General features: G+C 46.1%; 2 protein-coding genes across 5 annotated transcripts; both read left to right on the forward strand.

Moving 5' to 3' along the window:
• The first annotated feature begins 17484 nt into the window (after positions 1-17484).
• EEF1A1 (eukaryotic translation elongation factor 1 alpha 1) lies at positions 17485-22267 on the forward strand. The gene is made up of 8 exons (XM_083177208.1): positions 17485-17641; positions 18575-18749; positions 19090-19269; positions 20245-20541; positions 20626-20776; positions 20893-21149; positions 21291-21525; positions 21738-22267. The coding sequence occupies exons 2-8, from the start codon at positions 18606-18608 to the stop codon at positions 21860-21862; spliced, it is 1389 nt and encodes a 462-aa protein (XP_083033334.1). The 5' UTR covers positions 17485-17641; positions 18575-18605; the 3' UTR covers positions 21863-22267.
• A 37145-nt stretch (positions 22268-59412) lies between these two features.
• Positions 59413-110753, forward strand: LOC146064103 (cyclic GMP-AMP synthase-like). Of its 4 annotated transcripts, none has more exons than XM_083177206.1 (6): positions 59413-59555; positions 87359-88314; positions 98191-98413; positions 102735-102980; positions 104977-105076; positions 110239-110753. In XM_083177206.1, the coding sequence occupies exons 2-6, from the start codon at positions 87691-87693 to the stop codon at positions 110573-110575; spliced, it is 1530 nt and encodes a 509-aa protein (XP_083033332.1). In that variant the 5' UTR covers positions 59413-59555; positions 87359-87690; the 3' UTR covers positions 110576-110753. The 4 variants fall into 4 exon arrangements, with proteins under 4 accessions (XP_083033332.1, XP_083033331.1, XP_083033333.1 ...); XM_083177205.1 differs by lacking the exon at positions 59413-59555 and adding an exon at positions 60592-60745; XM_083177207.1 differs by lacking the exon at positions 59413-59555 and adding an exon at positions 66018-66207.
• Positions 110754-130781: the final 20028 nt, after the last annotated feature.

Raw genomic sequence — 130781 nt, forward strand, 5'->3', positions numbered from 1 at the left:
GAGCAGAGGGGGGGGGGGGGGCTACAGAGGTGGGAGCAGGGGGGCTGGGGACGCTGCGGGGGACAGCGTCTGTGTCCCCCGCTGCTGGGGACAGCGTTTGTGTGCCCCGCTGCTGAGGACGCTGCGGGGGACAGCGTCTGTGTCCCCCGCTGCTGGGGACAGCGTTTGTGTGCCCCGCTGCTGGGGACGCTGCGGGGGACAGCGTCTGTGTCCCCCGCTGCTGGGGACGCTGCGGGGGACACAAGCGGCATAGAGCCGGGCAGGGGGAGCCGGCGGGAGCTGTCAGTGTTGAATAAAAAAAAAAAGCCCATACAATGCATGGGCGGCCTGTGATTGGCTGAGCGCTCTCTCAGCCAATTGCTGACTGGCTGAGAGAGCGCTCAGCCAATCACAGGCCGCCCATGCATTGTATGGGCTTTTTTTTTTATTCAACACTGACAGCTCCCGCCGGCTCCCCCTGCCCGGCTCTATGCCGCTTGTGTCCCCCGCAGCGTCCCCAGCCCCCCCTGCTCCCTCTACCGCAGCAGCGCCGCCCCACTAGGTCCCAAGTCGGGTGGTCGGACGTGCAGCAGGTCCGACCACCCGACGCAGATCCGATGCGCACGGGACCGCGCATCGGATCTGAGGGGACATCAAAACTAGCCGATTTTGGTCCGATTTCGGCCAGATCCGACTGATCTGGCTGAAATCTGACCAAAATCGGCTAGTGTATGGGGGCCTTAAGTTTCAAATGTGATAAAATGGAGAGTGATAAACAGCCAGCCAATTTTTCAAACACAGTCTGTGACATGGCAGGTTGGAGCTGATTGGCTGGTTGTTTATCACTCTCCAATTTATCACTTTTGAAGCTTAGAGAATCTAGCCCATAGTGAGATAGCTACGTGTGTTGGCCCCATTAGTTTTAAAACCTGCTTCTGTCCTGTAAATCTTGGTGCAGCTTCTCCATTCTTGGCAGGAGACATCCTCACTCCTCTCATTGGCTGGTGTAAACATCTGTCCTCTGCCATCTTGCTCGGTAAATATAAGTGCTCCGGTGGAAACCTATGTGGGCACACTAAACCTACAAAGCAGTCAGGGCAGGTAGAGCCTCACCTGTTTTACGCCAGTACATACCACAGTGTGTAGATGATTAAAGTAATGCAGGGAAAATATTTATAACGTATGAGTATCATCGATGTATTATTCATATCATCTTTGTGTTGTTTTAGTGACCAACAAATTATGTATGTGTGTGTTATCTGGCTCTGACACTAGCCACTGCCTCACCAGCCACTGACCTCACCGCATGTCACTGCTACAAAGAGGAGTCTACTCTCTGCCAATTTGCATTGTCTTAATGATGCCCTTTGTTTATTGCATTCACATTATAAAGGGATGCAATTTCATTTAAACTTGTGTTAAAACCCCCGACTGGGCCTGTATTGAAACACAAGTCTGAGTGGACTAATTAACACTTTTATTTGAAGCATCCCCCAGCGTGTACAATCTAGGTTATTGCTAGTCAGACTGGGAGGTTTCCCTGAACTTTAGAATTTACAGTACATGCACATTTTCTATCATGATTTAGCAATTTAGCAGATCAAAGTTCTTTCAGTTCTACCCCACTTCCATACAGACTCCATACAGTAATTACACAAAATACAGTCTGCTCTGTTACTGACAAAGGCAGGGAGAGGAACGATGTAAAGGAGGAAGTCTGTATGCGTGGGAGAAGGTCTGCTGGCAATTTTCCTGTTACATTCAATGCCCAATACATTTATTGTATGCTACAGGTGTTGTACATACAAGTTTGGAAGGCTCTTGATTTATTGATACAGACCTAGTTTACCTCTAATACACAACACTGTCAAACCCCCCCCCCCCCCCCCACGCATTACATCTGTGTTCTAGATCAGGAGGCATGGCCAACCTGTGGCCCTCCAGGTCCATGTATTTTTCAACCTATCGAACAAGTGTACAAGATCTAGGTAGAAATTATGTTGTGCCCCCTTCCTGTACCTTGCTTCACTGAGCATATGCTTATGTTATACTACCACAGACTGCAAAAGGGCCTGCATCTTATAATTATATGGAAGCTCAATCATACCTCCCAACATGACCCTCTCCAGGAGGCAGTGGCGTAACTATAAAAATCGAGCCGCCCCCCCTCCCCAGTAAAGATAACACCACCACGACCCCCGCCACCCATGTCCCTGTGCCTTACCCTCCTGTGTGCTGCGGACGGGACCCGCAGATTTTGTCTGCGGTCCCGGCTCTCCTCCTGCACTGGCTTCTCCTGGTATGAAAACGGACCATCACAAAGGCCAGTATTCAATGCCTCTTATTCTCCATATTTTCTGGGGAATCAGTCAATTCGCCGGGTTTACAGGGAATTTTCTTACTGGAAAAACAATTCGCCCTATTCAATGGACACAATTCTCTGAAAATGAAGAGCGAATGTCTGGTGATTCTCTGTTTGTGATTCTCCGCGATTCGCCAGTGGTTTTCAATGGGGTTTTTAGTGAAATTCGCCGAGAGTGTATTCAATGCTGAAGTGGAGAACTGCTTTCTCCAGTGATTTTCCCCGGATTCTCCATTTTACATTCGTCATCTTTTTCTGGAGAACTGGAATGTGATCTTTGAAAATAAAGCGTTTTTTATTTTTATTTTGGTGTCAAAAAATCTGATTTTTTTTTTCTGTGAAGGGGCATGCTATTTTTATTCATGTGTTTGCTGCACATTAATATATTAAAACATTTTTTTTTTTAAACAATATATATATATATTTTTTTTTTACACATTCACCAGCAGGGGGCCGAGTCGGGAGCCGCTCATTAATATTCATATATGCACTACACACTCGTCTCGATCATTACACATGCACGATCGGGACCAGTGTGTAGCGGCTCCCTAACACAGCCCCCTGCTAGCTCTGGGGGCTCTCCCTCTGTCCCCCACAGCCCTCCTTCACATCCGCAGTGTCCGGCGCAGGCAGGGAGGCTTCCATCTCCCTGCCTGCAGCCGTCCCCCAGCTCCCCGGCGGCATTCGCCGGGGGGGTTAGAATTCGCCGCCAGGGGCAGAGAGCCCCTGAGGCATTGAATAGGGAGAACCGGCGAATCTCCCTACAGGGAGAATTGGGGAGAAAGTGCAGCGAATCCTACACAGGATTCGCTGCAGCTCCCCAGAGATACCATTGAATACCTGCCAAAATGTCCGCCCCCATACAGCAGACAGTTTGCTGTATGGCGGCGGACATTTCATGATGGTCCAATTTCATTTCAGCAGAAGCCAGGGCAGGAGGGGAGCCAGGACTGCTGCGCATACTCGTAAATCTGTGGGTCCCGGCCTCAGCACAGCGGCATTACAATAGCCCCGCAGACCCCCGGCGCCTGCACTTACACAGCGCCCCCCGCAACTGCAGGGTTATTGTTACCCCACTGCCAGGAGGGACACATTGCTCTGTTTCTGGACTTCTCTTACCGTAATTTATGATTACCATAACCTGTGGTGAAACACCTTTCTTGTCCATTAACCTTTAAAACAGGTGATGGCAATCATTAATTAAAAAGGAAAGTCCAGAAATAGAGCATTTTGTCCCTCCTGGTGTCATCAGACCAACCCACCTCATAGTTGCCTACTTTTGAAAACTAGTTTCAGGGAGATTACAGTTGGTAATAGAATTTTGCACAGCTCCCCATTGAGGGGGCGTGTCATGCTCCACCTAAAGGGCGTGTCTAGTTCCATATATGGGGAGATTATGAAAAGAGATTGTGAACCTAGAAGCGTGGGTGTGTAATTTAAAATGACTTATACCCAAATGTAGATGAGCTCCAAAGCAATTAGTAAGAGCTACTATGCTTGGTAAAGTGCTGGGAAATGGTGCAGAAGATTCAATGTAAATGTATCTATCTCTCATTCCTTTTCCCCAAAAAATGTAACAGTGTAATGTGGGCTAGGTGAAATTAGGGAGATTGGTAGACTAATCAGGGAGAGAGGGAGATTGCTGCTATTTCAGGGAGTCTCCTGCAGAATGCAGGAGGGTAGACAACTATGACTTCCCTCCAACCATCCAACTAGTTGCTTGTATGGAATAAAAATATGGTACTGGATGAGAGCATATGTAATATTTACTTCAGAAATTTGCTCCTAAAATCTGGAAAAGAACAAAAACTGTCGCTCAGACACAGTAGTGTAGTTGAACCTGTTTTATTTAAACAATTTAACTGAATGTGTTTGTCCATTCTCCTGGGTTTGTGAGCACATTTCTGATTGTCCTTTGCTCCCATCCAGTACCATATTTTTAATCCATCCAAGCAACTAGTTGGATGGTTGGGGGAAAGTTAGTCTAATGTGTGGCCAGCATAACACTTAGGCACCGCACAGTATTTACGTTTCCTAACTCTGAAAAGGAGGAATATAATTTATCCGGAGATACATAACAACTAGTCTAAAACAATCTCAGAAACTGTAATAGTGATATAAAGACTTCTTGACTGTTTGGTACATTTCATGCCAACAAAGTTTGCATGTTCTCCTCCCCCATCAGCAGGCAACTCATCTACTTATCACTAGTCTACCCAAAATTAGCATTTCAAGCAAACAAGAGGAGTCTTTGTCTCTATTTGTATTGAATTAGCACAAATAAGTTAGTGATATTTCCTGCCAGAATAGCCTTGAATACTGGGAGTCAATTGGCCTGGAATGTACCAGTGACAAAATGCTTGTAGATATGTGGTAAACCACAAAATGACATTGCTTCTATATTTGTTTTAAATGTGTATGCAAATGTATTAGTCCAAACTATGGCCCTCCAGCTGTTGTGAAACTACAAGTGCCATCATGCCTTGACACTGTTTTGCTATTAGGGAATTATAAAACTATGGCAAGGCATGCTGGGATGTGTAGTTTCACAACAGCTGGAGGGCCATAGTTTGGACATGCCTTCTACCATATATATATATGCATTATTTGGAGTATATACTCTAAAACTAAATTATTACTCTATCTTATTTATTCAGTCTGGGTATACAAGCATAAGCTAAATTTGAATATACCAATCTAATATATTTTCAGATACAAATATTTCAGTACTTGTTTCCTAGCACGGCGCCAGCGATAAAAATTGTATCCATCGGGACACCAAATCGACGCGATTTTTACATTGGAATCAATGTAAAATGGTCCCTGAGACCTGATTTTACATTGGCCCCAATGTTAAATGCCCCCCAGACCCCGATTTTTATTGTTTCCCAACCCTGATGGGTCAAATGCCCCCCCAATGTTAATGCCACCCCACAATGAACGCCAACCCAAAGCGTGGCGAGCGCAGCGAGCCCGCGTCCTCCGACCTTTTCATACCCCCACTATCCACGTCGGCGTGGAGTTGAATTTATATAGTGTGGCGAGCGCAGCGAGCCACCGAGCCCGAAGAGTGGTGAGCGCAGCGAGCCCCGCGAGGGGATGCGCATTACTTCAGATATTACGCGTGCGCTCGCCACACTATATAAAATCAACTCCACGCCAACGTGGATAGTAGGGGTATGAAAAGGTCGGAGGACGCGTACCGTCGCCGCTCGTCACGGGTTGGCGTTCATCGTGTGGTGGCGTTAACAATTTGTCATGTGGGTATACAATGAAAAATTGGGTCCATTGGCCCATTTAACATTGTTCCCTATGTGAAATTGCGTCCATCGCATCGCATGCCTTAACTTAAGGCATGCGATGGACGCAATTTTTTCATTGTCGGGGAAAAGACTAAAAATAGCCCTAAAATCGCGTCGGTCTTAAGTTAAGGTATGCGATCACCTACGACGGGCGCCGTGCTAGGAAACAAGTACCAATATTCCTTATGCCATCATGGAAAACCTGGGAACAATGCAGAATGCCAAAGTTGTAATAATCATAAACAAACTGTTTTGATCATAGTTTTGTCAAATGTTGCATTAAATCCAGTAATTATTTACCCACACTTGCCTTGCATACAGAGGCGTAACTAGAACTATGTGGGCCCCATAGCAAAATCTGGAAAGGGCCCCTCCTGCTCCATTGTCATTACATTGCAAAAAAAAAGAGAGGTCTAGGTCTGGGTGCCGGACGCGGCCCAACAGTCGGGAACCCGACAGTCATTTACCTGACGTCGGCATTCCGACTGTCAAAACGCAGACTGAGGGGTGCCCTACGGCCACCCGCTATTCTCCCTAGTGGGGGGCCACGACCCCCATAGAGGGGGAATAGAATAGGTGGCGAGCGTACCGAGCCACTGTGCCCGCAGCGTGGCGAGCGCAGCGAGCCAGCAAGAGGCTTTGTTGCGCTCACCATGCTGTCTGAGTCTGGGCAGTTGGGGTTCCGACGTTGGGCTAATGACTGTCGGAACCCTATACCACACCCCTAGGTCTATGAGTAGGAGTGAGAGAGGTGTGAGGACAGTTTTAGTAGTAAGCAGTGGTTGATAGGGGGGACAAGAGAGAGGGTGAAAAGTAGAGGGTGATTGAAAAGCAGTGGGTGAGAGAGAGGGCTGCAGGGAGAGGGTGACAGGGATTAGTGGGTAAAAGGGAGAGGCCTAGGATAATGTAGAATGGGTGAAAGGGAGAGGTATAGGTTGACTGTGAAATGGATACAGGCAGACGGTGACAAGCAGTGGGTGATAGGGAAAAAATATGGATAGCAGGGAGAGGCATAAGGTAATGGAGAGGGTGACAAGCTGAGGGAGACTGGTAGAGGGAGAAGCATACAATGAGAGGCAAAGGGAGATGGGCAGAGGCAGAGAGTATCTGAGGGCACTGTTAAAGGGAGTATGAGTTTGAAAAAACTCAGGAGCCCGAGGTGTGCTCCCTACCACCAGTGCTGTGCCTAAACACGTGCAAAGGGGGCCGTGCGATCGAAGTGGGTCCATCTCCCGAAGGAGACGGGCCTCGTTTTTATAGGGAGTCAATTGAATTAGAAGGGCTCGCTGGCACATAAAGGGAAAGTATAATTGGGAAAGACACCCAGAAATAAAGGCTTTTTCACCAGAGGAGATGAAATTCTATAAGAAAAATAAAGACTGGGTGGGAGGAGGGTGAGACATTACTGTTGTAAAGTGTGGGTAATATGTAATGTAAGTCTGACAAACAACCAAAGGGTATTTATAAATAGGAAGATAATAGGAAGCAACAGCAACTAAGTTGTGGCCATTTCAACTTAGAATAAATTACAAACACTACTGCCACATATATACAAAGTGACGAGGTTGTAAAATGTGTGAGAGAGACCTCTGACCTGCAGCAAGTGAGCCATGTGTCTCCCTTAGCATAGTTCCAGACGCTGTGGCAGTCTGTCAGGCTCCGAAGAGCGCAGACAGCCACCTCTTGCTTTTATCACTGCCCTGCTACCATTCCATTAATCACCTGCCTGACAGTACCTGTAAACAGCCGGGGTCCGTATGTGTGCAGCTCCCGTTGGCTGTTAGCACTGCAGCAGAGCCTTCAGCCGTAGAAAGCAGAGTGCATGTCTCGGCTGGTTCCGTTCCAGCGCAGCTGCTATGCTTGAAAGTGAGGAGCGGAAAGTGTATTATGCCCGCCCCACTTCCAGCACAGCTTCCGGCCAGGGTCTCTCTCCTCGAATGTGCTGGCTCCGGACTCTGCGAGCTGCTGCCCTAAAGTTAATAAAATCTGGAACACAAGTTCAGGAGGGTGCAGGGGATTGCCTGCTGGATCCCGGGCCCCCCCAGCCACCGGGCCCCATAGCAGTTGCACCCCCTGCACCCTCTGTAGTTACGCCACTGCTTGCATATTGATTTATTGGAAATAACTCGGATCCTGACTGCCCAGACAGCGGAGGGGGCGCCACAAAGCTCCTTGCGGGCTCGCCATGCTGCACTTGCCACGCTGCGGGCACAGTGGCTCGCTATGCTCACCACCTATTCTCCCTCTATGGATGGGGGTTGTGAACCCCCATAGAGGGAGAATAGTGGTGGCCGTCAGGATACCGAATCTCGGTATTTTAACAGTTGAGATTCCGACGTTGGTGTAATGACTGTCGGAATCCCGAATGTCTGTCAGTCATCCGCTCAAATGGCAGTCCACTCAAAAAGCCCTAGTATGACATTTCTGCCCACATTGAATTAGATAGGTGCTGCTCTAAGGCTGTTACCTCCAAGTTCAGATCTGAAAACGAGGCAAAAGGTCATCTTCCATTACCAGGGAGATTTTTAGAGAAACCCTCTGCTGGCAATTTCAGCTAATTATAAACCATAGGCTATAGCGGCTAGCACCAACTTCAGATGGCATTAGCTGCAGGAACAAACTTAAATCTGACAGCATGGCACCCCCCACAGATACGGAGGCTGTGGCTCCTGTCAAAAATTAAGGGATTGCATCAGATATTGTCTATGGCCCTTGTCGTACAAGTCTGTTGACCAGGATACATCAGGTGCTTTGGGAATTTAGGCTGTGGGAGGGTTTAGAGGGGCAGGGGGAACAGTACTGCAGATGGGGGAGTCACGCTGCATGTAGGGTGGATGGGTCGAGGGGTTAAGAAGACAGGCTTTGTGTGTGTGGGGTGCTTTTATTTCCCTTTTTTGATATAGCCAACTTACAGTAGGTATCCCTATGACACATGCACCACTACATAGTGGTCACAGTCTAGTTTATTACACCTGTACTGATAGGTTGCGATTAGCTCACAGGGAGGGGTGTTTTTTCTTTTTTCAACTAAGTTCACCTTTTTGCCTGGGGAATATTATAATAGCATGTGGTCCCCAAGATCTATCTTTTATAATGGAAACCAGCTCCAAAAACTTATATAATTTCTATTTAAGTTACTTTTGGATATTTTGTATTTATGTATATTTTAGCATCACTTCAGTAGTATAGATGTTATTCCAGCATCCTGCTTGTACACTCATTTTATAGGGGCCTGTGGCATTAGCAAGGAGGGTATCTACCACACCTATCACAAAAGATGTAAGAACTTCATCCATATGATTAAAAAGTAATATTGAATTCAATGGGCAAGCTCAGACACAAGCTACTATACTAGAAAAACCTGCTGCCATGCTATGTATGAGACAGCATTGCTTCCCCTCCCTAAGCAGCAAGTGTATATGGAAGTAAAATGCATTATCTGCTGTACTTTAAGCGAGGACAGGCATAATAGTTGTTTACAGTAGTAAAGAGCTTGTGGAAATGTTCCATCTCAAAATTGAATTATAACCAGACCATGTAGTGTGGGAGGAATTGTTAAGCACATATAAGCATACTTGCTCCCATGTATGTAATATATGTGCTAAACGGATCCCCCGAGGAACAGTAGCACATGGGATTCAGCATAAGCCTTCACACACACTTTCTAAGCACACCCCCGGACTCTTATTGGCTGGATTCACAAAAGTTTTCAAAAGCAAATGATTTCTCACCTGAAGAGCCATCTTTTCGCCATGAATCACGTTGGCTACAGATATTGAGGATGATTCCGAGGTGGATGCAGTAGCAGCTGTGATTTGTTGCAGCCACTACTGCATTTTTATGCTAATGCATGTGGCCAATGAACACCTTATTGTATCCTATGGTATCGGATCATATCCAACACCCTTGGGGACGCGCAGGATAGATGCGACAGAATTTAATAAATGGCCAGGAAATCTCCTTCTGACTGAGATCCTGGTATTGTACCTCCTCCCTCATAATCTGTTCAGGATTAAAGAAATTATCACATTACTTTTTTGGGGAGCATTAGGAACTGGAATTTAGAAACCACAGCGAAGCCAGAAAAGATATAGCTTGCCATCACAAGCAATAAACTGCCAGATTGTGTATACTTACAGGCACAGAAACTGGACTAAGTGATTCAGTAGCATGGATCCAGGCGTATGACCATACATTGAGTGGTTAGTTTTAATCACATGATGCAAAGTTGAGTTTAAATCAATTTGCCTAGAATACATTAGTATGTCTGTCCAAAAGAGGGTGCTTGCATTTGGAGGAACGTGCACTTGCCCCCCTTGGCCCTTTCTGTCCCATTGTATACTGTACATGCATATGCAATGGGACAGAGGGTCAAGGGGGTGATTCTGATTGATTTGCTGCTTAGCAAGCCTTCTAACACAACGCCCATGTTTGCATAAACATCCATTCAAAGGGTAGCCATCAAGGGCAAAATCATTCAGTGGTTGCCGACGATCAAATGATTTTTCCCCTGCTCGCAAATCTAAGTCAGTCTAGACTGACCTCGACTTGCGGCGTCCGGGTCCGAAAACAGGGCGAGCGGCTGTACTCTGACATCAGTTGCCCGCGGAAGGCAGCAGCCTGCCTGTGTTCGCATGGGGACGTCCAGCATTTTGCTGCGCACACCCACCGGTTTTGTGCCCAGGAAATGCAGGGTGTTCGCATGCAAACGCTCCCTGCTCGCCTCCATAAATGCCCAACCCGTGCGAGCGCCACGGCAACTATGCGAGTCACCGAAGGCGCCCCTGCACATGCACAGTGCTTTAACATCATTGCGAATTCCCCAGGGACCAAGCCAACTAGAGTGACGGCCAAGATGTATATACGGTTTGGGATCATTTGGTCTACAGCATGATGGTTGACAGTCATTAGGTCGACACCATTAGGTTGACATGTATTCAGTAAAAAATAAAAAGATTAAAAAAGGATTATAATCCCAACGTCAGTCTAATGCTCGAACAGACACTTCACATAAAAATAAAGCTGTCCAACATGTACGGGCTACATGCAAAAGCAGCCAGTATTTACCCTGCAGAGAAACTATATAAACATGTTTGCACCACTTGGATTTCTACATGGTTTGTTTCAGACAGAAAAAATGACTTGCTTGTTTGCTTTACCGAATCACTAAGTCACCCTGAGCATGCGCCACAATGGTCTTGTTTGGCGGGTCAGCGCTGACCTGTTCGCTAGGGCTGCGAGTATACACAGCCTAGCAAACAGGTCTGAATCAGTTCCCCTGTGAGCCATGGAAATCAGGATCTCAAGACATAAAATGACAGTGAGAATTAAACATTAACCAAGCTCATGAAATGAAACCATATTTGTAAAACATTTCTCCATCTAAATCCATTCATAAAAGGAGCATTTATAAAATAGTTTTAACGGGAACTTTTTATACATACAAGGAAAAACAATGAAGTTAAAAATGACTGAATTTCAGTTGTATTTTCCTTTAAATAATACTCTTTGCATCTTAATCAAATTCATAAACAACATGTCTTCATTCTTAACAATTTCAATACAATAGAAAAAGAGATGTTCCCCTTTCCTTTAACAAAAGTTTCCAGCTGTACTGAGACATTCACCATCTTGTGCAAAGTTGGGTATCATTAGATTAAGATTTGGTAAACAACAGTCAGTGGTATTTAAAGTTGGAAACAATGAAACTTGCAACGAGACTGTGGAATGCAAATAAAAATCCTAGATAAAATGCAACTGAATTAAAAACCCAAACAAACCTCAGTTAGCTTAATTCTAAAATCAAACAATTTAACGTTAGCTGAACCTCATAAAAAAGGGAAAACTATTGCTTTGTGTTTTATACCTGATTATATAGATGTTGTTGCTTTCAATTAGCATTTACTAACTCTATTAATACCCCTTTTTACATCGCAATGCCGGGTAAGACGCATTAAACCCAGGGTTAACCCTTCTTATAACCTGAGTCGAATTAGCGGGTTGGTCGACCTGGTTTTAACCTTTGGTGCTTTCACAGTGCATCTCGGGTCGTCACCAACCGGGCAAGTGACCTCCCGACCATTGCTGGAGCGTTGCTATTTATCAGAGAACAAGCCAGCATCAGCACTGCACACACACCTATTCAATACTGATATTGGGATAACAGGCCAAAAATTGTATAGGTGTGTGCAAAGCTTTTTCTAGAAATAGCTGTGTGTGTACAGCTTCTATGGGTACTGTATACATACCTATACAATCATCATCCTGTTCACCTGATATAGGGACATGGGTTTTATAGGTGTGTAGTCAGCTTTAACCTCAGTAATGGATAACAGAAGACCTTCTACGTCTTTACCTGCATTCCCCCAGCTCCTTCCTGATTTGTAGTCATATAGTTTTATAGCCTTTAAGGTTTAATAGGTCCACTCATGTTATTATAAATCGTTGTCTCTTTAATTGCTTAAATGTATTCATTTAACTTACTACCAAGAGTTATGCTGGGGACACATATCAGCAAGTGCATACATTGCATGGCCACCGCCAGCATTGCACTTCTTGTATGCATTTCTCAATGGCGGCCCCCCACCATCGGTAATGTCTGGCTGAGTACACAGCAGCTAATGTGTATGCTGCGTAAGAGTAATGTACAGCCCAATTGAAGATTAGAACTGGAGCACCCAAGGCTGCCTATCACTAATCTGCATCATATACACTTCTATAAAACAGAATTGTACAGAAATTCAAAGAGATTTTTGTTCTTTTGCTAAAGTATTTGTCTATATTTAAAGGGCTGTACCTTACCAAGTAGACTGAAATATCACTTTTGTTAATAGTATCAAAAACATAGCTGGTATATCAGAATAGAAACATTCTATATTATAGTCTATCTGTATTTTACTATATCTATATATTACTTATGGCAGTAATCATGAGGGTACAAACAGAAATCTGCATAAAGACCCACATATATTAGGCAAGTCGAAACTGATTTCCCCGGCAGCTGCCCGGGAGAACTCTCTACGATTTGCCACCCCAGAGAGCTGCGGGGGAAGAAAAAACAATAAACTGAGCAGCATGTGGCCCGGGCTGCTGGAGGTTCTGAGCAGACACTGAAGACAGATGCGGCAGAATTTGAAAACTCTCAGCCAATCAGCGGGCGGCCTGGATCTTGATGTTTCTCAAATTCCATTGCCGCTGTCCGCTCAGACACTGCACACTGCCCACCCCACCACAGCGCTGCACCCACACACCCCAAGCACTCAGCACAGCCCATACCACACGCTGCCTGCCCCTTCATATAGGTGTGTGCCAGTGGTGCTTCAACGCTGGCACACACCTACAGATTGATCCAACACATTGTGAGTGTGCCGCTGATGGGTCCAATCCGACAGACTGAACCTGCAGCATGGACAATCTATATGGTCCGACCCTATGCGCAATGGGACTGCGCATCTGTTTGGATGGGGTGTCAAACATCCAATTTGGGCCAATATCTTGGCCCGATCTGTGGGAATTGGGCGAAATTGCATAAGTGCCTACCTTAAGTGCACTAGAAGCCTTAAGGTGCCTATACACGGTACAATTATTGTATTCAATTTGGACTATATTGCATCACATACATTTTGCAAAGCAATGATATGTAATGCAATCAGCACATACTTTTTGAGCTTCATGGGAGCGCACATCTCATCACACCCGGCAATTGTACCGTGTATGAGCACCTTAACTCCTCTCCTCTAGATTGTATATGTACAACTCCTAACCACTTGCCTGGCCTAATTGCATGTTTACATGACATGGGTCATGTTGGATGTTGGATTCAGTTTCGGCAGAAATGCTTACCAGCGGCATCTAAAAAGCAGCCTCCAGTTACAGAGCACACAGCACATCCCTCACCATCGGCAGCTTTCCCTACCCAGTCTCCACTTCTCCCTGTGCAAACAGCCATGGCTACCCACACCTTTTATTTTATGGAGCTCGTCATCACCACACTCAAATGATGTCATTCAGCTGCAAGTTTTCAAACACTGCAACAGATATCACAGGAAATGATCTGTACATGCACAGTTCATTGAACATCATTTATATAACCCTGAAACCAGATGATTCTTTTTAATAATGAAAAAAATGTTTTAGGGATATTTTTTGGGAAAATATTATCAAGTATTGATTTTGACAATATTAGTGAATGCACATATTGCTCAGGATTATGATAGTGACATTACAAATTTGACCAGTTGAGGTTTTTTTGTATGTTTTTTTTTTGCTTTCGAGTCCTACACACAGATTACATTAGTAGGATCTGAAGAAGTTCACCCCTTTTCTTCCTATGCATTAAAAAGTAAGTTTTGTCATTTTATTAAGCTGACAATAAGTACCCTGCTACTAAGGACCCTTCTGAGCGATATATTTTACTATCTGTACAGTCAATATCGTTAACCACCCCATCCCTCAGCTGGGGGAGAAGGGGCCACTTCTCAGGATGGAGGCATGACTTGAGGAAGTTCTAAAGCAGGCATGTCCAACCTGCGGCCCACAGCTGTTGTGAAACTACACATCCCAGCATGCCTTGCCATAGTATTGCTATTTGGGAATGCTAAAACTATTGCAAGGCATGCTGAGATGTGTAGTTTCACAACAGCTGGAGGGCCACAGGTTGGACATGCCTGTTCTAAAGCAAGATAATGCATCTCTTAAAGGAGATTCTCTTGTCTTGGCACCTTTATTACACTGGATATTCTAAATAACCTGACAGTTAAGGTTGGTACACGCTATACAATTTGCATTAACAATATGCAGGATAACCATATTGTTAACACTATCATTGAGCGGATCATTTAGTGTGTACCCACAATATTGTTAATGATTAGAGACAGGATTATATGAATTTGCATATTTTGCCCATTCTCACTGGTTATTGCATATTTTACCTAAAATCTATTGATGATGCATATTTTAGGCCCCGCCCTCTTCCCTCTTCACAGCACTGCTTTGCCCTGCTGCTGCTGGCCAGGTAGTGGTAGAGTGTGCAGGCTGGGGCAATATGTGCGCAGTGTGGGGAACCTTGGATGTACGCTATGTCTGACACTGCTCTAGGCTGCCAATCCATGTTGATAAGTCGGCACGGATGCCATTACGAAGCTCCTGAACCTTTGCCTGCCCCTGGCCTGGAACTTTACACCAAGAAACAGACTTCTGCAGCAGAGGAGGTGGGCGGAAGGGTTGTGACATCATGCGACGCAGAGGAAATGCCGTGTCACAGGGAGTATGCGGCGAAGGGAGGAAGCCTTCCACTGCGCCGCCATCACGCGCTATGCTGACATTTGATCCATCGGCACTGGAGATGAGGGTCCGTGTAGTTGATGCAAGAAGAGCTTTGGACGCTGCAGTCTGTTGTAGCAGCCAGGAAGAAAAAAAATCCTGTGTACAGCACTAGACATCTGCAGATGCTGTGGGCCTATTTTTGAAGTTTATTTGCAACTAATTGTTTGCTGATTTTTAAATAAATAAGTTAAAAATTACTTTTTTTATTATTTAATGTAGCATATTTTAACACTTTTCATGCATATTTAAAGTATTTTTCATGCATATTTGCATGCATATTTCAAGCTTTTTATGTTGCATATAATCCTGTCTCTATTAATGATACTTGCTCCCGTGGATTGTTAAGGATAACCCCTATTATCTGATTATGCAGTCAAAACTGACAATATAGTCAGTGATTGCATGTTCGGGTGTTCATTTTGCAGCACTGCCGATATCGTTAACAATATAAGCGGTGTATGCAGATGCCCCATGTTGCATCTTTGGAAGCTGCAAGTGAATACTTTTTACACAATACACTGCCTGCTGCATTTGCATAGTTTCAAACAGCCTACAAACGCACTGCAGCAGCAACATTTTAACCCACCTCTAGGCTACAGACTACAATCATTACAGGAGGGGGGATTATCTGTATACATGTGCTGAAAGCTTCTATTTGTAAAAATAGTAAGCATGCAGTCAGGAACAACCACACTCAGCACTGAGGCTTGCCAGTGCCATATTCTGCATACATGGGGCCATATTCTGTACATCAGTGGTAGCCAACTCCAGACCTCGAGAGCTACCAACAGTTTACGTTTTACTGCTCACCTCACCGGTGCACTCATTACTCACTGACACATTTTAAACAATCCACAGGTGGTGCTAAATACTTCACTTGTGATTCTGTGTAAAGACATGGAAAATGTTAACTGTTGGTAGATCTCGAAGACTGGAGTTGGCTACCCCTGCTGTACATAATACAGACCATTGAAGCAAAAGTGTGACAGTATACTACACAGGACACAGACCATCACAGCATATCGCACATGTGACAGTATACTATACACCTTATGTAAACAATACCTGTATATATATATATATATATATATATATATATATATATATATATATATATATATATATATATATATATATATATATACTAAGCCTGGGAGGGTGATAAAGTGGATGGAGATAAGGTAATAACCAACCAGCTCCTGTCATTTTTTTAAACACAGCCTGTAACATGGCATTTAAGCTGGCTATATGCTTGTGCGTTTTGGATACTTTGTATATGATTCCGACAGCTCGGGCCTTTAAAGTGGATGAAAAGTGACAAACCATATTTGTGTTTCAGCTCTGATTATGATCTGCAGTACCGTGCGCATCAAAGACTAAAGGTTCCCATACACAATGCGATTTTGGCCGATTTCGGCACTTTGAGGTGATAAATCGGGTAAAATCGGTCAAAATTACGTGTGTGACATTTGATTAAATGCGCGGTCCCATGCGCATCGGGCCGGATGTGCAGCATGTATGATTACGTCCAACCTCCAGCAGTGGATGGGCAGCGGCAGAAGGGAGGCCGCTGATTGGCTGAGAGTGCTGTCTCTTAGCCATTCAGATGCCGGCCAGTCATTTGTCACATTATTTTAATATTCCACTGCTGCACCCACCTTCCGCTCACCACCTCTGTCTGCCCTATCCACTGCCCTTCAGCTCCCCGGTTTCACATGTGATAAATCGCATGCAATTTATCACATGTAAAAAATGGCACATCAAGTGCCAAGTTGTATGTGAGCCTCCTGGGGAGCTGCTGGGTGGCTCGCAGAATTGGGTCAGGCTAATATATGGGGGGGCTTAAGAACGCAAGGCGGCACTATAGATTTATCAGAGTTCCGCAGCCCTTGTTGGGATTGCATACATCTTATGCAGAAGGAATACATACTATATATAATATTTTTACAACAAAGTTACAGAGGTGTAAGGGGGTCCTTTAGAGTGGATTGGCTGGCACTTAATCGATCTACATAACTTTAGTAAGAGCCCTTTAGCTTCAGAGCTTAGTACATAGGTCCCTCACACCATTATGCCGAATGAGCCAGTAACTTCAGCGTGGTTCAGAGCAACAGCCATGTTACACACGCTCAGGAGGATGAAAACTATAGGACTATATCAGCCGCAGCGCACACACAGGCCCAGGCTGCCCACTGCCGGGTCGGGATAACAAGCTGTCGCCTTCAGAACCAGCGCCCGCCCCGTATTGCTGCCGCTCAGCGTTACCCTGACCCAAGAAGGTTAGACGGTGGGGTGTGGTGCGAGGAGACACCGGCGCCCGCAACACACAGCCGCTGAGGCAGCCATATTGAAAGGCCGCCTATAACCAACCCCGGGCGCCTCGTACACGCGTATATACACCATGCCGTCCCCGGCGGCAGCATAGCGGCACCGGTGCAACAACAACCGCTAGGTCTCTTACGCCGCGTACTCGCTACATACAGTCGCCATTATTCTCACGCCCTTCCAAGGCCCAAGGCAACCGGGCCGGGAGGAGAACAGAGCGCCCCACCCCCCAACACCGGGGAATTCTGGGTGGTGTGACGTCCACTGTAAGCCCCGCCCCAGCTGCTATATAAATCGGGCGCACGCCGCTCTCGCTCTCTTCCTCACCGGGTTTGCGGCGCATTATAAGGTAAGGCGGAGTGCGCGCTGCGGGGGCCCCTGCTAGGCCGGGGCGCGGGAGGGCTACAACTGAGCTGGTGGTGGTGTTCCTGGACTCGTGTTTGGATTTATCCCGTTGCTGTGATGATGGCGGCGCTGTGAGCGCGTTTGTTTCTCTGGTGGCTTCTCCCGGCCCTACATGGCCGGCCTGCGGCCTACACCTAATCCACCCGGCATCCTCCCACAGGAGGGCCATCCGCCTTGTCCGATCTGCCCCCCGCCCTCTGTGATACCCGGGCTGTGGCGGCATTGCTGTATCCGGCTGTAATCTCCGAGCAGCGGGCGGGTGTGTGCCCGGCACTTTGCTGTCGCGGTACCGGTGTTGTGCGGGAGCTGGGTGGGGCGGATCCCTGTCTCGTCTGCCTAGTGGCTCTGGATGTCGGAGTACCGGGAGTCCGCTCTACCGCTGGATCTGTGTAACGCTAACTATCAGTGTTGTCCCGTATACTGGGCTGGGATCTATCCGCTTCCCCCTCATGTGGCGTCGGGCTTCCTAGCATTAGTTGGGGGGATGTGTGCGCTACAGCCGGGCTGATACCAGGAGCTGTGCGGGGGCCGCTCCCGGCGCCGTGTACAATGCAAAGATGGCGGCGGCTCCCCTGCCCGCTGATCGGGCTTCCCCCACACAAGATGGAGGACGATGAGTCACCGCCCGGGAGACAAAGAGCAGCTGCAGGACATGTGGGCACGGCGCACGCCTGGGAGAGCCGCCTATGCATGCGCCCCATACAGGCCGTGACCGTGTGGCGTCCCCTCTCTCTTCCCCTCACACATGTGCTGTGGGAGGAGTATACAGCTGACACGTCGCCCAGTCCCCAGTGTGTCCGTATAGCCTGCGCCCTGATGCTGCTGCTGTGTGTCATGTAACTACCTCGTATCTCTAACACTCTCTGTACCCCTTAAGGTGTCCATCGCCAAACATCTGAACATCCACAATGGGAAAGGAAAAGATCCACATTAACATCGTGGTCATTGGACACGTAGATTCCGGAAAGTCCACAACAACTGGACATCTTATCTACAAATGCGGTGGCATTGACAAGCGAACCATTGAAAAGTTTGAGAAGGAAGCTGCTGAGGTAAGACAGTGTTGCATGCCTGTGAATTCATACTTGGTTTTGTTTCATGAAGTGAGCTTTCAGTGCAATTAAAATTATGTAGACATGTCAGTGTACTTCAGATTAGCCAAACTTGATTTTTTTTTTTTACTTTATCAATTAAGAGGCTAGTTCATCCTCTCTATCAGCCAAACTTTCTTTCCCCTTCTAATCTTTTAATGCATTGAGTGATATGCTTTAACTATTTCACACTTCTTGCTCCAAGATGTAGAATAGCTGTTCTGTTACTGCCAGAATATTCTGTTAATGAAGTAGCTAGTCTGGCAGCTTAATCACTGACCTTTTCTCTCATTTTCAACAGATGGGAAAGGGCTCCTTCAAATACGCTTGGGTGTTGGACAAACTTAAGGCTGAACGTGAACGTGGTATTACTATTGACATCTCTCTCTGGAAATTCGAGACCGCAAAATACTATGTCACAATTATTGATGCTCCTGGCCACAGAGATTTCATTAAGAACATGATCACTGGTACTTCTCAGGTAAAAAAAAAACACTTTTTGGTAGAACCTGAATAATTGAGTTTACACATAAAATTTTAAAGGGGCAATTGTTGGCAGTGGGTGCAAGTGTCAGGACAATGTTGTGCATTTAAGAGTGATGTCAGTGGCGTCTCTTGTGGACCTGCATATCAGTGACTGCAGGAATAGCTAAATGTGTATGCAGAACTGTACAGTTCATGAATCATTACATTGGGGGGGGGGGGGGTGTATGCAATCTGCTGCAGCTATTTCCGAAAGTGGCGGCTCCCTATTCAATGCTGTCATTAACTACAGCATTGATGTGGGATCACAGCAGAACGGGCCCGACTCCAGAAGCTGTGGGGCCTGTTCTGCCAATAACTGGCATGGTTTGTCGTTATCTGGGCCGCAGATCGGCAATCCACTGCTGTCTTGTGGCCACACCCCCTTGGCGCCCATCGGCAAGCCGGACATTGAATCCCGTCTTTTGCTATGCGGTCGATCTGACCGCAAACGGGCCTGTATCGCGGGTATTGACAGCCGTGATTCCCACATTGCATACCCCATTAGTAAATTTCTTACCAGTCTAGTTTGATTTTAGCAGGGCAAACGGGCCTGTATCGCGGGTATTGACAGCCGTGATTCCCACATTGCATACCCCATTAGTAAATTTCTTACCAGTCTAGTTTGATTTTAGCAGGCATGTTCAAACTCTCGCCCTCCAGCTGTTCTGAAACTAAGTCCTATCATGCCTTGTCACAGTTTTGCTATTAAGGAGTGCTAAAACTATGGCAAGGAATGCTGGGAATTGTAGTTTCACAACAGCTGGAGGGCCACAGTTTAGACATGCTTGAATTATAGGATTGTGACACCCATTCTGTGATCAACTTCTAAAATAGGCTCTATTGTACCTGTCGGCCCTTTCCATTGGGTAGCTTCAGTGTTAAAATGTCTGCTATATTGACTACTTAAGTTCCTTGTTATGCATTCTTATAGGCTGACTGTGCTGTCCTGATTGTTGCTGCTGGTGTTGGTGAGTTTGAAGCTGGTATCTCAAAGAATGGACAAACTCGTGAGCATGCTCTTCTGGCCTATACTCTGGGTGTGAAGCAGCTCATCGTTGGTGTCAACAAAATGGACTCTACTGAACCACCATACAGTCAGAAAAGATACGAGGAAATTGTGAAGGAAGTAAGCACTTACATCAAGAAGATTGGCTACAACCCAGATACTGTTGCTTTTGTACCCATCTCTGGCTGGAATGGTGACAACATGCTTGAACCCAGTGCTAATGTAAGTATTTGAAATGATAAAATACCTTGTAATGTAAATCTAAAACATTTTTCGACAAAGTCTAACTGCTTGTTTCTTCTATAGATGCCTTGGTTCAAGGGATGGGCCATCACCCGCAAAGAAGGAAAGGGCAGTGGAACTACTCTGCTTGAAGCTCTTGACTGCATTTTGCCACCAAGCCGCCCCACTGATAAGCCTCTACGTCTGCCTCTACAGGATGTCTACAAAATTGGTGGTATGTATTTGTCTCTTGCTTAACGGACCGACCCACTGTGCTAGTCTTGCACGGTTTTGTGTAAGGTGTGTTTGTTTTTTTAAGCATTTTTAACACGTTATATTTTCTTTCACTAGGTATTGGAACAGTACCAGTGGGTCGTGTGGAAACTGGTGTTCTGAAACCAGGTATGGTGGTTACTTTTGCACCAGTCAATGTAACAACTGAAGTAAAGTCTGTGGAAATGCACCACGAAGCTCTGACTGAGGCTATGCCCGGTGACAATGTTGGTTTCAACGTAAAGAACGTTTCCGTGAAGGACATCCGTCGTGGTAACGTTGCTGGTGATAGCAAGAACGACCCACCTCTGGAAGCTGGTGGCTTCACTGCTCAGGTATGTAGCATGAACTATATGGTGGGCAAGGCAGGCCAGAAAATCGGGGGGGGGGGGGGGGGGCACTTTTTTTTTGGCAAGCACTTGTTCTAGTTTATTCTAACGAGTCACTTCCTAAGACTATTTATCACCTTTTTGCAGGTTATTATCCTGAACCATCCAGGCCAGATCAGCGCAGGGTATGCGCCTGTGTTGGATTGTCATACTGCTCACATAGCTTGCAAGTTTGCAGAGCTCAAGGAAAAGATTGATCGTCGTTCTGGTAAGAAACTGGAAGAAAACCCCAAGTCCCTGAAGTCTGGTGATGCTGCCATTGTTGAAATGGTCCCTGGCAAACCCATGTGTGTGGAGAGCTTCTCTGACTATCCTCCTCTTGGTGAGTTTTTGCATTGTGTGTTTGTTGTTTATATATATATATATATATATATATATATATATATATATATATATATATATATATATATATATATATATATATATATATATATATTAATATATATATATATTAGTCTAAGCTTTGTTTATAGTTCAGATACTTATGTTGCTTCCTTGCAAAATGAATAACCTTTTTTTACTCCTTTTCTCTAGGACGCTTTGCTGTGCGTGACATGAGACAGACTGTTGCTGTTGGTGTCATCAAGGCAGTTGAGAAGAAGGCTGCAGGATCTGGCAAAGTCACAAAATCTGCTCAGAAGGCCCAGAAAACGAAATGAATATTCCTAAAGTACATTACCACCTCAGTCTTAACCAGTGGTGGAAGAACGGTCTCAGTACTGTTTGTCTCAATTGGCCATTTCAGTTTAATATTAAAAGACTGGTTAATGATTACAATGCATCGTAAAAGCTTCAGAAGGAAAGGAATGTTTGTGGACCATTTTGTTTGTGGCAGTTTTAAGTTATTAGTGTTTTAAATCGGTAATTTTTAAGTGGAAACAACTTGACCAAAATCTGTCACCAAATTTGAGACCATTAAAAAGTTAATTATAAATGTGTTGTGGTTTATGCTACATAACGTTCGTATGAGAATTGCCTGGCAATTTACTTTATCTAGTTGCTATTACCGCTTAAAGAAATCCACGATACAAGGATATAGTTATTAAAGGGAACAATCAAGTTAATTCTCACAGATTGGTCATTTTTATTTAATTACCTTTTAAACCCTTTAGACAACCTGTTTTTCATTCTCTGAAATGTGATCATTAGAAATATATAACTACCCCTTGCACAGTTGGTCTGTGGCAAATTAATGCATTGTGTTGGCACGTCTTTGGTAGTATGGACTATAGAAGTCTGGTAACAAGCACTTCCTGGTAGTTCCAGGCTTTAACTGGTTGCCTACTCATGTACATGGGTTTCACCATTGTGAAGATATCCACCGGAAAATCACCCTGGCTGTGTAGGAATGACCAAGAAAAACGGGCTTGGTAAGGCCATTGTTTGCAGCTGGGCAATTAATAACATGCCCTGTAGCAACAGCAACCTCCTTTACAAGTTATATAAGGGATGTTTGACAATTTACATGATGGAAGAAAAAAGCAAGACTATATTCATTGGTGCTTTCTTCACTATTTTAGCAGGATCACATTTAGAGCCTACAAAACAAAGCCTGAATATGCAACTTAACATGTTTTGCATACTGAATCATAATCAATATTAGGGGCTTTTAATAGTTTTATCATATATATACTAAAATCTGACAAGTAATCTGATGGCACAAAGTATACTATATCTTTTGTTAATACTTGGGATGTCCAACTTCTGTCCTCCAGAGAACTGGTTTTCAGGTCGCGTTGTACTGCTTAATCACGGTCCCATTTTAGAAGATCCACAGGTGGTACTAATTACTTCCCTTGTGATTGTGTGTAAAATGTTAACTGATTGTAGCTCTTGAGGACTGGAGTTGGCTCCCCTTGGTCTATACTGTGAAATGTCTTAAAACAAGTATTTGTGATAGCTGAGCAGCCAGCCATTTCTAGTGTGGAACTCCTTTTAGAGAGTAGTCTAAGGGTCACCTATTTTGACGGTCACTCATTCAGAATGACAGCACATAAATACGCTATTGGAAGTGTATGCATAGATTATAAAGCACTAGTTGAAGGCGACTCTGGGTGGTATTCAATGCTGTGGGCGAGTGGCGACCGTGAGCAGAACTTCCTGCTTGCTGTCACCACTCACCCTGTCAGTATTCAACGCAGCCCCCTCATACGCCAATTTCCCCTTGCTCAATTTTTTAAGTGGGGGGGGGGATTGACGTATGCGGCTCCTGAACCAGTGAGACTCGTGGCTAAATACAGCAAGTTTTCTGCATTAGCTGCGGGTCTCGCTGTTTTGGGGGAATTCTCGCCGTCCTGTGACGACGTGGATTTCCCCAGAACATTGAATAGAACGAGCGGCCGGCGCAGGGGTTAAACAGCGAGGATCGCTGGTTTTATGCAATCCTTGCTGTTTAACACCCTCGCCGGCCCCATTGAATACCTGCCCCAGACGGAACGGTAAAAGTTAGTGAAAGGTTTCATGCTGTTAATTTTAACAGCAAAATAGTAAAGAAAGTAACTTTTTTTTACATTTAGGGAAATTAAAAGTACACAATCTTAGACAGGAGTGCCTAAAGGTGCCCATACACTTACTGATTACCTGGTACTTTTTGTGCTAAAATAGCATTGTTGTGTATGCGATGCTATTTTAGCACAAAAAGTACCGGGTAATTGGTACGTGTATGGGCACCTTTAGGCCTTTTACTGTAAAGGTGCCCACACACTAGTGTGCTCTGGGTTTTGTACTAGATTGCATCTTGTTCAAAATGCATGCAATAAGCTACAACAGTGTGCATTTTGATCTAGATAAGATGCAATCTAGTTGAAGTATGCGCTGTGCATACTGTGATGTGTGCTGGAGATCGCATAGGCCAAAATGCACCTTTTTAGGCACCTTTTATTCAATATATCTATTTGTAGTCTCGTAATCGCCACCAGAATGCTGCAAGTTGTTTCATGTCAAGATTGTCTGCATTTCAGTCAAAGCTACTTTGAAAACTGTTTTCGCATTAGCCGTGTTTATGGGCTTACTGTATTCCTGTGGCACTTGCATTTTGCTGCTTTCAGCGATTTCCCAAATGTCCTTTCTCCATTTCTTTCTATTTTATAGGTCCAGAATAACTACACCCATGGATTTCTGTCCAATCTGTCTGGTGGAAACACAAATCTAGTAATGTATAGGCGCAAATGACAATCAACTATTTGCTCTCAAACACTGGAAAACAGACTTTATTAATTAGATTTAACAATCCATTGTCTGCTCTGCATTGTTTGAGAGAGAAATTGTTTGATTCATGTTCCCATACATTAACAGACTTCTGTTTTCAAAAGATTGGACTGACAAATCTAGTTGTGAACCCAGCTTTATGCCCGCATACACTTAGCATGCCAAGGTATTGCGTGCTAGAATTGCAAGCGATTCCCTGGCAAGTGACCGAGCTGCAGGATCATGATGCCAGCAAGGCCATGAGATCTCCAATCCACAGGACTACGGATAGGGTGTTAAAGTTATGATTTGATACTCCTTTTCGGCCCAATCCGTTAATGTGATGAAAGGGGCTCAAATCGCACTAGTGTTATGGGCACCGCTTTATACTATGTAAGTGTTCAGTGCTTTGCTTTTAAAAGGGATATAAAAATAAACCTTTTCTACAGCATTAGATGTACTAAAAGATCAAATGCATCCATTTTTGGATGTATTTCCCTTCTCTCCCCAGCTCTGGAAGGTGGTACTTTCCAGAAGCTTGGAACTGTAGAGGGCATTACCTAATAAACTATGACAGGGATTCCTAAACTTTTTTGAATTATGGTGCTATGATTTTTTATTTCATGGCACCTTTAGACCAAAAGTTTAAATGTTTATCATGAGTTGTGTGGTGAGGGACATGACTTGTTTCTGCTTGTCCAAATTTTTGGATAGGAAGCACTGGTTTTGTGCTTTGTACCTTGAGCACAAATAATTTGAATTGGTTCTGAGCCACCAATCCAAAGCACCCCTGCAACTGTCCTGAGGCACCAGAGGGTGCCACGGCACACAGTTTGGGAACGATTTTGGCTTATGAGCTTTTGCATTGTGAAAAGAGGAATCTAATCTGATTCCTGCCAGTGTCCCATCCCCCAGGAGGACTCTTGGGTTATATACCCAGGACTACTCGTTGTAGCGATGGACTGCTGTTCTCAAAAGGGATGTCTTTAGCACTTATATGTGCATGCTGCTATGTACCCAATAAATGGTATGTACTGTATATCCTCAAAATGTAATGCATACTAAATTGTGCCCATAAAATGAAGTGTATCTCTTACAAGTGTGTGGGAAGATTTATGTATATGCTGGTTTAACCTGGAGCAGAATTCCTCTTGGAAGCAAGTTACAAAATGTCTAAATCTCAGTACTGTAAGTATATCTAAGCTTTCCAAAAGTCTGTTCTGTAATGACTTAACTGAACTTAATGAAATATATTAATATTTCTGTTATTACTACCTAGTTAACCATTATCAGCCCTTCACACTCGTTCGATCATACTCCTGTATGCTACTCTGTTCTATTTAATCTTAGAGATGTCTTCACTCTTATTCCCCCCCCCCCCCCTTACTTTTATCCTATACATTGGCTCTAATGCAGTTGTTCCCAAACTGGGCTGTTCCACACTAGCAGGTGTGCCATTGGTTAGTGATCCAGAATCAAATAAAATTATGGCCAATTTGATCAGCAAAACTAGTGCTGACAGTTGTCTATCAAAAATGTGTGGAGAAAACCAGTCATCACTGTCCCCACCATCCTAAAACTAGACCTAAAGAAGACCAGTAAGCATAATATACTCCTTTTTTTTTTTTTTTTTCTCATGAGGGCTTAGTGCCCCCATGAAAAAAAAAATGATTCTAGACTAGAGCACTGTGACTCAAGAACATTTGGGAACCACTGCTCTAATCTCGTTAACAATCTATGCTTATCACACACTTTTGTCATGCCTGAGTCACTGGGCAATATTTTCCAAGCAATGTGGCTGATTAGTGTGTTCCCTCAATGTTGTTAATGTGCGGGAGCCCGCATAAGTAACGATATTTACTGTACACACTATCTGTACATGCAGCTCAATCTTGACTAGTCACGATTGCATAGATGGAGTTGGCTGGCTTCACTGACTTATAACTGATATTGGTCAGTGTGTATGCACTATATTGTGACTCCAATAATTACCTAGTGTGCACCTACCATAACAGTTTACTTTGTTGGTAAGACTGCTAGTTAGCCACAAGCACCCAATGGTATTTTTTTTTCTGCCCATATGGTGGAAGCAGAATCTGTCACATGTAGTTAGTTATAAATTGTTATCAGTTCCTGGTTACCTTCCAACATGGCCCATTCCAGGAGGGACAAAATGCTCTTTTAAAAAATTATTGGCGTCACCGGAGTTGAAATATTTAATTTGATAATAAAGGAATCTCAACAGGTGATTGCAATCATAAATTGAGAGGCCAGTCCTTGTAAAGAGGATTTTGTACCTACTCTGGAATAGTTCATGTTGGGAGGTATGGGTTATGTATTTTGAATTTAACCCACTGGAATATATTAGATTTGCACTAATGACTGGTTACTGTTTACAGCTCAACCTAATTGAGACAGTTTTCTATTAGTTGGACAAAGACAGAGATGGTCGCTGATGAAAAGGAACCTCAGCCGGTGGTGCTGCAGAGGTAATCAGCTGGTCGCAGGAGCAAGCTCCTGCGACCAGCGATTAGAATGGGGCAGAAAACGGGAGCACGCAAATCACCGGGGCACACTCCCATTACTGGCAATATGGTCGCCAGGGACCATATTCCCAGCGATTTCAGCCCCTATTGCCCCCGTGTGTACACAGCTTTAAAACAGAACAACATTTTTTGCAGGTCTCACAAAATCACAAGTGAAATAATTAAGTCCACCTGCAGACCTTATAAATTGTGTCTGAGTAGTTAGTACACCTGTGCACCTATCTGCTGGGTTACCAGCAAAACATGCACTGTGTGGTGTAATGAGGACCGAGTTCCCTGACCACTGATCTTGATTGTCACTTGGAAGAATAGCAATGTACTATTTGCAAACTGGACAGGAATCCAGAAGAGCCAATGATGTTTGCTCTGGCTGGGCCAGCGGGACATCTTAATCTGGCTTTGGTTGTTAGGACCCTTTCTGTCAGCTTGATACCCCTTTTAGACATACCTGGGAATTACCCAGCATTTTGACTGCTGGGTCATTTTCCCGGGTGCATCTTGCACCCTTTCTCATTTGCAGCAGCAAATTACCTGGTAATTTGCTGAAAAACCCAGGTTTTTCTTACGTCTAAAAAGGTCAACCCAGGTCTTAAATCCCGGGTCTGCAACCCAGGTAAAAGAAGAGTCGGAGTCCTGGGTTTTAGCACCCGGGTTGAACCCTTCAAACATACCAAAATCCCTGCGATATTGCAGTGCAAAATATTCGTTTTTCTTAAGGCTATGGTGTATAACCTTGGCCCTGCAGCTGTTCTGGAACTACACTTCACAGCATGTTCTGCCACTGATTTAGCATGGCCTAATATCTGAAATGTTGCATGCTGGGAGGTGTAGTTCTATAACAGCTGCAGGGCCAAGGTTGAAGACCCCTAGGGGGGAATTCTGCCAGTCAGAATCTACTTATTTATTTAGCACCCTCAGAAGATAGTAGACAGGATCGGATTGGTTGCCCATAGCAACATCACATGTGAAGTAGAATACACATCTTCGTAAATTTTCCCCCTAAGGTCATACACCATGGTCTTAAGAAAATCTAATATTTTGCACTGCAATACCTCAGAACTTTTTTGTTTTGTTTGGCTAAAGTGAAGAACCAGGGTTTGCCATTTGGGATAAACACATGGTTTAAGGCAGTGGTTCCCAAACTTTTTTGAATCACGGCACCCAAGAGCATCAAAATATTTTCAAGGCAACCCTAGGCCAAATGCTTCTTATCGAGAAATTCAGAAAAAAATATTAAATTAAGTGCATTGTGTTTATATGTCACAGTTATCTGGTGAGGGACAGGATTTGCTTCTGTTTGTCCACATATATTATGATTGGCAGCCACAAGCACTGGTTTTGCCTGGTACATTGACCATAAATAATATAAATTGATCCTGGTCCACCAACCCAAGGCACCCCTGCAAGTGTCCTGAGGCACACCAGGGAGCCTAGGCACACAGTTTGGGAACCACTGGTTTAAGGTGCTGCGTTATTGCAGTGCAAAACAAAAGAGTTTTTCATAAGGCCATGGTGTATGGTACTCCTCATTATGAGCGTATATGCAAAACATCAATTTTTGTGTAGAAACATGCATTTCACAAACATGGGCACAATACTCTCCCAATATAAATGTAATAAACCTCAATTACAGATGGAATTGTAATGTGGAGACTGGACTATTGCTTGGAAGAGATTCTTCAGGAGTAGTATAAACTAATGAATCTCCAAATACTGGACCTCCAATGTATTCTCAGAAAATGCTTTTGGGCATAATTTGATGTCGACATAAAGGAGGTGGAAGATTGGACTTAATGTGCACACTGAGGAGAAGCTCCAAAAGAGGTATTGGCTTGCTGCGAATACTGGGATGTATGCCACAAAAGATGTGGGTGACTGGGCTTGCTGTGCATACTGGGTTTTTGGAACAAATCTGGTGTGAGAAAGTGATTGTGTGTCAGATTGGGTGTTTATAAATTGGGGTGTTGAGCACATTTGGGTGAACTGTCCACCTAGGAAATCATGCAACTGATCTTATACTGCATAGCTACCATTGGTGTTGGCAAATTTCTCAGTAGTTCATGTTCATTGTCCATAAATGTTTGCTATTTTGTATCCTCTTTAACCCCCAAATCTGAATCCAGCTCACTTATCACACAGGGCATTGGATTTTACCATACACTAGCACTATTTCAACGCAGCAGCCAATACAGTTTAATATTAGCACCCAACAACTTTGACAAGGCAACACTTGTACAAATAATTCCCAAAAATTAAAATCACATATTTAACTGTTTCTGTGTAGAGTAGGCTTGTCTCCCGGGATCGGTGTTTGGGACTCCTTCCTCTGGCTCTGCAATGGTGCTGTCACATCTGTGGCCTTGTTTGGATTGCTGCTCTCTGGAGACACTGAAGCTATGGCTGATGGTATTGCAGACAGTGTACCACCATTACTAGCTGAAGGGTAACGGGGTTGCATAGTTATGGATAACCACAAATTACTGCACAGATCATATAAGGGCCACTCCATCCATCCATACTCAGTGCGTATGCACCTTAAATTAGATCTTCATTTATAGCTGCAGCTGGAGAAATAAGAGGCAGGCAGGTTAGGTGGGGAGGAAGTAAGTATGTTTACAAAGCCCCCTTTGGGATACCATATAATTTATCATTCCCAGGTGCGATCCCATCAATGGAACCGAAAGGAGCCTGTTTTTGCATGCGTGGTTAGTGCTGACGATAGCACATAGGCTACAATGAACTATCACCATCTCAGAATGGCGATAGCCCGGGGATGCGAAGCCAGGCGGAGCTGATGATACATCAGGCAGCTTCGCATCCCCTATAGAAATCTATGGGGGATGTGGCCAGCGGCGATGTAGGGGGGATCGCAACAGGGCTCGGAGATTCCTGCTGAGGTCCCCCTGTGGTACATTCTAGTGATACTTAATATTTGGGGCTGACCCTCCAAAAACGGTTGTTTTCGGGGATTTAGCCGCAAATATTGAATGATAAATGCCCCCTAAGTCTGACCTCACTCAGATATGCAGTCGCTGGGGGCCTTGTGAGGCCAAGGAAACTGCTCTTGTGATGCAGTACTTGGCCTTGGAACACCTGAGAAATGTGGATTGACACGTCCCCGCTTTCCCGAATGCATCAACCCCATCCATTCCCGTGAATGCCTCTGTCTTTCAATCAGGCAGAGGCCTTTGCATTTTTTAAATATGTGATCGCAGAACAGGTCCACAAGTGTAGGTGGGGCTGGTGTAACATGTGCAGGGAGAGTTATGGTGTGTACACACGGGTGAGATTTTTGCTCATATTGCCCGTAATGGGAGTGTGCATCGGCGATATATCGCCTGGTGCGCGCTCCCGTTTTTTTCCCCGTAGTGATCGCTGGTCGCATGCTCCTGCGACCAGTTGATTTCCACTGCCAGGCTCCCCCCGGCAGTTTCTTTTTCATCAGCGACCATCTCTGGTCGCTGATACAAACGGGATACTGAGCGATATATCGCCCCGTGTGTACACAGCTTTAGATTTGGGTGGGTTGTGTTCAAACTGAAATCTAAATGGCAGTGTAAATATAATCTAACCCTCTCTGCACATGTTACATTTGCCTTTTCTGCAGTGCACATGGTTTTGTTCATTTAAGAAAGATTTTGCATTTGCGATGAACTGTGATTCGTGCCCATAAATGGCAGATTCAGACATGTTTGCACAGGTCCAAATTCGTCCCCATCCACAATGGTGGGGGTCTGTGCATGCGCGATTATGCGTATGTGCAAATCCCCATAGCGAGCGCCTTCAGCAAATTTTTCATTCACCGGGGCGCTCGCTGTCTGAGTTGCAGGCAAGGGGCGTTTCGACGGGCCCGCCCAGCATTTCAATGCCCGCAAAAACTGTGGGCGTGCCCATAGAAATGCTGGGCAAGCCGTTGGAACGCAGGTGTGCCCCTGCCTGCTCAGGGTGGACAGATGACGTCAGTGCCCACCCCAATTCATTGGGAACCATTGAAATGAAAAGTCCTGGCTTACATACATGTATGTATTACATTACATATAGAGGAAAAATCATTCAATGGTGATCCCACTGTGTTACACCCTGTGTCCCCACTATCACTCTCCCTATCTCCATGACCCTGCTGTCACTACCCACCCTTGCTGTCACTTTCCCTACTCCTAGGTCCCTGCTCTCCCCCTCACTGTCCCGCTGTCACTCTCCCTGTCCACGTGTCCCGGCTGTCACTCTCCCTGTCCCCATTGTCACTCTCCATGTCACCGCTGTCACTTACTGTGTCCCTGCCATCACTCCCTGAGTCCCGCTGTCATTCTCTCTGTCCCTGCTGTTAATGGTGTGGTACACTACACATAAGAACACCCCACCTTTTGAGCGGCCACCACACATTCGGTGCTACAGCCTTCATTGTTCCATAGCCCCAATTCAAAATTTGCACTTTGATGCAAAGGATGTAAGGACAATAGTACTGTTGCCAATTTTGCAGCTTTGCCTGTCAACTATGCGCCACCCGCAGGAACGCCCACCCCCACTCGCACGCCAAATGGTCCAGCACATTTACATGGAAATGCCCAGTGTTTTCATGGGGATGTCGGGCGTTCCCATGGGGGCAGCCCATCGCCCCATGCCCCCCGCCCTGCTAGGTGCGAATGGGCCGGCTCGCACAAAGCGGCTGCACATTCACATAAACCTTTATGCACATGCGCAGTTGCTGACCATCGCTCCCCTGTGCGAATGCGTAGGGGAGCAAATGGTTCTAAATAAGGTCCATGGCCTGATAGTGAGTAGCACACCACTCTGTGATTGGAATCTGTGATTGTAAGTCCATGTCAGTTTCCTCCCATTGCCTGAGGATCTCAGGTAATGCATCTTCCAACGCAGCAATCAACACTATTATTGGCACTTACAGCTATCCAATGCTATGTACACTGAAGTGGCAAAGCATAGGATAGCAGTAATCATGCTAGGTGGTTCTACCGTACTGTGAAGTCTTAGAAATGCCCAGACCTGTATAACCTGTAATCTTACATCTTGTGAGTCAGTTTGAGCAGCGATTAGGCTGCTCCTGCCAAGGTGATGTAAATTACCAAAGTTAAATGGGGCATGTAGTGGAAGGGACATTCCAATTCCGAAGTTGTGCGGACATTCATCGTTCCTCGATCTATGGTGGCACGTGTACCAAGAATACCTCCGGGAACGCACTATAACCCACCATGGGCTGCGTAGTGGCCAACTACTGCAATTAATAGGCATCTGTGTACATACGACCCAGACTATGGCCACATGCCAACCCATAAATTGTTTCCCTTATGTTTGTAAGAGTTGCTTCTCTGTAATGCTTAGTAGACATATGACGTGAAACAATTAAAGTTCCACCCTATCACTTCTGGGGGAAATGAACTAAGCATTAGAGAGAGATAAAGTGGAGAGGGATAAAGTACTATTCAACCAGCTACTAATTAACATGTCATAGGCTGTGTGTGTTTATTAAATGACAGGAACTGAATGGTTGGTACTTTATCTCTCTTTACTTTAACACTCTTCAAGGATTAGTCCATCAGGCCCTCCAACATAATTTACGTTTAAATATTATTACATTTATTTACCACAAAAAAAATGTATATATGCATGCATTATATTGTTTTTGTTGTTTCGCACAAGCACAGGTAATATTAAAATAAAATGTGAGAAAAAGGTACTTGTTTCCTAGCACGGCGCCACCGATTTCAATTGTATGAAATCGGGTCGGAAAAATCGGGTCGATCGCATGCGATGCGACCAAAACGACCCGATTTTTAATTGTACAGCCACCCTCATGGCTGATTACAATGTTAAATGCCCCCACAGACCCGATTTTTAATTGTATACCCACCCTGATGGGTAATTACTATGTCAAATGCCCCCCCATTGTTTACGCCACGATCAACGCCAACCCGAAGCGTGGCGAGCGCGCGAGGGGCAGCGGTACGCATCCTCTGACCTTTTCATACCCCCACTATCCACGTCGGCGTGGAGTTGATTTTATATAGTGCAGCGAGCCACCGAGACCAAAGCGTGGCGAGCCCTGTGAGGGGACGCGCTTTACTTCATGCGTATTACGCGTCCGCTCGGCCATGCTTCGGGCTCGCCACACTATATAAAATCAACTCCACGCCGACGTGGATAGTGGGGGTATGAAACGGTCAGAGGACGCGCACCGCTGCGCTCGCCACGCTTCGGGTCCACGTTGACCGTGGCGTTGCGTTAATAATGGGGGGCATTTGACATAATAATTAACCATCAGGGTGGGTATACAATAAAAAATCGGTTTTGGGGGGCATTTAACATTGGGTCCAATGTAAAATCGGGTCTCGGGGACCATTTTTACATTGGGTCCAATGTAAAAATCTGGTCCATCGCATCGCATGCCATTATAATGGCATGCGATGCGACCGATTTTTTAATTGTACAGGAAACGTCTTTAAAGCCCGACAATCGGGTCGGTCGGGTCTGATCGGGTCCCATCGCACACCTTAAGTTATGGTATGTGATGGGACCCGACAAGCGCCGAAGTACCGCAAAAAAGTATAATCTATTTAGGGTTACCAACTCATCCCTTTGTAACGGGACACATATTAATTACACAGGTTCTGTGGCAGTTTAAAACCAGGTGAAAGAACAGATTCCTACCTGTTAATATGCTTTCCTCTACTCCACCATGGCAGCTACCAATGGGTTAAGTCCTGCAGGGTAGTATTCTGGAAAGGAAACAAAGAGAACACTTGGCCCTACATAAGCCCCTCCCTTCTAGGCCTCAGTGTCTTGTTAAACAGCTTATAATACAAATACATATGGGAAGGGAACTATGCTGCCATGGTGGAGTAGAGGAAAGCATATTAACAGGTAGGAATCTGTTCTTTCCTCTACCTCCCCATGGCAGCTACCAATGGGTTATACCCAAGCAGTAATATAATGGGAGGGATATAATATAATGATAATAATAGGTTACTTCACCTTGTTCTCTTATGAATAATAATTCATACATACAACTGCGCTCAGAACCTGTCTGCCAAACTTCGCCTCAGCTGAAGAAGTTACGTCCACTCTGTAGTGCTTCGCAAATGTATGCACTGATGACCAGCATGCAGCTTTGCAGAGTTCTTCGATAGATGCCCTCTCTTTTTCTGCCCAGGAGGCAGACACTGCTCTTGTAGAGTGGGCTTTGATACCTACTGGAGGTTGTTGACCTCCTAACTTATACGCTTCCACTATACATGTTTTTATCCATCTGGAGATGGTCATTTTGCCAGCTCCTTGACCACGTCCAATTTATGCAATCTTTCTTCCTTACTGTTGGTCGGATTTGCGCAGAATGACGGTAACGCAATCTCTTGATTTATGTGGAAGGTTGATACTACCTTAGGTAGAAATTGGGGAGTAGTTCTTAATACTACCTTATCTTTAAAGAAATTAATGAACGGTTGCTTTGCCCACAGCGCCTGTAATTCAAACACTCTCCTGGTCGATGTGATGGCCACTAAGAAGACAACTTTAATAATCAACCATTTCATTGATATTTCTTCCATTGGTTAGAATGGGCTTTCTACTAATGTATTCAACACTAAATTGAGGTCCCATGGGGAGACTGGGGAATGAACGGCCGGCCTGATCCTCCTGGCTGCTTGCACGAATCTCTGAATATATTTACCTTCTACCAATTTAGTATCTAGCATGGCGGAAAGTGTTGATATCTGTACTTTGATAGAACTCGTAGAAAGGTTTCTATCTAGCCCCGTCTAAAGAAAGTCTAGTATCGTAGCAGTCTCAGATACCATTCTTTTTGCCCGTTTATAGAACATCACATATTTCCTCCAGACTTGATGGTATGTTCTTGAAGTAGATCTCTTTCTGGCTTTAAGCAATGTTTCAATCGCCTTACCTGAAAAAAACCTCTGTCTTTTAGTGTCCGGACCTCAGTAGCCACGCCGCCAGCTTCCAAACTTCCGGCTGTGCTCGCCACAGATTGTTCTGACCTATTAGTCTGTCGTAATTGGGTATCGTCCAAGGCTCGTCTATTGCCATCTTCACCGGCTTCATAAACCATGGCCTTCTTGGCCCGCATGGAATAACTGCAATCACTGTAGCCTTCTCTTCCTTTATCTTCCCGAGAAGCCTGGCTATTATCGGAAACGGCGGAAATACGTACACAAGCTCCGCGTTCCACTCTGCTGTTAGAGCAACCAGTTGCTCTGCACCTTGATCCCAATGTCTGGAGAAAAAAACTTTGACCTTTGCATTCTTTGCCGTGGCCATTAGGTCTATCTGTGGCATGCCCCACATGCTCACCAGGGTATGGACTGCCTCTATTGACAGCTCCCATTCTCCTGGTAATATCTTATGCCTGCTTAGGCTGTCTGCTTGCAGATTCTGGCTTCCGGCCACAAATACTGCCGATAGACTGTTTACTCTGTGTTCTGCCCACTCGATTACTTTCGCCACTTCTGTCATAAGGGTAAGGCTTCTTGTGCCCCCCTGTTTGTTCATGTATGCCACCACTGTCTGGTTGTCGGACCTCCCTACGACCTCTTTTCCTAGCAGGTGATCCTGCAGGTGGGTACACGAAATCAGAACTGCTCTTATCTCTCTGAGGTTTGAATGACTTCTGCTCATTTTTTGGGTCCAGACCCCCTGAACCATGTGGTGTCAGCATACTGCTCCCCAGCCAGTCTGGCTGGCGTCGGTTGTTACTACTACTTGACTGGATACTAGGAATTTTTCTTCCTTGATTCAGTCTTTTCTCTTGAGACCATCAGTCGAGATCTTGATGTGCACCTTTTGATAAATTTGATTGTTTGATTTTTGTTTCTCCTGTCCCCGTTCCATTGGGTCAGGAAACAATTTTGTAACATCCTCATGTGGAACCGCCCCCATGTTACTGCCTCTAGTGCTGCTGACAGCAGCCCTATCACCATCATGCACGTTCCCGAAGGCGTTACATTCTTGTTCTTTAGGCTTAGGACCCCTTTTCTTCATTTCTTTTGTCTTTCCTCCATCAGTTTTATTTTTTGTTAACCGAGTATCTATGACCACTCCTAAGTATTTTTCTGACCGCGCTGGTTTCAAGTGACTTTTTGCCATGTTTATAATCTAACCATGCTCCTCCAGGTACTCCTTCACTTTTTTGTGTGGTTTATTGCTTCTGACCTGCATCTTGCCATAATAAGGAGGTCGTCTAAGTACGGCCATATGGTAATTCCTTGCATTCTTAGATTTGCGACCAACACGATCAGTACTTTCGTGAATGTCCAAGGAGAGGTGGACCGGCCAAAGGGCAGGGCGACAAACTCATATGTAACATTTTTTTTTTTTTTTTCTATTCTGAACCTTAAAAATTTGTGGTGACCTGGAAATATGGGTATGTGCCGATACGCACCCTGTAGGTCTATAGTAGTCAGAAAAACCCCAGGTATGATGTCGGGAAGGATCGCCCTCAGTGACTCCATTTTGAATTTCTTTATCTGGACTTATGAATTTAATCTTCTCAGATCCAGAATCCGGAATCCGCCGGATGCCCCTTTCTACTACAAAGAACCTTGAGAGCCACCCTTCCTCTTCTTGATCCTTCTGTACCCCACTACTACTTTTTGTGCAATCATTTTCTCCAAGCTGGTGAATAATGCTGCCTTCTCTGTCCGGTTTTGAGGGACAGTAGAATCGATCTGCCACGTCCCTGGGTATCTTGCAAACTCTATTTTGTACCCTGATGTCAGAATTTCCCGATTTGTCTTTGACAAAACAGGACCAGACCTGGCTGTACTGTACAGTCTGCCTGTTCGGCATCATTGGTAGTTCTGTTTAGAGGAGAACCTCCCTTTCTGGCCCCTTTGGCCACGAAAAAAGCTTCTGTTGGCCGCCAGGACCTCCTGAAGCTACTGCCCGGCCTGTAAGCCCTTGCTTCTTTAAAGTCCGGTGCTGAATAACGGACTGATCTGTTGAACGTGCCTCTTTTTGCCATGTCCTGTGGTAGCTAGACCGATTTTCCTCCAGAAATCTTTGTAATTATATCGTCTAGTTTGCTACCAAACAGGTACTTCCCCTGGAATGACAGGGAGATCAGCTTCTGTTAGATTGCGTGTCAGCTTCCCACGGCTTGAGCCATAAGGCTCTCCTAGTCACCGCTGTAGTCGCAATGGATCTGGCTGCTAAATTGACGACATCTAGGGAGGCATCACACCGAAACTCAACTGCGATCTGTATATTTGCATACTTTGACAAGTTCTGATCTCTTGATACCGTCTAATGTGTCAGACTCTAGGTCTTGACACCAAGACCTTAGCACCCTGGCGGTCACCGCTATGGCTGCTGATGCATTCATAAAGGCCCCAGAGGTAACATGTTTTTTAAAATTTTAAATTTTTTTATTTTATTATTATTTTTCTGGCCAACCTCTATCTCTCTCTCCATCGCATCCTTAAAGATGTTAGCATCCTCCAATGGAAGGGTTTTTTTTAATTTATTTTTTTTAATAAATTATTTCTCTAATTTTGTTTTTCAATTTTTTATTTTTCTTTATAAAAATTTTTTTATTTTTTTATTTTACAAATTTTTTTTTTTTTTTTTTTTTTATTATTATTATTATTATTATTAATTTATTTTTTTTTTAATTTATTTAAAAAAAATTTTTTTTTTTTTTTTAATTTTTTTTTTTTTTTTTTTAATTTATATATATATTTTTTTTGAGATTCTGGCTATGGCCGCATCTACCTTAGGGCATCCTACCACTCATGGACCTGATCCGCTGCAAAGGGATACATCTTTGAAACCTTAAGTGGAATTCCCACCTTTTTATCCGGGTATTTCTTAAGGATTTTAGATAGGGGAAACACCTTAGCCCTTTTTTTCTTATCCATGAAGAGAAGATCCTGTAATTTTCCTTCCTCCTTGGAATACTCTATATTCAGGGACTTACGTATGAGTTCCAGCAAGATTTTCACCAAGACTGGATTAAAATCTGATTCCTCCTTATCTTGGTTAATTTTCCTCAGAGTCTGCAGACTCGTCTTATAATATTGCTCTGCTCCTCTTTTTAGATGATACTTTTAGTTACATCCTCTTTAGTAACAAACGTGTCAGCTATTGCTGCTTCAAGCATAATTACTAGTTCTGACATATTCTGGGTTCCACCCTGCTGAATGTCACAGGTGGTTCCAATGCGTTTGTCTGGGAGCAGTTAATCACACATAGTGCATTTAGCAGCATGGTGTTTCTAAACAATAAAAACAGTCACCACTGTTATCCATTTGCAATCCTTTCAAATCACTCTAATATTTATATTCCTCATTCCTGGCTTACCCTGATTTCCTTTGCTGCTTTTTATCTTCCTCCATTATGGCCGCTATCTGCTTTAACAGCTTTCAGCTATAATTAGTAATCACAAGTATTGCAAGCCATAAGATTTTGCTCCAGCATTCACTGCAAGGAGTCTTACCCGGTCTGCTGAGTCTGTTAGTCTTAGAATCCACCAGTCTCCTGTGCATTTGTCTGGGCCCTTTTACTGGTGCTGCCTTCCGGACTCTGGAAACCCAGACAGTTCTGCCTTCCAGTGCCCCATTCAAAGCACGCGCCCCAGCATCCTGGCTTCCTTGTGCCCGGAGATCCCAGCGTCTAGTTCCACGCTGCTTGGATGCCTCCAGGCTACTCAGCAGACCCCAGGTACCCCTTACTGCTCTGGGCAGCGGAGACCCGTTCGTTTTTCTCTCCGGCCTCAACCCCATCTACTCCAGGTAGTGGAGAGGGCAGCAGCTCAGGGTAAGCCATGCTCCTACTACCCTGGAAAGGAAAAAAAGACACTGAGGCCTAGAAGGGAGGGGCTTATGTAGGGCCAAGTGTTCTCTTTGTTTCCTTTCCAGAATACTACCCTGCAGGACTTAACCCATTGGTAGCTGCCATGGGGAGGTAGAGGAAATGGGGTCTTGAGGTGTGACAGTTTAAAACGAGGTGAAAGCAAGCCAGCCACAGAACCTGTATAATTAATATGTGTCCCGGATTAAAGGGATGAGTTGGTAACCCTAAATCTACTGTATATATCATATGAAAAATAATTACATTTAAAAAAAACTACTACTATTATGAATGTACTGCAGCATAGGTTACCTGAGCCACCGCCTCATTCATTTTTATTTGGCTGTGTGCCTATAGATCAAGGTTCACTACCTGACCCTCTCCTTCAGGGAGAAAATGCCCTGTTCCTGGGCTTCCCTGGTAATGTATGATTGCCATCACTTGTGGTGAAACGCCTTTCTTATCAATTACCTAGCTCCCCACAGGTGATGGCAATCATACATTACCAGGGATGTCCAGGAACAGAGCATTTTCTCCCTGGAGAAGGTCAGGTAGGCAACCCTGCTATAGATAGATATTGTCACAGTCAGCAGAGCACAGAATTCCTTGTCTCGTGTACAGTAGAAGGGGGTGGAGCTTTATAAACTTCATGAACTCATCGGCAGGCACGTCAAGAAAATAGGAAAGCAACCATGCTGCAGCTTCTGCCTGGCTTTGTAGTGCTGTACTGCATACAAACAGCAGACCTAGTGAACTGATGGGCAGGGCCATGGCAGCAGCATAGCTAAGTCACTCAGGGGTAGATTTATTAAGCTTGGTGAAGTGATAAAGTGTCTGGTTTTTATCACCGGTCAATCAGCTCTTACCTGTCATTTTTCTAACCAAGCCTGTAACTGAACAGTCAGGAGCTGATTGGCCGGTGATAAAGTACCAGCCACATTATCCCTTCACCGAGCTTAATAAATCTGCCCCTCAGTACAATAAAGGCCCCCTTACATTAAAACAGGGTTACCTACCTGACCCTCCTTCATGGAGATTATGCTCTGCTCCTGGACTTCCCTGGTAATGTAGGATTGCCATCACCTGTGGGAGCTAGGTTATTGATAAGAAAGGCATTTCACAGGTGATGGCAATCCTACATTACCAGGGAAGTCCAGGAACAGAGCATTTTCTCCCTGTAGGAGAGGGTCAGGTAGGCAACCATGCATTAGAACGATTTTGGCCAATTCCGATGTTTCAGGACGATATATCGCCTGCAAAGTGTGACATCGTTTGTGTTTTCCATCTGATGCACGGTCCCGTGAGAGTACGATGGGAGCCTCTAGGTTGGTCGGACCGCACGTTCAATTTGTCTGAATCGGATGTAATTGGATGGAAAAAGTGCATTTTTGTTCCCGCGATATATCGCCTGTGTTGGGTTGACTGACATTTCCTAAACACACCTCTCGGCGGGAGCAGCAGCACGAGGCAGCCAGCAGGAGAGGAGAAGCAGCAGCAGATTCATCCGATTGTAGGTACAGGGGATGCGGTCATTTGGTCTACAGCATGATGGTCGACATAGGAAAAGGTCGACATGGTTCTAGGTCGAAAGTTCATTAGTTCGACAAGTCTTTAGTTTGACATGGTCTAGGTCGACAGTCAAAAGGTCGACATGGGTTTTTTCACTGTTTTGTTGAGCCGACATGTGCCGACAGGCAGTGTTTCATGCCCTACCATCCACTAGGGCAGGGCTGGGCAACACCGGCCCTCCAGATGTTGATGAACTACACATCCCAGCATGCCTTGCATCAGTTTCAGCATGGCCACATAGCAAAACTAATGCAAAGCATCCTGGGATGTGTAGTTCACTAACATCTGGAGGGCCGGGGTTGCCCAGCCCTGTACTAGGGCGTGGTGGGAGAATAAAATAGTGTGCCGAGCGCAATGAGGCACCGTGCCCGATGCATTGCGAGTGATGCGGTGCACTTTAAACTGTGTCCATATCGACTGTGTTGACATTCAGGTAAAAAAAACAGTGAGAAACCACATGTCGACCTTTCTCTTTCAATGGTCCTGGTGACACAGCTCAACACTGGGATGTAGGAGGGTCCGAAGGATCCAGGCACCTATCCTAAAGTTTTAGAGAGTAGGCTCCTCCCCTACTGCATCCCTGGACTCTTCAGTTCGTGTTAGGTGCCCACTGGAGTGGGTGCTATTCTAAAGGGCTGCAGGAGCAGCCGAAGAATTAGAGTAGTTAGGGGATTTTTATTGTTTTATTAACTTTTACCCTAGCTAGGTAGGCACAGTGTGAGGATTCTCATAGTGATTCCTCACACTGCTAGCGCAGCAGGAGCTGACAGAAGCGCGTCCTGTCAGCTCACTGTGCACAGGGGAGACACTGTCTGGTCTCCCTGTGCAGCGCTTATAGCCTTTTCTAAAAGGCTGCCTGGGCTCCGGAGTACCCTGAAACCGGCTCCACATTTAGGTGGGGATCATGGGGGACAGGCGCTCCGTGATGGCGGCGGCCATTTTATGCGGAGCTTACACGCTGAGCTCCTAGATGAGAGGACAGCAGCGTCGTGACAGGCATGTTCCAAGTGATCCCCAGTTGAGGGGGAGACACTGGAACTAGGAAATCCTACCTGAGGAGCGGCTGGCTGGGGGTGGTTGGCGCCAAAAGGTCACGGACCCCGCAGCAGCAGGGACCTGTGGTCTCTTCCTTCACTCTGACTTTGGCGCCTTTCAGAACGCTTGCAGCGGAGCTGAGCTGGCTTACTGATCCTGGCAGAGTGACTTGGATTTCCTGGGCATCGCTTCCCCGCAGTTGAAACCAACAGACAGATAAGTGATTGGGTGCATTGCCTCTGTATAAACGCTTGTACATTGTTTGCACTGTGTATACTGATAGATATACATTTATCACTTGCATCATGTCTGAGCATCAGGCTGTGGTTTTGGGGGAGGGAGCCCTTAGTGCCCTTAGTGCACTGAGCGCGTGCAATGTTTGCACACAAAAGTTTGTCCCTGAGCAGATGGCCAAGGGGGGCTTATGTATTACTTGCGCTGATGTGAGACCCATGGGCAGTGAACCCCATAGGGCAGAGCAGATGGAACCTGCGTGGGCCAGGGCCCTAGGCAGGTCAGTTAACGCTTTGGTGCAGCTTTTGGACAGGCAGAGTGATGGGCTGGTAGAATCACAGAGACCTATGCCATCATCTCAGCAGTCGTCTGGCTCCTTGCCTCTTACCCAGGCAGATCCTGCGCTGATTCAGGTGATGCAGGATACTGCTAAAGGGATCAACAGGTTCAGTGAAATGCTGGACAAAATGGATGATGTGGCAGGGACCCCTAGAAGGTCTTATGCTTTAACTACTGTGGTAGATGAGGAGGAAGGAGAGTATACTGACATCCCCTGGGATCAGGGTGATGATGTGGAAGATAACTCTGCTGCTGGTATAGAGGATCTCATTGTAGCTGTGAAGCAGGCTTTAAAGCTGTCTGTGGAGGATAAGACTCCTGTTAAAGGTGTTTTTAAGCGACAGCGGAAGGAGGCTGTTACTTTTCCTTCAGATGAGGGGTTACAGGAATTGTTAGAAGGGGCTTGGAAAACTCCTGATAAGAGGCTACAGATGCCTAAGCGATTCCTTAGTCTGTACCCCATGCCAGAGTCTCATGCGGAGCTCTGGGAAAAGGTCCCAGTTGTGGACGCTTCAGTGGCACGTTTGTCCAAGGCTACTGTATTACCAGTACAGGGCGGTGCAGCTTTCAAAGATTCTGTGGATAAAAAGCTGGAGGGTAACCTCAAGGCTATCTTTGAAGGGGTGGGGTTTACCTTACGGCCCCTTATTGCTTCAGCCTGGGTCTCTAAGGCCATGATAGAGTGGGCTGGTGAATTATGCACCATGCTGCAGGCTGACCCTGGTGCGTTACTGCTTGCAGAAAAGATTAAGGCAGCTGCGGAATATGCAGTGGAAGCAGAGGAGGAAGCTATTAAAATGGCAACCAGAGTGTCCACAGTCTCCATTAATGCCAGGAGAGTGCTTTGGCTTAAAGCCTGGGAAGCAGACAATGAGTCCAAGAAGGCTCTGGAAACATTAGCCTTCAAAGGAAAGGTGCTTTTTGGTACCGAATTAGAGGAGATTATAAAGCAGGCCACGGGCGGCAAAAGTACATTCCTGCCGGCCTCCTCAGCAAAGCAGACGTCCAGATTTTCTGCTTTTAAGCCGTCCTTTCGGCCCTCCCCTAGAGGTGGTGCGTCCTTTCGAGGACAGTCTTTCAGGGGAAGGTTTCAGTCCTCTAGAGGCAAGACACAAAAGTCAAAATTTGGCTCTTTTCACAAGAAGCCTGCCACAAAGGGAGAGGATAAACCCTCTGCATGACTGTCAGGGGCTTCGCCCGACAGTGACAAAAGTGGGGGGGCGTCTCACACTCTTCAGGGACGCTTGGGCTTCTCTAGGCCAGGATGCCTGGGTGTTAGATATTATAACACAGGGTTACAAAATCCCTTGCAGAGGGCCGCCTCCGAAGAGGTTCATCCCCACATCCTTACCAAAGGAGGCACGGCTTCGTACAGCTCTTGTGAGAGCAGCTCACTCCCTTTTGGAAAAAGGGGTGGTTACACCAGTCCCCAGGGCAGAGTGGAAGAAAGGCTTTTACTCCACGCTGTTCCTGGTGCCCAAACCAGACGGGTCTTTCAGACCAATACTAAATTTCAAGTCCCTAAATGCTCATTTATGGGTAGACCATTTCAAAATGGAGTCCCTACGGTCAGTACTCCTGAGTCTGGACCAGGGAGAATTTTTGGCGTCCATGGATGTCCAGGACGCATATTTGCACGTTCCTATACACCCGGAGCATCAGACCTTGTTGAGGTTTGCCATAGGAGACCTGCATTTACAATTCCGGGCGTTACCCTTTGGGCTAGCAACCGCGCCAAGGGTATTCACAAAGATAATGTCAGTAATGGCGGCGGTGCTGAGGCTCAGGGGAATCACAGTAATACCCTATTTGGACGATCTCCTGTTCAAAGCAGAGTCGGCAGCCATGCTGCAGAGTCACTTGGCAGAGGCAATCAGTGTTTTGCAGGCTCACGGCTGGATTTTAAATTTGCAAAAATCTCAGTTGGTACCGTCACAAAGGCTCCAATTCTTGGGAGTCATACTGGACACCCATCTTCATCGGGTATTCCTCCCGGAGGTAAAGGCCAGGGATCTGGTCACCCTAGTCCAGGAGATTCTCAGGGCTCAGAGCATTTCAGTATGGAGGTGCCTCAAGCTCCTGGGGAAGATGGTGGCGTCATTCGAGACGCTTCAATTTGCCAGGTTCCACTCTCGGAGGTTCCAATGGAACATTTTGTCAGCCTGGTCAGGAAACACTTTGACCATGAAATCCGAGATGATAGTGCTGTCTTCGGACACCCGAGAATCCTTGAAATGGTGGACAGAAGTAGATTCCCTTCAGTGGGGTCGGTCATTACAGACCTGGGACTGGTTGATAGTAACTACCGACGCCAGTCTCAGGGGCTGGGGGGCAATAGTCCTGGATCTCAGGCTTCAGGGCCTGTGGACGGCAGAGGAATCAGCGTTACCAATCAACATCTTGGAGCTGAGAGCTGTCTGGAAAGTGATTTCCTTGGCGGGAGACAGGTTACAGAACCTCCCTTTGAGGATTCAGACCGACAATGCCACAGCTGTGGCGTATCTGAATCACCAGGGAGGTACACGCAGCAGATTGGCCATGTGGGAGGTGTCCAGAATCTTCCTATGGGCGGAACAGAATGTTCCAGCTGTATCGGCTATATTCATTCCAGGAATAGAGAATATAGAAGCCGACTTCCTGAGCAGGGAGGAGCTCAAGGAAGGGGAATGGAGCTTACACCCTCAAGTGTTTCACCAAATCACTTCGATGTGGGGAACTCCGGATGTGGACCTGATGGCATCCAGGGTCAACCGTCAAGTGCCCAGGTTCTATGCCAGAACAAGGGATCCACTAGCGGAGGCAGTGGATGCCATGACTATTCACTGGCAGGGAGATCTCCTTTATGCATTCCCACCAGTCCCAATGTTACCGAGACTTCTGAAGAAAATACAGGGGCAGAAGGTTCCAGTGATCTTAGTGGCCCCAGATTGGCCAAGGAGGTCCTGGTACTCGAGGCTTCAGAGGTTGTCTGTGGACTCATGGCGTCTACCTCTGAGACCAGACCTTCTAAGACAAGGCCCATTCAATCACCTGGATTCAGATCGATTGATTTTGACGGCCTGGCTATTGAAACCACCATTTTGAAAATAAAAGGGTTTTCTGAGGCAGTAGTACAGACGATGATAAAAGCCAGAAAAGCTGTATCTTCGGCAAATTATTATAGAGTCTGGAAGACTTACATTCGATGGTGTGAGAGAAGAAAGGCTCATACATCTCATTTTAAGCTATCAAGAATGATGGAATTCTTACAAGATGGTTTTTCATCGGGCCTAAGCCTTCAGTCACTGAAGGTGCAGATTTCGGCCTTGTCCATCTATTTCCAGAAAAAGATAGCCATTTTGCCGGAAATTCAAACCTTTTTACAAGGAGTATCCAGGTTGAAACCTCCATACAAGCAACCAGTAGCACCTTGGGATCTATCACTGGTTTTGGAATGCCTTCAAAAGGCACCTTTTGAACCTTTAAGGTCGGCTGATTTTAAGTTTCTCACGTGGAAGCTAGTGTTTTTGTTAGCAGTAGCATCTGCTAAAAGAGTTTCAGAATTGGGAGCTTTGTCATGTAAATCTCCCTTCTTAATTTTTCATGATGACAGGGCTGTTTTAAGAACAGTGCCTCAGTTTTTACCGAAGGTGGTATCTACCTTCCATTTAAATCAGGAGATAGTTCTACCTGTGTTTCAACCCCCAGAGGGTTCTAAGAAAAGGGACAAGTTGAGAACTTTGGATGTTGTGCGTGCCTTACGCATATATGTGGACAGAGTGAAGAGTGTCAGGAAGACACATTGTTGATATTGTATGACGTACACAAAATTGGTTGGCCTGCATCTAAGCAGACTATTGCTAGGTGGTTGCGGTCTGTGATAGCCTTTGCATACACCAAAGTGGGTAGACCAGTACCGGACAAAATAAATGCGCATACCACCAGGTCAGTTGCCACCTCTTGGGCGGTTCGACATGGGGCCACAGCTGAGCAGGTTTGCAGAGCTGCCACTTGGTCATCTGTTCACACATTTGCCAAATTCTATAGATTCCATGAGTTCGCGTCGGAGGACGCATCATTCGGGCGAGCAGTGCTGAGAGCTGCAGACCTGAGCGTACCCTCCCAAAGGACCGGCTCTGGAACGTCCCAGTGTTGAGCTGTGTCACCAGGACCATTGAAAGAGAAAAAGGGATTTTTGTAAGAACTTACCGTTCGAATCCCTTTCTCTGATATGGTCCTGGTGACACAGCGATCCCTCCCTTACGCTCAGTAAGTATGCCAGAAGTTTCATGATGTTCATGTTAAAATGGTTAAAAGTTAACAGTTTTCTGTTATAAAATGTGCATATAATATGTGCAGGCGTTTGTACTGAGTTAATGTATTCCAGTGGCTTTGAAAGATTGAACTGAAGAGTCCAGGGATGCAGTAGGGGAGGAGCCTACCCTCTAAAACTTTAGGATAGGTGCCTGGATCCTTCGGACCCTCCTACATCCCAGTGTTGAGCTGTGTCACCAGGACCATATCAGAGAAAGGGATTCGAACGGTAAGTTCTTACAAAAATCCCTTTTTTGACTGTTGACCTAAACATTGTCAAACTAACGACCTGTCAAACTAGTGACCTTTCGACCTAGACCCATGTCGACCTAATGACTGTCGACCATTATGCTGTAGACCAAATGTTTCCAACCCCACTGGCAGACACTGGCCACCAATGTATACACTGTACCCCAATGCTGTGCCATGTGTTTCTCTGGGCCTAAAGTGTTTTTAACCCCCTGCTGCCCTAGTGCATTAACCGCCACTGTACCCCAATGCTATACTATTCATGCTTGCTTAATGAAGAAACTTTTATTATAAAAACATTTATTTTAAAAACATTGGGGAAGATGTATTAAGCCATAACGGTACTTATGTAGTATCTGGGCTGCCGATTTTGTGATTGTATGCCTTACCTTAAGGCATACAATCAGATGCGATGCGATGCGATTCGATGCGATTTTGCATAGGATTCAATGTTAAGAAGGTCCTGTTCATTTCCCCACTATCCAAGTGGGCATAGAGTTGATTTTATATAGCGTGGCGAGCGCAGCGAGCCAACGAGCCCGAAGCGTGGCGAGCGAACGCATATTTCTTAAAAAGTATTCTGTGTCCCCTCGCGGGGCTCGCTATGCTCGCCACGCTTCGGGCTCGGTGGCTCGCTACGCTCGCCACAGGTTTATATCCAACTCCATGCCCACTTGGATAGTGGGGAAAGAAAAAGGACCCCTTTTTCCCATTGAATTCTATGTTAAAATGGACTCAGACCATTTTAACATTGAATCCTATGGAAAAATCTTGACCATCGCATCGCATACGATTTGGTCGCATGCGATGCGATGCGATCCGATTTCTAAATCGGACGCCCAGATACTACATAAGTACCGCCATAACAAGAGATAAATGCAAGGATGATAAAGAGAGATAAACGTCCAGCCAATCAGCTCCTTACGGACTTTTTTGAAACTCAGCCTGTGACATGGCAGTTCAGATGTGATTGGCTGGACCTTTATCTCTCTTTATCGCCCTTGCATTTATCTCTTGTTAAGGCTTGATACATCTGCCCCATATTAATCAAAGGTACTTGTTTCCTAGCACGGCCACAATCGCAGGCATCGTGTACCTTTAAGTTAAGGGTCCTTTGAAATCAGGTCCATTTTGCCGGCAAAGGAAAAATCGCGGGCCTCGCGTCGGTCGCGACCATTAACATGGCCCCCGACGCGACCGACGCGATGCCCCCGATTTTGCCATAGGCTTTAATGTTAAAATATTTTTAACATTCAAATCGGGAGCATCGGGTCGGTCTTGTGCCATTATAATGGCACAAGATGAGATGGACTTGATTAAGTAGACGCTTCCTCCTGCATTTTAACTATTTTTCTTGTTTTTGATCCGATATGCACTTTATATGCCTAATAAATACTCTTTGTACTTTATTGATGTTGCTGGCTCTCTAATGCATATATATATATATATATATATATATATATATTTTGGCCCAGCCACACTAGTCCCCTAATCCAGCGCATCAAATCACATGCAATTTCGGCAAATAAATGTCATACAATTTATTGGACCAGATTGCATGCAAAAAATGACCGCAAAGTACCAGATTGGATACAATCAATCCCAGGAAGGTCCAGGGAGATTTCAAGGAAAATTGCATCCTATTTCAGCATCAGATATATCTTTCTAATGTAAGGGGGCCTTAAAGGTGCCCATACACGTTACAATTATTGTATACAATATTGTATACAATATCGCATCTCATCCGATCTCAGTTTTGCGATGACATCAGATGAAATGAGATCTAGTACAAAAAGTACGTGCTGCACATACTTTTTGTACTAGATCTCATTTCATCTGATGTCATCGCAAAACTGAGATCGGATGAGATGCGATATTGTATACAATATTGTATACAATAATTGTAACGTGTATGGGCACCTTAAGAATGAACAGAGGGCTCTCTGAGAAAGGAGGGCCTGGGGGTATAAAGCCTCTGAGCACCCCACTTGGCTCCGGGCTGGCTGTGAGTATTGGAACTCATTCATATGTGGTTGTTGATGAAATCGCACATCCAGAACACTCCGCCTGAATGGCCACAACAATGCATGCATTTGGCTGACCATTCCCTGTAATCACCACAGGACGGTGTCTACCTCTCACTCACTTTGGAACCACAGTGTCTCCCATTGCGACAGTCATCTCAATTCAACTGCTGTGCATGCGCAATGTGCCTCATGCAGCCCACACACGCACCTATTATAGAATGCGTTTTGTACTTTTAAAGTACAAAACGCATCGTGCGTACAATTATTGGGGTGTTTTCGGGCGGCGTGTGCGACGCTTTGCTATGCGCGTTCCCGGGGACCGATTTTGGATGTCCAAAAAAGTATATGCAGCTACTTTTTTGGACATTATCGCATAGCATCGGGCTCAGCATTATACAGGCATACGAGCCGATGCTATACGATGCTTTTTTTTATTTTTTGGGGGAAATAAAGTACCTCAGACTACTTTTTTTCAACATACAAATTGTTATCAACAACTTTATTGCAGGTTTAAAACATGTGAACTAGAACAAAATAAAGTTCAGAAAAATCAAGTGAAAAAATGTGCTTAAATCGCACAGCATCGCATCGCAGACAGCAAAATAACCATCACATCGGGTCATGCTTAATTCTGGCAGAAAAATTGTAAAGAACCATTGTACAGCCAGAATCGCATAGCACTGAAATCGGTGCGTGTGTGGGCACCATTAGACATATAAGCACTGTGGTTCAGATATGTGCAGCACCAAAACATCGAATGACTTGTGATTGAGGCCCATAATCATAAATAACAATTCCCACTGTATATTAAAGTCCATGGGATAACAAACATTACAACATTCTTTAACATATTGCAATATGATCAGTACAAAAAAGTGGTATAAGAAATAAAGCATTAGTTTTATTCTGACAAGGAACTCTCTTCTCTGTACAGTTTATGAGAATCTTTTCATAAAATTTGCCTGACCTTCTTCCACTGTTGTATATTAGATCTGCCAAGGAAAGAGTCATCACTGTTGCTATATTTCACCTTGGTAGAAGTATTTCATCACATTAGGGCCTGTTTCAGATCTATTGCAGGGCTGCAAATTTGCAGCCCTGCTGATTATTGGACGACTGCACATGTGCAGGGTATGCAGTGCACATAGGGCCTTATTCTAGTTCACTATTTCTGACAAAATCCTTCTTAGATGGAAAAACCATGTGCACTGCAGGGGGCAGATGTAAAATGTGCAGAGAGAATTAGATTTGGGTGAGTTATTTTGTTTCTGTGCAGGGTAAATACTGACTGCTTTATTTTTACACTGCAATATAGATCTCACTTTGAAGTAAAACCCCACCCAAATCTAATTCTCTCTGCACAAGTTACATCTGCCCCACCTGCAGTGCACATGGTTTTGTCCATCTAAGAAGGATTGTCAGAAAGAGTGAACTATAATAAGGCCCATAGTACCCCTGCGAACAAAGCTAGCGATGGCTTGCCATCTCTGGCCGTTCACAAGATGTTTGTGGGTAGCATCCAGGCATTTTCTGCGAGTGTGCCAGAAAACACAGGTGGCACCTGGTCGTTGGGAGGGAGGCAGGGCCGGACTGGCACTTCTGGCAAATGCCAGAAGGGCCGATGACCAGGTGGGTCAAATTTGAGATCTGCTTGCGCAGTCTGCAGGCGGCCATCTTTCCTAAGCCATAACACTTCGTCCTCCATCTGCAACCCCAGCAATCAACATACTGCAGTGAGTTACCTGCCTCATCATCACCTTCAGTCTGCACAACCTGGACACTGATCTCCATGCTGAACTAAATGCTGTCACACACTGCCTCTGTCTCACTTATACCCCTTTCCCACTGCAGGCTTTACACGTGTAAATGCCGTTTTTTTAGCCTTTTTAAACGGCTAGAGCTGCAGTGGGAAAGCTCCAGGTTGCTTTACACGGGTAACAAATACCGGTTTTTGTTACCCGTGTAAAAAGCAGTGTTTTTAACGTGTAGGAGCCGTTTTTTCGGCAGTGGGAAAGGGGTAGCCCTTTACCCGTTAAAAAAAAAAACGGCATGGGGTCCCCCCCCACTGCCGTAACCAGCACCAGGCTAAAGGAGCCGGGGCTGGTATTAAAAAAATCAGGAAACCCGACAAATAGGGGTTCCCTGATTTTTTACAACCAGCCCCAGGCTCCAGGTCCGGGGCTGGTTCCCAAAATACGGGGGACAAAATGACTAGGGGTCCCCCGTATTTTAAGAACCAGCCCCAGGCACAGCCAGCAGGGTAATGCCACAGCCGGGGGACACTTATTATATAAGTTCCCGCGGCCAAAGCATTAACCCTACCGACCAGTCAGCCTGGCCAGGGGCCCTGGGGGAGTGGGGACCCCCCCAATAAAGGGGTCCCCCCCCTCCAGGACTTACCTGACCAGGCTGAAGCCTGGTGCTGTCCTCGATGCCCCTGGGCGGTGGGCATCGAGCTGATGGTATGGTGTAAAAAATAGAATAAAAACCATTGTCTTTTACTGGTGAACTATGAGTCCCAGCAAGCCTCCCCCGCAAGCTGGGACTTGGAGAACCACAAGTCCCAGCCTGCGGGGCATTAAAGGGCCCGCTGGGTCTTGTAGTTCCACAGTAAAAGAAAGAGTTAAATAAACACACTGACACACGTGAAAAATAAAAGTTTAATACATACATAACACATACATACTGATACTTACCTATCTTGAGCCCGTAGGTAGCCCTGGTCCTGATGTCCTGGTCCGTGTCGGCGTCTGTATCCATGTCGGCATCCCTGTCGGCGTCGGCGGTCCGGAGTCCGAAGAAATCCATTTGGGAAGCTGTGGAAGGAAACCATACTCACCTGTCCCAGCGCGACGTAGTCCAGGTAAGGTCTTTGCAAAAAAAAAAAAAAAAAACGAACACCCGAACCAAGCGGACAGCTGAGAGACGCACGGTGTGTTTACATCGTGCGGCTCCGCCCCCGAATGCCGCTATTGGCCGCCTTGCGGCCTAGCGGCTCCTGATTGGCCGCTAGGCCGCAAGGCGGCCAATAGTGGCATTCGGGAGGCGGAGCCGCACGATGTAAACAAACACCGTGCGTCTCAGCTGTCCGCTTGGTTCGGGTGTTCGGTTTGTTTTTTTTGCAAAGACCTTACCTGGACTACGTCGCGCTGGGACAGGTGAGTATGGTTTCCTTCCACAGCTTCCCAAATGGATTTCTTCGGACTCCGGACCGCCGACGCCGTCGCCGACAGGGATGCCGACATGGATACAGATGCCGACACGGACCAGGACATCAGGACCAGGGCTACCTACGGGCTCAAGATAGGTAAGTATCAGTATGTATGTGTTATGTATGTATTAAACTTTTATTTTTCACGTGTGTCAGTGTGTTTATTTAACTCTTTCTTTTACTGTGGAACTACAAGACCCAGCGGGCCCTTTAATGCCCCGCAGGCTGGGACTTGTGGTTCTCCAAGTCCCAGCTTGCGGGGGAGGCTTGCTGGGACTCATAGTTCACCAGTAAAAGACAATGGTTTTTATTCTATTTTTTACACCATACCATCAGCTCGATGCCCACCGCCCAGGGGCATCGAGGACAGCACCAGGCTTCAGCCTGGTCAGGTAAGTCCTGGAGGGGGGGGACCCCTTTATTGGGGGGGTCCCCACTCCCCCAGGGCCCCTGGCCAGGCTGACTGGTCGGTAGGGTTAATGCTTTGGCCGCGGGAACTTATATAATAAGTGTCCCCCGGCTGTGGCATTACCCTGCTGGCTGGTTGTGCCTGGGGCTGGTTCTTAAAATACGGGGGACCCCTAGTCATTTTGTCCCCCGTATTTTGGGAACCAGCCCCGGACCTGGAGCCTGGGGCTGGTTGTAAAAAATCAGGGAACCCCTATTTGTCGGGTTTCCTGATTTTTTTATTACCAGCCCCGGCTCTTTCAGCCTGGTGCTGGTTACGGCAGTGGGGGGGACCCCACGCCGTTTTTTTTTTTTTTTTAAATTCTCCCCCTCCCCCCTATCTTTACACTGCTTAAATGGGTTTTTAAACGGGTAAGTGTGAATGTGACAAAAACAGCTTTTAAACTGTAATTTACCGTTTAAAAGCTGCAGTGGGAAAGAGTCTTTATGGCTCTTACCCGTTTAAAGACCCGTTTAAAAAAAACGGGTCATTACCCGTGTAGGCAGTGGGAAAGCAGCATTATACATTAACTATACTTCCTGTAGGCTCTCCACACTTCCAGTACACCACCTTCTCACTGCTCATTCTAGGCCACTCCAATCTCACTCTGGGCCTTATTCGAGTTCACTCTTTCAGACAAAATCCTTCTTAGATGGACAAAACCATGTGCACTGCAGGGGGGCAGATGTAACTTGTGCAGATCTAATTAGATTTGGGTGGGGTTTTACTTCAAAGTGAGATCTATATTGCAGTGTTAAAATAAAGCAGCCAGTATTTACCCTGCAAAAAATCACCAAATCTATTTCTATCTGTACATGTTACATCTGCCCCCCTGCAGTGCACATGGTTTTGTCCATCTAAGAAGGATTTTGTCAGAAAGAGTGAACTCGAATAAGGCCCTATATCACTACTCTGACCAACTTTACACAGAAATATGGCTCCTAGATCCAGTCCCATACCTGTCCTTGCTGTCAGGTCTCACCCCCTCTCAACTTCCACACCTTTCACACGCATCCACAACCCACACAACCTAATTACTATCTCACCTGTCCCCTCCCTTCCTTTCTCCTGTGCTCTCTGGAATGCTAGATCAGTCTGCAACAAACTCCCAACTATCCACGACCTCTTTATCTCCCACTTTTTTAACCTTCTTGCCATCACTGAAACCTGGCTGTCCGCATCTGACACTACCTCCCCTGCTGCCCTCTCTTATGGAGGCCTCTCCTTCACACACTCGGTCAGACCGGATGGCCGCCAGGGTGGAGGAGTGGGCATCCTCCTCTCCCCCAACTGCACCTTCCGCGCCATCCCACCTGAGCCCTCCCTCACATTCTCCACCTTTGAGGTACACACTATCAGCCTCTTCTACCCCATTCACCTCCTTGTGGCTGTAATCTACCGCCCCCCTGACCCCTGCTCCCCTTTCCTTGATAACTTTGCTGCGTGGCTTCCACACTTTCTTGCCTCTGACCTCCCCTCTATCATCCTCGGTGACTTTAACATTCCTATTGACATCAATAATGCTGCATCCTCTAACCTTCTTGACCTTACCACCTCCTTTGGACTTTCTCAATGGACCTCCACCCCCACTCATAATCTCGGACACTCCCTTGACCTAGTCTTCACCCACCATTGTAATCTCTCTGATTTCTCTAATTCTTCCTTCCCACTCTCTGACCACAATCTGCTCTCTTTCACCCTCTCATCCTCCCCTCTCCCCTCATTGCCCAGACCCACAGTCACCAGACGTAACCTCGGATCTCTTGACCCCACTGTCCTGTCTTCCCTGGAGACTTTCCTCTCTCCTCTCTCAACCATGACTTGCCCCAACCAGGCTGCTTCTTTCTATTACTCTTCTCTCACCTCTGCTCTCGACTCTGTAGCCCCCCTCCACACTGTTCCCCTTCGACGCTCTAAACCACAACCCTGGCACAACAAAATAACTAGATTCTTGCAAAAATGTGCACGCTCTGCTGAACGCCTCTGGAGGAAATCTCACTCTCTGGAAGACTTCCTCCATTTCAAGTTTATTCTCTCCTCCTACAGCGCTGCTCTCTCCTATACCAAACAATCTTTCTTCAAATCTCTCATCTCTTCCCATTCCTCCAATCCCCGACGTCTCTTTGAAACTTTCAACACTCTACTTCGCCCTGCACCACCCCTCCTCTCTTCATCCCTCACTGCCACTGACTTTGCCTCCTTCCTCGCTAAAATTGAGGTAATCCGACATGATATCTCCTTCCATACCCCCTCTGCTGCCCACCCACCCCAATCATCCTCCCCTACCAACTACCCCACTCTGTCATCCTTCTGCCCTACTACAGCTGAGGAAGTCCACTCCCTCATCTCATCCTCTCCCCCCTCTACCTGTCCCTTGGACCCTCTCCCCTCCCGTCTCCTCAGTTCCCTCTCCCCCACTGGCTGCTCCCACCTTGCTCACCTCTTTAACCTATCTCTTTCTACTCGCATCTTTCCCTCACCCTTCAAACACGCTCTGGTCTCGCCTATTCTTAAAAAACCTAACCTGGACCCTTTATCTCCCACAAGCTACCGCCCTATCTCTCTTCTCCCATTTGCCTCTAAAATACTAGAACGGCTGGTTTACAGGCGTCTCACCAGCTACCTGTCTGACCACTCCATCCTAGATCCCCTTCAATCTGGCTTTCGCCCACTTCATTCCACTGAGACTGCCCTAGTGAAAGTCACAAATGACCTGCTGTCAGCCAAATCCAAGGGTCACTTCTCCCTGCTTATCCTTTTGGACCTATCTGCTGCCTTTGACACTGTGGATCACCCTCTCCTCCTCCACACACTCCAAAACATTGGCCTCTCTGGCACAGTCTTCAACTGGTTTTCCTCTTACCTCTTCAACCGTTCCTTCTCAGTCTCTGCCTCTGGCTCTACCTCACCACCTTCTATCCTTCCTGTCGGGGTCCCTCAGGGTTCCGTCCTTGGCCCCATTCTGTTCTCTCTGTACACCTCCTCTCTGGGTGCACTCATTAACTCCTTTGGCTTCCAATATCACCTCTATGCAGATGACACCCAAATCTACCTCTCCTCTCCTGATCTGTCCCCCACTGTTTTCTCTCAAGTTTCCAACTGCCTCGCTGCCATCTCTACCTGGATGTCTGAGCGATTTCTGAAGCTGAATATGGACAAAACCGAACTTATTATCTTTCCCCCACCCAGAGTTATGCCCCCTACTAATATCTCTATCACTGTTAACAACACCATCATTTTCCCTGTTCCCCAACTCCGCTGCCTGGGTGTCACTCTTGACTCCTCCCTCTCCTTTGCACCCCACATCCAAGCCCTGGCCCATTCTTGCCGGTTCCAGTTACGCAACATTGCTCGCATCAGGCCCTTTCTCTCACAGAGTGCAACTAAGCTGATCATCCACTCATTAGTCATCTCACGGCTTGACTACTGTAATGCTCTTCTCACTGGCCTCGCTCAATCCCAACTAGCTCCTCTCCAACATGTCCTCAATGCTGCAGCCAGGCTTATCTTCCTCTCCCGCCGCTCTAACTCTGCTACTCCCCTTCAACAAAATCTGCACTGGCTTCCATTCCCCTACAGAATCCTCTTCAAACACCTCACACTTACATACAGGGCCATCTCTAATTCCATTGCTCCATATATCTCTAACCTCATCTCCATTCATACACCCTCCCGCCCTCTACGGTCAGCTGACGACTGTCGTCTCTCCTCCACCCTGATCACTGCTTCCCATGCTAGAGTACAGGACTTTGCCCGTGCTGCACCCCTTCAGTGGAACGCACTCCCTCGCTCCATTAGACTCTCCCCGACCTTGCAAAGCTTCAAACGGGCACTGAAAACTCACCTATTCATTAAAGCGTACCCTTCCACTGCATAAACCAGCTGGTTCTCCGACCCCTTGCCTGTTTACATCCTGCTATCTAACCACCACCCCCTCGCTTGCACCTCTTGTAATCTGTCTGTCTCCCCTTCCTACTAGATTGTAAGCTCCTCCGAGTAGGGCCCTCTTCCCTCCTGTTGTCAAAGCCCACTTCTCTTCACATTTCACTCACAGCTCTCCTTTACTCCAACACTAAGTGACCATCTTCATACTCATCTCCATCATTGGCCTCAAGCCTCTAGTTGTATGTTGATTGGGTCCTTACTACTTACATTTAAGCTGTAATGTGTATTGAACTGTGGTGCTCTTTATTTGTACTGTATTTTTGTTATTTATTCAATGTTATGCCAAGTTTTGTCTCCCTGTATTGTTCCTTTGTACGGCACTGCGAAACACTTGTGGCGCCTTATAAATAAAATTATAATAATAATATTCTTAAAGCCGCGGCTTAGGAAACATGGCCGCCAGCCTCCTGCACTGAGGACCTGTCTCCCGTGAAAAATGTGACTGTGCGAGTCACCGGAGTTCCGGGGTCAGGTTCCGCAAGAGCGCCGCCATGACGTACCCCGTCAGGACGTCGCTTTCCTTCAAATTCCAGCCACCGCGGGTCTCTCTCTTTGGGGGCACTACTAGCCCGTGTAGCACAGGAGGGTTGAGAGCGGGAGCACCAGCACCAGCGGAACGGCACCTGCACGAGCAGCAGCAAGGGTAAGATTTTAATGTTAACTAGTTGCTTTTATTCTCATCCCCACTGTCTCCCTTCTTCAGGCCTCCACGCTGCTACAGCTTTATAAAGATTGTTCCTCTCCCCCTGCCACCTCTTCTGCTTTATTAAAAATGGTTCCTCTTCCCCCTCCCCACTTCCTTATAGAGGAATAATTTATATGAAATCAGCTTCACAGCCTTATCTGTAAAGGGGGAGAACAGGGCTGAAGAGTCAGGACACCACAGGCTTCTCCCAGAGAACTTCTAGCCTGTGGTGTCCTGACTCCTTAGTCCTGTTATTGTGCAGGGGAAGCAGCCTGTGGCGTCCATTTATTGTGCAGGAGGAGCAGCCTGTGGTGTTGTTACTGTGCAGAGGGAGCAGCCTGTGGTGTCCATTTATTGTGTGTGTGTGTGGGGGGGGGGCAGCCTGTGGTGTTCTGTTATTGTGCAGGGATGCAGCCTGTGGTATCCTGTTATTATACAGGTGGAGTAGCCTGTGGGATCTAGATTGTGTCATATTCTTTCATTTGCATTACGGTGTATTCCATGTGTAATGCCTCCTTTTTCTGATGCCACGCCTCCTTTTTGTGAGACCACGACCCCTTTTTGGCGCGCGGCTTGGCCGCGCAACAGTCCTGCCTGCTGCTGTGGGCCTGTGTGCTCAAAACGCCAGGGCCGATTTCTGGTCCCAGTCCGGCCCTGGAGGGAGGGCTGCTGATGTCAGCATTGGCCTCCTTCTCCCCATGGCCATCGCAGTGCCAAGTAAGTCTTGACTTACTCAACTGCTACAAACTGGGGGAAATCCATTTGATGGTGAGTGATTGCGAATGGATTCCCCTCTGTGTGCACAGCTGTGAATGCAATTGCAGTATTGCACAGGGGCAGGTATCCACACTGGTGGAGTGGCGTTTACCTGACTGCTGTGCTCCGAAGATTTGCAGCGATCAGGATGAATCAGGCCTTAAAACCAATTAACCGCTTGAATGTGCCTATTTAGAATATAGTTTAAATTTTGCTATTTAAACCTACCAGCACCAATAGGCTGAGCCCTATAATTCAGTACACTCCAACACCTAGTTGATAGAGACAGTCTTGGTAACAGGAGGCTAGTGAGGATTACCAGACAGCTGGTGCTACAGCTGAAAAGGAAATGACATCAGCATGCTATGAGCTAGCATCTCTTTACTGCAGTGCAAAGGGAGTTGTAAGGTTGACATACATTGGGTTGACCACTGAAGGTCGACACCTGAAAAAGGTCGACACAAGCATTAGATCGACATTGGAAGGTCAACAGTCAAAAGGTTGACATGGGTTTTTCACTCTGTGTATTTGAGTTGATATGTCCCGAAAGGCGGTATTTCATGCCCTACCGTCCACTAGGGCAGTGATGGCTAACCTTGACACTCCAGCTGTTGTTGAATACACATCCCAGCATTCCCTGCATTAGTTTTAATATGGCCAAATAGTAAACCTGATGCAGGGCATGCTGGGATGTGTAATTCAACAACAGCTGGAGTGCCAAGGTTAGCCATCACTGCACTAGGGCATGGAGGGAGAATAGAATTGTGTGCCAAGTGTAGCGAGGCACCCTGCCCAAAGCATGGCGAGTGGGGCACTTTTTCTGTGTCCATGCTGACGCAATATAAAATACCGGCTGCATTATTTTGACACTGATAGTTAGATTTTAGTTTCAACACACCCCACCCAAATTTAACTCTCTCTCTGCACATGTTACATCTGCGCCACCTGCAGGGCACATGGTTTTGCCCATTTTGAGAACAAATTTGTACCGTGATCAGATCTGAATAAGGGCCTATGAGTAATTCAGAACCAGGAAGTCACAAGAAGCAGTGCCAAGGCAGCAGGCATGATAATAGTCAGAGAGACCGAATCAGAACACAGAGAGTTCTAAAAGACGCTGGATATCAATGTGTGAGCCTATTACTCTGACATTAGTGCCCAGAGACTTCCTTATACATACTTGCCTACCCTCCTGCATTCTGCAGGAGACTCCCTGAAATAGCAGCAATCTCCCTCTCTCCCTCATTAGTATAGCAATCTCCCTCATTTCACCTAGCCCACATTACACTGTTACATTTTTGGGGTAAAAAAGGAATTAGAGACAGATATTTACATTGAATCATCAGCGTTATTTCCCAGTAGCTCTAACTAACTGCTTTGGGGCTCATCTACATTTGGATCTGTCATTTTAAAAGATTCCTCTCAGATGTAGCAGTACACACCCATGCTTCTAGGTGCCACGTGCACAATCTCTTTTCACAATCTCTCCTTATATGGAACTAGACAAGCCCTTTGGGTGGAGCCTGAGACGCCCCCTCAATGGGGCGCTGTGCAAAATTCTCCTGCTAACTATAATCTCCCTGAAATTAGTTTTTTATGCCTTATAAAGGGAAGAGGTTCAAATTTGGCAACAGCATAACATCACATTTTGGCACAACTTTGCCTTTTAATTTTAAATAAAGGAGGAGGTGTGTCACTAAGGTAGCCATCTTCAGTAGAGGTGGGTATGCAACAGAGCCACAGCTTCCCAGGGAGGCCAGAGATGCCAGCCTGTAAGAAGGTGCATCCTGGAGTACAGTCCTCACAAACCTGTGGTCAGGGCCGGATTTTCCATGAGGCACGTGCTGTCATTTTCCTGCACAGGCAGGAAAGGACAGCGCGATTGCAGGAAGGCACTGCGCGCAGAAATGTGGTAAAGGCAGCGCTCCTTGCTCACCCCCTCTGAAAAGATGACAGCCACCGGAATCACTGAGGAGTGATGGACTGTGGCTGCTGTGTACAGCTGTCCTATCATGGTATGTTAAGCTCAGGGTTGCCTACTTTTGAAAAATCATTTCAGGGAGAAAATTAAAAGCCTGGGGGCGGACCTTGCGTTGCCAGGGGGCGGACCTTGCGTTGCCAGGGGGCGGGCCTTGTGACACAAGGGGCGGGTCTTGTGGCACAAGGGGCGGGCCTTGTGACGCAAGGGGGTGGGCCCTACAGTATTTTGATAAGCATTACACGTAAGCATACACTTGGGCAGGGATGAAGGCACACAATCAGGGGCACAAATGGCAGGAACTGGCACACATGAGGAGGGGAGAACATGGGAAGGGGTAGAGGCACACATGGGCATTATGACAGTATGTCAGATAAAAGGATTATATGCCACATTCTTAAATGTACAACACAGTTTGTATAATTAATTGCATGGTCTGTATTTTTTGTGTAAACCAAAACAAGGTCATTATGGTACTGTTATATACATGCTGCACTTAAAGAGGAATCTGAAGGGGAGGTGCCAGCATGGAGATAAAAGGCTTGTACTGTATATGATGACCTATGGAACTGGCTGGGAGGTAGATGAAGGATGTGGCATAGGGAAGGCACAAGCAACATGGAGCTGATCGATGATTTGGCTGCATCTGTGTAAAGTCACTAACCGATCTCAGAGGAGAGCAGAGGATGAAGAGGGTGCGTTCGAGAGAGGCTGAGTGCTGAAGCCGTGCTGCGAGTATACTGTACTTACACAGACAGAGGCACGCAAGAGGATCCCTTCCTCTTTCAGTTTCTCCCGGCGGCAGCTGCGGCTTCCTTCACTTCCGCGATGGCTACGGCGCATGCGCTAGCAGCTAGATAACCGCGACGACTCGCCAACGTGATGATATTGCGTTGGCGGCGTCAGTGATGTTAACTAGCGCATGCGCAGTAGCCATTGTGGAAGAGCAAAGCGGCACCTGCGGGAGAAAGGGGCCGACCTCCGGGAGTCCGTGAGATGTCCCAGAATTCCGGGAGTCTCACGGACATTCCGGGAGGGTCGGCAACCCTGGTTAAGCTGCAGACTGCAGCTCCGTGATCGAGTGCACACAGACTGCAGGGAAGAAGTGGGCGGGCCGCGGATCGGGTTCCCTGGCAGCCTGTTGAACTGTTCAGAGGAGAGGCAGAATGGAGCTCTCCCGTTGTGTGCCTGTGTCATCACAGCCTGGCTTGCTGGATCAAGGCAAAAGTAAGCCAGGCAGTATTAAACTTTGAATTTTCAAATACTGTATGTATATTTACAGTGTGTGTGTGTGTGTGTGTATATATATGTGTGTGTACACACACACACGCACACACTAAGGTTTTTACCCATGCCTGCCTATCTGTGCTTATGCTACTGCAGCTTTATGTCAAGGAACCCACGGGCTCCCGGGGAACTCAGCCAGGGCCGTTTCTAGACAATTTAGCTCCTAGGGCGAAGAAAAAAAAGTGCGCCCCCCCCCCCCAATACATAACATGGGATAATATAAATTGCGCGCGCCGAAATAGGGGGTGTGGCTTAATTTTAAAAGGGGTGTGGCTTAATGTGAGGCGTGGTCTAGCAGGAAAACAATTACCTTATATCACACTTTTGCAACCTGCATAACCAGACATTGGTTGCTGCAGGAATTGTTATTGTCCTCCCGCACTTAGGTTGGCCGGCTGAAGGCCACACACAGTGACCTAGTACGCCTCACAGATCAAGGCCAAACAATGACAGGCTACTTAAATCATTATACACTATTTATCCGTGATGCCAATTACACATTACGCCGTACACTGTGATGACGATTACATATTACGCCGCACACCGTGATGACAATTACACATTACACCGCACACCAAGATGCCCATTAGACCCCACGCTGTGATGGCAATTACACAATACTCCACACATCGTAATGCCCATTACACATTATGCCCCATGTGCCGCTGCCGCACAACTGATGCCGTTTACTAATATGCCCCCACAGTGCCAGATATGCCCCCACAGTGCCAGATATGCCCCCACAGCGCCACACATATGCCCCCACAGCGCCACACATATGCCCCCACAGTGACACAAATATATGCCCCCACAGTGCTACACATATGCCCCCACAGTGACACAAATATATGCCCCCACAGTGCTACATATATGCCCCCACAGTGCTACACATATGCCCCCACAGTGCCACAAATATATGCCCCCACAGTGCTACACATATGCCCCCACAGTGCCACAAATATATGCCCCCACAGTGCTACACATATGCCCCCACAGTGCCACAAATATATGCCCCCACAGTGCTACACATATGCCCCCACAGTGCCACAAATATATGCCCCCACAGTGCCAAACTCACTTTTTCTATGCTGCTTCCGAGGGGAGGGGAGCGCATCCTGCCTCTCTCCTTCCCCTTCAGTGTGTGTACCTGAGCTGAGCCGTCAGCCATTCATATCTCGCGCCCGAGATCTGATTGGCTGACAGCGGCAGCCCAGTGACTTGAGCGAGGGGACGGAGAGACGCACGATGCGTTCCCCTCCCCTCTTCAGCGTGTAGTCGGGCCGGCCGGGGAGACAGCGGCGGCGGCTGCGGCGGCTATGGCAGCTACGGCGGCTACAGGGTTTTGGGGGGGGGGGGGGGGGGGAGACTGCCGGGCGCCCTGGCTGTTTCAGAGGCGGACAAGCCGTGCGGCGCCCGGGCTGCTGCACGGCTTGTCCGCCTCTAGAAACGGCCCTGAACTCAGCCTGGATGTACACTTATACTGGGCCTAATTCAGGTAGGGCTGCTAAGCAGCGGTCGCTCACTGCTTAGCAAGCACAACGCCGCCCGCTGAATGGCCGCCCCCCTCCAGCGCCCGAATTGCTTCGCTGCAATGCAAGAGGGGATGTGACACTGGGAGAAGGAGGATATAGTAATGATTATCACTTAATAAAAAAATATGAAAAAAAGGTGTGTGTAGGGGGGGGGGGTTCAAGAATTGTGTGCCTAGGGGCGGTCTTACACCTAAATTTGCCCCTGCCTGTGGTAAAGTATTAAAATATGTTTGCACATCAGCATGCAGAAGAAAATATATTGATTACACTGAAACAATAGTTTAATAGCCACTGCTTCATGTAATTTATCATCCTGAGTGCCAATTTGTCTTCAGGGTGCAATTGCACACTCACAGTCACTGAGTATAGGAGGAAACCTTAAGGAAATTTTTGTTAAAAAGGAGTGTTAGGACCGCCGGCTGTGCCTGCCAAACAAATCAGCACTTACATTTCTCCTCTGGGCTTCATCTAGTGATGTCACCATGCACAACACCTGAATTCCAGCACGGATGGTGTAATGGTTAGCATTACTGCCTCACAACGCTGAGGTCATGGGTTCAATACCCACCACCATGGGTTCAATACTCTTAACTGTGCGGAGTTTGTATATTCTCCCCGTGTTTGCGTGGGTTTACTCCAAGTACTCCGGTTTCCTACTACAATCCAAAAATATACTGCTAGGTCAATTGGCTTCCAACAAAATGTAACCCTAGAATGTCTGTGTGTACATGTGATAGGGAATATAGATTGCAAGCTCCACTGAGGCAGGGACTGATGTGAATGTTCAACTATAAAGTAAAGCGCTGCGGAATATGTATGCGCTATATAAGAAACTGTTAATTAAAAAAAAATCTCCCATAGAAGTTAGGAACAGAGTTAGCCTTTTAGTGCATAGGGTATTCTATTTATCAATAGCGTAGGCAGGGCAGAGCACAAGCTCCGGGCGCTAAGGGATCAAAGGGTGCCGGAGCCGTGCACCGCAAACTGTGCCGCCGGCTCCCTCCCCAACCCAGCTGCAGTGCTTACAGTGCTAGTATAGTGTAGAGATTGATGCCGAGATTCAGCTGTCAGAGACACCTGGCAGGACAGGGAGGCAGGAATAGTTGGATCATGGGAATTGTAGTTTATATGTTACTGCTCAGACTGTGAGCAGTTAATGATTAAAATACAAATCCCATGAGGCCATGCTTTGCCCTGGCAAAAAATCTCACACAGGTTATCTTGAACAGTGGAACCGCGCTGGTGGCATGCCTGCAGAGCATACTTGCCTACCTGACCCTCTCCTTTAAGGAGAAAATGCTCTGTTCCTGGACATGTATGATTGCCATCACCTGTGGAGAGCTAGGTAATTAATAAGAAAGTTGTTTCACCACAGGTGATGGCAATCCTACATTATCAGGGAGGTCCAGGAACAGAGCATTTTCTCCCTGAAGGAGAGGGTCAGGTAGACAACCAGGCTGCAGAGTGCAGTTACTGTAGATGCATGCCGTGCATCTTGGGAGATGTAGTCTTGCCGGGTGACTCACTTCCTGTGGCACGGGGGTTCACTTCCAGTTGTTTGTTACTGCATGCTTAGTAAAGACGCTCATTACCTTCATGCTACACAGGTGTCTGTGACTTCTTTACCACGCGCATCTACATGGTGTCAGAAGCGGGATGAACATGGCACACGGACTGAGAAGAAAAAATCTGCTGGTATTCGCCAAAAACACCGCTGACAACTGGCTCAGGTTCAAAAGGGAATGGCACGTCCAGGCTTACACGCTGCTGAACAAATCAGAGGCCTTCACATATGCTGACACAGAGAAAAGAGAGGATCCTGACGTCCTTGTCACAAAGTTTGAAGAAATCTGCATGCCGGTAAAAAATGTCATTATGGATAGGCATATCTTAACAGCACAAACCGGAAGGGTGACGACACCATACAGTCATATGCCTCCATGTTAAAGCTGCTAGCAAAGAAATGCAACTTTGGCACCCTCACAGATGAGCTCATCCGTGACAGGATTGTATGCGGCATACGCAATGACAAGGTACGTGCACATCTATTACGGGAAAAAGGCGTCCTACTAGAGACTGCCATAAGCATTTGCATGCTCCATGAACAGGCGGAAAAAGGCACAAGGGAGGACGCTGAGGTGTGCGTCATGGTGGCCATTCCACCCCGATCACCCACATGAGGGAACTGTGCAGCAGAGCACCCCCCACCCAAGCAAACAGATCTGCCCCGCATATGATAAATGCTGTAATGCATGTGGCAGGTGGAATCATTTTGCATTTTTTACACACACACACACACACACACACACACACACACACGTCACCAGTTTGTTATGAGGGCCCGGCACTCCACCCAGTAGGCTGGGGAAAAAGCTGGCATGGGTTCTTGCTGAGGCAGGAGCGGTGCTGCTGCCAAATGCAGTGTAAAAGAATAGCATCACTCTAGGACTGTCAGTGCAGATAAGACTTTTAATATGGTCATTTCAAAAGCCATATCTACACTGCTGACAATCCCGGAGTGACGCTATTCTTTTACACTTTATTATATGCAGACTCCGCCTATCATCAGACCCCGCCCCCATTAGGGCTGCTGACGGAAATTTCCCGGGCTGGTTTTCTAACCCAATCCGCCCCTGACAGTCTGATAATGCACTTTGTGAACGAAACCGTTGCCACTTGCTGAGTGGGAGAGACTCTGCACAGCCGAGTCCATCAGTTTCTACCACCGCTGCAACCAATGTCAGTGATGATTCGCATCATGTGGACAATCCTTCCACAGAGACCACACCGGTAGCAGAGCCCTCTCAGAACACTGAGGACATTCCCATGGGCTCACAGTATACTGTTACCAGGTCGGGCCGAGTGTCCAAACCCAACCCCAGGTTTCAAGACTTTGTTTAATCTTTCTCTTTTCTCTTGGTTCACATTGCTGCAGTAATTCATGCATGTCATGTCCTTCCAGTTAAAAGGGGGGATGTAGATGCATGCCATCAGGGCCGGTGCAAGGGTTCTTGACACCCTGGCAAAAATATGCCTACTGCGCCTCCCCCCCCCCATGATATATACGCATGTCTATTTCATTATTTAAAGTTTGTCTTTTTGCTGCGGTGCCCACTGGCCTCTACCAGGACCTCACTGCAATACTGTAAGGAGGCCAGACTGCTCTGTCCTGTTACAGCGATGCGGCTACAGATCTGTGGATCAGCGCTGAATACCATCAGCAAGCATAGCAGCAGTGGTGGCCGCGCCTGTGTGTCTCCCGCAGCCAGCAGTATACCTACAGAGCATGGCTGCGGGTGACCGTGTCTGCGGATGGGCGAGCGTGTCTGTGGGCGGGCAGGCGAGCGTGTCGGCGGGCAGGCAGGCGCGGCCACCACTGCTGCTACGCTAATCCACAGATCTGCAGTGCTGTGACAGGACAGCACAGTTATGAACTGGCCAGCCAGCCTGACTTGCATGCTTTTAAGCTCAACCGAGCTGTCGGGGAGTAATAAAACTAAAATTAATCTGCAGCGTGCGCTGCCGCCCTCTAGTGGCCGGCGTCTAAGGCTGCCTAGTGATGGCGCCGGCCCTGCATGCCATGCATCTTGGGAGATGTAGTCTTGCCGGGTGACTCACTTCCTGTGGCACGGGGGTTCACTTCCAGTTGTTTGTTACTGCATGCTAAGTAAAGACGCTCATTACCTTCATGCTACACAGGTGTCTGTGACTTCTTTACCACACGCATATACAGTTACAACGATAAGGCTGTTCTGGAGGGAGAAACCTCAGCAGTTCTCTCCCTCCCCCTACCTCCTCTGTAATCAGCAGGGTCAGCAGCATCAGGAAGAGGACTCCTCCGTGCACATTATGTGCTATTCCACTGACAGGGTAAAGATCCTTCTTTTGTGTTTTATTTATTTATATATATATATATATATATATATATATATATATATATATATATATATATATATACTGGAAGCATGACCGCTCCCACCAGCAGTCTAACTAGATATGTTGTGCCCCCCTTCCAAAAAAAATTTGGTGCCCCCCTCCCCCCCACAATTATTATAATTTTTTTTTACTTACTTTCTCATTGCCACAGGGGTTACGTGTTTATTGCCAGGGGTTTATTACTAGTTGCCAGTGGGTTTCTTGCTCATTTCCACGGGGTTACTTACTAATTGAAACGCGGTTGCACAAAGCGCACTTCCATGTATTGCTGTATGCGCTGCCTCCCCCTGATACACGCTGGAGATTTAGAAGGACCTCTACCATCTGTCTCTTAGAAGGTGGCATCCATTTTAGGAACGCCATTTTGTAGATTCCATGATCAATAAGTACTACTGTGTGGGAGACTACATGTGGTGTAATCTGAGTAAGATTGTGCCCACACTGATGCCTACCCAATGTATTACATGCTGGATATGATGCGGCACTATGAAGCAACCCCTCTGCATTTGTGTATGTATATATATATATATATATATATATTTTACTGCTGCCCTTGTCACCCTCTTTCTGTCACCCACTGTTGTGAACTTGGGTTGGGGTGAGAAGAGCAGCCCTAATTATATTTGATATAAGATGGCCTTGCCCCGGCCTGCTCTGCCTGGCTGAGCTGCCCTGACCGCCGCTATTTTCATTTAAGTCTCCCGCTGCACCACTAGCCAATAGGTGCTTGCGGTCCAGCAGCCAGTCAAAAGCAGCACTGATAGCTGCTGGACTGCAAACGCGCATTGGCTAGCAGTCCAGCAGGAGACTTAATTGAAAATAGCGGCAAACAGGGCTGCGCAGCCGGGCACAACAGGGAGCGGTCGGGGGGGGCTGCAGTCCCCCTTGGTAACAAGCTATTTCAGTCCCCCTAGGCAGGGTTGGGATTGTTTGGTCTACAGAAAGTTGGTCGACATGGGGTTTTTTCACTGTTTTTTTACTCGAATGTCGACACATTTCCAGTGCACGGCATCCCCTCGCATCGCTTGCAATGCTTTGGTGCTGCGCTCGGCACACTATTTTATTCTGCCACCACATCCTAGTGGATGGTATGGCATGAAATACCGCCTGTCAGCTCAAAAAAACAGTTAAAAACCCATGTCGACCTTTTGACTGTTGATATGTACACTGTCGACCTAATGCTTGTGTCGACATTGACTCACGTCGACCTGGAACCAGGTCGACCTTTCCCCAAGTCAACCTAACGGTGTCGACCTAATGATTGTCGACCAACTTGCTGTAGACCCAAAGACCATATCCCCCTAGACAACGAGCAATTTCAGTCCCCCTTGGCATTGAACATGAAGTTCCTAGCAATGAGCATGTAGGTAATTAGCACTTCTGTGTCAAATGTGTAATGGGCATTACGGTTTATTATATAGTATGTAATGAGCATCATGTGTGGCCTTATGTGTAATTGGCATTATGATATGTGGCTTTACTTTAATGGGTATTAAAAGTTTGCTAGGCTGCAAACACTTTTCGCCGCACAAAGCCCCGCCTACTACAAATTGGGGGGGATAGAAACATGCCCTTGCTCCAGGCACCGTGGCACCTAGCTACACCACCGCTATCGATACATATATACACACACACCCATCACTATTTCAGAGCCTTATAAAACATTAACAGCTTTAAATATGCGGATGTTGATTCCCTGGCACAGGACTGAACTCCTGGCTGTAGTTTGTTAAAAAAAAAATTAAAAAATCGTTGTTTTCTTGACATGATCAAATTATGTCAATAGTAACTATTTAGCCCGTTTTCAATATGATTTTATTAACAAATATCGGTACTTGTGAGTTATCTGGGCTGCCGATTTTTTGATTGTATGCCTTAAGTTAAGGCATACAATCAGATGCGATGCGATATCGCATCGCATCGCATGCGATCATCGGATGCGATGACCCGATTTTTCCATAGGAATCAATGTTAAAATGGACTGAGTCCATTTTAACATGGAATTCAATGGGAAAAATGGGTCCTTTTCATACCCCTACTATCCAAGTGGGCATTGGAGTTGTGGCGAGCGTAGCGAGCCACCGAGCCCGAAGCGTGGCGAGCAGACGGTATTCTGTGTCCCCTCGCGGGGCTCGCCACGCTTCGGGCTCGGTGGCTCGCTACGCTCGCCACAGGTTTATATCCAACTCCATGCCCACTTGGATAGTAGGGGTATGAAAAGGACCCCTTTTTCCCATTGAATTCCATGTTAAAATGGACTCAGTCCATTTTAACATTGATTCCTATGGAAAAATCGGGTCATCGCATCGCATCCGATGGTCGCATGCGATGCGATGTGATGTGCCCGATCCGACCCGATTTAGAAATCGGCAGCCCGGATAACTCACAAGTACCCAAATATCCATATTTCCTAATAAAATCATTCTGAATAAAATAGCTGTTACATAATTGATCGTTAAAAATAATACTTTGTGGGTATATGTGGAAACAATATTAGCCAGTTAAGGAATGAATGAGGAGGCGAATGCCAAAGCACTGTGAGGGAACACAATCATTCAGTTTGAGACTCAGCTCACTAGATTGGTGAACAGAAGAAACTGGTTAAAAGGAAAAGGACATGTCTTAAGAAGAGTGAATTATTAACCCTTTGAGTGCCAACATCTCTGTGAGAGATGCTAAAAATGCCAACATCTCCGTGAGAGATGTGCAAAGTATCGGCTAAAAATCCCAGTGTTGCTCACAGTTGTTATATCATTTTGTTAAAAAATGTTGCGTAAAAAACATATTCATTTCCTAAATAATGTTTACAGATCATTTTGATGAACAAAAATTGACAAATTCACTTGGCACTCAAAGGGTTAAATGACCTAGATCATTTTGGCCTTTCTAGTCACCTTTTTGTGTGTGTGTGTGTGTGTCACGAGTTAAATGACGTCATTCCAAGAACAAATTGCTCACTGCACATTACTCATAGTTTCAGAAGCCTCACTACTGTAGTCATTTGTGAGCTCATAATTAGAAAAACGCCACCTGGCGGCCATCTCTAGCAATCGTGTTGTAAAAGCAGCAGTGACCAGGTTGATGACAGGAGCATCATATGGGTTTTTTTTGTATACAAAGTACTTTGGGTGGAATGTTCTAACATCCGCGGCCCTACATCGCGCACCTTTGCTGGGTACCGCATTCTTAATAGCCACATATCCGATTATTAACACAAGGGACAGCTCTTGCTATAAGAGCTGTCCCTTGCGATGCGGCCCCAACACTGGACTTCCGGGTCTGAGACCCTAGCCCTAGAGTCTGTCTGTGCATTGGGTCTGGCCAGGGGGCATGCTGGGAGGGATCCGTAACTGATCCCTCACACAGCGCTGCGGTAAGAAGCCCATAGGCTTCTATAGTGAATCAACAGCTTTTGTTGGCATTTATCTTAGCAGCGCTGCCACTGCGGAGGGGGGTTAAAGCATACAGAAATGCGGTAAAAACCCTGATAACAGGGTCTTTACTGCATTTCTGCTTTAGAACATCCCGCCCTTTATCCAGTACCGGCAGGGGCGGGCTGGGCCGGGGGGGCATGGGAGGGCTGCTGCGCGCAGCTCCTCCCACGGCCGTTGATGGAGCACAAGAGTGTGACACTACTCGCGCGTCCGCCTCATCCCCGGCAGACACCGCTGGGGTTTTCCAAGAACACGAGGTCCTGGTGCGGTGGCCAGGACTGGCACAACCCGCACAGCAAGGTATGCGGTGTGGGGAGGTGCAGGCATGGATCTCCCTACTGCTCTAATACCCTGCTGTGCGCTACAGTCTGCGCTGCCGCCGCGCCATCACACACTTTCAATGACAGGCAGCCAGGCAGCAGTGGCGCTGTCAGAGTCTAGACCTACTGATCCCGCCCCTCTCCCACGTCTCTCCCCTCCTAGCGTTTTCTTCCCTTCTCTTGCTTCCTCATTTGATAAATTTGATGAGTGAGTCTCTGGTAAAAACTCACGTTTGGGGGGGGGGGGGGGATGGAGGGAGGGAATGGGTGGTCGTGGAGAGAAGAGTGCCACAGATTAGTGGGTAGGGGTTGACACGGAGTATTGTTCTAGGGTGTCACACAGATTGATGTGCTGGGGGTGTGCATTGCAGTAATGTGCGCTGGAAGGGTGGGTAGTGTATAATGATGTGCACTGGGAGGGGGGCTGGTGTATTATGTGTGCTTGGAAGGAGGGATGGCGTATTATTATGTGCACTGGGCAGGAGCGGGCTGGGCCGGGGGGCATGGTGCCATGTACTGCACCCTTGCAGAAAAAACTCCCCCCTGTATAATAATTTATGCGTCATGGTATTACTTTTATTATATTATACAGGGGGAGCAGCCTGTGGTGTCATGGCATTACTTTTATATTATACAGGGGGTGCAGCTTGTGGTGTCATGGCATTACTATTATACGGGGAGCAGCCTGTGGTGTCATGGCATTACTTTTATATTATAGAGGGGGAGCAGCCTGTGGTGTCATGGCATTACTTTTATATTATACAGGGGGAGCAGCTTGTGACACCACTGGCTGCTCTCCCTGTATAATATAAAAGTAATGCCATGACACCACAGGCTGCTCCCCCTGTATAATAGTAATGCCATGACACCACAGGCTGCTCCCACTGTATAATAGTAATGCCATGACACCACAGGCTGCTCCCCCTGTATAATAGTAATGCCATGACACCACAAGCTGCACCCCCTGTATAATATAAAAGTAATGTCATGACGCCACAGGCTGCTCCCTCTGTATAATATAATAAAAGTAATGCCATGACGCATAAATTATTATACAGGGGGAGCAGCCTGTGGTGTCCTGTTTTTTTTTCTGCAAGGGTGCAGCCTGTGGTGCCGTGTTCTTTATGCAGGAGAGCAGCCTGTGGTGTCCTGTTCTTTAGTTATGCAGGAGAGCAGCCTGAGGTGTCCAGTTGTTTATTTATGCAAGGGAGAAGCCTGTGGTGTACTTTTCTTCATTTATGCAGGAGAGCAGCCAGTGGTGTACTTTTCTTCATTTATGCAGGTGAGCAGCCTGTGGCAGGGGCGGATTGGGACGCCAGGCAAATTTTCAGTGTGCCGTGTCCCGCACCCCTCTCAGTGGCCATTCTCCTACCAAGCCAGGCTGATACATACAAAACCTCGGCTGCCACAATTGGAGCTTCTTTGCTTGTGCAAAATCTCAGTTAACCTGGAGCCACATGACAATAATGTGCTAGGCCAGGGGACTGTCCGTGTGGAAGCTGCGGCCACTCTCTCTGCCATAGGTGAGCAGCTCCGCCTCCTTCAGCTACTTAAGGAGGCGGAGCTGACCAGCTATGACAGTAAGAGTTTCCGGAAGCGTCCACAGCCAGATGTAAGTATGGCAGAGGGGGTGGGGTGTTCAAAAGCCCTCCGCAGGCTACTGTGAGTTTGTGTGCCAGTGCCCTGCTTCCCCTGATCCTTGTGCGGGTAGCAGCCTGCGGTGTCCTGATATTATACAGGGGAGCAGTATGTGGTGTCCTGTTATTATACAGGGCAGCAGCCTGTGGTGTCCTGTTATTATACAGGGCAGCAGCCTGTGGTGTCCTGTTATTATACAGGGCAGCAGCCTGTGGTGTCCTGTTATTATACAGGGCAGCAGCCTGTGGTGTCCTGTTATTATACAGGGCAGCAGTCTGTGGTGTCCTGTTATTATACAGGGCAGCAGTCTGTGGTGTCCTGTTATTATACAGGGGGAGCAGCCTGTGGCGATGTTGTTATCTCTTTTGTTACTTATGGGACAGTGCTCTTGTCTTGCCCCCCAGGCTAAAAGTTGCCAGCCAGCCCCTGAGTACCGGTATGTACAGATTATGGGGCCCATTAATCAAACCATATTTGCGGCTAAATCCCCAAAAACACCAGTTTTTGGGGTTTAGCCGCAAATATTAAGTATCCCCTAAATGTATCATAGGGGGACCGCAGCAGGAATCTCTGATCCCTGCTGCGATCCTCCCTGCAGCGCCGCCGCCTGCATCCTTAGGTTTCTATGGGGGATGCAAAGCTGCCAGATGTATCAACATCGGGCAGCCCGACATCGCACCACTGGGCTATCGCCATTCTGATATGGTGATAGCCCATTATAGCCTATGGCTACACATCGCACTGCCCGAGCCGGGCAGTGCGGTAAGAGGGGTCAGCGCATAACCGCGCATGCGCAGACCCCCCTGGCTTCCGGGTTAGGGCTTCGCCCTGTCCCTGTGCCCTTAATATTGATACATTGCCCCGATATGATCGCATTTTACAATGCGATCCTGGGCGGTAATATTCCGCCCAGATCGCATTGTAAATGCGATCATGATAAATGTGCCCCTATGTCTGAGTTTGTTTTTTTGCGCCACCTATTAAGTCATACATTTAATTTGGTTGCTTTAAGCTGTGTCCACATTAACCGATTGTCGTTAAAGAGATGCACTAAGACCTCCGGTTCCGGGTTTGATGGGTGAGGACGCAGCGTGCTGAGCTCCCCAGCCGCCCCAGCCAGCCAGCCGTCCGTCAGCGCTCCACTCCCCGCACAGAATCCGGGCACCCGCCGGCAGACGCTCACAGGAACTCCCTGCAGCCGATGAAGAGATTTCTCTCCCCCACGCCTGCTGGAAAGCCCAGACGCCAGCCTTCTCTTCCACCGCGAGTTCAGCCCAAGATGGCCGCCGGCTCACACACACAAGCGCAGCCAGCGCAGTCAGCGTTACAACTTCAACCACAACTGCTGCCACAGCCACAGCGCACACAAGTAAGTGGGGATGAGACATTTACACCCCAAACTCAACCTGACTTGTTCACCCCCTCTCCTCCATTACCCCAGGCTGCAGCCCTAACATACACAGACATGGTGCGGGCAATACAAGATACTATTAACCCCATCCTGGACGCCCACGCTGCTAAGCTGCAGCAGTCTGTACAGGACATTAAATCACAGCTAAAGCAGATTACAAAAAAGGTCAACATAAATGAGACACATTTGGGAGAAGCCTTTCAGGACATTCACACACTAAAGGCCATCACTGAGTCCCTACAGAAATCTGCCTATGCAGTGCAAAACAAGCTCGACGATTTGGAAAATCGTTCGAGAAGGAACAATTTGCGTATCATTGGCCTGCCTGAAACGATCAAAGGCCCAGAATTATATTCCTTCATCACACACACCCTGCCAGAATTGTTACAGGTGGTAGATCCATGTGCGGGCATGATAATAGAAAGAGCCCATAGGCTGGGGCCGATCCGGGAAGATCATTCCAACAGACCTCGGGCAGTAATATTTAAATGCCTCAATTACCAACACAAGGAGGCGCTATGGTCAGCCTTTAAACAAAATAGGACCCTGCAATGGAATGGAAACAAATTGCTTATCTTCCAAGATTTCTCGGCAGAGGTGACACGAGCGAGGAAAGAATTTTCACCATTGTGCACCAGATTGGTAAAAAGCCAAACTAAATTTGCCCTGCTTTTCCCTGCCAAACTGTGAATCTTTTCTGGTTCCTCCTACAAAGAATTCAGCACTGTACAGGACGCGGAGGACTTCTTAATGGAGCAAGCACAGGCCTCCTTTTCCCCAGCCCCCCCAGATGAATAGTTCAGAAAGCATACCTCAGGTCCCCGACAGGACTTTGTTGAACTTACATTTTTACAGCTTAATTACATCATTTGTTTTGTTTCCCATGGAATATATTGGATATGGGGAGGTGAGACTGAGACTTTGCCACTTGCAGGGAGAGATCTCGCACACATCTTTGCCTGTACTAGCAAGAACTGATCCTCATGCTGCCTGACTTTTCCCCAACCCCCCCCCCCCCTCCCCCCACCCCCACCCCGGACAACAGAATAAATTATACCCCATTGTGGGGAAAGTGAGACTAAATATACCTCCCAGTTATGTCTCATATGTGATATGAAGACCTGACCAAGCGAAGTGACTGACTGGATTGGAGGAGTGGGACCCCCCAGCGGGACGTAATGGCTCCAAAGCTACTGTGATTTGACTGCTGCAATTGTTACCCCATTCTGGAATATTTAGAATTTATTTTGGAGAAGTGAGTCTGAGACTTTGCAGATTGTGGGGAAGAGCTCACAACTATCTCTGTCTGAAACGACAGGATCCAATCTTCATACTGGATGACTCCTGACCCGGCACCCTACCCCTCCCCCCCCTCCCCTCCCCTGCTATTGAATTTATCCATACCCATGGAAGGAAAAACCGAGACTAATATTGTTTATATCACTATTTGATTTCTTTTACGTGAAGCTGAGCCAATGTTATTGTTAACAATGTTCATAAGAATGTAGGTAGTTTAATTAGTTATTTAACGAGTTGTGGAGCACTCACATTTTAAGAGGTTGCAGATGGCGCCTCATATTGTTTCACAGTCTGGGGCGAGCCTAAAAGCTTTAGCGCACTTTATGCCCTGATCTTGAAAACACGGAACCCAGTGGCCACTTCTGCCCCTGGGCTTCCGGAGGTCCTTGTGTAACTGTGTTGCACAGTATGTTTTTGGAGGACCAGGAGGGCCAGGAAAATATACCAATGCAATACTTTTTCATATTTTTGATCCACGCGGCTGTAACTGCGGGACTCCTGGCCCACTGGATCCCCTTGTTCACCCCCACCCTCCCCTTTCTTTCCTTCATGTTCTACCCTTATATGTACTTTACTAATGTAGCGAAAGATTATTTACTGGATACAATAGCACTAGATCTGTCGAGGTTCGTATACTATGATAAAGATCCGCCGGGCTGCTACGCCCGTCTAATTAGAAATGGTTGATTTAAAAATTGTCACGTTGAATGTCGGTGGCTTCCACGTCCCCTCTAAACGTAAAAAAATCCTGCTATATCTTCACAAATTAAAAGCAGATATTGCATTCTTGCAAGAGACGCACTTAACCCTGAAATTAAACACCCTTGGGTGGTCGCTGATGGCGGCCTCCCCATATAACTCTAAATCCAGAGGGGTTGCTATCCTAGTAAAGAAGCAGGCAATCACACAGATTCATTCTACGCTCACAGACCCTGATGGGAGATGGGTGTTAGTGGATGCCACCGTACAGTCAACAAGGTATACTTTATGTAATGTCTACGCCCCCAATGCATTTTCTAGGCCCTTTTTTCGTAATCTAGTAACGATATTAACCCCCTATATTGATACAACAATTGTGCTAGCTGGTGATTTTAATACTGTGGTATCCAATGTGCTTGATAGAGAATCTTCTGCCCCCCTCCAGGAGACCCCCCTCGAAACGAGGGCTACAATACCTAATGTCTAGCCTCCACCTGACTGATGTGTGAAGGGCTTGCAACCCAATGGAGAGGGAATTTACCTGTCTGTCAGCTGCACACAACACTTTGTCGCGCATTGACTATGTCCTTCTATCCACCAGAGCCTTTCCCTTGGTATGCGGTGCAGAGATTGAGACGATTTCGGTCTCCGATCATGCTGCAAGCTGGATTACCCTACACACTACCCTAGATAGAGGCCCATATATCAACTGGCGATTCCCCAGCCACTTGGCAAACTCCTCTAAATTTCAGACTCTCCTGGAGTCCACATGGATGGACTATAAACATAACAATCTTACCACAGAGACAGACTCACCCCACCTGTTTTGGCAGGCATCTAAACCGGTCCTCAGGGGAGCCATTATATCGTACTATTCCCATCTCCGTAAAGACAGAGCTAAATTGTACCTTGATGCCCAATCCACACTGTCAGCCAAATACCAGACATACAAGTCTTCCCCCACCTCGATACATAGAGAGGCATACAACCAAGCTAAGATTGTCTTTGATGCCCTTCTGTCCAAAATAGAAACCAAGATGTCATTCCAATCCCAGAGTAAATACCACAGATTTGGAGGAAAGTCCAATAGACTAATGACCAATCTGCTTAACGGCCAACACCCCCCCCCCCCCCCCCCCGCTATAGTCACCTCTTTGGCGGATGACAATGGTACCCTCCAACACCGTGGCCAAGAGATAGCATCCACCTTTCATAAATTTTACACAAACCTATACACCTTGGTCCCACCAGATCAACAACGTAAAAACACATTCTGGTCCACACTCTCACTCCCAGCTTTAGACCCAGAACATACAGACTCATTACTAACGGTTATAACTGAAGAAGACGTAACTAGAGCCATTGGCCAACTTAAGCCAGGTAAAGCTCCAGGACCAGATGGACTGACCAGTGAATATTATAAATTATTAGCCCCAAAACTTGCCTCCCCCTTAGCCGCTCTGTTTAATTCTTTACTAAAAGGGGCCCCTCCCCCCCCCTATTTTAATTCAGCTCTCCTAAAAGTTATCCCAAAACCAGGACGTGATCCCACCCAACCAGCTTCTTACCGCCCCATCTCCCTTTTGAATACTGATTATAAACTTTACACCAAGATTATGGCCGACAGATTAAAATTACTCCTCCCATCCATAATCCACAAAGATCAGACGGGTTTTATCTGGGGCCGCCACTCAGTGTTGAACGTTAGGAAACTGCTCACGGTAATGCAGTGGATACAGTCTACAAAATCTCCCGACCCTCACGCCATTCTTTCCCTAGATGCCGAAAAGGCCTTCGATATGATTTCTTGGGACCACCTGTTTACCACCCTGCAGAAATTCAATTTTCCAAAGCCATTCATAGACGCCATTAGTAACCTATACGCAAATTCCAAAACACAAATACTCACAAACAATTACCTATCCGCCCCCTTCCAGATCCAGCGTGGTACTCGCCAAGGCTGCCCCCTCTCCCCGCTCCTTTTTGCCCTAGCTCTGGAACCCTTAGCGGTCCAACTTAGATCCTCCTCCTCATTTACGGGTATTAAAATACGGCATCTGGAAGTCAAATTAAGTATGTTCGCAGACGATATGCTTCTTTTTATCTCGAACCCGCCCAAATCTATACCAGCAGCGATGACAATTATAGAACACTTTGGCTCATTCTCAGGATTTAAAATAAACCAGGATAAATCACACCTCCTCCCTCTGGCGTGGCCTCCCCTATATGTCAAAACACACCCCAACATGCAACAATTTACAATATGTACTACCCCAATGAAGTACTTGGGAATTATGATTCCGCTACATCTGGACTCCCTGTATGTTGCTAATTTTAAGACAATCTTACAGAGCATTGAAAAACTATTGGACAGATGGACAACCCTTCCCCTCTCATTATATGGGAGGATAACGATTGTTAAGAGTGTAATTTTCCCAAAGATTTCATATATTTTTCAAATGATCCCCTTGACCCTTTCTAAAACTGACCTCGCACATTATAATAAAATGGTCACAAAAGATTATTTGGGCAGCGAAAAAGCCCAGGATGCCTATGTCCAGACTGGTTCTCCCAAAACAAGACGGAGGATTTGCACTCCCCCATGCCCAAGCTTTCTCCCAAGCAACCCTCTTTCGCTACACAACTGACTGGCTTCTTAATAGATCCACATACACAAATGATAACCTGGAAAGGGCACTCTTCCACCCATTCTCACCAGCCGCACTGCTTCATGTACCAAGTAAAGACATCCCTAACAACATCAGAAATAACCTATTGTTCAAAGAAACGTATAAAATGTGGATATCGATCCATAAAGGCTTTGGTAGAAACCCAGCTAGCACCCCACATATTACCTTCTGGGGCAATCCCAATTTTGCTCCGGGTCTGGAGAACCCGCTGTACTTGGAGTGGCACCAGAAGGGAATATCAGCCACTTGCAACGTCTTCGACCCAGGAGGCACAATCTTATCGTTCGCAGATCTAGCAACTAAATATCATCTCCCTAACACACAATTTTTCATGTATTTACAGGCACGACATTATGCGCAATCTATTCCCAAGGCTTATGTGACGCCAGTTCACCCTGACCCAGTGCTATCGCTCATAGCCCAACATAATATTTTGGGATACAGGATTAGAAACTTATATCAAGCACTGATAGTAATCCCGAAAGATAAACTACTCCAAAACCTGGAAAATAGATGGAAAATAGACATCCCCACCATTCCGCCCCTATCAACGATAACCAAAAATCTCCCCACCTCCCTGAAGTACTTACAATCAGCCTCCCTTCAAGAGACGCACCTCAAATTTCTTAACAGGGCCTATATCTCACAACAACAACGAAGCCACTTTATCCCAGGAGATCTAGGATTATGCCCAAAGTGCAAAATGAGGGGAGCAGACTATTTTCACAATTTTTGGGGATGCGGACATATAAAAATATTTTGGAGGAAACTAGTTACATTCTTAAACATAACTTTCACACTGCAGCTAACATACGACCCACTACCATTGCTCTTTCTTTATTTTAACAACTGGAATTTGGGTCCCAATAAAAAAAGGATTATTTCTCTTATCACCCTAATTCTGGTGTTAGCCAAAAGACTAATCCTGGCCCACTGGATAGGAAGAACTTCCCCTTCTTTAGCGGAGTTGAAGAACTCCATTCTCAAGACCCTATTCTTTGAGCGTCAAGCAACATTAACTGATATAGAAAAAGGAGTCAAGCGCTTCTATGCCAAATGGGAAATCTATATCCTGACCCTCAGTGCCGAAGTCCAGACGTCCATACAAAAAGTCTTTGAGAACGCTACATGGTTTTTGTTACGGCAGATCACTTAGAACTTTGAATTATAGGCTAGTATAGTAAATTTATGTTGTCTTGTCTCCCCCTGTCTTGTTTACCTACCCTTCCCCCTCCTTCCCACCCACATTAAACCCTGATAAGACTTGTATTGTAAGTTGTTTTAATACCATGAGGCTTGAACAAGTATAAACCCATGCTTCTGCATAAATTTTGACTGACTTGCAGATATCTCTGCGCTGGCCGCAGATACCTTCTCCAACTGATCTTTCAGTACTAAGGGGCTCGGGAGAATTATATAGAATTTACCTGCTTTGCTGCCAATTCCCAACACCACACAACCCAACTTTGAAGTATTTTGAAGTCTATGTGATAGTACAATGTATAGATTAAAACTGAAAAGAAGGAGAAAAAAAAAAAAAAAAAGAAAGAAAACACCAAGTCAGCCAGATGTGTTATTCAATGTTTCTTGCCTTTATTGGATTTGTTGTAACATACATTGTTTTGAAATACTTTCAAATAAAATGTGTTTAAAAAAATAAAAAAAGAGATGCACTATAACAATATTGTTAATATTTTCTTGTATATTGGCTAGTGTGTATGCACTGTCTCATGAGTATGTGCACACCCGCAGGAGGTGAAAACCCCCTTTGTCATCCATTTATGTAGACAAATCCTGACTAATGGTTTGTACACACCATGAGATTCCTTTGCTATTCGACTTAAGGACCATACACACTAGAAAATGATCTTTCCAATCTGGCTGGTTGGAATGAAAATCTGTACTATTGACCATTTGCTCCTAAACATGGAAACAGACACAAATAAGTCCTACAGACAAATTGGTCATACACACTAGAAGATATGAAAGACAAAAGATGAACAACTCAAGGTGAACAACTTCCTTTGAGCTGTTCATGAAACATATTGTGCATCCACACTGAACGATAGGTGCATGACCAATATTGGCTGCTTAGCCAGCATGTCCGGAAGATGTCAATATCTTTAACAATGTGCCTGGGGATGCATTGTTAAAGATATTAGGCATACATAGATATTGCCATCAATATTGTTCAGAAGCCCCTTCCTGAACAAGATTGATGCCAATATGTTCTAGTGTGTATGGGCCTTTATGCAGATGACTGCTTTTTGTTCCAAGAAATTTCCAGATTTTCATTCCAAACCAGCCAGATTTGAAAGAAAATATTTTAAGGAGCCCATACACGCTCCGTTCTGGGCGTCCGTTTTGTACTTTTAAAGTACACATCGTATCGCATCGCATGCCTTGTGCATGCATTGCAATGCGATACGATGTAAAGCTAGTACAAAAAGTATGTGCAGCACATACTTTTTGTACTGTACGATGAGATGCGCGGGAGCGCGCATCTCAGAGTACAAAACGGACGGAGCAGGAATGGAGCGTGTATGGGCTCCTTTAGTGTGTATGGGCCTTTAAGGTGCCCATACAAGGTGCCGTGCAATGAGATGCGCACTCCTGTGCAAATCCCGTGGCACAGCTCAAAAAGTATGTACTGCACAAACTTATTGAACTAGATCGCATATAATTATTGTACCGTGTATGGGCACCTTTAGATTTGATTGCTATGCAATCTTTGCTAACTCATGTGCTATTTACATCCAATTCATACTATTTACATTCAATCTGCACTATATAGTCATTGCTGCACTATTTGGCTTTTCGATTTCAGCTGAACGGGAGCGCGCATCGGCATCGAAAGCTTAAAATGTCGATGTCTATGCGATCCTGATTCGATTTTGACTATATATATATATATATATATATATATATATATATATATATAAATTCATATGTCATATCCTGATGACAAGATTAAATCTCGAAAGATCTTGAACCTGTGTGTGTGGTCTTTTTCTTCTCCAAGACGCCCAAGTGCCGCCTATGTCCTTCTATACATATGCCAGCCTGGAAACAGCCTGTTGCTGAGGAAGGCACGGGGTGCTATTTTGTCTATTAAGCAGTGGAGTGCCGGCTTTTCCTTCTGTATATATATTAGTCAAAATCGAATATCAAATTGTACCATGTGTACACAGCTCTACTCGTCAACTACAGCTATAATCCTAGATATGGCCACTGTACTATATTAATGCTATAATTCAGTGCTTAAGCACTATATTGTTTGCTCAGGGACTTCCAGCCAGTCCAAGGCAAATTGTTAAGATATCCCATCATTGGCACTGCCATCTTATGTGCACCCAGCTTTATGAAGGGTACAGACCAGAACGATTCGGCCCAAAATGACCCAATTTAGATACAATCTCAACCGATTGTATATAAATTGAGCATGTTTTGGGCCATTTCAGATAATTTCTGATCCGAACCGGTCCCCTGCGTGGCCCCACGGGTTGTTAGGTCATTTCTCAGATCCTACCTGCAGCAGGTAGGATCTCTAAATGACCATTCAAGGGGTGGGATATGGTCATTTGGTCTACAACAACTAGGTCGACAAGCATTGGGTCGACACCACTAGGTCAACATGGGTCTAGGTCGACACAAGTATTAGGTCAACACAAGCATTAGGTCCACATGGGCAAGGTCATGTTTTTTTGTGCCGACGTGGTATTTCATGCCCTACCATCCACTAGGGCATGATGGCAGCGAGCCATGCGAGGGGAAGTGGTGCACTTTAACCTGTGTCCATGTCGACTGTGTCGATAATCGGGGTAAAAAAAACTGTGAAAAACCCCATGTCGACATAATGCTTGTGTCGACTTAATGCTTGTGTCAACTGAATGACCCTGTTAACCTTGTCCTATGTCGACCTAGACCCATGTTGACCTTGCTGCATGTCGACCTAGGTATGTCAACCCAATTCTTGTCGACCTAGTTGTTGTAGACCAAATGATGCACACCCCAAGAGGTACTGGCAGGGGTTAAAGTGAGGGGGATATGGAGGATATCTTGTCCTCAGTAGATGACAGACACACCCAGTTCAGGGAAACTTGGACCCGCTGGTTAGTCTTCCGTGTCTTAAGTGTCGGGGGAGCCGCAGAGGTAATCAGCTGGTCACAGGAGCAAGCTCCAGCGATTAGAATGGGGCTGAAAACGGGAGCGCGCACCCGGCAATTTATCGCCGGGGCACACTCCCATCACTGGCAATATGGTCGCCAGCGACCATATTTCCAGCGATTATAGCCCATATCGCTGCCGTGTGTATGTGAGTGCTCCGGAGTTTTCCCCCTCCTGTCCCCTTTCTCCTTCCTTTTTTCTCTTACTCTCTCTTTTTTCCTTGTACAAATTTGTTTCAAATTATACTGATACAATTTGATATGCAGATATTTTGATCGCATTATAACATACGACATTGAAGCTAAAGATTGTGTATGTGCTTGTATTTGAAACCAATACACTTAATTTGCACTAAAGTGAGGGGGAACGGGGTGGAACTGAGTTCCACCGTCCACTTTGGCCCTGCACAGTAATTCTCACAGAAAAGTTTTCCAGGGGGATGCCAAAAACCTACCACTGGCGGCTGGCCCTGTCTCTGCTTAATGGGTGAGAGGTGTGGGGTAATTAGGTGGCATAGAGAAATGAGTTCCCCCACCTCTGCATGGTGTGTACACACTTGTACAATCTGCATGAGATTTTGACTATATAGCCAAAATCTCATCAGGATCCCATGGGTTTTTAACCCTTGCGATCCCTATCGCAAGCAGAAAGTCTTGGCTGCATAAACTATATAGTCAAAGTTGTATGCAGATCACATGCATGCTGTGTGATGCGATCCTGATGCGATCTGATCGCATCACACTGTACTTGCAACGTGTGTACACACTATAATGGTGTGTACACACGGTGAGATGTGCCGTTCGATGTGATCTGACTATATAGTCAGAATCGCAGGGTGATTGTACCCGTGTGTACACACCATCAGCCCTGGGTACACATAATCTCCACCCGATCGTGAGCAGGTCGCACGATTGTCTTATGACCCGCTCATGATCTGTATTGTTCTGGTGTGTACCGGGCATTAGATTCTCTTTGCCATATATGAACATTTATTGATAACTAATATGTTACATATATCAGCTGCTGAATATTAGTAATTTTACTATGGTTTTTTGTCTACATTTTATTAAATATAACTTTATTATGATAATCAGTGCTCCCTTATATATATCTTCCATAATAAAGGCAGTATCCCGTGCCGCCCATGTCTCCTGCATAGAACTGATGAGACGCGCACGCGCTATCTCTCTACGCACGGGGCACGTGCAATCAGCTGATCAGGAGTATACGCCCCAGTCTCCACGCGCCCGCACTCCCTCACGTCAGACAATGACGAGGTGAGGCGTGGCGCTCGAGGTGGAGGTTTTGCGTCATCCCTGACCCGTCTGACCTGTGTCTGGTGCTGAAGCGCAGGCGCGCTCCCTCTACCGCCGCCGCCCCCAGCCTTCACATGTGGCGGGAAGAGAGCGTCAGATCCCGCTGCGTCGCGCTGTGACTCCGCGAGCTGGGAAGGGAGAACCAGGACGGCGGTTATTTGGCAGCACAGTTACAATATGTTGAAACTTAAGATCCGTACGGAATACGGATACAGGCGCGAATGCCAGTAACAGTATGGGGTATATCCATAACTGGCTGAAATATTTTTTTTTGAAGACCCCCTCCCCTCATATGCTGTTTATGTCTCATAGTATTGCCCTAGGTTTCCAATTTACACACAACGGCCTCACTTGATAGTATGCTACATTGTAGTGTTGCTGGCAGGTAGTGCAGCACATGGTGTCCCCGGTAAATCATTTTGCACAAATGTTCACTACATCAGCCCACTTAGATAAGCGGTGACCGGGCAGAAGCCCCTGCATATCTCTGCGCCTGACATCTGTGAAGCCAGTCCCCAAGTACTGATGAACCCCCAGGCCAGTCCGTCAAAGAAAAGGGAGGACCATCAATAGATAAAATCATAGATTGTTATCCATTACATGGAATGCTATCATCGATGACTTGCATCATTGTCATTGATGATTATCATCAATGATGACCACACCAATGGTCATGCTCACAGGATGTGGATCATATTAGTGAGATGTAGGGATGCCAATCCTGTAGTATTTTTAAATCACGGGATTGAAAAATGCTCACTCCGGGAATTGGCTTCCTTAATACAAAAAACCTTGGCAGATCATGAGGCCAGGCTGTCAGTGTGGCTGGAGGCTTGCGCTGTGGTGTGACCTCTGTCCGCATCACGCAGTGCAGAGCCACATGGGAGAAGCCAGGCAGCATATGAGCGGCAAATCCCAGGATCTAAAACTCCAATCACAGTTGCTTAGTGGACAATACTGGTAAGTTAAGGCCCATACCACTAGTGCGTTACGGGCTCTTTTGATGCAAATCTGACAAATTGTTGTGACGAATCGCATGAAAAGTGTAACATCACATGTCATTTATTTGTGATGTATCTGTCGGATCCTGAAGCCATGCCTGGGATTGCATACAATACATTGTATGCAAAAGGACCGCATACGATTAGTTGTATGTGATCCAGCTGCCAAGCGAGTTGGTGGAGTATCGCATGCGAGGTACAAATTAATTTCATTACCGAAGTGAAGCAGAAAGCTACATCGACAAGATGTATTAACATCCTGTTTTCTGAAGCCGAGGAGTGAGACCTTCGCCCTCCAGTGATTCCCTACCCGAGCAAACCGCATCAGCTTAGTGCTGTGTGTTTGAAGGGGCAGGTACAATAAATGATCTATAGTAAACATGGTGTTTGTCCCCTTACCATTGTACATCATACTTGCCTACCTGACCCTCTCCATGAGGGAGAAAATGCTCTGCTCCTGGACTTCCCTGGTAATGTATGATTGCCTGCACCTGTGGTGAAACACCTTTTCTTATCAATTACCCAGTTCACCACAGGTGATGGTGATCATACATTACCAGGGAAGTCCAGGAACAGAGCATTTTCTCCCGCATGGAGTGGGTCAGGTAGGCAAATATGTTGTACATACCCTCACTTGTACTCTTCTGGGTCTTGAACTCTCTTTTATAAGAATATAGATGAGAACATATGTAAACATGCTGCGTTTTTACAAAGCCAATGTTTAGGATTAAACAATGCTTTTGTAAGCAATGTTAAAAAAAAAAAAAATTGCTTAACCAAAGCTTTAATTCGATGTCCCATCTCTAGTAGACACTACAGTGACTGCTGTCGCCAGCTCCAGCAATGCTGAAAAGTTTTTTGCATGTGCATATCATATGAATACTTTTTGCCATTGAATGCTTTTGATGCGATGGTTAGTTACCACCACATCAAAGGTTTCAATGGTGGACGTCCAAGGATCATTTGATGGTGGGCTTCCAATGTCCACCCCCAGCCCAGGGACTCATTGCAATGCTGCCTGCTATTGATACATTGGGTGGCATTGCATCCTCCATAGAAACCTATGGGGGATGCAGCTGTCGGTGAGGATGGAAGGATCGCAGCAGGAATCGGAGATGATAGATGCAGGTGTACTTAATACAGGGCCGTTTCTAGAGGCGGACAAGCCGTGCAGCAGCCCGGGGCGCCGCACGGCTTGTCTGCCTCTAATAAACAGCCGGGGCGCCCGGCAGCAGCTCCCCCCAGCGCTGCCTCCCTTCCTTCCCCTCTCCGGCTCGCCTCTCAGCTCTCACCGTCCACCGCCGGCGCCGCTGATTGATTTCCCAGGGGAGGGGAGGGGAGGGAGCGCATCGTGCGTCTCTCCTTCCCCTCTCTCACTGTGTCACTGGGCTGTCAGCCAATCAGGAGACAGCCCGCGATGTATGAATGGCTGACAGCTCAGTGAAGGGGAAGGAGAGACATGCGATGCGCTCCCCTCCCCTCCCCAAGGAAGATGAAGAAGAGGCAGCAGCAGAGCAGAGGCGATGACAACAGGGGGAGGCACAGTGAGTTACTGTATGCTGCTTCCGGCACTGTGGGGCATATTTGGCACTGTGGGGGCATATATCTGTGGCACTGTGGGGGCATATATCTGTGGCACTGTGGGGGGCATATTTGGCACTGTGGGGGGCATATTTGGCACTGTGGGGGCATATATCTGTGGCCCTGTGGGGGCATATTTGGCCCTGTGGGGGCATATATCTGTGGCAAAGTGGGGGCATATATCTGTGGCACTGTGGGGGCATATTTGGCACTGTGGGGGCATATATCTGTGGCACTGTGGGGCATATTTGGCACTGTTGGGGCATAGCTGTCACTGGGGGCATATATGTGTGGCGCTGTGGGGGCATATGTGTGGCACTGTGTGGGAATAGCTGTCACTGTGGGGGCATATATCTGTGGCACTGTGGGGGCATATATCTGTGGAACTGTGTGGCATATTTGGCACTGTTGGGGCATATCTGTCTCTGTGGGGTGCTGTGGGGGCATATGTGTGGCCTTTGAGGGAATAGCTGTCACTGTGGGGGCATATGTGTGGCGCTGTGGGGGGCATATCCAGCACTGTGGGGGCATATGTGTGGCACTGTGGGGGCATATTTGTGGGGACATATCTGTGGGGGCATATGTGTGTCACTGTGGGGGCATATATGTGTGGCACTGTGGGGGCATATCTGGCACTGTGGGGGCATATTAGTAAATGGCATCAGTTGTGCGGCAGCGGCTCGTGGGGCATAATGTGTAATGGGCATTACGGTGTGGGGAGAATTGCGTAATTGCCATCCCAGTGTGGGGTGTAATGGGCATCACGGTGTGCAACAAAAATGTGTCATTTTTATCACGGTGTGCGGCGTAATATGTAATTGGCATCACAGTGTGTGGCATAATGTGTAATTGTCATCACAGTGTGCGACGTAATGTGTAATTGTCATCACGGTGTGCGGCGTCATGTGTAATTGGCATCACGGATAAATAGTGTATAATGATTCAAGTTGCCTGTCATTGTTTGGCCTTGATCCGTGAGGCGTACTAGGTCACTGTGTGGGCCTTTATGTTTTTTTATGTCACTGTGTGGCATAAAAAAAGTGCAGGAGGACAATGACAACTCCTGCGGTAACCAATGTCTGGTCATGCAGGTCGCAAAAGTGTGATGTAAGGTAATTGTTTTCCGGCTAGGCCACGCCCTTATATTAAGCCACACCCCTTTAAATTAAGCCACACCCCTATTTCGGCGCGCGCCTCTGGCGCGCTCAATTTCTTCTATGCCATGTTATGTATTTGGGGGGGCGCATTTTTTTTTTTTTCGCCCTGGGAGCTTAATTGTCTAGAAACGGCCCTGACTTAATATTTGCAGATAACCCCTGAAAATGGGTATTTTCAGGGAATTAGCCACAAATATTTCATATTAAGTGGGCCGCTTTATCTCCATCCACGCTCTCATTCTCTCCAAGGCTTAGTAAATAGACCCCACGGATTGCAAACTCTACTAGGGCAAGGGTTAATGTGATTAAATATTGTCTGCAATGTGCCATGTGATATAAATGTAAATAACCGCTTCCTTTTTCTACACATAGCCCGCAGAAGCTGGAGCTCGAATATGCACTGAATAAGAAGCTGGCCGAATAAGAACCTAACTTCAGCCTCATCAATACTACTGGCTTAATGTTTCTTTGACTTCACATTATAGACAGGCTTTCTAGGATGACCTATTTTATCTGTACCATTCACAAAATTTATGCCGAATAAGAAAATTGACATAGGACAGCAGGGACTTCCTGGAAGTAAAGAGAGAGATAGGAGTGTACTTTATGCTGCAAATTTCATTTCTCTCTGCATGAAGGTGAAGTGGGAGGGAACCTTGCTTACTGGCTGAGTATGTAAAAAATGTGTCAGAAAAGAAAGAGACATGGGAGACTCCAAGCGGCATGAAGAGAAAGACTCTGCAACTAGACCAAAAGAACCCAGGCGCAGAGGAAGGCCAGCCAAAACCAAATTGGGGGAAAATCAGTGCTCTCGAGGACCGGGAAAATCACAGACATTGGGTAGAGCTACAACCCTTTCAGAGGATCATGGAACAGGTGTGGGAAAAAGTAAGAAACCGTCACAGGTGACACTTTCACAAGCAGAACCAACTCAAATCAAGACTAATTCCGCACAGGACAATAATGCACATGCACAATCATCTGGAAGAACAAAGAAAACGGGAAAAACTGCTAATGTGAAAAAGAGAGTGAATGGGTTACTAGTAAAAGGCAGAGCAAGTATCACAGGCAGTACTGAGGAGTCTGAGGACAGTGATGGGCCGTTACAAACTGACTGGCAAACAAAACGAAATCTCTCTGGGAAGGGGAAATTTTGTGAACTCAGTCATGTGGTAAATAGCTTGAGACTGAAAATGAAGGATATTTCAAATGCAGGCAAGATAATAAATTCTTTAGTTAAACAAATCATCCACGAAGTCTCTAAAAAAGACTTACTATTTCAAGATATGGAGAGTATGACCACTGGAAGCTATTATGAAGGTGTCAAGGTAAGAAACCCACTTTTTATAAAGGTAATACCTTTTATATACAAACATTTTATGTACAGTGCGTTTTGTTCTAAATATAACTCAAAGATTCCTATCTAATACGTGTATCGTACATTTATCATCCAGCTGTATATGTAATTCAGTATGAGTTGTAATTTTACCAAGTCTGCCGTGTTCCTCCACGCAACGTGCACGCAATGTTAGTTTTGTGTGAATCTGCTCTGTCTAGTAGATCTTAAGGAGCCCATACACGGTCCGTTGTGTAGGGCTCCGTTCTGTACTATGCGATGCGCGCTCCCGCGCATCACATAGTACGGTACAAAAAGTATGTGCTGCACATACTTTTTGTACTAGGTACACATCGGATCGGATCGCAGTGCATGCACACTGCATGCTCTAGGGATGCGATCCGATGTGTACTGTTTAAGTACAGAACGGATCCGATTAACGGACCGTGTATGGGGGGCATTATTCTGGTCCACGTGTAGTGCTGCAAATTTTGCAGTGCTGCATGTGGTTTTAATGCTGACCGCTGCTCGTTCATCCGTGCTCCCCCCACTCGCCGAGTACCCCGCAAGCAAATGTTTTGTTAATTTTCCAGCATTTGGGATCATTTGCTCCCATGCATTTCCAGATTTTTGTTTCCACCAGACAGATTGGACAGATAAATCTTTAGGTGTGTATCCAGCTTAATTTGAGTAGAGACAGCACTCATTTGTAGGACCCCTTATTGAATAGATCTTACTTTTTATGAAGCCGACAGTTCTTGTCAGGGTGAATATTTAAAACCGTACTAAAATTTGTTTAAAGCATGCTGAGCTTGTACCATTTTAAACATAGGGGCTGAAGTATTAAGCGTGGTGAAGAGTTAAAGTGGAGATAAAATAAAAGCTGATAATGCACCAGCCAATCAGCTATGTTTGAAAAATGACAGTTATGTTCCCCATACATTAAGCTGAGTTGTCTGAAGGACATGTCGGGCGTAATTTCCCTGGCAGCTCCCCGGGATAGGTCAGATATAATTAGGCATATGTTCCATTTTTTACATGTGATAAATCGTATGACGTGCTGCAAGAGCCCCTCTCTTGCAGCACGTCATACAATTTATCACAGTGCCAGGAGCCAAGCTGCATAAAAAAAAACCATACAAAAGAATGGGAAGCCAGTGATTGGCTGAGAGCTCTCTCAGCCAATCACTGGCTGCCCATTCATTTGTATGTGTTTTTTTTTTTTTTGTTTTTTTTTAAGTGCGCCTGCTGCCTGCCTCTCTGGTCCCATCACCGGCTGGCAGCATTCCCTGGAAGCTCTGTGCCCCTCCCCCCACCCTGGGCTGCACATACGATTTAAAAAATCTTTTATGTGCAGCCTGTTTGACCTCCCGACTCGAACCAATACGCACGGGACCACGCATCGGGTCATCTAAGTTATAATCCACTGCTTTACAATTATAGCCCCAGACAGATGTGTAGGTGGAGTGTGTGTCATTTAAATCACACAACTCATGCCTCAATTATATTATTTATTTATTTGCAGTTTCTTATATAGTGCAGGATATTCTTTTGCGCTTTACAATTGAAAACAGTAATAAAACAATCTGTGTAGTAACAAACTAACAGAGGTAGGAGGGCCCTGCTCACAAGCTAATGAAAAGGTCCACATGTATTATGTCGACATGGTCAAAAGTTCAACATGGAAAGGGTCGACATGGGCTTTTCAGTTGTTGTTTTTTTAAATAGTAATTTTTATTGATTTTCAAAGAACATAGTGCCCAAACATGCAAACACGTCGATACATAGACATCTTGCATCAAGTAGAAGATATAATACAGCATGAGTAACAAAGAGTAGGTACAAAGCAAGGACCACATTTCCTGCAGGAGTTACATAGCGAATATACCCGAAGGCGTCATTCGGGTAGGTGTCCAACCTATTGAGACAGGAATGCACATGATGTCTTATCGTAATAGGATATTTAGAAGTATTTAGCATAAATTCCCAACAGAATAGCCGTATAACGAGTAGAATGAAATAACAAAATAGGCTAATCGTATTGACGCGTCAAACACAAAACAAAATACCTCCCCATAAGCCCCAAAGCAACCCTACCACAGGGAAGGCAAGTTAGTGCCCTTTAGCTATGGTGGTAGATCTAGCCAAAACAAAAAGCTAACCTGCCTCTCCTGTTTTACCCAACCTCCACCCAACTAACCCAATAACAATCTATACTACACTATACTATATCGAGAATTACCCCATCCACCCTTCCCACCCACCCATCTAGAGGATATCTACCGTATGGACCGACTAGTGCAATGTATTAAAGATAGAATACACAAAGGTCAAATAATGCTACCACCTCTCTACTACCATCAGACAAGAAATGGCAGACATTACACCTAAAAAGTGCTGTATAGGCCTAAATATAATAGTAAGTCTTCCATAGGCAGGATATCGGAAAATGCATATGTATGTATCAATATAAAGGAAAACAGAGGAGTATAAAAGTATTATCCCATCCCCCATAAAAGCATACAGACCTCAGAGATAGGGGAGTCAGTTCCTGACTAGAAACAATACAGAGCATTATCTTTATTCTGACTAAACATGTTAACCTTTATCTGTTAATCCTGCCAAGTGTCAAGGCTATAGAGCTACTACTTAAGCAGAAAAACAGTTGGGCAATGTCGAAATGACCAATAGAAAGGAAGCTAGAGGAATGGGTATTTGCGCAAGAAACATTAATCCAGCCAATCCTGTCTAGCCTGCAGAGTCACATATATAGAAATAACAGTTCCTCCCTTGTAAACCCAAGAGAATACATGGATGATCCACCAGAACTGAGGCAAAAGTTCCAGGAGCGTCCCAGTCAACCGGGTATAAGTAGATAGGTAGAAAGACCGTAAGAGCAGGGGGGTTCTGAAGCTTCAATACTGGAGCTGAATCTGTGGAACTGAGTCGTGGAGAGGCCTCCTTCAGAGGAGGTAAAACGGAGGCATAATTAGCAGGAGAGGCCTCTATATGGCGGGGTGAATCCAAGAAGGTTATTGAAATAGGCAGGATTTGCATCATGGGTGGAAAAGTTGAGGATATCAATGCATCAATGGCCTGAAGAATTTGCTGCAGGATGACATAATTAGCATATTGCTTCTATACCAGGATGAGCTCAGCATTCCTCTCACTGCAGCGCTGTATATGTAGGTGTCTTCTCACCACAAGTTTGTGCAGGCTGGAAGCAGGGAATGAAGTCTGCCACCCCTCACTGTCCAAAATGGTTGCGGTTCCTCTCCTTCTGTAGCGCCACTTGGTGGATTTACTCTGACCTGGTGCCGATATGTGGATCAGGGTGTGCAGAGCGGCACTGCAGGATATTACTGCTGCCCGGTGTCAGGCAAATCAGCAAGGGAGCCTGGGCATTGGGGATACAAAGGAACGACCTGTAGAGCCCGGTGGAGCCGAGCGAGACCCGGGATCAGCAGAGGATTGCAGGGGAAGCAGCCTCTGCTCCTAGGCAAGGAGCCGGCAACATAGCACCGCTCGAGGAATGTAGCGGCTTCAGCGGCACCTCTGGCGCCAAATCCACCGATGCAGCAGGTTCAGGCTGGAGCTGTACGGCGGGGAGAGGCGGATCTAAGATGTTGCCTGCGACCGTAGGAGCGAGAGTACGGAGCTCAGCAGGCCCAAATAGACGTCGCAGCCCCCACAGGCTATCCACGGGTGCCGAGATCAACACAGGAGTTACAGGAGACTCCGTAGAGTGGTAAGGTGAATATAGTATACCAATGGACCCTTGGGCAGCATAATAAGTCAGGATTTAAGCGGAGCTATCACCCCCAGCGTCCGTCTGCTAGCCAGGTCAAGCCACGCCCCCCCCAGCTTTTCAGATTTTTATTTGGTGCGTATGTCGACATAGTCGATATGGAAAACGTATTTGTGTACTGCATCTCCCTCACATGGCTGGCTGCTCACTATGCTATTCTCCCTCTATGCCCACAGGGATGGTAAATTATACACAAGTCGGTTTAAAAAAACAAAACACTAATGTTGACCTTTTGACCATGTCAACATTTTTCATGTGTCGACCTTCTGCCTGTTCACTGTCGACCTAGTGACCACATATCATCATAGAGTCAGGATGTGCAGCAGCAATGCAAAACAGCATTACGTGCTGCAGCCTTTCCTCTCTGCTCCTCTACTTTCCCAATGCATCTTTTGCAGGGCACCACATTGCCGCCTGAATAGACCTATATGAGCAGGGCTGGATTTGTCACTTGGCCTGTGAGGCACGGGCTTGGGGGCAGCACCTGTTATGGGTGGCAGCCACTGGGGTAACTATCCAAGGTGCGTCAGAGGCCTCCAAAGATGCTGACTGCCAGAGACGCTCTCCCCCACCTGCCGGGCACACAGCGGCAGCACTCCCCCTTACGCGAAAGAGATGCTCCCCCTGCACCCATCTTTCCTCCCCAGCTCTGCAGCCAGATGGAGCATACTCCCGACCCGGAACCCACTAGAAATGAAAGCAGCTGTAGGCTGTCTGCGGACCAGCTCCTCGTTCAGGGGCACCCACAGGGAAGACCAGCAGGTACTGTTTATGTTCAGAGGGAGGAGGGGGGTATCAGGCTTCTGGTCTCTGTGTGTGTCAGTGTGCCTTTACAATAAGTGTGTGTCAGTGTGCCCCTAGATCCTGTACAGTATACTGTATGTGTCAGTGTGCTCCTAGACCATGTACCATGATTGTCAGTGTGCCCCAATACCCTGTACAGTATATATGTGTGTGTGTGCCCCTAGACCCTGTACAGTAAATGTTTGTGGGGGGTGACCCTAGACCCGGCATTCCCAACCACGGTCCTCAAGGCACACCAACGGTGCAGGTTTTGTAGATATCCAGGCTTGAGCACAGGTAATTTAATTAGTATCTGAGAGATTAAAACATCTGTGCTGATGCCTGGATATCAATAAAACCTGCACTGTTGGTGTGCCTTGAGGACCGTGGTTGGGAATGCCTGCCCTAGAACCTTGACCCTGTGCCTAGGGGCGGCCTGACCCCTAAATCTGGCCCTGTATATAAGAAGCATTAGGATATGGATTAGATGTAGCTACCTATTTGCCACTGTGTCAGTCATGCCACTGTCACATCAAAAAAGGTTCCATAGCACATTTTATCTGCAGTGCTTCTGCCTACCTCCCCAACAGTACCTATATGTTTTTTTTTCCCATTTGTACCTCTGCCCCCTCCTTACCTGTGCCTCAGGCCCCTTTACATCAGAGTGCCCAGTAGGAAGAACAGGAACATTGAATATACAAGAAAAAAAGGACTGTTCTTGGGAACGCACAGAAAAATATAACATTTTTAATTTTAATGTTCAATACTTTAAGACTCCCTTATACAATTTCTTCCTGGAGGTAATGAAATTTGCAAGAATTAAAAATCACACATAATACACGTGTATATGTGTGTATACGCCTATCTGTGTATTTTTTAATTCTTGCAAATTTCACTGTTACCTCCCGTAAGAAATTGTATAAGGGAGTCTTAAAGTATTGAACATTAAAAGTAAAATTTTAATATTTAACACAGGATGTGTATTATGGTGAAAATAAAGAAAGAAAGGTGTGTATTAAAATACTGATGTCACTCTGAAGAATGTCTGATTTTTTTCAGCACAGATTGGTGTCGGTAATGGAGTGCCTAATAGCCCTGGTCTATTTATCTATCCTGAATAAGGGATCTTGTCGCTCTCTACTGTGTGTTCAAGAACAATCTTTAAGGCTATGATCAGCCTTTCATTAGCATACTAGGTAATTCACCCTACGGGCGCTCTTCACACCGTTTTAAGAGGCTCCACCCCCTTATCCGGGGAAAGCAGTTATCGCGTGAAATATGGTTTGTGCAGGAGGGGCAGGTGGGAAATACTGGTGGTGTAGGAGTTGTGGGTGTTTAGTGGTGGTGGTGCGTGACTGGGACAGCTGTGTATGTGCGGAGACACAGTTGTTTAGTGGTGGTGGGAGTGGGGTGGGTGGTGACAGGGACAGGGGGTTCTGGGCAGGGACTTGCTCAGTGATATTCCTGGGCTGGGTAGGTGTTTAGCGGCGGTGGGAGACTGGAGCGGGGTGACTGGGACAGTCGGGTCTGGGTGGGGACTTGTTTTGGACACACACACACATACCTGGCCGGGTCAGCTTTTAGGCGGCAGCAGGGTGGACGGTGACGGGGACGGTTGGTTTTGGGCTGGGACTTGCTTAGTGATATACATGGCCGGGAATAGAGATGGTCAGAATGGGTCACTAAAAAGAGCTGGGATCAAGTGGTCAATCTGCACGAAGATTCGGATCTTTTAGGTGGGTCGCCGACTGACTTTTAAAAATGGGGTAATTGGATAATAACAAAGCATTATTTGTTGTACAATCTTTTATTGGCGTAAACGGTAAAAGCAACAGTCTTTTTTTTTTTTTTTAAACAGTGAGCTGAACAAATATGAACATACATGACCGAGTAAAACACTAACCCATGGCTGGGTGCAGAATCTCCATCGATTGCAACCATCGATAGGCGATGGCCATCCCTAGCAGCAGCAGCCGCCTTGTGATTGTTTCTTTCACTTGCAGTTGCAGCACTGTACTACTCAGTCTCCAGAGTTAGTACATCTCAGCTGCCACAGGTGGCAGTGCTGAGCTCAGACAAATGCATTGTAATGGAAAACTATACTGAAAGAATGACGGATCATCTGTTTGTGAGCGACGAGTCACTCACTCGTTTATCGGATCCGTCCAAAAGATCTGCTTCCTATGCGAATGCCCCATCTGTACCCGGGTAAGCTGTTTAGCGGTGGTGGGAGAGAGTGGTGGGGGACTTGCTGAGCATACGGGGGATTGTAGGGACGGGGCAGCTCTGGAAGCTATGTGTTCAAAAGCCATAGCAAGTTCTCCGGCAGCATGATGAGGACAGGGAAGGAGGGGGCAGGCGGGGTCGGTTCTCAGCGGGGAGTGGCAGCGGGACTCTGATGTGTCCCCAGCTGCAGATAGGGTAGGAGCAACCTCCGCACAGTAGTTTATCCATACCTCCCAACTGTCACGATTACAGCGGGACAGTCCCGATTTTCGGGTCCTGTCTCGCTGTCCCACTGCGGGGGGTGGCAGTTGGGAGACCCCCCAATCTAATAGAATAGACGCTGTGCGCATGCGCACAGCGTCTATTCTCGTATAAAAATGAGGTCGCGGCTAAGTAGCATAAGCGGCGCCCTCATTTGCATACACCCGCCCCTTTTTGCCGCGCGAGTGTCCCTATTTCTTCGGCACGAAAGTTGGGAGGTATGGTTTATCTGCCTGCAGGAAGTGGGGTGCAAATGGATCCCCGGCCACTGCAGGCTGCTTTGTAGGAAGCTGCCACATGGAGTCCTGTCTGTCATTCTGGGACTGTGTGTGGGCGGAGTAAAAGAGGCTCTGATTGAGCCTTGACTCCGCCCAGCATTATAGACACTCTCCCAGAATGATTGACACATGTAGCTAAATATATAAGAGATATTGGGTCCGGGCTAATAGTTACCGCATGAGATACTACGGAGTTTAATATTTATTGCACAATCCAGGTATTTTTTTTTTATTATTTCCACCTATTAGGGACTCCAGTACCTGTGGGCCTTACATTAATATGCAGATGGTCCAATTATTATTGTGTTTAAGACCACACTATACAATATGCATGAGGCAGGTATAAGGCTTAGCTGCCACCTATTGGATATTTCTATTCCTGTGTGTCTCACACTTTATATAATATATTCCTGTGTGTCTCACACTTTATATAATATATAGGGGCTTAGTTGCCTGCTAGGCATTCCAACCGTTAATAAAGTGGGAAGAGCCCAGGAGACTTTAATGTCACCTGCTAGATATTTATGCTAGGTAGCATGGGATTTTAGTGCCACCTGCTGGATATTTAAACTCCCATGGATCTTATGACATACACAGCATCTTCTATCCTGCATAGCATAACTCTTATTGCTTAGTATTTGCTGCCCTCTGCTGTTAAGAGCTTAATAGCTCACTTTAGATAATTTTATGCTATTTTCCTCCTATGCCGACACACAATCAATATTTAGCTGACAGACATTTCAGTTGACATTAGCCTAAAAATCATAATAATCAATCAGTGTGTTTGCGCTACATCGTTTGTTCGGGAGTATAGTCAATAGCAAAAAAATCAGCTTCTTAATGCCCCCATACACTATGCAATTTGGGCCTGATTCTGAGAAATCTAGTGAAATTGTCCCAAATCGCATATGTATGAGATCTGATCCGATGTGTGGTCCCATGTGCATCAGATCAGAGTTGGAGGATGGATGGGCTGCACATAAGATAAGTTGTATGTTCACCCGCGATGTATCATATCCAATATGATCCATAGGTGTGTGCCAGCGGTGCTGCACCCCTGGCACACACCTATCTGTAGAACAGAGAAGCGACAGGCACTGCATCCACAGCAGGGCAGGAGATTAAATAAAACCCATACAAAAGAATAGGTGGCTGCCGATTGGCCGCCCATTCTTTTGAATGTTTCGGGATTCTGATGGTCGTTTCTCCAACATCAGAATCTCGACTGTCAGGAGCCCAACAGGGGGGCGAGCACATTGAAGCTCCTTGCGGCCTCGGCAACAAGCTGCACTCGTCACCTATTCTATTGCACTTCTGTGGGGGTTGTGGACCCCCCATGAGGGAAAATAGCCTGTGTAAGTCAGGATTCCGATGTCTGTCTGAGAAACGACCTTCAGAATCCCGACTGACGGTAAGTCATCAGGCACCCATCGTAAGTGAGCCCTCTTTATTGGTCTGCATCTGTTGATATCTGGTGAAAGACTCACGCATGCTTTTGCAAATGATTTAACCCTACATCACCCAAATAGGCCATCCATTACGCACAGTGCACTTAATGAAATGTAAGTATCTGGATCAGTTGCAGATAAATCAAAAAGTTAGTCCAATGAAGCCGCAACTACTGCTGTACTGGCATCTTTTTCAAAGGCACACAACGTAGAACTGTCTAATCAATATGGTGTTAGTCATATGACCATTTTGAGAATTCTGTCTACACATAAATTGAATATTTAATGGCCTATTTGGGTTATATTAGTTGAAATCATTTTCTATAGCATGTGCACTTTGTTGTCTTGATCTCTGGAGAATTTCAACTCATTCCGTTTGTGATATTGGCATTATGACTAATGTCACTACCTGGAAAAGAAAACTTGGTTAAAACTCAAGAATAAATAAAGATACGTTAAAATTAAGAACACCATTGATTTTCTTATGGAAATCAGCTTGCTATGTCACATAACTACCTTTCCAATTAGTTACATCCAAGATGGCCACCATATTGGTGACATACCCTAAAAAGTTTTACTCCACACCCATATCATACATGTAGACACTGATTCATACAGTACTTATGTACCATGCTGTATACTCCCCATCACAAGTATACAAACACATACTCATTAGTGTTAATCTTTGTCAGAAGCCAGTTAACCTAACAAGATATTTTGGGGGTATGGGACAAATCGTGAGTACCCGGAAGAAGCAAACCCAAAATGGAGAGAATACGCTAACTCCACACAGTTGGGGTCATGGTGGGAATTGATCCTAGACCTCAGTGAAGCAGTAATGCTAACCATGATGCCAACCATGCAAAAATAAAGAAGTGGTTCCCCATTTAATGCAGTAGGTTGTCTCGTTTATAAAATGGCAGTCTTTGTATTCTGAGCAAACCCTCAGCAGTGAAGGAGGTAATGTAGGTAGAGTCCGTCGGTACACTCTTATTTATGGTGCAGAAATATGTAAAACTGTTTAAATTTAAAAAAAAAAACTTAAATTGTTCTCCTTTCTCTAGATTTCAAACCCAAATGAATTTGATATCATGCTGAAAATACCAATAAAAAAAAAAGGCCAAAGATTTGATTTGACTGAGTTTGACGAGACTGGAGCTTTTTACACCCTGACTTGTAAACGGAATACGGTAGATTGTCTGAAAAAATACACAGATGATGATGAAAACATTTTATCCCAAAAAATCATTTCTCAGTTTAGAAAACGTGTTAAAGATGTCATTTCAGGTAAGTCCTTATATATATTTCTTTGTAAATTGTGTAATGTATATTCTTTAATGGCACCTATGGTACCACCCGTGACCCCCTACCCTTTTTTTTTCAACTTTTATTATTGTACCATTGTCCATGTTATATTAATGTAAATTATGTGCACTCTTCTCTTAACGACACACCATCTGTGGCTATTATAATGTACTCCCCACCACCCCCTGGATCCACATCCCATACTGTGCTGAGCTCCCCTTCCCCCTCCACATCCATCCCAGAATTGGGTTTCCTTGAAAACCCCCTCACTTGGTGGTGCCCTCAGTTATTAGTCACAGTGCTAGAAAAGTGCACAGGCCCAGGGGCGGAACTACCGCCGGTGCAGCCGGGCACTGCACCAATGCCCACGGCAGTGAAGGGGCACGCAGCTGGCAGCATTAATGATTATCAGCAGTAGTAATAATGAGTCAGACACTTACGAATAACAGTATGCTGTGCCAGGGGCCATAATGAGGTACCAGACGCACTAACTGATCCTTTGCCAGCACTAATTGTAGGCGCACTGCCGATGAGACGGGAGACAAACACAGTATATTCCTCTGCGGGTTTGCTTCTGTCCTCCACCAGACGTAGATGTGCAAAATTATCTAGTCAGAGCCAGCTCCTTCTCTACCACCAAATATCAGTCTCAGTCCCTTGACACTATCACTGGATAGGGTCTGCATCTCCTACATACTGGTTGGAACAAGCGGCAGCCTCTACCCGGCAACTATGGCATCGCTTTGCCTTTATACTTCCCGCTATCCAGCGCTGAATAATCAGGTACCATAGCAGCAGGCTCTCATATCTGTTCTTTATTTTCTATGTACTGTATGTGACTCTCATGGGCAATGCACTACCAAAGGACCCTGCAATAACAAGTGACAGGGTCTAACCAAATACATGCCCATCGTGTCTCATACCTCATATACTGTTTTTTTTATTTTATTTTTTCTGGGGTTTTTTATTACACCTTCATGTCATTGCTCACATTATTGTCCAATATAGAAATAAAAGTGGGGCATATTATATTATTTTGGGACTCCCTGGGGCATATAGCATGTGATTTGAGGGCATATTTATCATTTAATATTTGCAGTGAATACCCCAAAAACACCCATTTTCGAGGGTTAGACACAAATAAGTATCTCCAGAATATATGTAGAAGGGACCGCATCACTATTGCTGCACGCAGCCACATCCCCCATAGGTTTCTATGGAGGATGCAATGCTGCCCAGTGCACCAATATTGGGCAGCACTGCATTGGGTTCTACAGTTACCGCCATTCTGAGATGGGAGTAACCCATTGTAGCCTATGGGCTACTGACCGCGTCACCAGCAGGGCAATACAGTTAGAGCTAACCACACATGACCGCGTGCACCCGGCTGAGCTGTTTGCAGGGTCTGGCTCCATTTGAAACCTCTGTTCTTCCTCTTCCCAGAGGTACATTTGTCTATTAGAATCACAGGTACTTGTTTCCTAGCACGGCACCCATCGTATGCCATCGCATACCACTAATTAAGGTATGCGATGGGACCTGATTTTCGGGTCCTAAGAGCCGCACTGTACAATTTTAATATCGCATCGCATGCCATTACAATGGCATGCGATGCGATTTGTAATTGTACAGGCACCCTGATGGATGATTACTATGTTAAATGCACCCCCATTGTTAACGCCACCCCACTATTAACGCCAACCCGAAGCGTGGCGAGCGCAGCAGTATGCGTCCTCCGACCTTTTCATACCCCCACTATCCACGTCGGCGTGGAGTTGACTTTATATACTGTGGCGAGCGTAGCGAGCCACCAAGCCCGAAGCGTGGCGAGCGGACGCGGAATACATGTGAAGTAAACCACGTCCGCTTGCAGCGCTCGCCACACTATATAAAATCAACTCCACGCCGACGTGGATAGTGGGGGTATGAAAAGGTCGGAGGAGGCGTACCGCCGCCCCTCACGGGCTCGCTGCGCTTGCCACGCTTCGGGTTGGCGTTCATAGTGGGGGTGGCGTTAACAATGGGGCTGCATTTAACATAGTAATCACCCATCAGGGTGCCTGTACAATTAAAAAAAAAAATTTCATCGCATGCGATGCGATCAAAACTATGGCATAAGATGAAAATCGTGGGCGCCGTGTTAGGAAAAAGTACTGAATCACATATTAAAATGCCTTCCTGGGTGGTAAGATCCCACGCAGATCGCATTTTAAATGTTATCCATATAGGCGTCACCTAACGTGTACAAGCTCTGAAAGTTTTTTTTTTTAGCGTTTTGTAGTTTGATGAATATGGGGAATGTATAATGATAGCATTTTTTACCTTTGATACATCTCGCCCACTGTCACCCTCTACCTCTCCTGCCTCTCTCTGTCACCTTCTGCTGTGTAGCATTTTATAAGCTTGGGTGGAGAGGGGCCCAAAGCATATTTTTTTTGTGGAATGGTGGGGGTACACCCTGGGGGTGTCACTCCGCGCTCACAGTCACTATGGGTGTAGTAGGGAGTAGAATAAAACTCAGACTATGGAATTGTTTAAAAGTAAATGGTTGCTTTTACTGGGATGCTAATTACTGGGATTACAGGTGTTGCTAAATATAAAAGTTTGTGTACAAGGCTATATGGAGATCTCTAAAAAAAATACCTAAAACAATTCATATCAAATATGTAATCATGAGACAATATGTACAATAATAGATCACTCTTTGTTACAATCGCTGGAATCTATGATATGCAGGGTATCTATAAAAAACTAATACCGGTATACACAAACAAGGGGGGGGGGGGGGGGGGAGAGTGGAGAGGGCAAGGTACCTGGCTCAATTAGGCAAGGTCCCTGGACTCGCCCTAAGAGTGAAGGTTAGGAGGTATGGTTACATCATTTTGCTCTTTGTTTGTTCAATTGTTCTATAAACATATTTTGGTACTTGTGGATTATCACAAAAGGTCGTAGGACGTGTACCGCGGGCTCGCTGCGCTCGCCACGCTTCGGATTCGCGTTTAAGTGGGGGTGGTACAGCCTCAAAAATGACATTTGAGGGCCATTGAACATGTTTCATACTAATTTCAATGCAGTTGCATGCTTTTCTGTTAAAAATCGCATGCGATGCGATTTTTTTTCCCGTGCGATGGCCATCGTGGGAGCCGTGATACTCCACAAGTACCCATATTTTCTTATAGCTATACTGTATGCAGTCATGATTCATTGCTAACACCTAATGGTCATTTTAAAAATTGCACAATAATATTTTTAGGCTTTCTTATTCTAGGGGTATAGTTAAATGATCAGGTCTTAAGGCATGCAGGTCCGACCTCGGACCTACTTCCCGGCGGCGTGATACAGGGTTTGCATACGATCCATCACAAGTTAAAGAACTGCATGTGATGGATCGCATCCTTCCCGGGCGGCTCACGAGTTGCTGCGATAGGTACACAATGTCTAATTTTTTATGACCCAGCATCTGCTCCAGAGCTTCTCCATTTGCTCTCACCATTGAATGAACGCACGCACACAATAAAGAACACCAATATTCTCAGTATGGAGTAAGAATGAGTGCATATGTGGAAAGTCACTTGTAATTCGGATACGCTTATAAGAGACCAATTATTGGGGGGTACCTATTCAATGGGTCAGTTTTCTGTCAATGAAGTTTCAACTTTGATCTGTCAAATCTGCATTGGTGGAAAAACCGGCCAGCATGTAAATCACTGATTCACGTATTTTCAGACCATGATGATTTTTCCTTGGATTGAATAGGTTGAATGTTAATTGGACCGAAAATCCGCGAAAGTGTAGATTTTCCAACTGTCGGAAAAATTAACACAGATTAAATACCCCCATCCCCCCCGTTATTGTAAACCCTTCTTTAAAACACACAAAAAGGTTAATATAGAATCGATCCCTAAGCTAGTATAAAAAGCCTTTGTCTCCATATTGACATAAGCAATTGTTAAGAGAGGTCATTGTACCGTTTTTAAAACCCCCTGAGGAATTTCTATTGGATGAAAGGTGTTGGGTGATTCATTATTGCAATTTCTGGGTTATGGGAATTTCTAAGGGTGAAAATAGGTTTCTTTACACATATGATATTATATTATTATTTATAACTGATGCATTATGAAATATACCAAGTCTTATTTAGGGTGTACACAGCGAAACTTGCTTAATTAAGGTTGAAATCATTGAATCTGCTTGAAGGCACTTCCCTTCTTGTAAAACAGAATGGTCCAGGGATTCTGGACAAAGAAAATTATGCATTTTAGTTAGTTATGAACAGGTTCTACAAATATGTTGTTTTCAACAGATATGCCTGTTACTATATTAAGGAGAAAATCTTCATGTCCTGCGGTCACTCTTCTTATTAAGGATGAGCCTACTGATATCTCCGTGGATCTAGTTCTTGCATTAGAAGTGCAACAGAGCTGGCCTGTAAATACAAGTGATGGAATGAATATCGATGCATGGTTAGGCAAGAAGGTTAAAAAAAAATTGAAGTTTTGTCCATTCTATATGGTACCTAAGCAAGCCAACAAGGGGAAAGAATCCAAAGGTAAGGATAAAGATTTGTCTATGTAAATTACTTACGGATATATAGAGAACGGATTTACTTGTTCATACAGTTAAATTGGGTGACTGTGGAGCAATTAATAAAAGATCGCTCCGTATGCCACATACTTAATTTCAAATAAAATTTTCAACATTCTAAACTACCCAATCCTGGGCCCACCCAGCCTATTTTTTTTTATGGGGAACCTTTATCAAATCTGCTTTTATTAGTGTAACCTAAATATCACAGGACTTTTTAAATAGCTGTAACACCAGTATTTCTTTGGCAGATACCACAAACAATGACAAAACCCTTTTACCATTTGGTTTTGCAATCAGTTGGGCATTGAATGAATAAATACGTAAAGGTGTAGTTTATGTTCAATAGTGGAAACAATGAGCAACGGACAAAGGGAATAATTCAGTATGGACCGATATTTAGTGAATTCACAAACTGAGCGAATTTCAAGGTGTGAGGGCATTTAGCAACAGAAAATGCATATGGATTGTAGTCCACTGGCAGATTGACAGGAAGCCAGTGTTGCTATGTGGAAATCTTGTAGGGTTGAACTTTATGTACTTTGTTGTTTTTTTATAACAAACTCTCTACATAAAACTAATTTCTAAATCTGAATGCTGGTCACCTCATGTGGTAGCTAATGCCCCTTTCCCACTGCAGCTCAAAAACGGTAAATTGCCGATTTTTCAGTGCAAAATACCATTTAAGGCTGCAGTGGGAAAGTGCCAGAGTTGAAATACCGTTTAAAGTTAAATGGTATTTCAACCCGTTTTAAAAGCAGAGTCCTACACGCTAAAATACAGGTCGAGTATCCCGTATCCGAATATCCGTTATCCGAATTATTCCGAAATACGGACATTCCAGAAAGTGAAAAAAAATTTTTTTTTTGCTAAAAACTCACTGGGGACATATGTAACAGCATCACTGGGGACATGATATGTAACTGGCACTATATATGTGCAAGACAATGATTGCTTGGCATTCAAATTCAGTGCTGAGATAGTACACACATTTTGTTTCATGTTTTGAAACCTTGTTTTTTGAACAATTAAAATATGTTTGTGTGTATTTTATGTGGTAATAAAATATATTTGTGTGTATATTATGTGTTTATACAGCATAAATGCAAGATACTTCAAAATACATCATTGAAATATTAAAATATTCCGAAATACGGAATAATCCGTTATCCAAAATTCTCCTGGTCCCGAGCATTTTGGATACGGGATACTCAACCTGTAACATTTTTGAGGCAGTGGGAATGCCTCTTAAACGTTATTTAGTGATAACAACAGGCTACAATTCAGTGATAGGCTGTTGCCTGTGTTCTGACCCTCCCCACAACCAGGAAGTTTGTGGGGAGAAGATTGTAGAAGAGTGCACATGTTTTTGGAGCATTGCTGGTGATATTTAATTAATCAAACAGCAGAATGTAAGGAGCTGCAAGACCCTCTCACATGCTGAATCAATCAGCATTACAGCAGAAACAGTGACAAAATCCACAGAGACATGTGCTCTGCCAGCCATGGTGATTGCTGCACTAATCCGTCCTGGCCCCTCCCCCTCCTTTTATACTGTGATAACATCATAGGTGTGTGCCTTTTTAACCCTGAAAAGCCCATATAAAATGACAGGCACTCATTTCTGCTGTAAAAACGTTTTGAACAGCTTAAAGTTTTACCTGCAATGGGAATGGTACTTAAATGGTATTTAAAACGGTAATCTGCTGCAGTGGGAATGCTAATACCGTTTTAAATACCATTTAAGATTACCAGTACTTTAAACGGGTCTGCAGTGGGAAAGCAGCATTATACTGTATAGCCAGAATATAGAGAGTAAACAAAGTTACAGGATTGAGTATAGTATGTACTGTACATAATTTGATTATATTTCATAAGTGGCAGTTGTATTCCTGTACAAATGTATGCTACATCTGTCTCAGGCACTAACACAATCTGCTGTGATTTTCCACGTTTCACAGATACTTGGCGAATTTCATTTTCTCACATTGAAAAAGAGATCTTAATGAATCATGGGAGCTCAAAAACCTGTTGTGAAAGTAAAGGGCCGAAATGCTGCAGGTTAGTGAACCATATTTGTAGTAGAAGAGAGGCACAAACTTTTTATTATTCAATCTATTTTTTCCCTTCCCAGTGCAATACGCCCCTTACACATTATGCCACACAGAATAGGCCACAATAGGACACATGGTACGAGCCAAAATTCACAGTAAAACACACAGTATGAGCCAAAATTTACATTCGGACACACGGAATGAACAAAAAATCACATTAGGACACACGGTATGAGACAAAATTCACATTAGGACCCACCAGTTTTGAGACAAAATTAATATTAGGACACAGGTTTTGGGCCAAAATTCACATTTTGCTCCGTGTTTGTAACACGGAAGGATGAAAAAAATCTCTATATACAGTATATATATAAAATCTCGGTACTTCTGTAGTTTCACGGCGCCAGCATGGTGCCATGCTACTTCCGGGTTCTACGCTCGCCACGAAATATGTAAAAAAAAAGTAACAACTCCATGCCAACATGGATAGTTCATACCCCCACTATCCATGTTGGCATGGAGTTGATTTTAAATAGTGTGGCGAGCCACCGAGCCCGCAGCGTGGGCGAGCGAAGCGCCGTGAAACTACAGAAGTACCAAAATCTCTTTTAAGTGAGCACAAAACTTCACCACAGGCAGCAACTGGGATGAACTAATACTTTTGAAGAGACCCCCCTTCCCCCTCCCCCCAAATAGCAGCATATGAAAAAACCATGTGGACTGTAATGGAACTCATCCCCCCACAGTGCATGTCCCACTTTGTAATGTTACCCTAAAATTGCTGTCAGGATCTCTGCATCCAGCTTGCTCCCATTGCTGCTATAGCCGCTGATCCTTCTTCTTACAGGGGGCTTTCCAGTGTGGGCAATGCCAGCAGCAGAAATCTCGGGGGCCCCCTCCTCCCTCAAACATTATCAACACCCACCCCTCCCTCCCTATTCTTTAACATAAACTGAAAGCGCCTTGTCCCTGTGGCGGGTGTATGAGTCTCCGGGGAGCGGGTGCCGTGCACTGCTGTGGATAGGCAAGGTGGGTGTATAGGCAAAGGCGGAACTGGTTCCCATGCACTTTAACCCCTGTCACTGGCCCCTTACAACATTCACTTTCCCCTTCACTCACCTCCTGCAGGAATAATGCTGCCATTTCCAACTGCCCTCCTTCCTCTGTTCTGCCATAGCCACATAACAGTGCACCATTGATTGCACCCAAGAATACGGGGCCTTTGAAAGAAGGCGGAGTGAAATCGCGGAGGGGCGGGGCTTAATCACGGGCCACGACAGCGGCTTTTTTTAATGTGAAATAGACAAATTGAGCTGTGTTGCAGGCCGGGCAGGAAGCATCCTCTGTACCTGAATCCGTCCTGCCCGTCGCATGCAATGCAGCAGTGGAGCTAAGTGCAAGGCTGAGTGGGGGAGTGAGTGGCCGGGCAGCTGAGTTGGGGGCTGGCTTTGGGCCCCACAGATCATCGAGGCACGTCCCCCCTGTCGCCAGGCCTGAGTGGGTGCATCTGCTCCCCCACTGTGCCGGGCGCCATGGCTCTTCACTTGCAGTGCGCGGGTGACGTCATGACATGCACTCGCGCACTGCATCCTTGGGAACGCTAAAGCCTCAGAGGCTTCAGCAGCTATTTCCTTGTGCACAACGGCAGTTGATCGTGATCTACTGTCGGAAGCTTTGTGATCGACGGTTTGGCCACTCCTGCTTTAGGGGGTCTATATAGATCCCATCTCACAACAGTCCCAGTTCCGACAGGACCAGTATTTTTCTCTGCAGAAAGAGCATTGCTACTATTAAAAAAAATAAAAATAAGATACCATTACTCACCAAAACTTACATCAGGTAATGTATTTGATGTCTGTATATATGGTTTCTATAGCCATTAACGAGTAGGCGGTGGCAGTAATATTAGGCACAACGTCGACCACAAGGTGGTATGGACATTGCTGATGGGAGCCCACAAATATAGCTGTCCCGGAGAACTAGGAGATATGGACAGTTGGAACAGTTAGTTCAGTGCAGAATCATGATCTGGAGAACCATGATCTGAAGGCAATGGAGTGATAATACAGACAATAGAAAGGGGTGTTACCAGGTAAGTAATTATTTAATAAAGAGAGATTTAGGTGCTGCTGGCATCACAGGACTTACAAGGATAAGTATTTAAGAAAAAATATGTGCGGCGTGTGAGTTGTGGGCCCCCCCTGGGACTCGGAGGCCCGTATGCAATGACAACACTGCACCCATTATAAGTACACCACTGCCACCAATGCTGAAGCCATAAAGGTAGTTACATAGGTCTTAATGTATCTTGCTAAAAAATGCAGACCGGACTGCCAACAACTACTGACGTGTAATAAAGGCCCTTATTCTGATCGGTGCGGATATATCCGCGTGCGGTCGGTCCGCCGATGTTTTGTGTCTGCGCATGTGCAGAGGCGTCTCTGCGCATGTGCGAGCGGGGCGTACGGCCAAATCCCGCATGAAATGTGAACACTCCGAACAGGGGGTGGAGAGGGGCGTGAAGGGCTATTAGGGCTCATTACCATATGCATACGCCCCGCGTTTCATGGGCGTTCCCATGCAAACGCTGGGCGTACGTATGGTAATGCGGCCGTGAGGCACGTGTAGGGGGCGGACATATGACATCGCCGGATGTCAGCTGCCCGCCCAGATCCCTGCTTTTGCACGGAGAAATGTCCGTGTGGTCTGAGGTTGCGGGAGCTGGTGGAGCACTCGGTCCTGCATTTGATGGTCTGCGACCATCGAATGATGGGGAGGTTCCCTGAGATGGAGGAGGCTTATTCCGTGAAAAATACACGTGCGGTCCGTTCGGCCAGCTTCTTACCGCGTACGGACGGAGTTGGCTATCTGTATGGAAGGCGGGGTTTCGCACGCACGGTCCTGGCCGCATATTCGGATCCGGCCGCACCGATCAGAATAAGGGCCAAAGTAAGGTAGGTGTGAGTAAGAACTTAAAAGTACATAAAAAAAAAAAAATACTATAATTTATTCCTTACATCAATAACAGTAAAACAATTCGGGTTAACCTGCTATTGACAGCTGGATTGTAACTAAATGTAAGTATGCTGCGTTATAAATGTCTTGTTTAGACTATTGTCTTCTATGGACCAAATGTGTGTAATGCACAATAAATGCCTCCATAGAAAGTTGATAGGGGCAGTTCCAGGCTGTCAAATGATAATTCAGATTTATTGTCCACGTTGATACAGCCTGTGGAGCATGTAGACTCTACTGTCCTGTTATAGACACATCCATGTTTTACAGACAAGTTTGAGTAAGTCGCTATCAGGAGAAATCATTCGATGGTCGCCATCCATCGATTGATTTCTCCTGCCGTCGCACATAAGTCAGTCTGAACTGACTTTTATTTAGGAGCCCTACGGGAACGTCCAGCAGTTTTATGGGGATTCTTATAAAACGCTAGGCGTTCCCCCTGGTCCACCCATTTGTCTATCTTCCCCGAAGCGAACGTCCCAGCGATCTACCAGTTGATCACGGACCTTCCACCAGTTGATCGCGATTTGTAAGTATTAAGCCCTGTTAACACAAAATTCCTTCTGAAATCTCTTATGGCTTCACCGTTCCCAGCATTGTTTTGCATGGGTGCACAGGTGACTTCACTGCGCACCCACTCACCACAAGGACTGGGGAGTTACAGCCAGTTGGCATCTGGCGCAGAGGCAGGAAGGCAGAGCGGCAGCGTTAGCGGCCAGACGCAGCGGCAAACCAGCAGAGCAGGGATCGTGACCACCAACACATGTAAGATGATTGGCTTATTGTACACAGTGTGTTTTCTATATTGTGTCCCTTTAAAAAAAAATTAATAATTATATATATATATATATATATATATATATATATATATATAGTCCAGCAGTGTCCCCGGCACTCCGTTGCCCCGAATCCCGGGGTGTCTTTGCCCTGGTGCCTTCCGTGTGTGGCCCAGCCACCAAAGATATAGAGCAGGTGATGGCGGCACTCAGAGTCGGTCACACAACATTTAAGTGCTGAAAACTTTAATCTACGTTTCGGGGTACTAGACCCCTTCGTCAGGATGTAAAACAGTGGTCACACAACTTGTATAAATACATTTACTTACCCAGGAAGTCTTCCGTCGGTCTCCATGCCCGGAGGACGGGCCGGGCATGGAGACCGACGGAAGACTTCCTGGGTAAGTAAATGTATTTATACAAGTTGTGTGACCACTGTTTTACATCCTGACGAAGGGGTCTAGTACCCCGAAACGTAGATTAAAGTTTTCAGCACTTAAATGTTGTGTGACCGACTCTGAGTGCCGCCATCACCTGCTCTATATATATATTATATATATACTATATATAATATATATATATATATATATATATATATATATATATATATATATATATATATAACCTTGGGTGCCCGTGCCACATAGAAGTTTCAATAGGTAGTAATTAGAGGCATATATAATTGGAAGGGTGCTGGCACTCGATTCCTGAGTTGATGAGCTGCCCGGTGCCCTCGGATGGGACCTACCGTGGTAGGACCCGGAATGAATGGAGGAGGAGATCGCGGCACTTGGGACTGATGTACAATGAATCGACTGGAGCCAAATAATTTGGTTGACGTTTCAGCCTTTTTAATCAAGGCTTTTTTTATGTAAGCTGTTTTGAAAAAAGCCTTGATTAAAAAGGCTGAAATGTCAACCAAATTATTTGGCTCCAATATGGCTCGTACCATGTGGCGTGTCAATTTTGCCTCATATTACAAGGGGAGGGGGAAATATTTGGCACATGGGGAGACTGCAGTAGATCACCGGTAAGTAAGTGTACAAAAAGTATATCCCGGATTTCAAATGTTCGACCACCCATGTTCTAAAGAGTTCGGTAGCCCTGATACGATATAGTGCAGCAGTCTGAGGGCACAGTACAAATATTTGTTTGTACCATCTGAAGATGACATTGGTTTCTGCAGGTAAACTCCAAAAACATTGTTTTCATCAATGAATGGACATTTACGTGTTCCTCATTAAGGATGATGAATAGACCTCTTAAATATGATAACTTTCTATTGTGGCCTCCTGCTACATAAGCTGTTGGCTTTATTATGCTAAAGACATTGTAGAAAGTCATTGCTTATTGTGGTGTTGTGCTTTATTTTCATCAGGAAACCATGCCTTAGACTACTGAAGCATCTACTGGAATTGCTTGGAAGAAATGGAATGAAAGGAAAAATGGATAATTTCTGCTCGTACCATGCTAAGACCGCATTATTTCATCACTGCACAGAATTTCCAAAAGATGAAGACTGGAAACTGGAAGATCTGGATGTGTGCTTTAACAGATACATTGACTACTTTCAAAAATGCCTTCAAAATGCACAGCTTCCAAACTTTTTCATACCTTCCCACAATCTCTTCAGTTCGATTGGTTCTGACTGTAAACTGCTATATAGAATGCTAGATGAGCAAAAAGTGAATAATTATCCACTTTTCTATAGTTAATTAACCATGATGGGGTTAGGTTTGGGCTTACTTTAACTATTTCAGCTTTGTGCTCTTCCTTAGGTGGGAGTAGAGTCAAGTTGGTTAAAGTTTTTCCATTTGTGTTATAAATCTGAGAACAGTTCGTATATATATATATATATATATATAAGTAGGCAAAGAAGCAGACAGCGGCACTCTGGGAATTTTCAAAAACGTATATTAGTGCAAAAATAGCATACCAACGTTTCGGGGCATAAGGTACCCCTTTGTCAAGGTGACAAAGGGGTACCTTATGCCCCGAAACGTTGGTATGCTATTTTTGCACTAATATACGTTTTTGAAAATTCCCAGAGTGCCGCTGTCTGCTTCTTTGCCTACTCCTGCACAACTGTTCCAGAAGGCACCTGGGTCCCTGACCAGCTGGGGGAGTGCCAGGTCAACACACACCTTGCTATATATATATATATATATATATATATATATATATATATATATATATATATATATATATATATATATATATATATATATATATATACCTGTGTAACAGCAGCGTCACTCTGAGACTTGTGATGAACGGTTACAAAAATGTAGTTTATTGTCTACATGTTTCGGGGAACATACCCCTTCTTCAGGACAACCAAAAACGTGAATACCTAGTGCATTAAATACCCCAACAATGACTTACCCCACCCGCCGGCATTCCCGTGTTTCACAGGCCGTCTCCCCGAATCTCCGTGCCTTCACCGGAAGCCCGTCATCCGGAAACGCCTATTCTGACGCCTATTCACTCCCCCATTGCACCCGGCCGCCGTCTCGCGTCACCCCCGACCTCCGTCTTCCGGGATCTCTGTAGCCACTCAGGTGGCTACGGAGATCCCGGAAGACGGAGGTCGGGGGTGCCGTGACGGGGGAGTGAGAGTCCTCCTGTCGCCCTAGCAACCGCCGGGGTCAGCATAGGCGTTTCCGGATGACAGGCTTCCGGTGAAGGCATGGAGATGTGGGAATGCCGGCGGGTGGGATAAGTTATTGTTGGGGTATTTAATGCACTAGGTTTTCTTCACGTTTTTGGTTGTCCTGAAGAAGGGGTATGTTCCCCGAAACATGTAGACAATAAGCTACATTTTTGTCACAGGTCTCAGAGTGCCGCTGCTGTTACACAGGATTATACATTCCAGGCTTTCAGCTAGTGCAGAAGGCAACTGAGCCAGTTACCCCCTGGGGGGGGTCCGAGTGCCGAGTTCTCTGCTAATATATATATGTGCTACAGTACATTGAAACAGAAGCACCACTACAGAGGGTAATCCTATCCTGAGCCCAGAGCTGTTGGAATTTACTGTAACTGCCAAATCACTATTTGAGTATTAGGAAATGAAGTATAGTGGTGCCTAAAGCTGGTCATACACCTAAAGATGTATTGTCTGATCTGGCTGGTTGGAACAAATATCTGGTAATATCTGAATGACTGTTTTTGTCTGTTTTCCAGCATATTGAAGCAAATGGTGAACTGTCATTTGCTCCTGTAAATGACCAGATTTTCTAACCTGCCACATTGAAAAATGAATCTTTAGGTGTATGGCCAGCTTAACCTAAAACTTTGAATGCCATTTGTCTGTTTGATATGAATGATTTTCAGTAAAAGAAAAAAGTTTCTGATAATCACTACAGAAAATTATTTAATAATTCATTGTGACAACGGACAAAGGTTAAAAAAGAAAATAAATGGCTTGATACACATTTTTTGATTTCCAAATAGATTGTATTGCCTCATCTTGATGTGCGTTTGCTTTGTATGGTAGAAGCCCAATTTGCAACCATAAACAGCACAATAGTATAGATAGGACCTGATTCATAGCAGCAAGAGGTGTCTTGTGCTTCCTGCATGCATATGGGATCCTCGCTGTGTTTAAGAACACAGTATAGGGACACCTGTGACCCCTTTGGTCAGCTGAGTAACTCATGCTGTTACGCAGACCGGCAACTGCAACTCCACAACTTAAGGCTGTGAAGGTTCCGTCAGAATAAAGAGACCCTATCCTTGACACTTCCACAAAATGGAGGTGACACACATTTGTTTTGGGAAATGGAGATCTGGAAATATGCAATCCCAGTGTTTAGGATGCCAGTGCTCCGAATACCGACCCCAGCAACCCAATAGTGAAAATGCAGACAGGAGCTCAGAAGGCACCCTAACCATTTCCCCTACCCCTCCTTTTTTAGCAGCCTAACCCTAATCCTCCCCCACCCAGCACCTGACCCTAAATAACAATGCTTGTGCCTATCCCTGACCCCTGCACTGCACCAACTAAACCTAACCCCCACCTCCCTCCAGCCTAATCCTAAATTTCCCCGCATACTTACTGATCGGGATTCCTGAGTTCCGCACACCAGTAATGGTCAAAATGCAAATTGTTATTGCAATGATTATTATTAGTAAATATGGAGTATAAATTGTGCACCTGCAACCTTGTCTTTGTATGTTCTCATTACTGGTGTGCACCCCAGGACCCCACCCCTCTAGTCTGAGTTCCGGTGCCTGTTTTGTGAGGGCAGTGGTAGTTTCGTTGCCTGATTAAGAATGGATTGGAGCTCTAGGCCACCCATCAAATAGGCCCACAGAATCTGTTATGATGCTCCTGTAGACAGAATTTTTTTTTCCTGTCTACAGCAGCAGCAACAAGGTCTGTCTATCCTCATCCCCCCCTTCCCTTCAACGGCTGTGACCCCCCCTCCTGTTACTGCCAGACTAAACAGCACTGCTGGCACAAACTAGATTCACATTGTGATGCTGTGGAAGGCTTAACTGACCCTCCCTGAGGCGCATGCACAGTAATGCGCCTCCTCTAAGACATGTGATGTCATAAATGTGCCTCTCAGAATCTACTGCAGGCTGAGTGGTACCAGGAGGGAACTTTTCTGTCCCCCATTGCAAGTTTTAACAGCGCTCCTGGTGTAGAACTGATTAACTCTGCAGCAGCAGTAGGTGTGCCACAGAGTTCCGTTGGAAGAGCAGTGGTCACACTTGGATCCTACTGTCAAAACACACAGGTGCTGCTGTACATTCAAGAGCACATTCAGGGCTTGGAACCAGGACGCAGGTGTCTCCATTGTCTTTCAGAGTTATTACCCTGCTTCAGGCTTGCCTACCCTCCCACATTCAGCAGGAGGCTCTCGATTTTTAATGGAGCCTCCCGCTGCCCTACAAATGTTGCAGTTCCTCCTGGTTTTTATTAGTAGATTTGTTTACAGTGTATGTCCACCTATTTGCTGGGAGGCAGAGCAGAACAGGAGCTGCAGCCTCCGCATGTTCCTTCTGGCATGCTGTGATGTGCTGTCAGTCACATCGCGCTCCTGCCATATGACGGACGGGGGGGAGCTGAGTGAGTGCAGTCAGATCAGCAGAGCTAGTAGTAGCAGCCTGTGCTGCTGCTGGGAGCACTGATATACTGTAGCAGCCAGTCACACACAGCAGGAGATAACACTGACTGACACTGTGGGGTAGATGTACAGATGGGGCAGGCCTTTTCCTTGCTGGCGAATCGCCAGAACCATCCGACTGAGATACGTGTGCGTCGCACACGCGTCTCAATCTCTGTCAGTGGGAACCCTGTCCGTCTCCGCCTCAGGGAGACGGACAGGGTTAGGGGGGGGGGGGGGGGTGCGGGCAGGCGGCGGTGACCCGGGGGAGCGTCTGGAAGCGCCGTCGGAAGGGGATGCGCGCCTCCCCTTCTCGCTATGCAGATGGCGCCGGCGGGGGATGGCTGCTGGCATCGCCATCCACTGCCAAGATGGGACCTGCCCCATCTGTATGAAGCAGTGATAAAGGAGGAGAAGTGATAAAGTGTCTGGTACTTTAACACCGGCCAATCAGCTCCTGACTTAACTTACAGGCTGGGTTTAAAAAGGGACAGTTAGGAGCTGATTTGCCAGTGATAAAGTACCAAGCACTTTATCACTTCTCCATTATCACTGCTTCATACATCTACCCCTGAGAGACTAATGCCTGGTACACACCAGGACGACTAGGGCCCGATCCCCTCAATCTAGATCCAATTCCGACCAATTGTAGATTGTGTGGTGATTGGGTCCTTTTCTGTCCTGGTGTGCGGGTGGGTTGGCTGTGCAATAGTGTTCGGCATATGTGTAAGGGGCATTATTTGTGTCATGTATAAACGCATTATTAATGTGCGACATGTGTAACAGGCATTATGCGTGTCAATCTAACCGGCTGTAGGATACAGGCATGACCTGTTTTCTATTGGTGCATCTGTGTAGCCCTCAAGATGGAGTCAGCTAAAAGGTGAGGCGGGGGCATGTTGCGTGGCCTGTCTGTCTCTTCCCATTGTTTTTGTGATGGGTATCTACGTGTCTGCCCTTGGTGTGGCTCCCAGTACTTTCTATGTGTGTCATTTCTCCTGGGGTTCCCTGATCTGCAGTGTCTGGTTATGTGTCCCTCTTTATTGCAGTTAAAACACACCATTGGCTTTCTGCTTACATCCCTGGGTTTGGTGTGTGATGTGGGTTTGGTTGGGGCATTACTGAAAGCCTGTATGCTGACGGTCATTCATTTTTTCAGCCTGGCTTTCTCGACTTCTCTTAATGTTCTTGTCATGGTCAACAGCAGATTCTCTTAGAGCATCTACTGTCATACCTCTCCAATTTGGGAAAGAGGTCTGCACTCTGATCTTCAGGTTTTATCTAAGACCTTCCGCCAGAGACAATCATTTCCCTCAAATGTGAATTGTCCTTGGGTTCAGCGACACCAGTGTGTTTTGACATTGCCAGTAATGCTAGGTTGAAATATTCACTAGCAGGTTCGTTTTCCTTTTGTTTGATAGTGAATATCTTGCTATATTCAACCGCTACAGGAAATTGTACACTCAATTGTAGGTTGATTTGGCGTATATTTTCCTGATTGATTTCATCATTTATCTCCTTATCAACCTTCAAACCACTATCCTGAATGAATTTCTGGATGTCTATGTGGGTAGGAAGACAGGCTCTCAAAAGGATTCTCCAATCCTTATTGGTGGGTTCATCAGAATTTCCCAGATCCTTTATAAATTTCTGACAAAGCGCCATATCTTTTCTAGGATCAGGGAAATCTGAAATGATGGATCGCAATTCTAGCCATGTCCAAGGATTTAACATTGTTATGGTCCTTGTAGGTATCACCCCCTCTCTGTCTGCCTTACCATAGGGAACCTCCAGTGTGCGTAGAGGGTAAGATTGTACCATGTCTGCATTGCTGGATACTGACATGGGGACAATTGTTTCTGTACTGTGTTGTGCTTTCTTACCTGGGTCTCTGACTGTGTTGTTGACATCAGCTGTCTCCTCTTCTAGAGCTGAAGCCACAGTAGCAGTTTTTGCTGGCTCAGCCTTTCCTTAATGCATATTAATGGCATGGGAGACGGCTGATGTCAAGAACATATAATTTTCCTCTGTGGTTTCCTTATAAGGGGATAAAACAGGGTACAAGTTAGTCACATGTGTATTTTTGTTTATTTCCCTTTTGACGGCAATTGCCCCCTCTGGTACATATGGAGGGGAAGGTGCAGTTGCATTCCTGGGGCTGATTACATTTACATCCGCTAAACACCCACTTCTCATTTGGGCTTGGCCTTCCTTTTGCCACAAGTTAAAAAATTGGTACTTGTTTCCTAGAACGGCCACAATCTGGAGTAATCGCGCGATGGACCCGATTTCCTTTGAAATCAGGTCCATTTTGCTGGCAAAGGCAAAATTGGGTCCATCGCGTCGGTCGCGTGCATTAACATGGCACGCAACGCGATGGACCCGATTTTGCCATAGGGTTCAATGTTAAAATATTTTTAACATTGTAATCGCGTTCATCTCGTCGGTCTTGTGCCATTATAATGGCACAAGATGCGATGGACGCGATTAAGCACATTTTACATAGCTAACAATGGGAAATGGGCCAATCTGGCCCATTTCTCATTGTATATGCCCCCATCATGCCTATAAATTAATGCCCCCCCCCATTGTGAGCGGCACCCCACGATTGACGCCAACCCGAAGCGTGGCGAGCGTAGCGAGGGGCGGCGGTACGCGTCCTCCGACATTTTCATACCCCTACTATCCACATCGGCGTGGAGTTGAGAATATAAAGTGTGGCGAGCGCAGCGCGCCCCGCGAGGGGGCGCGTATACCTGTGAAGTAATGCGCGTCCGCTCGCCACGCTTCGGGCTCGCTGCGCTCGCCACGCTTTATATTCTCAACTCCACACCGACGTGGATAGTAGGGGTATGAAAAGGTCGGAGGACGCGTACCGCCGCCCCTCGCTACGCTCGCCACGCTTCGGGTTGGCGTCAATCGTGGGGTGCTGTTCACAATGTGGCCATTTGGGGTCTGGGGACAATTTCACATTGAATCCAATGTAAAATAGGGTCCCAGGGACCCTATTCACATTTGATTCAATGTAAAAATCGGGTCCATCACGTCGGTCGCATCGCATGCGATTGACGCGATTTTTCTGACCCGATCAAAATCGGTGTGGCCGTTCGAGGAAACAAGTACCAAAAAATTCGTTTTGCTTTACCCTCATTTTGAACGATGACAGCAGACATATCTCATCTCTAACTGCGGATAAGACTTTTGGATCAAAACTGCCAACACTGGCGCTTGCCAGAGGGGAGACTCTGGCGAGCCCCGGCCAAAGATGACAGGGGCTACAGCTGTAGGTAAGCAGCACTTATGTAGAATAATTTTAAATAGGCATTATGGTATTTGGCATAATAGGTAATGGACATTATGGTGTGTGTCTTAACATGTAATGGGCATTATGGTGTAAATTTTTAATGCGCGCCTTTGGCGCGCAATGCCCCTGTTTATGAAGCATATTGTGCATTATTGCTCAATATGTTTGGTACAGTGTGTTATTTTGGCTCAATACATGTGTCAAAATGTGAATTTTGCCTTAATCTGTGTGGCATAATGTTAATTTTGACTCAATCCATGTGCCATAGTGTAAATTTTGGCTCATTCCATGTGGCATAATGTGTAAGAGGCAAGTACAGTATAAGGGGGTTACTATTGTGTTGCATGATTTGTATAAGGGGTATATGGTGTGGTAAACTTAGGTGACCACAAAAATGGTGCTGAAATGTTGTCTACCAAGTTTCGTCTTTCAGTATTTTTTTTATGACTGGAATGCCGCCTCACCCCGCAAGTATTTTAGGACATCGGCATCCTGCGGGTGCACCTTTGGAGGGCACCCACCAATATATCTCCCTGCCTTTTCCAGGCATATATAATTAGTTGACAGTATTTACACAAATAGAGACACACCCATAAGCAGCCTACCCAACCAGAACACTGGTCACGCCTCCCACAATATTAGGTGCTGGCCACAACCCCTATTATTGCACATAAAAGGCCCTTGAAAATTTTCAGCTCCAGGCCCATTTAGACCTTAATCTGGCACTGCCAAAGCGTGGCGAGCAGACGCGGAATACATGTAAAGTAATACGCGTGCGCTCGCCACACTTCGGGCTCGGTGGCTCGCTGCGCTCACCACACTATATGAAATCAACTCCACGCCAACGTGGTTAGTGGGGGTATGAAAAGGTCGGAGGACGCGTAATGCCGCCCCTCACGGGCTCACTACGGTTGCCACACTTCGGGTTGGTGTTGATAGTGGGGGTGCATTTAACATTGTAAGCACCCATTAGTTTGAGAAATGAGCCATTTTAGCCCATTTTACATATGCCAAGCATTTCTATGTTATATGTTGTCTGTCTAGTCTGTTGAGTGTTTTATCTATGAAGTGCACTTCTCTGTGATTTGAGAGATTTTTTTTATATATAAGTCTATGTATAATATTCGCTTTATTTATTTTTAAATAAATATCCATAATACTGAGGAAACCCGCTTTTGTCATCTCCTTATACTGAACAGAGCTGCGCTCCTTGGCAATGCATGTGAGCCTAGGCAGCATGCATTATTAGTTCTGATTCCAGGTGCATTTAGACCTTAATCTGGCACTGTATAAATATAAGGTACTTGTTTAGTTTCACGGCAGCAGCGCGCGCCGCTCTAGCTATGAATCTTGGCAGCTTGCCAAACTGCCTTACTTCGCTAAGCTATGTTATCAGCGTAGCGCCTGTTTGAATCCTGGCAGCTCGCCAGCTGCCTTACTTCTGTAATGTACGTTTTAAGCGTCCTATGTTGACTCTGCAGCAGCCCATCGCTGCTACTCCTAAGCTCCTGTGAAGCCTAGTGAGCGATGAGGGGATCATGCAGGCACTGGCGGAGAGGCGCTCCATCTGTGTGAGACGTAGGAGCGTCTCAGACGCTCCAGCAATGAGATGCTCCTGCATGATATGGCAGGTGTGAATGTGTTCCTGAAACAACCCCACCATCCATGCCACCCTGAAGCGTGGCGAGCGGACGACGGTATGCGTCCTCTTGACCTTTTCATACCCCCACCATCCACATCAGTGTGGAGTTGATTTTATATAGTGTGGCAAACGCAGCGAGCCACCGAGCCCGAAGCATGGCGAGCGCACGCGGTAAAGTTATCAGTGTGCACTTGCCACTCTTCGGGCTCGCTGCACTCGCCACGCTTCGGGATGGCGTGGATAGTGGGGGTATCAAATGGACACATTTGCCAGTATGTAACATGGAACACTGGCAAATACCTCCTTCAATGGGCATGATACGTAATTGAGTCCGCACCCCCTCTTTGGACAGGAGAGGCACGCGCTACTCAGATGCAGGAGGGTCTCATTGCTGGAGCATCTGAGACACTCCTACGTCTCACACAGATGGAGCGCCTCTCCGCCGGCGCCCGCATGATCCTCTCTCCACAGAAGAGAGGATATCATGCACGCGCCAGCGCTGTGTGAGAGGTGCTCACTAGGCTTCACAGGAGCTTAGGAGTAGCAGCGCTGGGCTGCCGCGGTGTCAGTGTAGGATGCTGAAAACGTACATTACAGAAGTAAGGCAGCTGGCGAGCTGCCAGGATTCATAGCTAGAGCGGCGCGCGCTGCTGCCGTGAAACTAAACAAGTACCAAATATAAATATATATATATTCAAACAAGTTTATTATCATTGATAAAAAAAAAACTTTCTGCATAATACCATTGTGAACACAAGGTAAAGCCACATTAAAAATGACAAGATGGTCCATTATTTTATGTGGAATGCAGCAATAAACAATATAAAATTGAGCTTTTACAGTATCTGGACTCACAGGGGAATTCCAGCTTCCTACATTCTTCTCCAGATACACAACCCAAAACACATCCACTATACACAGCTTTGCCCATATAACCTCTCTTACATGAAACTGCAATCTCACAGATTTTTTTTTTTTTTCGAAACCGGAAGTTTGATTCTTATTATTGAATTTAAATCTTCTTGGAAAAGAGTCACTCGGTTCTGGACTTTCTCTGTATACGGTGACATCCTCAAGATCAGTGGTGTCAAACTCATTGCCCACCAGCTGTTGGGGAACTACACTTACCAGCATGACCTGCCACAGGTTTTATATATTGGATTGCTAAAAATGTGGTAAGGCATGCTGGCACGTATGGTTCCACAACAGCTGGAGGGCCATAAGTTTGACACCACTGCTCAAGATGGACTCTATAAGAGTCAAATGTATCAAGCTTAAAACAGTGATAAAGTGGAGAATGATAAACATCCAGCCAATCAGCTCCCAACTGTCATTTCCCAAACCCAGCCTGTAACATGGCAGGTAGGAGCTGATTGGCTGTCTAGGTACTTCCTTATCCTTGTGGCCACTGCTTATGGCAGTTACGTAGGCCGCTCTGTGAATCGCGCATGTTCGCTCACCAGAGGCGTAGGGAGGGCGGAGCCACTGGAGCTCACGCTCCGGGCGCAGATTGGTAGAATGGCGCCGCCGGCCCGCCCTCCCTCCGCAATTGATCCGTGCACTAGATCAATAGTACTAACTGGCAGCAGGCAGCGTGCGCTGCCGGCTGCCCTGCCCCCTGCCTCCTGCCCTGCTCACCCGGTCCAAACATCACGGACGGTGAGGCCGGGCAGGTAACTCACTGCTCTCTAAGTTGCTGCTGCTGCTGCTGCTCGTGACGGCTTCCGGGCAGCGCAGCAGATTCCAGAACTCCAGACTCCTCCCAGGGTCCCGGTCACCTGCCCCTGCTACCCTCCTCCCTGGCTACAGCAGCGCGTCATCAGTCATCCCAAGCGCTGGCTGTGGCCTGGAGGAGGAGAAGGTGTTCTGCTGCCGCCCGTGCCGCCCTAGACCTGCTGCAATCATTTATCCTTATTCAAGGTGAATGTGGATTTCTTTTTTTTTTTTTTTAATACAGCTAGTTGATAATGTTATAAACTTGGGGTTTGGGAGATTGGTGGGGCCCGGGGGAGGGGTGGGAGGGTGGGGAGAGTGCTGTGCTGTATATATCTTTATGTGTATATATATATATTTATTTATTTACAGCATCTTATATAGCGCAGCAGATTCCGTTACAGTGTCTAATATAGCGCAGCAGATTCCGTCACAGCATCTTATATAGCGCAGCAGATTCCGTTACAGCGTCTTATAGAGCGCAGCAGATTCCGTCACAGCGTCTTATATAGCGCAGCAGATTCCGTTACAGTGTCTTATATAGCGCAGCAGATTCCGTTACAGTGTCTTATATAGCGAAGCAGATTCCGTTACAGTGTCTTATACAGCGCAGCAGATTCCGTTACAGTGTCTTATATAGCGCAGCAGATTCCGTTACAGTGTCTTATATAGCGCAGCAGATTCCGTTACAGTGTCTTATATAGCGAAGCAGATTCCGTTACAGTGTCTTATACAGCGCAGCAGATTCCGTTACAGTGTCTTATATAGCGCAGCAGATTCCGTTACAGTGTCTTATATAGCGCAGCAGATTCTGTTACAGTGTCTTATATAGCGCAGCAGATTCCGTTCCAGTGTCTTATATAGCGCAGCAGATTCCGTTACAGCGTCTTATATAGCGCAACAGATTCCATTACAGTGTCTTATATAGCGCAGCAGATTCTGTTACAGTGTCTTATGTAGCGCAGCAGATTCCATTACAGCACCTTATATAGCGCAGCAGATTCTGTTACAGTGTCTTAAATAGCGCAGCAGATTCCGTTACAGTGTCTTATATAGCGCAGCAGATTCCGTTACAGTGTCTTATATAGCGCAGCAGATTCCGTTACAGTGTCTTATATAGCGCAGCAGATTCTGTTACAGTGTCTTATATAGCGCAGCAGATTCCGTTACAGCGTCTTATATAGCGCAACAGATTCCATTACAGCGTCTTATATAGGGCAGCAGATTCCGTTACAGTGTCTTATGTAGCGCAGCAGATTCCATTACAGCACCTTATATAGCGCAGCAGATTCTGTTACAGTGTCTTAAATAGCGCAGCAGATTCCGTTACAGTGTCTTATATAAGGAAGCAGATTCCGTTACAGTGTCTTATATAACGCAGCAGATTCCGTTACAGTGTCTTATATAGGGAAGCAGATTCCGTTAAGGTGCGTACACACGGGGGGGATATATTGCTCAGTGTCTCCTTTTCATCAGCGACCAGAGATGGTCGCTGATGAAAAGGAACCTCTGCTGGGGGAGCCGCAGAGGTAATTAGCTGGTCGCAGGAGCAAGCTCCTGCGACCAGCGATTACAATGGGGCAAAAAACGGGAGCACGCACCCGGCGATTTATCAATGGTGCGCACTCCAATCACTGGCAATATGGTCGACCATATTCCCAGTGATTATATCCCCTATCGCTCCCGTGTGTACACAGCATAACAGTGGTTTTTAAGTTTTTTTTCTTTTCAAATGTAACATGGCAACACATGTTAGCCACGCCCCCAATTCATTACCCGGGGGGGGCGCGAAATATGCCCTTGCTCCGGGCACCATGACACCTAGCTACACCGCTGTCGCTCACCACGCTTCAGGCTCGGTAGCTCGCTTCACTCACCACAACTTTACTATAGGTAATAGATGATGGCGTGGACACAGGAGGGTGCCTTGGACCCCGAAAAAAACCCTTGCGGCTCGCCGTACGCTATGTAGGTTCCGTAGCAAAAGTGGTGGCTGCAAAGATGAGGAAGTATTGCTGGCTGTATAGTACTCTCCACTCATCTTTTTGAAGCTCAATACTGTACATCTGGCCCTTAAGGGATGTACACATGGGCTGCAGCTGAACAATTTTGACTAAGCGATTTTGCCATCCCCGGCAGCAACTCGTGTGTGCAGCTGAATAGACACTGCAGTGTGTATTTGGCCCGGCGATAGCAACACTGTGGGGCAGCGCATAGCTATTGCCTGCTGTCTACACACAGGGAAATTCCGGCAAACCTCCTAAGCTATTTTGATGATGTAGTCATGACTTAAAACAATCGCCCTTTGTTTACATGGCTTTAGTGTGGTATTGCTCACAGACCATGTCTAGGTTGACAGCAGAACGTCTACATGCACAAAGTGGACATTTCTGAAAAAAGAGGCAGAGGCGCCTGTTTCCTGATGTTTTTAGTTGAATTAGGCCTAGTGTGTAGAGCAGGGGTGGGTAATTATTTTGGCTGGGGGGCCGCTTCACACTTCCAGTAAATATTTGAGGGCCGCACACAAAATGATATATATATATATATATATATATATATATATATATATATATATATATATATATATTATACACACACATACACACACACACACTATATTTTCACATATCTAATATAGGCTGGCAGCAGCAGCTTCTTACTTCATTGCATCCCACCACTGCGTAATCCCTCATAGTATCCCCATCACTGCAAATTCCCATCACATCCCCTCATTTCCTACCCACCACTGCACCCCCTATCAGCGAACACCCTCTCATCACCCAAAATTACTACACATTCTATTCACACCCCTAATCACTGCAATTCCTTTACATCCTTATCAGAACATCACCCACCAGTGAGTGGGGAGCCTGAGCGAGGGGAGCCAGGACAGGAGGATCATGGACTTTCTGCTGCCGGTGCTGGCAGTCGTCAGTCACGCCGCAGGGCTAAAAGAAATGCAGTGCCGCCGATGTCTGACCGCTCCCGCCCCGCACAGCATTACTGGGAGAGTGGGCGGGGACACGGTCACACTAACCAATGGCGGGGAAGCAGCCGCCGCGTTGCCTCCCACACTCCCAGTAATGCTGTGCACGGTGGGCGCAGTCAGGCGTCGGCGGCACTGTGCACTTCTTCTAGCCCTGCGGCTGCCGGTTAATTGACAAGCGGCTCAGCTAGTCAGGCCGCTTGTCATAGTGATAGAGGTCAGTGCGGCAGACCACGGCCCGCGGGCCGCCTGTTGCCTAGCTCTGGTGTAGAGTGAGCAGCTTGAACAGCCAACTCAGATTTTCCCCTCTGTATAAAATCTAACACCAATAGCCTGCACTATTGTACAATTCAAATAAAATGTAATTACTGTACCCTGTGCCCTCCATCAATTATAAACCACAGAGTGGAAAGGAAATTTCACAATTAGGGAGGCCAATCCCGGGATCGGCGGGATCCCGGGATTTTGGCCTAAAATCGGCGGGATTTGAATCCCGGGATTGAAGCTTCCAATCCCGGTATTCTGGGATAAGTACCCCGTGTAAAATGCACTCTTTTTTTAAAGCCGGGCAGCGCTGAGCACTAGTATATGGCTCAGATGCTGCCCGGCTGACTCTTCTTACCCCCCCCTGCGGCTGTTAGGGACAGTGATCTGTGTTGACAGACATGGTGGAGCCCAGGCTGTGCAGCGTGACCCCTGACATTAAGTCACGTTGCACAGCCTGGCCACCGCTATGCCTGTCAGCGCAGATCACTGTTCCAAACCCAGACGCCCGGCCACAGGCCCGCTGTGCAACCCGTCCGCAGGAGACAGACTCCTGCCTGTCACAACTGATGTAAGTGACTGCACTGTCACTTACAGGGGGAATGGGAGGATTGTCTGGGGGTGGGGGCAGGTTTAGTAGGCATTTATAATGACATGTTCGGGGAGGGCAGTTTATGGGGCGGGCTCATTTTTTTAAAATTTTTATTAGAGAGGCCAATCCCGGGGATCCCGGGATTAAGCATTTTTTAATCCCGATTCCTGGGATTGAAAAAATGCCCCGGGATTGGCATCCCTATTCACAATACATGAATCTGCAGGTGCACTCATGGATCAATAAAGCACACAGATGTAAGCCTATGTATAGACTACGTACAGATGACCGAGCTATGCATCCGGTTCTCCTACATTGATGGCAAAAGTATTTGACATCAGCCATAAACCATTGATGATTTCAAATCATCGATGGTGGATGGCCATCCCTAATTACAGGCATTATACAACCATTGGTGTGGCTACGATGATGCATTTCAGCAAGAATCAGCCGCCTGGGCATCCAACGTTAATCGCAAAGTAGGCAGTTTGTTCTTGGATGCTGAGAAGTTATGAGACTCGCCTATTCTTCACTAGCCCTATGGAGCCAGGCCAAGCAGTAACTATTCTGGCATCCTCAAGTCTTAATTCACCCCTAACACTGAGCAATTGTTAGATCAGTGTGTGAGGTCTTCAGGAGCAATTAAATACATTTATTCGCTAAAGCTCCATGCTATACAATTATCAAGCCCATCATATATTTATTGGATGATCCACCTGACATTTGTATAGTGTGTACACAGCTTACTCTAAAAGAGAAACTTTACGAGGTCATGCAAGGAATATATTACTTCTAATACAAATGACACAGAACAAACATTTTACCACCTATCAGTGTATATTTATTAGTTATGTTTCTGATGTGACTGAGGAAGGGAAATATTCTTGTGACAGTTCACAGGAATCCAGAGCAGTTTGGCAATACAGAGAATACTTTAGGTTTCATTTCTTCCTTTTTGTGAGATGAGAGGTGTGTCTACAAATAAGCATTGCAAATAGAAATACTTTATATACAGTAAAACACGAGAATACAGTATACAGTAAAAAATGAGAAATGACACTTGGGGCAAAATGTAATAGGGTGCGAATTTTGCATGTTCCATTTTTAGATAGGCCCAAATCGCACGTTTACCAAGATTTGCACATTTAGTAACCTGTGAATTCGGGTAAAATTTGCATGCTTTTTGACGTGTCTAAAAAAATAAAAATCGAACATTCAAAAGTGCACCCTTTCAATTTGCACCCTTCAAATGACCAATAATTGCAAAACAAATAGTCCAGTTCGGCAAGTTTCACAGAACCATGCACAGATCAATGACACAAGTGGGTACTTGTGTATTATCACGGCTCCCACGATTTCCATCTTATACAATTTAAAATTGTATACCATTGTATATGGCATACGATGAGATGAGATTTTAAATTGTATAAGCACACTAAAGGGTGCTTTCAAGGTCAATTGGCCCCCCTATAAGATTTTTAATTGTATAAGCACCCTAATGGGTGCTTACAATGTTAAATGCACCCCCACTATCAACGCCAACCCGAAGCGTGGCGAGCGGCGGTGGTACGTGTCCTCCAACCTTTTCATACCCCCACTATCCATGTCGGCGTGGAGCTGTTTTTATATAGTGTGGCGAGCGCAGCGTGCCCCGCGAGGGGACGTGTAATACTTTACATGTATTACGCGTCCCCTCGCCGGGCTCGTTGCGCTCACCACGCTTCGGGCTCGCTGCGCTCGCCACACTATATAACATCAACTCCACGCCGACATGGATAGTGGGGGTATGAAAAGGTCAGAGGACGCGTACCGCCGCCCCTCGTTTAGGGTGCTTATACAATTAAAAATCTTATAGGGGGGCCAATTGACCTTGAAAGCACCCATTAGTGTGCTTATACAATTTAAAATCTCATCTCATCGTATGCCATATACAATGGTATACAATTTTAAATTGTATAAGATCGGGTCCCATCGCAGCACATCTCATCTCATTGCATACCATCTTAAGCCTTATGGTATGCAATGAGATGGGATGAGATGGGAGCCGTGATAGTACACAAGTACCAAAAAGTGTTCTTTGGGTATGCCCAGGTACATTAACTGAAGGGGGTATATACACAACCCTAGCTCTGGGAGGTTGAGGAGGAGCTCTGTTCTTAAAATAGCCTGCCTCCAGTGGTGGATTCAGGGGGGGGGGACACACACACGACACCTGGGCACGTGATCCCCCTCAGTCATTTCTGATAATAGCTTATTGTAGCTGAGGACTGAGGCTTTCCGATGAGCCTAGCCCCATGTGTCTAAGCCCCCCGGGAACCGTGCAAAGCTGGAACGTTTTCCCCATGGGACCCGCTAATTCCGACCCCCGCCCGGTAACAATGTCTGCCAGTTCCCAACCAGCATTACAGAAGCTCGTGGTTGATCTCATTCGAACCCAAATGCAGGGACTAGGCTGGTGTAAAAGGGGCCAACCCGGGAATGTCCCTGCATAATCCTGGGACCATATTCCCGGGTAAATACCTGCATTTTCTGTTGTGAAAGGGGTATTATTTCAAATAGCCATCACTTCTTCCCGGCGGCGACTGTCCCCCAGTTACCGTAAACATGTATTCCCCCTTGGCAATGAGCATGTAATCCCACATGACAATGAGCATGGAACTCCTGGCAATAAGAAATGGAACCCCAGGCAATGAGCATGTAGGTAAGCAGCACTTATGTAGCATCATTTTTAATAGGCATTATGGTGTTTGGCATAATACATAATGGACATTATCGTGTGTGGCTTAACATGTAATGGACATTATGGTGTAAATTTTTAATGCGTGCCTTTGGTGTGCAATGTCCCGGTTTATGAAGCATATTGTGAATTTTGTCTCAATCCGTGTAGCATTATGTGAATTTTGACACAAACCATGTGGCATTATGTGAATTTTGGCTCAATCGGTGTGGCATTATGTGAATTTTGGCTCATTCCGTTGGGCATCATGTGTAAGGGGCAAGTATAATGGGCAGTACAGATGGTGTAATGGTTAGCATTGCTTCCTCACAGCACTCAGATCATGGGTCCGATTCCCGCCATGGCCCTAACTGTGTGGAGTTTGTATATTCTCCTCTTACTTGCGTGGGTTTCCTCCGGGTACTCCAGTTTGCTCCCACAATCCAAAAATTTACTGGTAGGCTAATTGGCTCCCAACAAAATTAACCCTAAAATGTCTCTGTGTGTGTGTGTACATGTGGTAGGGAATATAGATTGTAAGCTCCACTGGGGCAGGGACTGATGTAAATGTTCAAATATTCTCTGTAAAGCGCTGCGGAATAGGTGTGCGCTATATAAGAAACTGGAAATGAATAATAATTATAATGGGGTCTAATATTTGGTTGCATAATGTATAGAAGTGGTATATGGTGTGATACACTACACTCAAGGACAAAACCCCTTTTCAGTGGCCACACCCCTTTTCCAGAGCGTGCCTTGAGCGCGCACACAGCTGCTTCCTTCACTTTTGGCCTGTGTACTTTAAACGCCAGGGCCTATTTTTAATCCCATTCCCGGCCTCTCTCTGCTCTCCTCTCTCTCGCTGCTCTTAGCATGTACACTGGCACCACTAACATCCTCCCCTCTCCTATCATGGTGCTACCCGTGTCATTTTCTCCTGGATCCGCCCCTGATTACAGTACAGAAAATTATACTCCTATTAAAGATCTACACACAAACAATAATTTAAATAAATATTATTCACAGAGGCTCAAAATATTATAAAAATAAAAAAACTTCCGTGCACCTCTCTGGTGCAATGCATACCTTCCTTCAGCTGCATCCCACTGAGTGACTCACTGAAGTCTGGGCATGCTCACTGCGGAGGATTTGCTTCTGCTGGGGCTGCAAAAGGAGCAGCCCATGGAAGCACTGTAGCGCTGGTGATGTGCACAGAATAGCTTCCTGCTAGTAAGCTATTTTTGTCACAGCTCCATGTACTGGCAGCCCAAGTGGGGGAGAAGTTTTCAGTCCTCTGTATGATTTACAATAGAAGCTTCGGTACTTATGTATTATCTGGGCTCCCATGTTAAATGCACCCCATTTTTTCATACCCCTACTATCCAACTACGCATGGAGTTGATTTTATATAGTGTGGTGAGCGCAGCGAGCCACCGTGCCCGAAGCTTGGCGAGGGGACGCGGTCTCATAAGAAAAACGAGAGCCCAGATATTACATAAGTACCGCAGCTTCTAATAGGAAGCTACTACATGCTCAACTCCTCCCCACATGAGAAGAGGTTACACATGGAGCCTGGTGTTGTGACTCCTGACAGGAACGACATTTGATCATGTGACACGTGAAGACTTGGAGAGACACAGACAGCCAATAGAGAGCTCCAGAGGTATTTCCCGCACCTGCCCTCCCCCCCCCGCAGGTAGAATGCACACCCCCTCATGCGGGACCGCGCACTCGTGAACACGCGCGCACACACCGGTGCCCTGATGCTAGCTGTCTGTTTTACACTGGAAACCTCCTGGTTTTCACTGGAGGGGCTGCAGTCCTGCAGCCCAATAGCAGGAGCCGCCACTGACTGTAACCTGTGTTTGTGTGCATATGGGTACATCATTTGTTTACAGTATATGCACAAAAACACTGGTACAGAGCAATCACAATCAAGGTTACTTTATTCCATAGTTTAAGGTGATTTAAAGTAGGTGTAGCCAATCAGGTGTAGAATGGGTGGTAGCTTATGCAGGGGTATTTAAGGGGTAGTCAGGTGATCCATCTTCCTCTTTGAGTCTGGATTCCCACCCTCCCTCCCTCTCTTAAATTACCACCTGGCTTCTCGGACTTCACACAATTTGGCTTCACAAATATCAATTTATAATTGGCGGGAGGGCGCTCTTGATCAGCTGTCAAGCTTGAGGTACAGGAGGTCACTGTGCAGTATTGCCACCCTCTGCCAGGATGGCTGGTGAGTCCCGCCCCCGAGGGGGGACGATGGCCACTTCCTTGAACTGTCCTCACCATGCAATAGGAGGTGCGGTAAGACCGCCACAGTGCGGGCTGTGCTTTGAATTCAATGGGGGCGGTTCATCGCCCTGGTTGCAAGTTTGGGTGTTGTAGTCGCCGCCATTGTTAACGTTTGTGACTTAGCTGGTCTCCAAGCGCTCTCCTGGCCATCCCTTTCAATAGGGTCATACCAACAATAAATACTGTTGACCTTTTAAGCTTATGCAGTGGTTATTTCAGGTTAACGTGTCCGAGTGATTTATTTCTAGGGGTAACAAATGTTAAGGTAAAGGTCAATCGCAATAATTCAATAGGCGCCTTAAACGATCCACACCCTTTAAAATGACATCCGTGTGTTTTCTATAGGTGAAATGGGTTGAATGTGAATGGTACAAAAACGGTATTGAAATGGTAATATACCAGTTACAACATGCAATGTGAAAGGGGTTTAACTGGCTTTAGACCCGTTTTAAGAAACGTTTACAAAACGGGTTGAAAGCAGGTTTGTAATGTGAAAGCAGCATTGCACAACTGTCTGCTCATACATAGTATTTCTCCCCTCATGTGCACCCCATACAGTGTATCTTCCTTCATGTACTATAGTAGCACTGAGAGTCAGTGGAAGGGCTGGTATGGCTGCGGTGGAGAAAACCGTGTCCAGAACTTAGGCATGTAAAGTACAATAGTAAGGGATGGCTGGTGCATACTATAAATTGACATGTATGGCTGCAGGGAAGGGAGTTTGCCCCTGGAATATATATTAACTAAAGTGTAAACGCAGGATTTTCAGAAGGGGGTTTCCAGAGGGGCGGAGTAAAGCCGGGTCAGTTAAAGTATTATAGATAGACCAAATGTATATAAATAATAAATATATATATATATATATACACACATACAGAGTACCACAACACTCGCCATCCCTGCGAATGGGGTGCAAACAGCACTCGCCATTCCCAGGTTGGGGTGAAAGTATCTGGGAAAGTTCATTATGGAGAGTGTTGAGTCCCTGTATTTGTATATATATATATATATATATATATATATATATATATATATATTAGTGGAGTGGCCTTATTATTCATAATTTTCTGGTGGGAGGACAGCTTGCTTGACTGCAGATATCTCCAGTTCCCGAAAGAGATTTCTTAGATTTTAATGGAATTAAAAACTAGAGAATCCCACCTACCAAATGGTATTCGGGACTAGGGGATCAAAGTTCAGGAGGCAGAGCAATCTGCAAACGAGTATATAAAACTACATACCAGGTGTGTGGAGCTGGAGCAGTAACCAGCTGCTGGAAGGCTGATATCTCTGGT

Source organism: Crinia signifera, chromosome 3 (assembly GCF_055691185.1).
Source record: "Crinia signifera chromosome 3, ASM5569118v1, whole genome shotgun sequence".
NCBI classification, from domain to species: Eukaryota; Metazoa; Chordata; class Amphibia; order Anura; family Myobatrachidae; genus Crinia; species Crinia signifera.

Excerpts from the sequence above, each read along its gene's own strand:
- LOC146064103 (XM_083177206.1), top strand. The coding sequence starts at position 87,691 with ATGGGAGACTCCAAGCGGCATGAAGAGAAAGACTCTGCAACTAGACCA. Across the intron at positions 98,414-102,734 it reads TGTTAAAGATGTCATTTCAG|ATATGCCTGTTACTATATTA; the intron begins GTAAGTCCTTAT and ends TGTTTTCAACAG. Across the intron at positions 105,077-110,238 it reads AAAGGGCCGAAATGCTGCAG|GAAACCATGCCTTAGACTAC; the intron begins GTTAGTGAACCA and ends TATTTTCATCAG.
- EEF1A1 (XM_083177208.1), top strand. The coding sequence starts at position 18,606 with ATGGGAAAGGAAAAGATCCACATTAACATCGTGGTCATTGGACACGTA. Across the intron at positions 18,750-19,089 it reads TTGAGAAGGAAGCTGCTGAG|ATGGGAAAGGGCTCCTTCAA; the intron begins GTAAGACAGTGT and ends CATTTTCAACAG. Across the intron at positions 21,526-21,737 it reads CTCTGACTATCCTCCTCTTG|GACGCTTTGCTGTGCGTGAC; the intron begins GTGAGTTTTTGC and ends CCTTTTCTCTAG.